Consider the following 144,179-nt stretch of genomic DNA (forward strand, 5'->3'; position numbering starts at 1 on the left):
GTCCCCTTACTAGCTCGTAAATGGATTAGCTTTAGAGTAGTGTGATAAGTTAATTTGAAACGTTCAAATTAGAATTAAAGGAATTAGTAATTATATAAGATATAATTACACGTTTAATATTAAAAATTAAACGGAATAGGAGAATTAATATTTAAATATGATTTAAATATATGAAGGTGAATTTGTGTAAAATTAATTTAATATTTGATATTAAATTAATTAGATTTAAATAAATTAGTTAAATAATTACTTATTAATTTTTTAAAATTAATAATATTTTAAATTTTTTTAAATCAAATTGATTTTTGAAATCATTTGAAAAATTTGAAAAGTTTTAAAACACAAAATGGAATGTTGGTTTTTTCCATTAAGTCTTCTACTTGCTCACACAAAACTCACCAATTTTGGCTTCAATAACTCCAAGCATGAGTTGTATCTCATGCAGCCATCTTCTTTGCAATATAGCCTACAATAAATAAAGAAGATTGGAGTGGAATTGAGGCATGCATCTATAGAATTTTTTGCTGAAAAATTCGGGTTGAAGAAGTTGTTCTTCAAGTAGGTTGAAGTAGTGAGCTCTTCTCCAAGTTCCTTTTGTTCAAGCTTATTTTGAGTCTCACAACTCAATCTAAAGCTCCAAGATCTTGAGGTGGTCTACATCAAGATTTAGAGAAGTTTGCAGCTAAAAATCAAGATTTGAAGAAGTTGTACAAATGTATTGTTTGAAACCCTCTTGTTTTAGTATGAGCATGCTTTAGTTACAGCCAAAATTAATGAATAGAGTGCTTATTGATTCTTGTTGCTTGCTGATATATTTCTAACAATTGGTATGAGAGCATCAATTAAGCATTCAATTTGGTTTAATTTTGGGGTGGTGTGTGTTTTTCATGAGTTATATGAACATGGTACATTGATATGGTTTTCTGAGATTTGGCATTTTATTTCTCTTTGATTTCATGATTAAATTTGTAATTGGCTCTTGATTGATGAGCTTATATGTGTTCTCAAGAATCTTTAATTTATTTGGAGTTATTAGAGTTGAAATTAAGATGTAATTGAAGAAACAAGTGAAGAAGGTCGAGCTACAGATTCCGGTTTTTTAGCCTTTGCTCAAATATTTTCGTTGAGGTATAAACGCTAGACGATTGTGTAGCTACGAGCACTTAACAATGTGAAGAAATGCTAGACGATCGTGTAGCTATGCGTTGATAAGGGGTAGAAATGCACGTTATCATAGTGCTAATTTCTTAAACAATGCTGGCTTGCGTTGATAAAATGTGTTAGATTGCATCCAAAAAATATTAAGTTTATTACATTGCGGTCGCATGGATTCATCGTATAGGAACAGTTGATTTTTGTATTTTTATGCAGATTATGCGTTGACGCAAGGCAAAAATTGCGATCAGGAAATCATTGGTCGAGTGCAGTATTACCGTAAGGCTTCGCGGTGATTGTGTTTGCAAACATTCGCTCAAGAAGGATTGCCGCAACTTGGTGGGCGCATCTGGTGAAACGCATAATTAATTGCGATGGGACAAAAAGCTGATGACAGTTCGAATCTGAATTAATTGACAGCCGCTAACGATAACAAGTACATTTTAGCTTTTCGGTGACAAATATTCGGCGCAACAATCAAGGAATTGAAGCCATCCAATCTGTGCAATTATTAAGAAAGAAGCCACCTTCAACCCCAATGCTTTATAAATACCGGAGGTATCCTTCAAAAAAGGGTTCGAAAATTGATAAGTTCGGATCGCACGTCTTTTTCATAGTTTTCCTTTCTATTTTTTAAGGTGGAGCACGAGAAGGAGTAGAGACGCCGGAGATCGCTCAGGGCAACTCGAAGAGAAACCTTGAGGTGTAGAAGCAGAGAGGCGGCCGACTCTCGCAGAGCGAGATTATCTTTTGACACGAGTAGAAAGACAGTGTAAAAGCCTGGGAAGCAAGAGATTGCTACGAGGCTTTTTATTCTATTCTTGCATTGTTGTTTTGTAATTCATCTTTATATTTATATAATGGAAGTTCTTATTCTACATCTGTTCACTCTCTTAGCATGCATGAGTAGCTAAACTAGCCGAATGGGTTGAGAAGAAATAAGCTAACATGACCTAGGAAGTTTATTGCTTGCAATTATCTTGTGTTATGCTGTGCCAAATATCCCTTTAGAGCTACTCGAGAGAGATCTAAAGAAAGAACCTAAGACTTGAGAGAGCTAGGTTATAATATAGACTCGAGAGAGCTAGATTAGAACTGCATAAACAAGAGATAGGGACTTAGAGATAAGCTCTGTTTGCCAATCTGCATCGCATGCATCCTAGAGATAGGAATGATATTATGTGGTCGCTTTATTTGCATGTGTGTCATTTTGTCATCGCATAAATAAGAATAGAGATTTATATGTAGGTCCTACAGACTTATCGCATATATCGCATGCATTTTAGCCTTAGAAGCCGTGGCATTCACACCGAGAGGTGGTTTACTATTGTATGCATGTTACATGATCGCATAGCATAAACGCATCCTAGGAAGTGTTAGCCGAAACTTTTCTCAACCCGTTCACCGCATACTCATTGCATCTTCAGTTATATCAACTCTTTTCAAACTCCACCGCATTTGTTTATTTTTCATTACCACAAACAGCAACCTCAATAACTATTTATTTATTTGGTTACCGCAAAGTTTTCCTAAAAATTACCAACATAAGCTGTTTTCCCAAGTCCCTGAGTTCGACCCTGGACTTACCAGGAAATTCAGTGGGATTTACACTTGGATTTCGCTGAGGAAACTTGAGTGCTCAATGTAGTCACATATCATCCATAATTCCACATCATAAAACCATGCATCACGCACGCTGAACAATGTGTAGAGGTGCTATATGATAGCACTAAACGATCGTGTAGCTTTGTGTGGGTGTTGAACGATGTGTAGAGGTGCTATCTGACAGCACTACACGATCGTGTAGCTTTATGCGTGCATTATACGATAGCACTACACGATCGTGTAGCTTTGTCCGACACTAGACGATGGCAATACAGGATAGTTGGAAAACACTAGGTGTAATACCCTAACTCTTAATCTGAAGGGAATGAAGTTAAATAAGGAAATAGGATAGAACAAATAAAATTAGAGAAAATTTAGATAAAAATGATTCAAGTGTTATCTATATGTTGGTGGGTGCAAAAGGGCATACGGATGTGAGGGTATCTAAGAGTGAAATCAGCAAGAGCACTGAAGAACGAGAGCATTGAGAGAAGAATCGACGAGAGTGGAGAGAGCGAAAGAATTGGAGAGAGCGAGAGTGGAGAGAGCGAGAGCCTCAAGAGCAAAACTAGCGAGAAAGTTGGAGAGAGCAAGAGCCACGAGAGCGAAACCAGCGAGATTGGGACAGATGGACGCATTAGACGAGAATTGGGTGCGTTCATTAGTAATTTGGATAAATAAATCAGAAATTAAGTAGATGAAGTGGAAAAAGGAGATTACATGCAGGAATATTTTTATCAACTTAAGTAGGTGGTGTACGGTTGAGATTACATGCAAATTAAGATAATTTTGGTTGGCAAACCAAGAATTAGACAACTCAAAGCTCGGCTAGCCAGAGTTAGCGTGGGCAGCCTAAGGAAGAGCCATTTGTATCGTGAGTTGTCGTGAGGAAAGAGGCTGGGAACGGCTATAAATAGAAGGCATCGGCATGAAGGTTAAACTCATTCCAAACAATTTCAGTAGTAAACATCCTAAGTAGAGAGTGAGCATTTAGTAGGAAAGTTGCCGTTGGTGGTGGAGGCAAGGAATTTGAAGAAGGTGCTACACAGATTCATATTCTGTTTGAGTAGGGAAGATATTTATAAGTAAATTGCATTAGGAGGATTTTCTGACGGTGAGTTGTTACTATGTGTTGTTTTGATTTATGTATGTATATATGAGCCTTGTACGTAGAGGGTAATGTTAAATGTGCATGAGTAGGGATGCATGATTTCTGTTGTGATTGTCATGATATTGCATGTTATATTGTGATGGAAACTAGAATTATACCCGGGATATGGTTAGTATGCTTGAAAAGGGTACTTAGTGGGGAAATATGGTCGGCTTCGGTCAGAGAGAAACGATAGTCGGTGACAACCGGCGGGAAAATATGGCCAAGTTACCTAAGCATGACTAGCAGGAAAGAAATGGTCGATGTGTACATTAACGGGAAAATGGGGTATAGGGAAAGTTTCCATAAAATTATTGTTGTGTTGTTGGGTTGATGGTAGTTGACTATCAATAGGAAATGATTCAGCGGCTTGGCTGAGGAAATGAATTTGAAATGGTATTATTGTGTTGTTGATTGCATGTTGTTTTCCCCAAAAGCTTATTTTGATAAGCCAAGGTTTCATTTATAAAAAAAATATATACCACTTACTGGGCTTATTAGCTCATGTTTTCCAAATGTTTTCTTATATCCCCTCCCCAGGTAGCAAAGTGGAGCGTTTGAAGAGGAGTCCACCACCCACCACCACCATCTCAGAATTTGGTAAACTCTCAGGGAATAGCTCAGACCATGTAACAAAGATTAGAGAAAATTTAATTATATGTATAAATGGGTAAGGGGAATACTGTAAACTTATTAAATTCTGTAATAAATATGGGGGGAAATATTGAATATAAGTATTTTCTTAGGATGCTATTAGTTACCCTCACGCTCCCTTCCCGATCTTGGGGTTTAAGGCTTAGGAGGGGGTGTGACACTAGGCGATCGTGTAGCTTGGTCCAGCACTAGACGATCACGCTACACGATCAAGCAGACACTAGACGATGGTGCTAGACGATAGTTGTGAGCGCTACACGATGACCCTCAGCAAGATTTCGACCATGAAGCGAGAGTAGCCGATTTGACCAGATTTCTTGAGGTTCTGTCTGGTTCAGCCTGAAAAGGTTTTAAGCTGGTCTGATTTAGGCTATTTTGGTTTGGTTCAATCCATTTGGGTTTGGTTTGAAATAGTTCGAGCGATCCGGAAGCGGTTTTGTAGCTATCACTGGCTGTTTTGTAATAATTAGGCTTTTGTTTGCTTGTTTATGCCAAAACTAAAACCATATCAGTTTGTGTTTAATTATTTATGCATTTGATATATGTTATAACTAAATAAATCTTGTATGAGCATACAATATGCCATGTAGATTTAAAATCCCACTATAGGAAGCATGTTACATGCTTTGAAAGTATGTTATAAAATGTTATAATATATAGTATCCATGTTTAGGGTTTCTTATATTTAATATAATTGTTATATTAAATATTGAATGCCTTTGATGTATGTTGTGGATGTTTACCATGTCTAAAATTTGGTAAGCTCTTATAAAATTGTGTTAGACGTTTAAAATCCATAACAAAGAATAGCTGCATGCTCACAGAGGTTAACCACTCGTTTTAATAGTTAATATAGATCGTTAAACTTGTTAAACTCGGGTTACAAACTCAACTGGTATATAATCCTATCTAAGGTTACAAACTCAACCGGTATATAATCCTGTCTAAGGCTGGGGGTACTTAAGTTAACGGTCTATGGAACATCTCCTACCTGAGGATTATGGCCGAATTGTTTAGCGTTGTTAACCGATTTTATGAGCATAGGTGAGCGATGTGAGGTAATAAAATGGTTTATCACCTAGACATCATAGGTTTAAATCTATTTATAAGTGTTATACTTGGATAAAACACATAGACTTCAGTGGGAGATTATTAACATATAAGATACATTATTTTTAGCTCTCACGTCCCTAAGAATTCACAATCCAGATTTAAGCGGTATTTCATGTCACCATGGGAGTGACCTCCATACGAAAAATATTTTTTAGCATAAATCTAAATTTCGGTGAATAAGGGGAAGTTGTTCAAACATAAATCTATTATATGATATATAGATTTCAACTTTCACGTCTCCACATAGTTTACACCGTGAGATTCATATGACGCTTCGTGTCACCTTAGAGTGACCTCCATACGAAAAGTGTTTGTATGAGTCAATAACAAGGTAAGCAGGGGAAGTGATATGTGTCAGCATATCCTGCAGTCTCTTCTGTTAGTTTGGTCCATGAGATTCCTATGTTGCGCCTGCTAGTGTGCTTTAAGTGGCCCTTGCTAGTCGTTTAACAACGGCTTTCCCCACGGAGTGTTGTAACATAGGATTCGGAACAACTTAAACTCCAGAAATGGATAGAATTTCTTATGTCCATTCCCAACCTTGACTCTCCATTTTGGTAGCATAGTGACAAGGCATAAAATGATGCGATGATTCTAAATAAGCATGTGGATGGCGATGAATGATGGATCAAACAAGGTCATGTTGCCATAAACTTGAAGAATTGGGATGGAAATGGAATGTGGATGATGTGTTATGCTTATTCAGATTTTATGTGATACTACTTCTAGATATGCATTATTAATGGAATGCTTGTAGTATGTTATGCATTGTCACAAGTTTCCTTGCGTTGAAACCAAGTATAATTCCACCACAAGTTTCTCGGAGTGATCCGAGGTCGAACACAAAAATTACATAGTTAATACATTACGTTTGTGATATATGCGACTGGGGGTTTTTCAATTAAAAAGAGTGTATGTGTACAAGTATTTAAATTTCGGTAAAGTCAAATATTGTGGTAAAGTAATGTTGTGATAATAAAATAAAATGCGATAAAGGTAAACCTAAGCTATTATGATACAAGATACAAGATGCTGATACGTGATACTGAGTTTGAGACTGACTGTGAAGATTATACAAAGGGTCATGTTATGCGGTGGTAAGTCTTTATGTATGAAATAGAAATAGAAAGAGTAATTAATATAAACATAGCAAGTTCATTAATTATATTAAAGAAATAACTACGGTTCCGCTTTCCCTTGGCGTACACCTCTCGGTGATCGGCCGTGTTCCCATATCTCTATGATGAAACAGGGATGAACGTAATGAACGCAAGGTTGCTTCCATCTCTGGAAGTACTTCTCGCTTTAGTTAAACGCAATTCTCGCAACCTTCTTCTCGACAGAAGGAATGGCATCTTCACTTCTACTCTCACAGGTGAAGATGCCGTCTAGCCATGCTTTAGCTAAACATATTTATTTTCTTTAGCACAGATTAATTTACTTGTTAGATTCATGCCAATTACCAAGGGATTAAGAAAACTCATGGAGAAAGCGATTAATGGAGGAACAAAAATAGACAGACAGATGGAGATGAAAATGTCGTGACATTCAATACTAATATTTTGTGTCCGATACATAGTGTGAATGATAGAGATTAAGAAGATGAATACAATTGATGATGGAAGAGATAGAAACAAATACAGAAGAGTGCCAACGTCTTGACACAGATCTGGATGGTGGATTTGCTTGCTAGCGAAATGGGTTGAATGTAGAGAAAATCTTCCCAGATCTTGGCCGATCAGCTCTTCAGACCAGTCTCTCACTCAATATACAAATATCAAAATATGCCCATATCAAGTATGTTTTGCAATGAATTTCAGAGGCTATTTATAGGCTCAGCTTTGACTCTCTGCAGTGTGAACCCCATTTTATTGTTATGGCACTTCCGGAAATGGTGGAGTGAATATTCCTTTTGTTATGCGATCAATCCCGTCAGAAATGCACAATGGTCAGCCGTACACGTGTTTGAATACTCCGCAATTTCGTTGCTCTTTTGCATCTTCGATCGTTTGCCCGCATGCAGTGTTGATTTTTATTATCGCATGCGGTTGAGGATGCGTTACTCGCTTAGCTCTTGATCGATTGTCGCATGCGCCGTCATTGCGTTGATTGTTTATTCATCCCTGAATGATGGGCGCAATGCGACGTAGATACGTTATTCTTTTTATCTTGAGCCATGAACGCATACGATGACTTGATTTCTTGTAAAACAGACTTGAAATATTCTTTTCTACCATCGCAATGCTGTTAGTGGGTCTATTGACGACAATTTATAATTGCCGCATTTCTTAGCTAATTTCAATACAATCGACGCAACTTTTCTCTCTTTTAACCGCAATATCTAAATAAAACAGTATAAATAACTTGTATTTCTACAAGTTATCACACATAAACTTGACAAGGCATAAAATGATGCGATGATTTCTAAATAAGCATGTGGATGGGGACGAATGATGGATCAAACAAGCTCATGTTGCCATAAACTTGATGATTTGGGATGGAAATGGAATGTGGATGGTGTGTTAGGCTTATTCAAACTTTATGCGATACTACTTCTAGATGTATGCGTTATTAATGAAATGCTTGTAGTATGCTATGCGTTGTCACAAGTTTCCTTGCGTTGAAACCAAGTATAATTCCACTGCAAGTTTCTCGGAGTGATCTGAGGTCGAACACAGGGATTGTGTAGTTAATGCGTTACGTTCGTCATACATGCGACCGTGGGTTTTTCAATTAATAAAGTTGTGTTTATATAGGTATTTAAAATTGCAGTAAAGTAAAATTGTGCGGTAAAGTAAAGTTACGATAATAAAATAAAATGCGATAAAAGTAAACCTAAGCTATTATGATACGAGATACAAGATACTGATAAGTGATACTGAGTTAGAGACTGACTGTGAAGATTATACAAAGGGTCGTGTTATGCGGTGGCAAGTCTTTATGTTTGAAATAGAAATAGAAAGGGTAATTAATATAAACATCGTAAGTTCATTAATTGCGTTAAAGATATAACTACGATTCCGCTTTCCCTTGGTGTACACCTCTCGGTGATCGGCCGTGTTCCCACATCTCTGTGGTGAAACAGGGATGAATGTAATGAACGCAAGGTTGCTTCCATCTCTGAAAGTACTTCTCGCTTTAGTTAACGCATTCTTCCAACCTTCTCTCGACAGGAGGAATGACATCTTCACTTATGCTTTCACAGGTGAATATGCCGTCTAGCATGCTTTAGCTAAAAATATTTATTTCTTTAGCATAGATTAAATTACTTGTTAGATTCATGCCAATTACCAAGGGATTAAGAAAACATCATGGAGGAATGAAAATAGACAGACAAATGGAGATGAAAATGATCATGACATTCAATACTAATATTTTGCGTGTGATACATGGCGTGAATGATAGAGATTAAGAAGATGAATACAATTGATGTTGAAGAGATAGAAACAAATATAGAAGAGTGCCAACGTCTTGACAAATTTTTGGACGGTGGATTTGCTTGTCGGTGAATGGGTTGAATGTAGAGAAGAGCTTCCCTTTTAGGCTTGCTCGTCAGGTAGAAGTGACCTTGGTACAGAGCTTCAACGGGGGGATTGAAAAGATTTGCCCTGAGACTCACCTCTCGACCTTGTTTCTTAAATCTTCCCAGATCTTCTCCGATCAAGCTCTTCAGACCAGTCTCTCTCTCAATATACAAATATCAAAATATGCCTTATCAAGTATGTTTTGCAATGGAATTTCAAAGGCTATTTATAGGCTCAGCTTTGACTCTCTGCGATGTGGACCCCACTTTATTGTTATGGCAATTCTAGAAATGGTGGAGGGAATATTCCTTCTATTACGCGATCAATCCTGTTAGAAATGCACAACGGTCAGCCGTACACGTGTTTGAATCCTCCGCAATTGCGTTGCTCTTTTGCATCTTCGATCGTTCTCCCGCATGCGGTGTTATTTTTTTATTACCGCATGTGGTTGAAGTTGCGTTAATTGCTTAGCTCTTGATCAATTGTCGCATGCGCCGTCATTGCGTTGATCGTCTATTCATTCCTGAATGATGGCCACAATGCAACATAGATGCGTTGTTCTTTTTATCTTGAGCCATGAACACATACGGTGACTTGATTTCCTGCAAAACAGACTTGAAATAATATTTTCTACCATCGCAATGGTGTCAGTGGGTGTATTGACGACAATTTATAATTGCCACATTTCTTAGCTAATTTCTATACAATCGACGTAACTTTTCTCTCTTTTAACCACAATATCTAAATAAAACAGTATAAATAACTTGTATTTCTATAAGTTATCACATAGTTAGGGTCGACCTCTGATGTTTGAAAAAGGAGGGTTACACTTACAGAATTATTAAAGTGTTAATAACTTCTGACCAAACGCGATAGCTAAATGATTATCAGAATATGAGTTATTCCGGAGATAATATTTAGTCAAGAATATCTTGCTGTAGTATTGTTGCAAAAATAATTTTGGGTATATTATTACTTTGCTAAAACTTGATTGGGTTTAAAAGCAATTCATTTATCGAATTTGTTTATAATTTCATAATGACAAGTTCACTAGTACAATTATTGGCGTCTGATAAACTGATAGGGGATAATTATGCAGCCTTGAAATCAAAATTTGAATACTATACTAGTGTTAGACAATTTACGGTTCTTCTTAACAGAAAATTGTCCTCTCGTTCCGAGCTCTAACACAAATCGAACTGGTCGGGATGCATATGATAGATGGATCAGAACAAATGATAAAGTTCGTGCTTATATCCTTGCCAGCATATCTGATGTTTTGGCAAACAAAAATGAGGATATAGGTATTGCCAAAGAGATTATGGAATCTCTACGAGGGATATTCGGGCAACGGTTCTTCTCCCTAAGGCATGATGCTATAAAGTATGTTTACAACTGCTGCATGAAAGAGGGGGCCTCTGTTTGTGAACATGTCCTGGACATGATGGTCCACTTTAATGTAGCAGAAATAAATGGCGCTGTTGTTGACGAGAGAAGTCAAGTCAGTTTTATTCTAGAATCTTTTTCGAAGAGTTTTCTGCAGTTCTGCACGAATACACTCATGAATAAAATTGAATACATTTTGACTACTTTGTTGAATGAGCTACAGGCTTACCAGACTATATTGAGAACTAAATGTCTGGAATCAGAAATAAATGTTACTACCGCTGAGAAGAGAGGAACATCCTTAAAGAAGCCTGATGTTGCTTCCTCTTCACGGAGTAAGAACTCCTGCTAAGAAGAGCAAAGGGAAAGGGAAGAAGAAACCTGCTGGAAAGAAAGGCAAGAACAACGCTGCAGACAAAGGAAAGTGTTTCCACTGCAACGAGAAGGGCACTGGAAGAGAAACTGCTCTCAATACCTTGCTGAGAAAAGAGTAGAGAAAGAAAAATAGGCAAACTAGTTCCTGAGGACCGTTTGGTCAGCTTAATAAGTGGGAGATGTTGTCTGATGATAATCTTACTGACCTTTGTTATCTTGTAAAGAACAAAATGTAAATATTTTTGTTGTAAATGAAATGTTCATTTTAAAAAATTATGTTTGTTCTATTTCATAGCAACTTCTGTTAAGAATCAAACTAGATAAAAGCCATTTACAAATATTCAAATATTTAAAATAGCTAGAAATCAATTAAATTAAACTATAGAAAGTTTAAAGATTTCTGGATCTATTTAATTAACACTATTAACAAGAGTTGTTAAGATAGGTCAGATGTGTTTACTCAAAGAGTTGAGAGTACCTCAATGTAGTGGGAGGAAAGGATGACTTCCTGGTCATTATTGAGAACAAGATGCATTCCCCATATAGTTTAATAAGAAGTCTATTGTACACTAACATGTTTACAATGATTCTCTCAACTAAAGTGTTTGAGAATTACCTAGTAAGACTAGGAATACCAAGTAAATAACCTAGGGCAAGTGGGAGAAACATTGGGTATGGGATACCGAATGGTAAACCATGGGTATTAGATGCCCTAGTTTATTGTATTTCTCTATAAAACTCAGAAACTCAGTCTTATATATTCATATATATAAGTTACCACTAGAGTTTTAGTCCAAGTGAGAGTTTGTTGGGTTTTATGTCCTAAAACTTGTGGTTTGTAAACAATAAAATTTATTCTAAAAATTCAATAAACCTAAAAGACCCATGACTATTACATGAGTACTTGAACTTTATGTGGAGACATAAAAGTGGATCAGGTTCGAGTAAATAGTCAAAATGATCTATAGTATATGAATAAGGTTGGGTGCCTTATTCTGGTAACACTATTGGATGCGGCCTACTCTGTAGTTGTTACAAAGAATTGTAAAGTGCTACAAACGAAGTGATCCTAATTCATATATGTTATGACATGAGGAGTGGGGACGTCCTGTGCAAATGGGTTTGTACAAGATCGGACCACGAAATCAGTCACTCTTACTTTATAACGTTGTTTACTATTTAAGATTGACTATTTCAAAGCAATGACCTAAGTAACTTGACCTGAATCCTGATCTAACTATGAACTCCTGTTTATTCGAGATTATCCTTAGATTTGCATAAGTGAGTGTTGGCTTAACAGCGCCGGCTCATTAAACCTCAATTTCAAGGGTAGACCAGGTAGATAGCTGGGGACATAGGGTGCAAGAAGGAATTCACTCCTACCTACTTTTAGGTATAGTAGAGAGATTGTTCCCTTAAGTGCTGACTCCACGTCTTGAACAAGGAGCCCCACCCTCTCATTGGCTCGAGAGAGACTTGATTTGTTGATTGATCACAAATCAATTATTCATTAGAGGATCAGTGGGACTTAAGAAACAATAGGTAATCTCAAGAGTAAAACAATTATTTGACCCAGCCGTTATTACAAACAACCTGTGAAGGGTTAACTTACTAATCATGGTTATATCGAGTGGACATAATATATCTACAATGAAGGGAGTTCAACTATGGGCTTTGGTGGATTGACCCATTAGTTAACGAATGGGGGTTAACTCGGTGTATGAGTTTAGCCAATTTATCTCGGATCGTTGGAGCCCATGATCTGTAGGTTCGCGAGGTCCCCCTACTAGCTTGTAAATGGATTAGCTTTAGAGTAGTGTGATAAGTTAATTTGAAACGTTCAAATTAGAACTAAAGGAATTAGTAATTATATAAGATATAATTACACGTCTAATTTTAAGAATTAAACAGAATAGGATAATTAATATTTAAATATGATTTAAATATATGAAGGTGGATTTGTGTAAAATTAATTTAATATTTGATATTAAATTAATTAAAATTAATTAAAATTTTTAAATAATTATTTATTAATTTTATTAGAAAAAATAATTTATTAAATTAATTTTTATAAAATTAATAATATTTTCAATTTTTTTTAAATCAAATTGATTTTTAAAATCATTTGAAAATTTTGAAATGTTTAAAAACACAAAATGGAATGTTGGTTTTTTTCCATTAAGCCTTCAACTTGCTCATACAAAATCCACCAATTTTGGCTTCAATAACTCAAAGCATGAGCTGCATCTTATGCAATGATGCGTTATTTTATTGAATGAAAATATGGATGAAATGCGTTGGTGGAATTACGTTGTGCACTCAAATTTTCCCAGGGAAATTCAAGTGTAAATTCCCCTAAGTTTCCTGGTAAGTCCAGGGTCGATCACAGGGACTTGTGAAAATAGTTTTCGTTGATAATTTTCTTATGAAAACTTTGCGGTAACCGGGTAAATAAATGAAGTGGTTGGTTTGCTATTGTGTTGATAAAAAGAAATAAATAAATGCGGCGGATTTGAGAAACAAAGTTGCGCTTATAGAAGCAATGAGTATGCGATGAACGGGTTGAGAAGATCTTTAGCTACCGTTACTTGGGAATGCGTTAGACTATGCGATCATACTACTATCATGCACAGCAAGTAATTTTCCAATGTAAATGTAATGCTCCTAAATGTAGGACGCACATGTTACATGCAAAATGTCCGTAGAGCTTATTCCTAAGTCTCTACTCTTGTCCTATGCATTGATGCAAAATGCAAGAAAGCAAGGTGACCACATACAATCATATCTTATTGCTAAGATGCATGCGATGCATTGATAACAAATAGTGCTTATCCCTAATCGCCTATCTCCCGTTTATGCGTTCTAATCTGCTTCTTCCAAACCTAGATTCTAACCGGACCTTCCCAAGTCTAGGTCTTGTCCTTAGACTACCCTCCCGAGTATCTCTAATAGACGAATGAAGCATACATAAACAAGATAATCACACAGAATGAAGGTTCCCTCGTTGTGCTAGCTAAACGCTTCTCAACCTATTCAACTAATTTAGTTATCACAGAAAGTGAATAGATATGGAGAAAGAAATTCTATTCTTATATATATGTTAAGTACAAAATGCTAATAGAAGTTAAAGTAGAGAGCCTGGTAGTAACTCCTTAGTAACTGAGGCTTCTTACACTAGAATCTCTATTCTGAACTAAAGATATTCCCACTTCCGCAAGAGTCGGCCCACTCTCCGTCTTAGTAGCTTCCGGTGCTCTCCCAAGGTTGCCGAAATGATCTACCGACACAACTTCTTCCTCGCGTCCCCTTAAAAATGTGAAAGAAAACTATGGACAGAGGCGTGAACTAAAAATGGTGAACTAATCAACTGCTTAACCCCTTCTGTGAAGAATGCACTTGGTATTTATAGGGCATCAAAAGGTGAAAGGCGGCTTCTCTTTCGTGGTTGTTCAAATGGGATAGCTTTAATTCCTAACTGATGCACCAGATAATTGTCGCCGATAAAGTTGGATGTACTTTGTGACCGTTATCGATTGTCAACTTAATTTGGATCTGACTATTGTCAGCTTTTTGTCCCATCGATCTTAATTGTCCTTTCGTTCGGATGCACCCACCATGTTGCGTGATTCTTCTTGGGTGAATATTTTTTAGCGCGATCAATGCAAAGTCTTGCAGTGTAGTTGTGCTTGACCGATGAATTCCTATGATCGCAATCTCTGCAATGCGTTAACGCATATTCAGCATAAAAAATACGAAAATCAATAGTTTCAATGTGCTGACGTACGCGATCGCACTATTATAGATTTTATGCTTAATGGATGCAATTTATCATTTTTCATCAATGCAATCCATCATTGTTTAATAACGTAGCACTATGATAACGTGCATTTCTGCCCGTTATCACACCCCCAAATTTAAACAATGCTTGTCCTCAAGCATAAGCTAAAGATTCCTTTAGCAAGTCCATCGCAAAGTTCTTTTCCTAGATTTCTAAAGGATACTTCATTCAAATTCTATATACTAGAATTTTCTTAAGTCTTATTCAAGTCTACTCTTAAAATATTTCTAAGACTTAGGGACTGCAAGTTTAACTTTCGAAAGGACTTTACTAAATTTTGGAATATCGCATGATTTATTTTAAAAAGAAAATTTTCTACCGGGGTGACAAAAGATTTATCCTTGCACAAAAATTTCTTTATTGCTATTTTTTCTAACCTTGCACTAATCCAAGTGCCTTGCCTTTGTTTTGGCTTGCCCTCACGGGTGTCATGTGGGCATCCAACTACGAGCAATGCACTCTTTCTCAGACTAAACTCATACGGATTTGGCATTGGAGTTGCGGTCATCGATTTATGCGTTGATCCTGGTAACTTACTTTCGTTTTGGCTTGTCCCCACGTGTATCATGCAAACATCGAACTACGGGTAAGTGCCTTTCACAACTTAACTCTTATCAACATGGGTTTCTCCCTTGTGTTGATAGTGGAGTTGTTATTCTCAGAAATTTTTTTTTTTTTTTTTTTTGAGAGAACATAACAAGGTCGAAAGTAAATACCTCACACCCAAATTTAAAATGCGGCAATGTCCCCATTGCCAAAAGAGGAAAATAAGTCATGTGATGTTCTAGAACGCTTTGTAAAAAGAGTTTGAAAGAAAGCTAGCAACACCTAACTTCTAGAAATATTTTAAGGTGACTATCTTAAGATTTAGTTGACTCTAATATATATGAAAGAAATAGAAGCATATTTTTCATCATTGAAATCTTAGCTTATTTTTCATCATTGAAATCTTACTTGGCAAAGAAATAGAATGTGGTAAACTACTAAATTTATCTACTTGTTAAATGATTGTGGTAATTAAAAAGGATGCGATGATAAAAATTTGAAAAGCAAAATGCAATGTGATAGCGCAAAATTTGAAATGAAGATAAGGAGGAGTACACCCCCAAATTTGCGTTGCCGCCTGCATTGGATTGACGCATCCATCCTTGCAGCGATCTTTGCTACTGCGGATTGCTGTGATGTAGTGAGATCATTTACTTCTTCTGGTGATATCTCTGCAATCCTGTGCCTTAATTATTATAAACAGATAAAGAGAGGGTCAACTGATTTTAAACAAAACAACAAGAGTTTTTTTTTTCTTTTGAAATAAAGAAATGAAAAACTGATAATAGCAAAATGACGAAGAGTTAAATGTTCAAGAGTAGAGTAAGGAGTAGTTCGGGTTTTCCAACTTTGCGGAGGCCTTGTCTGGCTAAAAATCTCCTTTGCAATAAGCCTTTATCTGTTGTCCATTAACTTTAAATGTTCAGCTACCATCCTCGGTGATCAGTTCCACCGCACCATGTGGAAATATTTCCTTAATGATGAAGGGACCGGACCAGTGCGATTTTAATTTTCCAGGGAAGAGCCGCAATCTCAAATTGAAGAGTAAGACTTTTTGCCAGACTTGGAGGTTCTTGCCGCATATGCATTGATCGTGCCAGCGCTTGGTGCGCTCCTTATAAACTTTTGCATTTTCATATGTGTTGTTCCTCCATTCTTCTAGCTCGACCAATTTAATTTTCCGCACTTCCCCTGCCTTCTACAAATAAAAATTAAGTTTCTTGACCACCCACAATGCCTTATATTCCAGCTCCAAGGGCAAGTGACACGCTTTGCCGAATACCAACGCATAGGGGGACATACCTATTGGTGTTTTAAATGTGGTCTGGTATGCCCACAATGCATCATCAAGCTTCACTGCTGAATCTTTCCGTGAAGGTTTTACTACCTTTTCAAGTATCAATTTAATTTCACGGTTGGACACTTTAGCCTGGCCATTTGTTTACGGATAGTATGCGGTGGCCACTTTGTGAAGGATATTGTATTTGCGCAGCAACTTCTTTATATGGTGGTTGACAAAGTGTGATCCTTCATCACTTATGATGGCACGGGGAGTGCCAAAACGCGTGAAAATATTTTTCTTCAGAAATTGGAAGACTACTATCGCATCAATTGGGGCACATGCAATTTCCTCTACCCACTTGGAGACATAGTCAACGGCTAATAAAATATAGTGCTTGCCATTTGAAGGAGGGAATGGTCCCATGAAATCAATCCCCCATACGTCAAATAATTCTAGTGCATTCATCGACATTGCGTTCTTCCATGAAATGTTGCCAGTGCATTGAAACCGATCACATTTCATTACGTAGTCAGCAGCATCCTTGAATAATAAAGGCCAAAAGAATCCACTTTGCAAAACTTTGGTTGTAGTGCGTTGTCCTCCAAAGTGCCCTCCATAAGGTGAATCGTGGCACTGTGACAATATGCGTTGTTGAGCAGCATCTGGTAAACATAATCAAATGATTTGGTCTGCACCTCTTTTATACATATTCGACTTATCCCAATAGTAGTGCATGCATTCATTCTTGAGCTTTTTCTGTTGATGGTAGGTGTAATCTTTAGGAAATTTTTCACATACCAAATAATTAGTGATGTCCGCATACCATGGTAGTTCTTCTATGCGAAACAACTGCTCGTCCAGGAACATGGCACTCACTTCAGATTCATTGCGGTCAACTTCAGGATTCTCTAGTCTGGACAGGTGATCCGTAATTTGATTCTCTGTCCTCTTTCGATCAATTATCTCGATATCAAATTCTTGAAGTAGGAGAACCCATCTGATCAATCTCAGCTTTGCGTCCTTCTTTGTCATCAAATATTTGATTGTCGAGTGATCAGTATGAATGAGTACCTTGGTTCCTAACAAGTATGCCCGAAATTTTTCTAACGCAAAAATCACAGCCATGAGCTATTTTTCAGTGGTGGTGTAATTAAGTTGAGCAGGGTTCAGGGTTTTACTCGCATATGCGATGGGATGTAAATTTTTTTTCTTCTTTTGTGCTAATGTAGCTCGCATCGCATACCCGCTTGCATCGCACATGATTTCGAACGGTAGTGTCCAATCCAGTGCAATTCAGACGGGTGCGATAATCAACGCATCCTTTAAAATTTGAAATGCATTCAAGCAATTGTTGTCAAATTCAAACCTTTTGTCTGCCTCTAGTAACGCACTCAATGGTCTTGCTATCTTAGAAAATTATTTAACGAATTGTCTGTAGAATCTGGCATGCCCCAGGAAGCTTCGTACTACCTTCATGTTGGTTGGAGGTGGAAGATTTTCAATTGTGTCAATCTTTGCTTTTTCCACCTCCAACCCTTCTTTAGAGACCTTGTGCCCCAACACTATACCCTCTATCACCATGAAGTGACATTTTTCCCAATTAAGCACCAAGTTCGTCTCTTCACACCTTTTCAAAATTTTATCCAAATTGGCCAGGCATACTTCATAAGTATTCCCATAAACGGAGATGTCATCCATAAATATTTCTACTGAGTCCTCGAGAAAATGTGAAAAGATTTCCATCATGTACCTCTGGAACGTGCGTGGCGCATTGCAAAGGCCGAATGGCATGCGGCGAAAAGTGAATGTCCCATATGGGCAGGTGAATGTAGTCTTGTCTTCGTCTTCAGGAACTATCATGATTTGATTGTACCCGTCATATCCATCCAAGAAGCAGTAAAAATCATTCCCTGCTAGTCTGTCAAGCATTTGATCAATAAATGGCAATGGGAAATGATCTTTCCTTGTGGCCGCATTCAGTTTGCAGTAGTCCATACAGATGCGCCATCCAGTGATGGTCCTCTGTGGTATTAATTCATTGTTCTCATTGGGGACTACCGTCATTCCGCCCTTCTTCGGCACACATTGCACAGGGCTGACCCACGTGCTATCGGCGATGGGATAGATAATGCCCGCATCCAGTCGTTTGATAATCTTCTTTTTGACGATTTCTTTCATCGTAGGGTTAAGTCTGCGTTGATTTTCAATAGTTGCCTTGTGGTCGTCTTCGAGACGAATGTGGTGCATGCAGTACGCGGGGCTAATTCCTTTGATGTCAGTGAGGTCCAGCCGATTGCTCGCACATGCTTTTTGAGAATGCTTATCAATGCATTCTCTTGTTCTGTGTTGAGCACAATGGAAATTAATACTAGAAGCTTCTCATTCTGCCCCAGAAATGCATACTTTAAATGTGTTGGTAGGATTTTTAGTTCAAGGGTTGGTGGTTCCACGAGAGAAGGTTGCGTTATTTTTCTTTCTTCCTTTAGCTCTTCTTCTTTTATTGCGATCGATTCTTTTTCTCTGTTTGTCTTTGCTACGATCTTATTGCAGGTGCTACGGATGCATTGGCATCCTCTTCTTCATACTCTTCATCAGACTTTTCTTCTCCAATCAAATTCAATTCATCTTCTGAATCTGGCAGGTCTTCCTCATTAGGAAATTTCATGGCACGAATTATGTTAAATTTGAGCTTCGGTTCCGTGATGCACAAAGTGATCTCTCCCTTGTACACATCAATTTGAGCACGACCTGTTAATAGGAAAGGTCGCCCTAAAATGATGGGCACATCTTTATTGCCCTCATAATCCAACATGATGAAGTCAGCTGACAAAATGAATTTATCAATGGTGATCAGCACGTCCTTCACCTTTTCTTCTGGATGAACCAGAGATCTATCTGAAAACTGAAGAATCACGGATGTGGGCGCAGGCTCCCACACATTCAATTGTCGAAAGATTGACAGCAGCATCAAATTTATGCTGGCCCCTAGGTCACACAGGGCTTGCCCAATATAGAGTCCTCCAATGGAGCAAGGAATGGTGAAGCTCCCAGGATCGCTCATCTTCGGTGGGATAATAGATTCGGAACTCTACGTTAGTGCCATCGTGGCAAATTTTCCAGCACCTCTTTTCTTGGTTACCATGTCCTTCAGAAACTTGGCATAGGCAAGCATTTCCTCAATTGCTTCACTGAAACGAATGTTAACATGTAATTGCTTAAGCATAGACATGAAGCGTTGGTACTATACCTCTTCGTTTTTCTTCTTCTTTAGCCTCTAAGGGAAAGGTGATAACTGAACTCTCACGGTTCCCGTTTCATTTCACTTCGATGTTGATGCAACCTCAAGTTCTACTGCTTCATTTTCTTTTTCTTCTTCTTGTGCTACAACAATCTCTGGTTCAGCTGCGATGGAGGTTGATTTGTTCTACCCTTTTCTTTTCTCCTTCCACAGTCTTTCCACTATGCAATGTCACAACCTGACATTACTCTTTACCTAAACCCCCTTGGTTGCATGGAAGCTCGGTTGAACTTGGCAACGCCCCTTGCGATCTACTTTTGAGCTCGTTTGCAATCTGGCTCATTTGCAATTCAAGGTTGCGAATGGACGTAGCTTGACTTTGAAGCACCGTCTCATTTTTCTCTATGTATTGCTTTAATAGGCCTTTTAGGGAAGAAGATTGCGATGGCTATTGTGAGCTACTTGCTTGGTTGCTCTGTTGATCGTTGCTGCGTTGAAAGAACCCTGGTGGTCCTTCTTTTTGTGCCACATATTGAAAGTTTTGTTGTGGATTCTTCCAAGCAAAGTTTGGTGGTTTTTCCACTCAGGGTTATAGGTGTTGGAAAAAGGATTGTTCTTTACAAAATATACAGACTGTGGGTTTTGTGGGTAATCCTCCATAGCATGCCCATCGCCGAAAGTGGCACACATTGCAGTGTTTTGACTTATTGCGTTGATTTTCCCACCATGCGGTGTTGGGCTACTAATCGTCATTCCTTGGATCAAGTTCGTCATTGCGGTCATTTGGTTCTGCAGTGAAACAATAGCACCATTATTTACATCAGAATCTTTGAGTCTTAATCTCTGGTCGCTCTCCCTCAAGTCTTCATGATTCTTGGAGATGCGATCTAGGATATTCTTTGCCTCATCATAAGTCTTGTCAAGCAAACCACCAGATGCTGCCGCATGGCAGCGGTCTACGAAGCAGGATTCAAACCATGTAGAAAATTTCCATCTGAAGGCCGTCTGGCAGCCCATTATGTGGACAATCTTGGACCCAACATTTTAAACCTCGTCCAGGCATCGCTGAGCGATTCGTCCATGTCTTGTTCAAAATTAGTGATAAGCTTTCTTCGTCTGGCATTCTCTGTAGGTGGAAAATACTTCTTCATAAACTTCTTCACCACCTGCTCCCAAGAAGTGATCTCTCCTGGTTCGAGTGAGTAAGCCCATTTCTTAGCCTGATCACAGAGAGAAAATGGAAACAACGTTAGTCGAACCTCTTCAGCAGAGATGTTCGGGAACACAAAAGTATTGCAGATTTCAATAAAACTTCGGAGGTGGGCGTGCGGATCCTCGCCACGCCTTCCTCCGAATTGACCTGCAGCCTGGATCATCTGCAGCATCACCGGTTTCATTTCAAATCTACTTCCGTCTAAAGCAGGCCTCATGATTCTTGGAGAAAAATCATAGAGGTTTGGCGATGCATAGTCCCTAATGGGCCTATTACGATCGTTGGCCAACATAATTGGATTTGTAATGACATTGTTGTTATTTGGTGCTTCATTCCTAGGCTGCTCCACCATCTCTTCTTTATCGGATTGTGGTTGCTGTTAGCGATTCCTCAATCTCCTCCTAAAAGTCCTCTCAATCTCCAGGTCGTAATTCGCCAGAGATTAAGAGTCTTGCAAAGAAATAAAAAAAAAAACTACTGTTAACAAAATATTTTGCCGAAATCCCCGACAACGGCGCCAAAAACTTGATGCGTTATTTTATTGAATGGAAATATGAATGAAATGAGTTGGTGGAATTACGTTGTGCACTCAAGTTTCCCCAGCAAAATTCCAATGTAAATTCCCCTGAGTTTCCTGGTAAGTCCAGGGTCGATCACAGGGACTTGTGAAAATAGATAGCGTTGATAATTTTCTCATGAAAACTTTGCAATAATCGGGTAAATGAATGAAGTGGTTGGTTTGCTGTTGTGTTGATAAAAAGAAATAAATAAATGCAGCGGATTTAAGAAACAAAGTTGCGTTGATAGAAGCAATGAGTATGCGATGATCGGGTTGAGAAGATCTTTAGCTAGCGTTACTTAAGAATGCGTCAGACTATGCGATCATGCAACTACCATGCACAACAAGTCATTTTCCAATGTAAATGCAATGCTCCTAAATCTAGGACGCACGTGTTACATGCAAAATGTCCGTAGAGCTTATTCCTAAGTCTCTACTCTTGTCATATGCGTTGATGCAAAATGTAAGAAAGCAAGGTGACCGCATACAATCATATCTTATTGCTAAGATTCATGCGATGTGTTGATAACAAATAGTGCTTATCCCTAAGCGCCTATCTCCCTTTTATGCATTCTAATCTGGTTCTTCCAAACCTAGATTCTGACCTGACCTTCCCAAGTCTAAGTCCTGTCCTTAAACTACCCTCCCGAGTATCTCTAATAGACGAATGAAGTATACATAAACAAGATAATCACATGGAATGAAGATTCCCTCATTGTGCTAGTTAAACACTTCTCAACCCATTCAACTAATTTAGTTACTCATGTGTGAATCACAGAGAGTGAACAGATATAGAGAAAAAAATTCCATTTTTATATATATGTTAAGTACAAAATGCTAATGGAAGTTAAGGTAGAGAGCTTGGTAGCAATTCCTTATTGACCGAGGCTTTTTACACTGGAATCTCAATTCTGAACTAAAGATATTCCCGCTTCTGCAGGAGTCAGCCCTCTCTCCGTCTTAGTAGCTTCCGGTGCTCTTCTAAGCTTACCAGAACGATCTACCGACATAACTTTTTCCTTTCATTCGCCTTAAAAAGGTGAAAGAAAACTATGGACAGAGGCGTTAACTAAAAATGGTGAACTAATCAACTGCTTAACCCCTTCTCTAGTATTTATAGGGCATCAAAAGGCGAAAGGAGGCTTCTCTTTCCTGGTTGTTCAGATGGGACAACTTTAATTCCTGACTGATGCGTCGGATAATTGTCACCGATAAAGCTGGATGTACTTTGTGACCGTTATCGACTGACAACTTAATTTGGACCCGACTGCTGTCAACTTTCTGTCCCATCGATCTTAATTGTCCTTTCGTCCCTACCATGTTGTCGTGATTCTTCTTAGGTGAATATTTGCGAGCGCGATCAATGCAAAGTCTTGCGGTGAAATTGCACTCGACTGATGAATTCCTATGATCGCAGTCTCTGTAATGCGTTAACGCATATTCTGCATAAAAAATATGAAAATCAATAGTTCCAATGCACTGACACACGCGATCGCACTATTAAAGATTTTATGTTTAATGGATGCAATTTATCATTTTTCATCAACGTAATCCATCATTGTTTAATAACTTAGCACTATGATAACATGCATTTCTACCCGTTATCATGCAGTCATCTTCTTTGCTATATAGCCTGCAATAAATAAAGAAGATTGGAGTGGAATTGAGGCATGCATCTTTAGAATTTTTGTTGAAAAAATTGGGTTAAAGAAGTTATTCTTCAAGTGGGTTGAAGCAGTAAGCTCTTCTCCAAGTTCCTTTCATTCATGCTTATTTTGAGTCCCACAACTTAATCTAAAGCTCCAAGAGAATAGTGAAGAAGATATTGAAGTGGTCTATAGCAAGATTTGGAGAAGTTTGCAACTAAAAATAGAGATTTGAAGAAGTTATACAAAGATATTGTCACACCCCCACCCAGACTATTGTCTGAGCCTAGGAAAGGATATGACTGTAGCAGTTATCAACTCTTTTACTGACACTTACTGTCAAATAACTCTAGCGGAAATAACTCTGATACCAATATGCAATCCCAAAACAGCGGCTGCATCTATGGCTAAAAACATTAAGTTTACACACAAAACATTTACAAAGATTACATTACAAGTTCCATAAATCCCGATACCCAAAACTCTTATGTCCCTATATGAACAACTATAACATGTGTACAATATTAACAGTAACCACCTAGAAGATGGGTTACAATAATTTTTGTCCTTGAGTGGCAGAGCAGATGCAAAGCTACATCTTGGGGATTTGACCACTACCTGGGGAAAGAAAAACATTTAAAAACGAGGTGAGTTTGCTAGCCCAGTGAGTGACTTAAGAAAGAAAACTTATTCTCATGCAAAAGTCTGAATAAAGAGATTCAAACTGAAATTATAAATCTCTATAGTAACCTTGTACTGAGATATAAACATTTTCCAAGCATAAAGCATATAACGTTGTTTTCATCATAAAACATTAATTGTTCCTTAGTTGAGAATAACCCTGCTGTGGTTTAATCCCAACGTCAACTACTAGTCAAGAGAGAACCCTTTTGCTCAATCTTTGACTTTAACTACCTATATGCATGGGATTATAACTAAGTACTATCATATCTTAGGTACTTCTACTCAGATACCTTCTCAAATTTCCCTCAGTATCGAGCTGCTCAGATACCTTCTCAAATGTTCGTCGGTATCGAGTTTCAAGTAAAACTAGTCATACTATGACTTTCTCTTTAAAGCATGCAAAGAAATATGCATAGAAAACATGTCTTTAAAGATACTAATGCATACTTTGTGTAATTATACACACATGTTTTTCAATAAACTTTCATACATGGCATGCGTATAAAACATAACTCATGATTTGCTTGGAATTTATTTTGTAAAACTAGCTACCATGATAATAATCTTTCCTTAAAACATGATTTCTTTAAAACATTGTAAATATTTAGTTACTCACAACTTTTAGAACTATTCCTCATGGGTCAATATGCTTTTATCACTGGTGTCAATCCTGTGGACACAAAAGCATATATTAGCTACTAGTATAGGTCTCCCTTTTGAGACTAACCCTTAAGTAAACTTTGCATTTAGCCTTCCCTTTTGAAGACTTTCACTCAATGCACTTTGTTGTATTTCTTAACACTTAGGAATTTCTTTAAGATTTAGCTCATGCACAGCTGATGACGGGAAATTGGAAGTCAATTTTACTCGACAACCAACTTTCCTTGGACGCGGTATGCGATGCATGTTCCTAAGATATGCGTTGATAGTCATGTGTCGATGGTCATGCGTTGGAGTGAATAATGCGTTAACGAATGTATGAGATGATCATGCGTTTTCTTGCGTTCATGCCAAGTATAACATGAACGCAAGTTTCTTAGGTAATCCGAAGTCGAACACAAGGACTTGTAGCTATATGTTTGCGGTGACATGCATGCGGCGGTTTGATTAAAAGAATGGAGGGGATGTTTCTATGTTAATCCTACTCCTACTCCTATCAATCAAACAATGCAATGAGAATATGCATGAAAGGTAGAGATACGACAAACCTTGACATAAAATAAATGAATGGGAAAATGGATAAAATGCAGAGATGTTTTCATTGTAAAACTTAAGAGTGATCGCAAGGGCAACCCTAGTAAACGCAATCCATGCAATCATGCTACAACCATACACGGTAAGTCATTTTCCAATGGAAATGTGGTGCTCCTAATTCTAGGACGCATATGTTGAATGCAAAAGTGTCCATAGAGCTTATTTCTAAGACTCTACTCTTGTCCTATGCAATGATGCAAAATGCATGAAAGCAAGGTGACCACATTCAATCGTATCCTATCTCTAGGATGCATGCGATGCATTAATAACAAGTAGTGCTCATTCCTAAGTGCCTATCTCTTGTATTATGTGTTCTAATCTGGCTCTCCCAAGCCTAGATTCTGACTTGACCTTCCCAAGCCTAGATCCTGTCCTTAGACTACCCTCCCGAGTATCCCTAATGGACGAATGAAGCATACATAATGCAAGACAATCGCATGAACTTCACTAACCTACGGTTGTTACTATCTCTAGTGAACAATGCATAACTCGCTTAATGCGTCCAACCACTTACCCTTCCGGACAGTTGATTGTTGTTGAATTCACACATAGACAAGCAATGCGTTAACTTATAGACAGGCGTTACAGCAACTTCACACTAAGAAAATAAGATTACTCACATACTCGCACAATACACACCTCTTTTGGATTGTTGCATGCTTCATATCCCTAATCCACATGACTAAGTATGCAATACCCAAGCAATCTCACTAAGTGTTGCAATGAAAGTAAAGATGCTAAGCAAGAAGATGGAGATGAAGTCGAAGGAATAAAGAAATGCATTGAAAATACATTGTATTAATTTCTTAATTCAAAATGTCATACAATACAATATAGGAAAAGAAAGTAAAAAGGAATGACCGGCTGGAAGCACAACTTTACTTCCAGCGGATGCACATCAAGGCTGCTGGTGGTGCCATGGATGGGTGGAGGAGCTGACTCTTTCGAGATCAAACTCTGATTGAAGTCTCCAGTCGTCACTCGGAATGGATGAAGGAGGTGAAGAACTCTCAACTGTCTTCTCATGCGTTTGTCTGGATCGCAAGGATCCTCCATAGGCAAACCTTAGGCGAAAACCTTGGATCAAATGAATTTTAGCTCATCGGCTTCTATTTATAGAGCTTGGATTACCAACAGCATTGATTGGACTGCTTTGAGTCTAACGTTCGGCACGTTAGTCCTTTTCTGAACCTCTGCCACTAACAGCGTGGTAGATGAAATGTCAACATCATCTTTGGATTTTCTCGAGGTAGATGCGTTGATGCGTTCATTCAACCTACCTTGCATTGATCCTATTAGAATGCATTGTCGCGTAGCCGCAATCATTCAATGGCCGCATTCGCTTAACACAACAACTCTACATGATGACCGCAATCGCTTGATGAGTGCAACTTCCATGCGATGGACGCATACGGCTGATTACCGCAACATCCATGCATTGATCGATGAATTTGCCTTGCGGTGGAGTGTTTCTCCTCATGCGGTTGTCTAGGCGATGGTCTGATTCCCACATTTGCGTTTATTTCCTGCATTGGCTACAAAATAAGAGCATTGAACGCATAATTAACGTAAAATAACGGGTTAGCTGTGATTCGACATGTTGATCGATGCAAGCTCATATTCTTGTGAATTCCTATCATGATTGATGCATATTCTGCCTAACAACCTTCATAATTCTAAGTAAAAGGCCTAAGATGACATACATTTCTGCATGTCATCACACCCCCAAACATAAAATCATGCTTGTCCTCAAGCATGCGTCATACTCAAGAAATTCTAACTCACCTTCATGCTTTCATTTGCGATGACCAGCTTCTTAGAATATAATTTACACACACCTTTGACCATCACCACAATGCTCTCCTCCACTTTGGCTGCTTCTTCAAAAAGATTTTTTCTAAGTTTAAATCCGACAAGCCTTTGCTCAAAAACTTTTATTCATTCACCGCAATTTTGTGTTTAGCTTTTTGAGATTGTGTTCATTAAAAATATTTCAAAACTTTGCGATGGTTTATTCAAATGCGGCATTGAACCTAGTTACGCCCTTCGTTTTGGCTTACCTCTACGTGTATCATGTGGGCATCCAATTTCGGTTGCATTCCATATTCAACTTCAACTCTTGTCTCTTTTGATTTGGCTTGCGTCGGACAAAGGAGTTGCGCTAATGCGTTAATCCTGGCGACTTGCCTTTGTTTTGGCTTATCCCCACATGTGTCATGCGGACATCCAACTACGAGCAAGTGCCTCTCATAACTTAACTCTTATCAAAATGGGTTTCCCCATTGCGTTGACAGTGGAGTTATTATTCCCAAAAGCTCACTTCAACCTTTATATATATATATACATATATATATGATCGCAATATAATGAATGAAATTCCCCAAGACCACTGCCACCCCCAAAGGTAGAGGTTGGCAACGTTCTCACCGCAAAGCTAAAGACAAAATTACAAGAATGCGTTAATAAATGTTTGAACAAAGGTTTGCACAAGATAAAACTCAAGACTTCGAAAATTTGAAGAAGCTAATAAAAGTGAAGAATGCCTTGCGTAGATTAGTTAGAAAATGCGTGATAACTTGTAGAAATACAAGTTATTTATACTGTTTTATTTAGATATTGCGGCCAGAAGAGAGAAAAGTTGCGTTGATTGTAAGGAAATTGGCTACGAAATGCAAGAATTATAATTTTTCGTCAATACACCCACTGACACTATTGCAATGGTAGAAAAGAATATTTCAAGTATGTTTTGCAGGAAATCAAGTCACCGTATGCATTCATGGCTCAAGATAAAAAGAACAATGCATCTACGTCGCATTATGCCCATCATTTAGGAATGAATAGACGATTAACGCAATGATGGTGCATGCGAAAATCGATCAAGAGCTAAGCGATTAACGCAATCTCAGCCGCATGCGGTAATAAAAAACAACATAGGATGCAGACAAACGATCGAAGTTGCAAAGGAGCAACGCAATTGCGGAGGATCCAGACACGTGTACAGCTGACCGTTGTGCATTTCTGACGAGATTGATCGCGTAACAGAAGGAATATTCATTCCACCATTTCCGGAACTGCCTTAATAATAAAGTGGGGAACACACTGTAGAGAGTCAAAGCTGAGCCTATAAATAGCCTCTGAAATTCAATTTCAAAATATAATTGATACGGTCATATTTTGATATTTGTATATTGATAGAAAGACTGGTCTAAGTGCTGATCGGAGAAGATCTGGGAATAATTAAGAGACAAGGCTGAGAGGTGAGTCTTAGGGCAAATATTTTCAATCCTCGTCGTTAAAGCTCTGTACCAAGGTCACTTCTACCGGACGAGCAAGTCTGAGAGGGAAGCTCTTCTCACATTCATTCCATACGCCAGCAAGAAAATCCACCATCTAGATTTGTGTCAAGACATTGGCACTCTTCCGTATTTTTTCTATCTCTTCATCATCAATTGTATTCATCTTCTCAATCTTTATCATTTGCACAATGTATCAGATGCTAAATATTAGTATTGAATGTCATGATCATTTTTATCTCCATCTTTCTGTCTACTTTTGTTCATCCATGAATCGCTTTCTCCATGATGTTTTCTTAATCCCCTAGTAATTAGAATGAATTAAACAAGTAAATTAATCTGTGCTAAAGAAATAAATATGTTTAGCTAAAGCATGCTAGCCGACATCTTTACCTGTGAGAGCAGAAGTGAAGATGCCATTCTGCCTGTCGAGAGAAGGTTAGAAGAATGCGTTAACTAAAGTGAGAAGTACTTCCAGAGATGGAAGCAATCTTGCGTTCATTACGCTCATCCTATTTTCACCACAGAGATGTGGGAACGCGGCCGATTACCGAGAAGTGTACGCCAAGGGAAAGCGGAACCTTAGTTATATCTTTAACGCAATTAATAACTTGCAATGTTTATATTAGTTATCTTTTCTATTTCTGTTTCACACATAAAGACTTGCCACCGCATAACATGATCCTTTGTATAATCTTCACAGTCAGTCTCAAACTCAATATCATGTATCAGTATCCTGTATCTTGTATCATAATAGCCTAGGTTTACTTTTATCGCATTTTATTTTATTATCGTAACTTTACTTTAATGCACAATTTTACTTTATCGCAATTTAAATACCTGTACACACACACACTCTTTTATTAATTGAAAAACCCCCGATCGCATATATCAGGAATGTAACGCATTAACTAAGCAATCCCTGTGTTCGACCTCGGATCGCTCCGAGAAACTTGCGGTGGAATTATACTTGGTTTCAACGCAAGGAAATTTGTGACAATGCATAGCATACTACAAGCATTTCATTAATAACGCATACATCTAAAAGTAATATCGCATAAAGTCTGAATAAGCATAACACATCATCCACATTCCATTTCCATCCCAAGTCATCAAGTTTATGGATACATGAGCTTGTTTGATCCATCATTCATCCCCTTCCACATGCTTATTTAGAATCATCGTATTTTATGTGTGTCATGTTTATGGCGCCATTGTCGGGGATTGGTAACGGTTATTGTTGAGTATGTTTGTGATATTTTGTAGGATAGATCTCTTTGTACTGGTTGTTCATCGTGAAGAGCAGTCTGACAGTTTATGAGTACTGGGACTGACCCAGAATTCGAGGCTGACCCAGAGATCGAGTGTACATTTCGCGCAAGGGCACGCTAGAACCGAGCGAGGCGAAATAAGGCCAACATGGCAGATAATAATAATGACAATGTGGCTCCCGCAAAAAATCAAGGGGTGGGATGGCCAGCGTAAGATCTAGTTTTCCTTGCCACTGACCGTAACATTCCGATGAGGAACTATGCAGCACCCAATCTGTATGATTTTTCGCCCGGAATTTCAAGGCCGATCGTTGAGGAGAATGCAAAATTCGAGATCAAACCGGTCATGCTTCAAATGATTCAAAATGCGGGGCAATTTAGGGGTCTGCAAGATGAGGACCTACATGCCCACCTGACCAGTTTTGTCAAGATGTGTGGCAAATTCTCTATACCTGGCATTACCCCTGAAGGTATCAGATTTATCTCTTCCCTTACACCTTGAGGGATGAGGCCAAGAGGTTCATTCACTGGAGCCAAATGAGATTACTTCATGGGATTAGCTTGTTGAGCGATTTATGAAGAAGTTCTTCCCTCCGACTGTCAACGCAAGGCGACGGAAGGACGTGTTAAACTTTGAACAGATGGATAACAAGACCCTTAGCACCCCCTGGGTGCAATTCAGAAGACTGGTGAAGAATTGCCCGCATATCGGGATACCCGATTGTGTCTTGATGGAGACATTCTATAATGGCCTGAACAGATCAACGCAGGTTGTTGTTGACACCTCCGCGGCAGGAGGTTTTATGGATAAGACATATACTGAGGCCAAAGTCATCATTGACCACATCTCGTGAAATATGGATGACTGGGTAGACGATGGATATGGAAGAAGAGGCTCCGAAAGAAGAAGAAATGAAACTTCCATTGTCCCTGTGGAGACAGTGACTACTTTGGCCACCCAGATGGCCGCAGTGACCTCTATCCTCCAGTCAATGGCGCTTAATCAAGGTGCCCTCTTCGAAACAACAGCGTAACCCAATGCGTCGGCACAAATGGCCGCAATTAGTTGCGTTAATTGTGGAGGAGGCCATGCAGCGAAAGTGTGCCCATCGAATATGCAGCAAGTATGTGCAATCTAGAATAACCCATACAGCAACACATATAATCTTGGTTGGAGGAGTCACCCTAACTTCGGTTGGGGAGGGAATCAAAATCAAGGTGGGCCAAGTAACCATCAGAATAGCAATTTAGGGAATCGAGGAAACCCTCCATCTTTTCACCACAATCAGAATCAGGGTCAATAGAGATAGTCGCACAACCAACAACCCTCATCTTCAAACACCTCTAATACTTCATTGGAGGCCCTGCTCAAGCAATACATGGATAAAAATGATGCAATGATGCGAGCGCAGGCGTCTTCAATAAGAAATTTGGAAATTCAAGTGGAGCAACTGCATCCGAACTTCGAAATAGAGCACCTGAAACGTTGCCCAACAATTCTGAATCCCCGGGATCTCATGGAAAAGAGCAATGTCTCTGAAGACATTGGCCAGGCAAGCTGGACTGCTTACGGAGGTGTGGATTGCGTTCATCAAAAGAAACTATCTTCCGATCCATATCTTAATTCTATGTTTACATGCTTTCTTTTAGATTCCTGTCTTTATTGATTTATGAACTTTGTCTTTTACTGCTTCATTCAATTTGTCTTTCAATGCTTTATGAATTCATGATTCATTTAATTCTCTTGCATTTATTTTTGTACTCTCTTTAATTTCTTTAACTTTTCTGTCATAAATGCGTTATTCTTAAACCTGATGAATGATTAGTTGTATAAGAAGAAAATTATTACCGCAAGGTCTTTATGGCTTGCGTTGATGAAAAAAAAATTTTAAAAAAAAAAAAATAATAATAAAACAATCAACATACGGTATGCATCACGATGATGGGTGCATTTCATGACAACAGACACACTTTGCATCCATTATACCCAAATGCATTGCGTTTAGGGGTGTGTTGCGCTCGTATGTGTTCTTTGCTCGTCCTTAACAAAGATGCACTATGTTGAGGTAGTGTTGCGCTGGTAGAAATACCGTGCGCCCGTCCTCTAGAAATGCGTTGAGTTAAGGGGTGTGTTGCGGGAATACATGCGTTGTTGCCTATCCTCAGCAAAAATGTATTTGCGTTAATGGAAGCGTGGTGTTAATTTTTAATCGTGCACCCTTTTGAATCAAATTCAAAAGATAACTGCAACTTATTATGTTTCTATGTTTAGCTAAATTCTTTGATTCTTTGTACAGGCAAAAAGTTTTGTATTGTGATATTCGTCATTACTTGTATACATAGTTAATTTTCAATACAACTGAGTATCAATTCTCTCTATATGCCTGTGCCTCTTCTTTATCATCCTTTGTCAACTTTGCGATATTTTTAATCTTTCTTTTCGCATTATTCATTGTGCTGCCATGATGTATAATATGCATACACTTAGAAACATTTCCCATACTTTCTATTTTCTGCCTAACACTTAGTTAATTCGTAGCTTAGCAATGCTTTACCTTTTACCCTTTAAAATTCTGCTCAAACCTTCTTTTCAAAATTTTGTCTAAGTGTTTGTCTAGTCTGTTCAAACAACGCAATGAGAACCTTGCATATCTCTAAATTTGGGGGTGGGGAAGGTCTGAGCAGATGAGATCAAGATTATGTGGTCATTAAGAAAATACGCTCATTATTTTCATCTCAAAAATAAAAAAAATAATTTTCATATAAACTCCAATGTCAACGCAAGGGAAACCTCAAAAACATTCCTAATCTGATACGAGTTAAGTTGTGAAAGGAGCTTGCTCGTAGTTGGATGTTCGCATGACACCCGTGGGATCAAGCCAAAACGAAGGTGGGTTTCCAAGAACAACGCAATATGAAAAGAGAAAAATGCAAAAAAAAAAATAAGAGAATGCAAGAGACAACTCCTCTGAAAATCATGAGTTAAAGTTGAGATTGGCACACAACCGTAGTTGGATGTTTGCATGACACCCATGGAAACAAGCCAAAATGAAGGGTGTAACCATGATCAACAGTCTCTAATAAATGACACAAAATTTGACTACCGCATCCAGACGCATCAAGTTGTTTTGACAAGAAGAGGTAAACATTCTTTTTAAAACTACAAAGGAATTTTTGAGTAGAAATTTGTAGTATAGAAGAATAAAGTAGGGCTTTGTTATGAATTTTCAAGGATAGAAAGAAATTGCGTTGTCAAGTAATGTGCCTAGGTGGAGCATTCGGAGCAACCAATCGACGTAAAATTTAGAATAGGAATTGAGCATTATTACCTTAGTAGAAGATATGCTTGAGGATAAGCAGATATAGAGACACGATAACTGTTGGCGTGAAGTAAATGGATGGAAAATAGATAAAATGTGAGGATGTCTTCATCACAACCCTTATGAGTGACCGCAAGGGCAACCTCAGCCAACGCAAGCTATGCGATCATGCTACACACACTTGAGCCTAACTCTAGGACGTATGCAGTGTATCCGCGATAGCGCCGAAGCCTATGCCTAAGCTTCCATAACCCGCTCATGTGCTCTTGCCGCATGAGCATGATAGCCGCATACCACCGTATCCTACTTATTGGACGCATGCAATATCCTCTCCGTAGGGTGCATACGCTGTGTGATAGCAAATGGAGTTTATTCCTAAGTTCCCCATTCTTTCCTATGCATTCCAATCCACTCTCTCAAGACTTAGATTTTGGATTTTAAACTACTCTTCCAAGTATGCCTAAATGATGAATGATGCGCTCATAAGACAAGGTAATCACATAAACCTGGCTGACGCAGGATTATTCCTCTCTCTAGTGAACACTAGCTTACATTGCTTAATGCGACCAACCACTTATCCTCCCCAGCAGTTAGTTGTTGTTGACTTTACTCATAGAGAAGTATTGCTACAGCTTCACACTAAGAAAATAAGATTTTCTCACAACACTCATGCAACGCTCAACTCCCGGTGGTTTGCTACATGCTTCATATTCATATGCCGCATGATTAAGTATATGATACTCTAGCAATCTCACTAGGTGATTCAATGAAAGTTAAGAATACGAAGTAATGAAGATGGAGATGGAATCAAAGGAAACATAGAAATGCATTGATCACACAATGTATTAATTTCTTAATCTAAAATGTAATACAATACAATATAAGAAAAGAAGAGAAAATGAAATGACCAGCTGGAAGCAATGTCTTGCTTCCAGCGGATGTGTGTCAAGGCTGCTGGTGGTGCCATGGGAAGGGCGGTGGAGCTGACTCTCTCGAGATCTAGCTCCAGCGAAGGCTCGGTTGTCACTCGAAATTGATGAAGGAGATGAAGAACTCTTAAGCTGTCTTCTAACGCGTTCGTCTAGATCATAAAGATCCACCCAAAGGTAGGAAACCTTGGGTGAAAACCCTAGATGATTTGAAATTTTACTCAGCGGCTTCTATTTATAGAGCTTGATCGCCGACAGCATTAATGGACCTACTTTGATTTTGACATTAGCGTGCATTGGTCCTTTTCTGAACCTCGACTGCTAACGGCATGGTAGGTGAAATGTCAACATCATCTTTTGATTTTCCCGAGATATGTTGTTAATGCTTCCATTCCACCAACCTTGCGGTGATCCTGCTATTATGTTTATAATCATGTAGTCGCAATGTTGAAATGACTGCAATCGCCTGGTTACCACAACTTCTACACAATGACCGCAATCGCTTAACGATCGCAACTTCTATTCGATAGACGCATGCAGTTGATTACCGCAACACCCATGCATTGAATGTATGCGTTTGCATTTGCGATGGAGAATTTCTCCGCATATGGTCGTCTATGCGATAACCTGTCTTCCGTGTCTGTGTCCGATTCCTGCATTAGCTAAAAAGATATACAATTGAACACATAATAACGTATAATAGTGGGTTAGCCGAGATTCTTAATGCTGAATAACACAAACTCATTTTCTCATGAATTCCTAACATAATTGTCGCATATTATGCTTAACAACCCTCATAATTCTAAATAAAAGACCTAAGATGACGTGGATTTCTACATGTCATCATGCCCTCAATTGAGGAACAAGTGTCGCCTCGGCCGAATACAACCCATTTAGAGCCCATGAGGGTTGTGGGCATACGTACATCACTTCATGACATAGACCAAAGAGTGTTTATGATGGAGCATACATTGAACGATTTGTAGTCAGACTGAAAAGATGTGAAGTCTAACTTGATTGTCCTTCAAGTCAGTGTACAAACAATCACCAGCTTATTGTGGTTCTTGTTTGGGTACGCAATATTATATTGAACTTGTTTTAACGTGAATATATAACATGTAGTGTTTGATCTAATGTACTTCGCAAACGATGTAAGGTTTATGCATGAATTCCACTGAGACCAGTGACCCCATTCATCTACCATCCACCGAGTCCCGTGACCCCATTCCTCCACCTTCCATTGAGTTCAATGTCCTCATTCCTCCACCTTCCATCGAGTTCTATGACCCCATCCATCCACCATTCACAGAGTTCATTAACCTCATCCATCCACCATCCACCAAGCCCATTCACCCCATCCCTCCACCATCCACAGAGTCCATTGGCCTCATACATCCACCATCCACCAAGCCTGACCCCATCCCTCCACTCCCATCGGAACCAGTGACCCCATCTCTACACTCTCCATAGAGTCCATTAACCCCATCCTTCCCCCCTTCATAGAGTCTAATGACCTCATGCATCAACCTACCGCATCTAGTGACCCCATCCCTCCACCATTCACCATGCCACACTCCTCATCGTTATAGTATCCACCACTCTCCCCGAGATACTATATCTTTCTATGTTGCTTCCCGAGATACCACTCTTTCCCCAATTGACACTATTACGTCCTGAGTTGCTTCCACCATAAGCATTGAAGAAGTTTAGGATTAAGATCGAGCCCAAGGTGAAGGACAACCTAATGTGAAGGACGAGCCTGATGTGAACGATGAGCCTGTGGCCTTTGATGGGAAATAGAGACAAACAAGTAGGAAGAGGAAGCCAACATGATCGTATGCCCCTCAAGTGACATGACTAGGGTGGCAGGCAAAAAGAAAAAATACATTCAGCTATGTTAACATCCGAATGACATCATCCCCTATGATCTAACACATGTTATTCCAGAGGATGTGATGAATGTGTTCACGGTCTGCTTGACCAGCACGTATATGGTTCCTCATTAGTCGAGTAATAAAGTCATCTTCAGGAAAAATTGCACAATGAAGGAGTTGTTCCTTGAGCTAACACGTGACAATTATTAGGTTGAGAACAACATATGGTAACATCTTCATTACATTTGTATGCTTGTTATTTACTATTTCCACTCATTAACTGAACTTATATATTATAGATTCTCGATGCTTTATTCATGTTTCTCTGCTGGAAGTTTAGTAGCTGGCTGAAGATATGTGCTCATCGGTTCACAACATTGCCACATGGAATATTGGTATATATTATAGATGATTTAAATTTTGCACGATTGATATACACTTAACCTATTGTTATCTATTTTGTAGAGTCACTTGAACCTACAGGGTCTAGATAGCTTGTTTCATGCCATATATAAGAAAACACGTGAAGAAGCTACTAAAGTATGGTAGAAAGAGCACGTAGATGTCGATTACATGCTCGAATTTGTAGTTGAACATCAGCCTGGATGGGTAGATGTCGATTACATATATAGCCCACTCAACTACAAACAACACTGGATTATGTTGATGACAGACTAGAAACTTGGGCACATCCTTTTGTATGACTCACTCCCCAAGTATATCACACATAAGGATCTGGTATCATTCCTAGGGCCCCTATGCTTCACTCTCCCTTCACTAGCACATTTCTGCAACTTACACGCTACAAAGAAACCTTGCAAATAGTCCTTAGAGGTTGAGTCGTGTCAGTATAGGCTTCCTACAAGGGTCAAATACACTAGACTGGGGGATAGTTTGTCTTATGTTCTTTGAATACTTGGTGATCGAGTCTAGTCTAAAGAGTTCAGCAAGATAAAATTCATGATTTTAGGTTGCAATATGGTGTTCTGGGTCGATCAGTTTTTTTATTAGATATTTCTATGTAAATTTTGACAATTTTTATAAATGTATGAACATGTTAATTTTATGAGCAATTCGTATATTTCCACATCTTATATGAGCAATTTTCCACATCATGCAACTGTATGTGTATCGAGTGTACATGAATTTAGGTGTCGTCTATCAAGTATCATGCATCAAGCATCGAGTAAATGCATCGAGTATCGAGTAACTTGCATCGTGTATTGGGTAACTTGCATTGAGTATTGTATAACGAGTATCGTATATCGAGTGAAGTTATCGGATTGAGTATTTTTTATTGAGTATTGTCGAGTAATCATGTATCGAGTAACATGCATCGAACAGCGAGTAACGAGTAAAATGTATCGAGTATCGAGTATTTATCAGAAAGTCTTTACTTTACATAATGAATAATATAATGCACAGTATTAAATTATGAAGTATTTATCATAATGTTATACATTATTTGACATTGATTGTGTTTAGGTCCCTTGAGTCTCGATCCTTGTCCGTTTGTTGCATTTGGATGTATCAAGTGGTTCGTTGCACTTTTGGCTATTATGTCCCAGTTGGCAACACCATCAACATTTCTTTAATGTAACATGTTTTCTATATAACTGTATCTTATTTACCCTTCGACTACCAACCTGTACCACTTTTTTTGGTGGGAGTATTTCTACCTCGGTACACCCTGGTGGCTTTTTCCATTTGGATACATGACCAAGTGGGTTTATGACTTCGTGAATGATAGCACTAGATAATCAATACTGTAGAATCTATTGCCTAGAGTAAACAAATTGATATTGTGCTCTCTAGTTGCAGCAATAGAGTGCGAACACAGAATCTCCAAACACTGAAATTGTATGCAACTACATTCTGGAGTGTTAAGACAGATGATACCACCTAATCCACCATCCTTGACATGAAATCTATAACAATCAATTGGATTTACTCAGTATCACCTACCTTTGTCACACTCTAAACCCACTATTTTCTCTGCATACTTTGAATGTGTCGATGTACTATTAGACCATATTGTTCGCCTCTCATGAAACCAACCTTGAAGTAGTCCTCTTATGTATTCTAGCAACGAAGTTATTGGTAACACTCAGAATTCTTTGGTAATAGCATTGAAGCATTCGCACTATTGCTGGTCATGTTATCATATTGATTCCCGAAGTGGTAACACCGTGCCCATCGCTAAATATCAGCATCCTCCAAATATCTTGCAAGTGAACCATTGTTGTAGTTCACTATTTGGACCCAATGGGCTATTGGGTTTTATGTCCTAAAACTCGTGGATTGTCAATAATAAACTTATTATGTTATCGATAAAGATGTTATTGAGGTTTTATTCAATAAAGTTATTATTGAATGTATGAATTGCTTATTTCATTTTAGAAAGAACCTAAATCCAATAAACTAAAGATCCATGGCTATTATATGAATACTTGAACTTTATGTGGTGACATAAAGATGGATCATGTTCAACTAAATAGCCAAAGCAATCTATAGTATATGAATAAGGTTGGGTGCCTTATTCTAGTAACAATATCGGATGCGGACACTCTATATTTGTTACAACTTTTTGTAAAGTGCTACAAACGAAGTGATCCTGATTCGTTCATATAGTGACATGAGGAGCAGAGGTGTCCTATGCAATGAGTTTGCAAAAGATCGGATGAAGAAATAAGTCATGCTTACTATATAACGCTGCTTACTGTTTATGACTCACTATTTCAAAGTGACGACCTAGGTAACTTGATATTAATCTAGAGCTAACTATAAACTCCTATTTATTCGAGATTATCCTTAGATTTGCATGGGTGAGGGTTGATGCGGGCAATAGAGCAAATTTGGGGTCTGTGTCTAACCTTGACTCATTTTATTTCAATTTTTCATATCTCGCATTTCATTTTAATTTTGCTAAATTCTACTATTGCATCCTCATCGAATCATTTCTCTAATCTTAACAGCCTTTAAGGTTCCACAATAAATCTCATATCAAAATCAAACAATCACTCAATTGAGACTTGTTATAAAAGGTCAGTTTTCAATCAAAGCCATGTATATTTGAAACACCAAGACACGAATCTTTTTTGTAAATCGAAAAGTACCCGAAGAAGTTTTATCCTACTCCCATCTCATCTTCTCTATACTCTAACTCAGTCATCAACACGAGACATATTGTTATTGCATATCAAAGAGCAACACTATCTAGTAGTGCCCAAAACTCACACACACAAAATATAAAGGGCATCGGTTTTATCTAGAGGGCTGGCTTTCATATCCGACCGCCAAGAACCTATCACTTTTTTTGTCGCGGGCCCTAACTAGACACAGCGGAGGTAGCTCTTTTCATCTCTATCCATGCAAACACATAGCCTATTTTTTTTGCAGGCACATCGTTGATGCCTCCTTTTTTTTGTCAGAAGAGAAAGGCAACTAGTATGGTTCTTTTTATTTTTTTTTTCACATGCTAGGCCGCTATTTTTCACTATTTTTTTGACATGCTAGGCTGCTATTTTTCACATGAAGAGAAAATACAACATATATTTTTTCATGGATCTAAAGTACTCTAATTAGGTTAATTTCAAAGAATAAGCATGCAATTAAATTAACTACAAATGGATAGAAAAAAATACAACCTTTGTAGACTCAAGCCTTCTCCAAATTAGCTTCAATCACCTCATAAACAGTTCGTAGACTACCACGAGAGTTTTTCCGACTATTTTTCGGCCTTAGAATGGGATGGTGGGATTTGGTAAGTGATTAAGTCGAAGAGGAAAAGACTAAGTATTTGAGAGAAAATAAGGGTTGAGATTATCAAATAATATCATAAAATTCCACTTGGCCAAGAGTTGGAAAAAAAGCATAAAACTCTTCCTTTTAAGGGTGATTTCATGCAAAACATGCAACTTCAAATTTGATGAGAATTTGATACTAAAAAATCCACTAACAAAAAGTAAGATTAGTAGGGCAAGTGTCTACAATTGAAGACAACACTTAGCAATGCAAATATTGCAAATGTTGGATTTTTCCACTAACTTGGTCAAAGATCAAAGTCTGATTCTCAAAGTCCAAAGTAAACAATTTTAACTTTAAAGGTCAACATTTTGACTTTCATTGTATTTTTCACCTAGTCAACAGTTTGACTTTGATGCAATTTTGACCTAGTCAACTATTTTCACTTTTTTTTACAATTTTGACCAATTCCATTTAATTTCAAAATTAATTCTAATAATTTTTTTTGCAATTAAATTAATATTAAATAATTAATTAAACAATTTTATTAATTTTATTAATTTTATTTAATATTAAATCCAACACTAATCCCAATCTATTTGAATCCCAATTCATAATCTTGATATTTAAATCTTATTTAAATATCTCCTATTTTCTCTTTCTTTAATGTTTGATTCAAAATTAAACATTAAGTTAAATATATCGTATATATTTAACGCTCTGCTCCAAACATTGAATTCGAACACTTCAAATTCGTTCGTCACGTTATTCTAAGGTTTACTCTGATATGAGCTACTTGGGGGATCTCATGAACCTACAGATCATGGGCTTCAATAATTTGAGATTAACCGGCTAAACTCTTTAACCTAATTAACCACCATTCATTAACTACTGGGTCACTTCACTAAAATCTAGTAGGTGCACTCCCTTCACTGTAGATATATTGTGTCCACTTGATATAACCATGATTAGTACATTCACCCTTCACAGGTTGTTCGTAATAACGACTGAGTCAAAAACTATTTTACCTCCGAGATTACATCTTGCTCCTTACGTTCCATTGATCCTCTATTAATCGACTTATTGGTAGAAAGATGTCCCATTGGTAGAAAGATGAACAATTGGTTTATGATCCCATCACTAAACCGAGTCACTCTCAGGCCAATAAGAGAGTGAGACCCCTTGTTCAAGATCCAGAGTCAACACTTAGGGAACAACCTCTCTACTATCCATAAAAGTGGGTAGGAGTAAAATTCGTCTTGCTAGCTATCTACCCGATCTTACCCTTGAAATGGGAGGCTTATTGAGCCAGTGTTGTTGAGTCAACCCTTGACAATGGGTAGAAATACAAGTTATTATAGCTCAAATAAGTAAAAGAATGAAAGAATGCGATGGTAAAATAAGCAATATCATGTCCAAAGGCGCTAAACTGAAAGGAATTGCGATCGCAAGCGCCCATCGCATAAAAACAATTAATTTATTTATTTTGTTCAGGAAAAATGTGATGGTGCAAGTAAAATTGCGATCCAAAGGAACAAGGCGTCAGTGCACTTGAAGATTACGATCGCAAAGTCATGCGATCGTATGCGATCGTGAGAAGTTTCTTAAAAAGGTGGCCGCATAAAGACTGCGCATGAAGGTGACAGCATAATAAATCATGATCAGACAAAAAACTGATAACGGTCAAATCTGAATTTAGTTAACAAGCCGTTAAAGCCACATTGTAGCAAGTACACTCAACCTTCGGTGACCATTAATCGACGCATCAGAGCAGGAGAATTAATACCGCCCATAATTGCAATCATTAGAAAGGAAGGCTGCTTCTCCTTGAGCTCTATAAATATCGAAGGCCACCAGTGTAAAGGGGGTTAAGAAGGGAGAGAGTTAGTAGTCCGTTCACGCACATACTCGTACATATGCCTAGAGGACGAAGAAGAGAAAGGAGACGAGGAAGTTGAGAGATCATTCCCGGACAGATCGAGAGACTACCAGAAAGCGTTACAAGGGAGAGAGGGCCAACACTTGCAAGAGCAAGAATATACATCTAGAATAGAGTTGGAGTGAAAAAGAACATTGTAAAAGGCCAAGGGAAGCAAGACATTGCGTACCGGGCTTCTTATCTCTCAATTCCATTTGATATTTTATATTCAGTACTTTATTTACTGAAAATGGAAATATCATTTTAATCTATGTTCATTCTCTCCATACTTCGCATGAGTAGCTAAATTTCTGAATTGGTTGAGAAGTACTTAGCTAGCATGACTTAAGATTTACATTTTATGCGATCATCTTGTCTTATGTATGCATCATTCACCCTTTAGATATTCTTGAGAGAGTAGTCTAAAGATAGAATCTAGACTTGAGAAAGTCAGATTAGAATCTAGGCTTGAGAGAGTTAGATTACAATTGCATAAGCAAGAAATAGAAACTTTGACATAAGTTCTATTGCTATTTACACATCGCAGGCGCTTACAAATAGGAATGATTTTATGCGGTCACCTTGTTTTATGTGTGCATCATTCATCATCACATAGACAAAAATAGAGGCTTAGACATAAGTCCTATCGACTTTTTTGTATACACATCGCATGTGTCCTAGAAATAGAAATTATGGCATTCTGCATTGAGAAATGACGTGCTGCTATTTGTAGCATGATCGCATAACTTGTGCATAATCTTAGGAAGTGTTAGCTAAACCCCTTCTCAACCCATTCATCACATACTCATTGTAACTCTGCGATTTCATCAACTCGCATAGGGAAAACATTAATCAAAACACCATCCACTATATTTGTTTTTACCACTGCAAGAGAATCAAAGTGACTGTCGCATATTTACTTAGTAATCCTTATGTTCAACCCTGGACTTACCAGGAAACCTAATGAGGCTTATACTTGGGTCTTGTTAGGAAAACTTGCATGATCACAGCATAACACACATCACCGCAAACTCAAACCATAACACATCACAATTACACGCATCAAGTATTTGATTTGTTGCCTGCATCATCTTTGATCACATCCTTTCTTGCGGCAGACTGATTCCTTTGATTTCGATGGGCTGATCCATTTGATTGCGATGGGCTGATCGAACCGGTCACATGTTTTAGGTTATCGCATAGCTCCATCACAATCATTCACTACGATCATTGCTAAATATCAAGAGGGTAAAAAGTATGAATGAAAGAGTTGGTAATTTTAAAGAGTAGTGGTTATGCAAAAAGTAAGATAAAATCATGAAAGAAAAATATCAAAGGATACTCAAAAAAGGATTCGTCCCTGATGAGTTTGTGTCACATATCAACGTAGGGACTACTCGTTTCTTCTTCATTCTGGATTTCTCAGGTCCACGGAAGTTTTCTCGCGATGAAAGTCTCCTCCATGATACATCTTGACTCTTTGTCCATTGACTTTAAATGCGTTGGTCCCTTCTTCATTTGTTAATTCGACCGCACCGTGCAGGAATATTTCTTTAATTATGAATGGTCTGGACCAGCGTGATTTCAATTTTCCCGGAAAGAGTCATAGCCTAGAATTGAATAGCAAGACCTTCTAACCAACCTGAAGATTCTTTTCATACAGTCGCTTGTCATGTCAATGCTTTGTACGTTCTTTGTAGATCTTGGCATTTTCATACACTTGAAGTCTCCATTCGTCTAGCTCGAATAACTGAAGTTTTCTCTCATCCCTTGCAGTTCTCAAATCAAAGTTAAGCTTCTTTACTTCCCATAGCTCCTTATGCTATAATTCCAGCGGTAGATGACATGCCTTCCCAAACACCAACGCATACGGGGACATGCCTATTGGTGTTTTATAGGCAGTCATGTATGCCAACAAGGCATCATCAAGCTTCATGGCCCAATCCTTTCGTGAGGGCTTCACCATCTTCTCTAGAATCAGCTTGATTTCTCTATTAGACACCTCGACTTGGCCGTTTGTCTAGGGGTGATATGCGGTGGCGACCTTATGATGGACATTGTACTTGAGCAGTAGTTTTTTAATGATGCCATTGACAAAGTGGGAACCTTCATCAGTTATTATGGCACGTGGGGTGCCAAAACAAGTGAAGACGTTTCTTTGTAAGAATCTGGAGACTGTCACCGCATCGTTTGCGACGCATGATATCTCAATCCACTTAGAGACATAATCGACGGTCAACAGAATGTACTTGTGACCATTTGATGGTGGAAATGGTACCATGAAGTCTATGCCCCATACGTCAAAGAGTTCCAATTCTAATATAATGTTCATCGACATCACATTCTTCCCTGAAATATTTCCTGTGCGTTGGCACTTGTCGCATTTCATAGAATAGTCTCACGCATCTTTAAATAGATTTGGCCAATAATACCCACTTTGTAACACTTTTGCTGCTGTGCGTTGTCCCCCGAAATGTCCACCATAGGATGAGTCATGGCATTGAAAAAGTATGCGCTGAAAAGCAGTCTCTGGCACACAGAGTCGCAAGATCTAGTCTGGTCCCCTTCTGTAAAGATTCGGCTTGTCCCAGTAGTAGAATTTACATTTATGCATGAGCTGGTTCTTTTGGTGGGCTGTGTAATTTTCCAAAAATTACTCACAGGCCAGGAAATTGACAACATTTGCGTACCATGGTAATTCTTCAAGTTTGAACAACTGCTCATCTAGAAAGGATGCTTCACCTCCAAATGAATACGGTCTACTTCTGGATTCTCTAATCTCGATAGGTGGTCAGAGACCTGGTTCTTTGTTCCCTTGCGGTCAATTATCTCCATGTTAAATTCTTGGAGGAGGAGAACCCATCAGATTAGCCTCCGCTTTGCATCTTTTTTGGTCATTAAATATTTTATTGTCGAGTGGTCGGTGTGAAATATGACTTTGGATCCCGATAAGTAAGATCTAAATTTCTCAAGCGCAAAGATTACAACAAGAAGCTCCTTCTCCGTTGTAATGTAGTTTGCCTGGGTGGAGTTCAATGTTCTGCTCGCATATGCGATGGGGTGTAACATTGTCTTTTCCTTCTGTGCTAACACTGCCCCCATCGCATAACCGTTGGCATCGCACATTAGCTCGAATGGCTTTGTCCAGTCAGGTGCGATCAAAATAGGTGCGGTAATTAATGCGTTCTTCAGTACTTTGAATGCATTGAGGCATTGTGAATCAAAGTCAAAAAAAGTTATGTCAGCCTCTAGACAATGCACTCAATGAGTCGAGTCTATCTTTAGAGAAGTCCCTTCACAAATTGACAGATAGATCCTGCAGTGTCCCAAGAAACTCCTTACAAGCCTTACATTGCTGGAGAGGTGGAATATTGTTCAATGGCCTCACATTTTTGCTTTTTCCACCTCTTAGCCCCTCTTGGAAACTTGTTGCCCAAACATTCCTTCGTTAACCATGAAATGGCATTCTCTCTCAGATTCAACACTAGGTTGGTTCCTCTTCAGCATCTTTTAAGGTATCCTCTTCAAGTTTTTCAGAAAAGGACTTCAACATGTAATTTCCACATAAACTGAGAAATGCGTCATAAGATTTTCTCGAATCTTCGAGGATACTAGAGAAGATTGCATCATGACCTCCTGAACGTGTTTGGACGCATTGCATATCTATGGCAATGCGGCGAAAAAGCGAACATTCCGTAATGGGTAGGTTGAATGTTGGTCTTTTTCTTGGTCTCTCTGGTGCAATCATTATCTTGGTTTGTAGCCCGCATACCCGTCAAGAAAACGAAATAGTCATTTCCTACTAGTCGGTCTAATCATTTATCAATAATGATAAAGTAAAATTATCGCTTCTTCGTCGCCACATTAAGCTTTTCGGCTAGTCCATACAAATTCGCCAGCAAAATGACAGTCTTCATGGTTTTAATTCGTATTGTGCGTTCGAGACTACCATCATTTTTGCCCATTCTATGGAGACGCATTGCACCGGGACTAACCCACGTGCTAGTCGGCGAGTGAGTATATGAATGTCACGTCCAACCATTTTATGATCTCCGTTTTTTACAACCTCTTTCATCGCAGGGTTCAAATCTGCATGATTTCGATAGAGCCTTTCTAGTTCTCTTCGAGTCGATTCTATGCATGCAGTAATGTTGGGTATTCCTCTAATTATCTCTAGGCCGTCCACTCGATTTCTTTTATATACATCTTAGGATGCTGTAGCAGCGCATTTCTTGTTCTTTGGTAGCACAGAGGATAGTTATACTGCGAAGGTTTCATTTTGGCCCAAGAAATGTATTTAAATTGAACTTGGCAAAGTTTTCAGCTCTGAGGATAGGTGGTTGATATGGCTTAAAAGGAAGGTTTCTGACTGTTTTTTCTCTATTCATATTCAATTCAATTTATCTTCATTGTTTACATGTTCTCCGTGATTACATGGTAGGTTTCTGATGGATGTTGTCGCATTCCGTCTTCTTCAATCTTCTTTTTCGGACTCAACTTCTTCATCGCAATTGTTCATTGTCAGAGCTCTGAATAGGCCTTCATCTTCTAGATACTCTTCATCGCTTTGATGATGTTAACTTGAGCTATCTTACCATTTGATGCATTATCATGATCTCTCCTTTGTCACATCAATTTTAGCACGACCCAGTACATAAAAATGGTACATTCCCCAAATATGATAGGCAACTCTTTTAACCGCATTCATAGTTTAGAATGATGAAGTCTGCTAGTAGAATAAATTTATTGATTGTGAACCAGACATCTTTCAACTTTCCTTCAGGGTGAATAAGGACCTGTCTGCAAGGCTGGAGAGTCACGTCATGGGGCCATCAGCTATCCCACATTCAACTGTTTGAAGATTAAAAGGGGCACTAAATTTATACTCTCCCCAATATCGCAATAGTGCTTGACCGATGTAGATCCACCAATTGAGCAGGGTATCGTAAGAGCTTCCTGGGTTTCGCGCATCTTCGTGGGATTACCGTGTTTGATTTTTGTGTTAATGTCATCGTAGCGAACTTTCTTCTGCTTCTTTTCTTTCACACCATATCTTTAAAAAACTTGGCGTATTTTGGCATTTGCTCTATCGCTTCTGTAAATGGAATGTTGATATGTAATTGTTTTAACATTTTCAGAAAGCGATGATACTAACCTTCATTATTTTGCTTATTCTTCAGTCTTTACGAGAATGGTGGTAGTTGTACCTTCACTAGAGGCTTAGAGGTGGACGCAACTTCAAGTTCCATCATCTCAAGTTCTTCTGATTCATTTTGCATCAACGGTTTCTTTGATTCCATCGCATTCAGATTGGTCCTGCTAGGCTCCTTCCTTTCTTCCGCTGTCATCTTTCCACTTTGCAGGATAACTGCTTGGTAGTGCTCTTTCCCTATGTTCCTCGGGTTATACGGGTGCTGAGTTGAGCTCGACAACATCCCTTACGGTCTATTTTTCAGCTCTCCCGCAATCTGTCCTATTTGGATTTCTAGATTGCGGATGGAAGTCGCCTGGTTCTTGAGGACCGTCTCATTCTTTTCAATATATTGTTTTAATAGGTTCTCTAGAGAGGATGATGGCGATGCTTACAAGCTACTGGCTTTTTGTTGTTGTTGACCCTTAGTTCATTGGAAAAATCCCGGTGGTCCTTCTTTTTGTACCATAGGTTGGTAACCTTGTTATTGGTTATTTTTCCAAGCAAAATTAGGGTGGTTTCTCCACCGGGGGTTAATTGTATTTGAGAAAGGGTTGTTCTTGACAAAGTAGATTGACTACGATTTTCGTGGACACTCTTCAATCGAATGCGATTCTCCACATGTTGCACAACCGGGGCTCGTCTGTTCAATTGCGTTGACTTGCCCTCTTTGCGTTCTAGGATTGTTAATTGTGATGCCCTATAACAAATTTATCATCGCACTCATTTGATTTTGCAAAGATGTGATGGCCCCGTTATTTACGTTACCTTCTCTAGTTTTTATTCGTTGATCGCTTTCTTTCTAATCCTCATGATTTTTCGATATGTGATCAAGAATGTTTTTACCCTCATAATAAGTCTTGTCTAGCAGACCTTCTGCTGTTGCCGCATTGGCAGCTGTCTGTGATTCATGATTTAATCCATGGTAGAAAATCTTAATCTGGAGGCAGTCTGGCAGTCCATTGTGCAGAAAATCTCGCACTAATCTTTTAAACCTCGCCCATGTGTCGTGAGCGATTCTTCTTCTTCTTGTTCAAAATTTGTGATTAACTTCCTTCTTCTTGCATTCTTTGTAGGAGGGAAATATTTCTTCATGAACTTCTCGACAACCCGTTCCCACGAAGTTATCTCCCCTGGTTCGAGGGAATATGCCCATTTCCTTGCTTTATCGCATAATGAAAATGGGAATAGCGTGAGTCAAACTTCTTCAGTGGAGATATTTGGGAACAAAAGTGTTACAAATTTCAATAAAGCTCCGGAGATGGGCGTGCGGATCTTCGCCACGTTGTCCTCCAAACTGTCCAGCTGTCTGGATCATTTGTAACATAACCGGCTTCATCTCAAACCTTGATCTGTCCAAAGGTGGCCTCATGATTCCTGGGGAGAAATCATACAAGTTAGATGATGCATAGTCCCGGATGGGTCTATTGCGATCATTCGCCAGGAGAATTGGATTTTCCATCATGTTGTTTGCATTTGTGGCTCATTCTTCCGATTGTTCCGCCATCCTAGGAGTTCTTCCTTGTTGTTGTCGGTGGTTGTTTCTCAGTTTTCTTCGAAATGTTCTTTCGATCTCTTGGGTCATAGATGGGATCAAGAGCGTGTCCTTCGCTCATGCGACGCCTGCTTCTTCCCTTACCGAAGGAATGGCAGTGCATAGAGATCGAAAGCTGCAAAGAAAATCAAAGAGGTTGTTGTAAGCACAATATGTACCGTAGTCCCAGGCAACGGCACCAAAAACTTTGTGCGTGTAATTGTGATGTGTTATGGTGCGAGTTTTCGGTGATGTGTGTTTTGCAGTGATCATGCAAGTTTTCCTAACAAGACCCAAGTATAAGCCTCATTAGGTTTATTAGTAAGTCAAGGGTCGAACACAGGGACTACTAAGTAAATATGCGACAGTCACTTTGATTCTCTTACAGTGGTAAAAACAAATGTAGTGAATGGTGTTTTGATTAAGGTTTTCCCTATGCGACAGAGTTGAATGTAGAGTTAATGAAATCATAGAGTTACAATGAGTATGCAATGAAGGGGTTGAGAAAGGGTTTAGCTAACATTTCCTAAGATTATGCACAAGTTATACAATCATGCTACACACAAATAACAGCCCATCATTTCTCAATGCAGAATGCCATAATTCCTATTTCTAGGACACATGCGATGTGTATACAAAAAAGTCGATAGGACTTATGTCTAAGCCTCTATTCTTGTCTATGCGATGATGAATGATGCACACATAAAACAAGGTGACCATATACAATCATTCCTATTTCTAGGGCGCATGCGATGTGTAAATAGCAATAGAACTTATGTCTAAGTTTCTATTTCTTGCTTATGCGATTCTAATCTGACTCTCTCAAGCCTAGACTCTAATCTGACACTCTCAAGTCTAGATTCTGTCTTTAGAATATTCTCTCAAGTATATCTAAAGGGTGAATGATGCATACATAAGACAAGATGATCGCATAAAATGTAAATCTTAAGTCATGCTAGCTAAGTACTTCTCAACCCATTCAGAAATTTAGCTACTCATGCGAAATATGGAGAGAACGAACATAGATTGAAATGAGATTTCAATTTTCAGTAAATAAAGTACTGAATACAAAATATCAAATGGAATTGAGAGATGAGAACTCCAGTAAGCAATGTCTTGGTTCCCGTGGCCTTTTACACTGTTCTTTTTCACTCCAACTCTGTTCTACATGTATATTCTTGCTCTTGCAAGTGTTGGCCCTCTCTCCCTTGTAACGCTTTCCGGCAGTCTCTCGATCTGTCTGGGAATGATCTCTCGGCTTCCTCATCTCCTTGCTCTTCTCCGTCCTCTAAGTATATGTACGAGTATGTGCGTGAACGAACTACTAACTCTCTCCCTTCTTAATGCCCTTTACATTAGTGGCCTTCGGTATTTATAAAGCTCAAGGTCAAGCAACCTTCCTTTCTAATTATTGCAATGATGGGCGGTATTAATTCTCCTACTCTGATGCGTCGATTAATGGTCACCGAAAGTTGAGTGTACTTGCTACAGTGTGGCTTTAACGGCTTCTCAACTAAATTCAGATTCGACCGTTATCAGCTTTTCGTCCCATCATGATTTATTCTACTGTCACCTTGATGTGCAGTCTTTATGCGGCCACCTTTTTAAGAAACTTCTCACGATCGCATAAGATCGAATGACTTTGCGATCGTAATCTTCAAGCGTGATGATGACTTGTTCCTTTGGATCGCAATTTTACTTGCGCCATCGCATTTTTCCTGTACAAAATAAGTAAATTAACTATTTTTATGTGATGGGCGCTTGCGATCGCAATTCCTTTCAGCTTAGCGCTTTTGGACATGATATTGCTTATTTTACCATCGCATTCTTTCATTATGTTACTTATTTGAGCTGTAATAACTTGTATTTATACCCATTGTCAAGGGTTGACTCAACAGCACTGGCTCAATAAGCCTCTCATTTCAAGGGTAAGATCAGGTAGATAGCCAGAAGGACGAATTTCACTCCTACCCACTTTTAGAGATAGTAGAGAGGTTATTCCCATAAGTGTTGACTCTGGATCTTGTACAAGGGGTCTCACTCTCTCATTGGCCTGAGAGAGACTCAGTTTAGTGATGACATCACAAACCAATTGTTGATTATGACTTTCTCTAATGGGACATCTTTCTACCAATAAGTCAATTAATAGAGGATCAGTGGGATTTAACGAGCAAGATGTAATCTCAGGGGTAAAATAGTTTTTGACTCAGTCGTTATTACGAACAACCTATGAAGGGTTAACGTACTAATCATGGTTATATCGAGCAGACACTATATATCTACAATGAAGGGAGTGCAACTATTGGACTTTAGTGGAGTGACCCAGTAGTTAATGAATGGTGGTTAATTAGGTTAAAGAGTTTAGCCGGTTAATCTTGAATCATTGAAGCCCGTGATCTGTAGGTTCATGTGGTCCCCCTACTAGCTCATATCCGAGTCAACCTTAGAACAGCATGACAAATGAATTTGAAGTGTTCGAATCCAATGTTTGGAGCAAAGCGTTAAATATATGCGATATATTTAACCTAATGTTGAATTTTGAATCAAACATTAAAAAAAGAGAAAATATGAGATATTTAAATAAGATTTAAATATCAAGATTATGAATTGGGATTCAAACAGATTGGAATTAGTGTTGAATTTAATATTAAATAAAATTAATTAAATTGTTTAATTAATTATTTAATATTAATTTAATTTTAAAATAAATATTAGAATTAATTTTGAAATTAAATGAAATTGGTCAAAATTGTAAAAAAAAAAAAAAAGTCAAAATAGTTGATTAGGTCAAAATTGCAACAAAGTCAAACTGTTGACTAGGTCAAAAATACAATGAAAGTCAAAATGTTGACTTTTAAAGTCGAAATTGTTTACTTTGGACTTTGAGAGTCAAACTTTGATCTTTGACCAAGTTAGTGGAAAGATCCAACATTTTTTAGTGGGAAATTGCAACATTTGTATTGCTAAGTGTTGTCTTCAATTGAAGACACTTGCCTCACTAATCCCATTTTGTGTTAGTGGATTTTTTAGTATCAAATTCTCATCAAACTTGAAGTTGCATGTTTTGCATGAAATGACCTTTAAAAGGAAGAGTTTTATGCTTTTTTCCAACTCTTGGCCAAGTGGAATTTTATGATATTATTTGATAATCTCAACCCTTATTTTCTCTCAAATACTTAGCCTTTTCCTCTCCGAATTAGTCACTCACCAAATCCCACCATCCCATTCTAAGGCCAAAGAATAGTCGGGAAAACTCTCGTTGTGGTCTACGAACCGTTCGTGAGGTGCTTGAATCTAATTTAGAGAAGACTTGAGTCTACAAATATTGTATTTTTTCTATACCTTTGTAGTTAATTTAATTGCATGCTTATTCTTTGAAATTAACCTAATTAGAGTATTTTAGATCCATGAAAAAATATCTGTTGTATTTTCTCTTCGTGTGAAAAATAGCAGCCTAGCATGTGAAAAAAATAGTGAGAAAATAGCGGCCTGGCATGTGAAAAAAATAATAAAGAGAATCATACTAGTTGCCTTTCTCTTTTAACCAAAAAATGAGGCATCATCGGTGTGCCTGCAAAAAGATAGTCGATGTGTTTGCATGGATATAGATGAAAAGAGCTACCTCCGCTGTGTCTAGTTAGGGCCCGCGAGAAAAAAGTGATAGGTTCCTAGCGGTCGGATGTGAAAGCTAGCCCTCTAGGTAAAACCAATGCCCTTATATTTTTTGTGTGTGAGTTTTGGGCACTCCTAGATAGTGTTGCTCTTTGATATGCAATAACAGTATGTTTCGTGTTGATGACCGAGTTAGAGTATAGAGAAGATGAGATGGGAGTAGGATAAAACTTTTTCGGGCACTTTTCGATTTACGAAAAAAGTTTTGTGTCTTAATGTTTCATTTATACATGGCTTTGATTGAAAACTAACATTGTAGAACAAGTCTCAATTGAGTGATTGTTTGATTTTGATATGAGATTTATTATGCAACTCTAAAGACTGTTTAGATTAGAGAAAGGATTCGATGAATGGAGTGAACAGTTTCTTGTCAATTTCCATGACTGAGTGTTATAATCTTGCTCGGGACGATCAAGTCTTAAGTTGGGGGTGTTTGTTAGCTCTCAAAATGAGCTAAGTTTATGGCCTTAACTTTCCTATATTTGGATAATTCTTGTGCTTTATTTGTCTTATTTTGTAGGAGAATTGACCCCATGGAGCAAGTACGTTGCAAGGATGAAGAATCAAGCAAAAAGGAAGGACAAACTGGGAGTCAAATGCACCAAATCGAGCTGAGATGACAAAGGACGATTCTGCCCTATTTCAGCGTTGCAACGCTCTTCATAAGCCTAAGTCCAATGCTCATTGAATGCTGGGAGGTAGTAGCAATGGGTGCAGGGCAGCATTGCAGCATCACAATGCTCCAGAGTTAGATCATCGCCACTGCTGTAACGCCGTCTGACGCTTGACTCCAACGCTAAGGGACAGAATACTCAGCATTGTAATGCTCCTTCAGAGTGTTGCAACAATACAAAGATTAGAAGTTCAACGCCGTATGTGCGCAACCCAACGTCAGAGGGAGTACTATGACGCCTTCTTGACGCTTTCCAATTTGCGCCGCAGCATTGCAACGCTATTTCTAAGCATTGCGACGCTGCGAGAAGCCTATAAATAGGACGTTCGGGTCCAACCTTCAAGACACCCTCAATACAATTCAGAATAGAGTAAAATTCAAGTGTTAGTTGATGCGTTATTTTATGAAGTGAAATTGTGGATGAATTGCGATGGTGAAAAATTCATTGAGCACTCAAGTTTTCTCAGTGGAATCCAAGTGTAAACCCCACTGAGTTCCTGGTAAGTCTAGGGTCGAACTCAGGGACTTGTGAAAACAGGTTGCGATGGTAATTTTTAGAAAACTTTCCGGTAACTGGTAACTCAATTAATTATTGGTTTATTGTTGATTGTGGTAATAAAAATAAACAAATGCAGCCGATTTGAGAAAAATTTGATTGTGTGATAGATGCACTGAGTATGCGGATGAACGGGTTGAGAAGGTCTTTAGCTAGCGTTACTTGGGAATGCATCAGACTATGCAATCATGCTACAACCATGCACATCAAGTCATTTTTTAATGCAAATGCAATGCTCCTAAGTCTAGGATGCATGTATTGAATGCAAAAGTGTCCATAGAGCTTATTCCTAAGTCTCTACTCTTGTCCTATGCGATGATGCAAGATGTATAAAGGCAAGGTGACCGCACACAATCATATCCTATCTCTAAGATGCATGTGATGCATTAATAGCAAACATTGCTCATTCCTAAGCTCCTATCTCTTGATTATGCGTTCTAATCTGACTTACCCGAGCCTAGATTCTAACCTGACTTTCCCAAGCCTAGATCCTATCCTTAGACTACCCTCCTGAGTATCTTTAATGGATGAATGAAGTATACATAATACAAGATGATCGCATAGAATGAAGATTCCCAGTTGTGCTACCTAAATGCTTCTCGACCCATTCAATAGATTTAGCTACTCATGCGTAAATAACAGAGAGTGAACAGATATAGAGGAGTAAATTCCATTTTTATAAATCAGTTTAAGTACGAAATAACAATGGAAGAATAAGGTAGAGAGCCTAGTAGCAATTCCTTGCTGACTGAGGCTTTTACACTGTCAATCTCTATTCAGTTCAAAAGATATTCCTACTTCCGCAGGAGTCGGCCCTCTCTCTATTCTTGAAGCTTATGACGCTCTCCCAAGCTTACCGGAACGATTTGTCGGCACAACCTTCTTTTCTCGCGTCCGCCTTAAAATAAAAGAAAATCTAAGAACAAGGCTAAACTATGAATAGAACAAGTGAACTCGTGAGATGGTGAACCCCTTTTCTGAAGGATGCCTCTGGTATTTATAGAGCTTCAAGGTGAAGGCGGCTTCTCTCTTATGATTGCTCAAATGGGATGACTTTAATTCCCTGACTAATGCGCCGAATATTTGTCACCGAAAAGCTGAATGTACTTGTTATCCTTAGCGGCTGTCAGCTTAATTTGGATTTGACCGTCATCAGCTTTCTATCCCATCGCTATTAATTATGCATTTCACCCAGATGCGCCAACCAAGTTGCGTCGACCAAGTTGCGGCAATCCTTCTTGAAAAAATGTTTGCAAACAAAATCACTGTAAAGCCTTGCGGTAATGCTGCACTCAACCAGTGATTTCCTATGATCGCAATTTCCGCCTTGCGTCAACGCATATTCTGCATAAAAATACAAAAATCAACTGTTTCTATGCGATGAACGCATGCGACCGCAATGTAATAAACTTAATGCTTTTTGGATGCAATCTAACACATTTTATCAATGCAAGCAAGCAATGTTTAAGAACTTAGCATTATGATAACGTGCATTTCTGCTCATTATCATTAGTCCCGTTTTGGGAACCATTGAAGTCGAATTGCTGAGAAATTGTCACCATAGTTAGCCTCGATTCTATTTCGATCATTGCAATTCTGATATGCCTTTTAGGGGCTAGGTAATTTTCTTGGGATAGTTTTTATGTCTTGATTCTTGAACGTTTACTAGTTAAATTTAGTCAATTGTTGTGAACCCTGTGGGTGGATTTATTTTAATATTAATAAAGTTTCTTTGAATTTTTTTGACAAATTAATTATTGAAATTCTTGTATGCAAAATCATTCTAGCCTATGCATTATTCATTGATTAAGTTGAATATATTAGGATCGGATGTTTAGGGTCTAGAATTTTTCTGGTCAAACTCATGTATGCCCTAGTATAATCTTTCCCAATAAATCATGCTATAAGATATGGCTTTTCCGGCTTGTAGTGTGTCTCAACAATTGAACCCTTTTCTTAATACTTTTCAATTTTAACTTGTATGTCGCTCGGAAGGAAAATTTTTAAAATGAATTTGTGATGGTTTGGATTTTTATCCAAATTGGCTAATTGGGCTATTAGAATTTCTAATAGGATGAAGGGTTCACAAGATTGGTAAGATTAACTAGTGCCTAATGATAGAAAATAAAAAGCATACAAACTAATCCCAAGATTCTTCCATCAATTTGATTCAACACTTTTCTGTGCTAATACTTGCTTTTATCTATTTGTTTGTCAATTTACTTTACAAAAACACAAAACTATCAAAATCGCTTTTCACGTGGAATTCATAAATTATCCTAATTGATTCAACAGTCTTTGTGGATTCGACCCCGATCTTACTGCTTTACTGCGTTTGTGGTACAAGTCTTGGATCCGTGAAAATAAATTACCTTTGCTCGGGCTGGAGGTTGGTTACGATGACGCCAATCTCGGATTCCAAGCACTAGCGTAAGCCCTAGAGCGTAATGCGGTTAGGTAAATGTGTTTAGTATGGATTCATCTAGCATGTTTGACTAATTAGGTAATTAAGACCATTGGTTGGATGTCTAATCAATTGGGCTAGGCATAATTATGAACAAGAAGATTGCATTCAAATAACTCGATGAACAAGATTACATTGAGTCATTCTGATTTTCTTCCTCTAAGCTGGAACACTTCGATTGATTGCATTTCTATCTTTTATTTTCTCGCATTTTATTTTCTTGCAATTCAACTTATCTAATCCATACCAAACACCTGCATTGTACCACTTTAACTAAAAATGAGTTTCGATGAACTAATCTTCCTCGCTTCCCTTTGGTTCCACCCCGGAATTGCCATTTGTACTACTAGTTAGTATAAGTTGTTTGTTCAGTGATTTGTAAATTTTATTTGATTGGTGATCTTTTGGGAGAAACACCAAAAAGATACTGTCCGACAGTCATCACTTGATAATTTATGTGAATCTGTGCATCAAAAAACCAAAAATCTCAAAGGAAAATCCTTTTGTTCGATTTCTCTATTGCTATCTATTGAATATTATGGTTGGAGAGTAACAATGGCTCATTTTTTAACATATATCGTAGGACTCGACAGCTTTGTGAAGTTCTTATTAACTTATCTAGTGTCTGGTCTATTGGATCTAATTTCCATTCAAGTTACGATACTTCTTCTATTACGCTAAACTTCTCTACTTTTCTATAATTGTTCTCTCGTATGTTTCTCATATACGCTTCATTTTGGTAATGGAGTATCCTTTATTGAAAAAAATAATCTCAATATAAATATGACATACAATAATATGATCTATAACTTAGTTCGGAAGTACAGATAACTTAATTATTAATTGAAATAAATTTTATAAATTTCTATACTTACAAAAATATCCATTGATATAGATCTACATATCAACGAATCTGTAAAATTGAAATCTTGATATCAATATCGACATCATAAATCTATTTATTTATGTTTATGTGTTTTATTATCAATAAATCAAATCGGATTTTAGAGGTTAATAAATAAAACTTGCAACATGTGACATAATATCACGAAACTATATCTAGACGTGAACAAACCTCAAGAAACAAATTTCAAAGTGAGATAGGTCAAAGGTAATGAACATGTAACCTCCTTTGAGGTTAGAGGTTAGAGGTTAGAAGTAATTGAAATCTATTTCTGCTACTTTAACATATTGTGGTTTAGGATTCTTTTTTAATTTATTTACAATTTTATTTTTTGCAATTGAGATAGCTCAAAAGTAATTGATATGTATCATCATTACATCTTAGCCCTTGAAAAAGTAATCCTTATTACCTCCATTGTATACTAAACAAAAAAAAAAAAAGGAAAAAATGGCTCAAAACGTTGATATATTTATAAGTAGTAGAAATAGATTCAACTTTATTTAACTGTTATCTGAAACATATATATATATATATATGTTTTTAGCCTTCACAAGGAATTTCAACCATTTTTCCCTCTATATTAATAAATAATCGAATTCGACCATGTTTAATATCCATTGTTACTAGAGTTCCTACCAGCAATATGATTATCTGGAAGTCAAGATGTTCTTTTTTGATGATATTTGCGACAGTGTTTGCATCCACGAAGATCAATGCAGACCATGATTTTACTGTTGTCAAACATATGCAAATGAATTTTGTTAAGTAATTAACATTAAAACTACATTAAAAAATGGAAGAAGAACTCAACCAAAATATTATGATAAGATATATTTACAATGGTATGACATCTTGCAATTCTTATATTTGTCTATTTGTTAGAAGTTGATTGGGATGTGTACTTTGTTGTTGATTTGGCAGCTATATTTATAGCTAATATGGTCATGCTGCTCTCTATAAAATAAAGAAATAAATTGTGTTATATTGATTCTACCGCATATCAATGAGAACTAGAAGGAATAACTTTACATGTGTCTACTTTTTGAAAAATGTTAGTTCATATTTTAAATAAAGATTAATCTGTATTAAAAGAAAGACTTTAAAAAAATTACAAATTTTTATGTTTAACTTTTAAATCTTCAAAGATTATTATGTATTTTATTTTTAAAATGTACTTAGATCTTCCTTTTTTAAAAAAAGTGGAATATAGTTTCCCTTTTTTAAAAAAAGAAAAAAAGTGGAATATTGTTATGTTTATCTTCAAAATCCTTACAAATTATACTAGATTTTAGACAAACATTTGGTTTTTTTTTTTAACGGTAGAGTTTAATGTTCCTCGATTTGAGCAAAGCTAAATAAATATATCGAATAAGATGTCATCATCAACACCATTTTACATTGGATAAAAGAGAAGTATAGTTGAGTAAGAATATATATATATANTTTGTTTATAATGTTTTGGTTATTTTGATTTTGAAGGCTGATCGTAAAGATGGAAGAAGGATGAAACAAATTCAGGTGGCAGTAAGTTCTAAACATAGAGTTCTACTCTGTAAAGATAAAAGAACGAGAATCTAGGATATTTTTGGAATGTATTTTCAAGTGTCTAATTTAAAAAAAAAATAATAAAATTAGAATATCTGACAGTTACTTAAAAAAATTTTGAAGTGTATTTTTAACCGTTTTTGTCAAATGTGTTTAAATAAAAATGAGTATTTTGAAATATACTTTTTTTTCTTATGTCAATCCAAATGGAAATATGGGGAGGTGATGATTGTTTTGATCATGGTGCTTTGTTTTTTCTTTTTCTTTTTTCTTTTTATTTCTAGGCCTTGGGCAATTTAGGTTAGTGATTTTTTTTTAGGGGGGTTAAAAAAATCTGTTGCCTGAAATTGAGTGAGATAATTGTGCCTTGAAATACAAATATTATAAACTTATGCTTTAAAATATAGGAAAGAAAATACTATGGGTTTTTTATTCTTATAGATGAAGAGTAACAAATATTGCGTATGTTCTAAAGATATATGAAAATCTGTTTTTTTAAGGCTAATTTTTTGTTATTTGCTTTTGATTTGGATTAGTGATTGATTAGTTAGAATACTTTGTTGGAGTTCTTAACATTTGGTCATACAAATACATTGTATTTGATTGATAGAGATAAAGTACAAAATCATAAAAACATAGATGTTTAATAATGTTCAAATAATAAAAAAAACAACCAAACAATTAGGATGTTGGTTCGTTGGAGTAGTCTTAACATTAGTCACATAAAATACAAGAAAGACATTGACAAAATACAAAATCATAAAAGATAGATGAACAGTAATTCAAAAGGTAGAAAATAATGGAAAACAACCATTTAAGATTTGTTGGAGAAGAAAATGAAGTTTAAATGACAAAAAAGATTAGGATGTAAGGTATTATTCCTTCTAGATTAGATTTAAAATTATGACGCGTGCGCGCGCACACCTTTTTAAAAACGAATTTTTTCAAAATTTTTAATTTAACATGATCCTCAAGCAAACACATACACCTTTTTAAAAATGACATTTTTCAAAATTTTTAATTTAACATGGTCATTTATTTAGTTCCCTCGAGAGAAAAATATTTAAGTACACTCCAAATATATCCTTTGTTTTATACTTTACGCATTTCTATTAAACCATAGTTTGTCCGGTACAAACTCTTCTCTTTTTAAAAAAATATATATTTATTTTTATTTTTTTGGTTGCATGGTTAGATTAGAGGAACAAAAGATGGGATGCAATAACCATATATTCAAGTATTTCTTGTAAAATAAATATATAAAATTTAAAGGATTCTTTTTGTACAGATGGCCTCATTTGGGAAAGTGGCCTTTTGCTGACACCATCCACGTGTGATTTCACCGTTTCACCCCTGAGATGCACCCCGCATGCCTGGGCCTACCAAGGAACTTGATCCACGATTACCTGTCCCTCGATCCTCGATTACTCGTCACTCGATCCTTATTGGCTCATCACACAATCCTCGATGCACGATAACTCGATACCCAGATGCAAGGTCACTCAATACTTGTACAATCGACACGTGTATACTCGATCATAGCCACATCATACTTGATACTCGATTAATGTATACTCGATCATTTTGATTTTTTAAATTCTTAACCCGTTTGAAGTCTATTATTTCACATTTTCAACTCGTTTCTCAGACTATTCTCTCTCATCTTCTGATTTTATATCCCTCAATGGCTGCACTTCTACACTCGAAAGTCTCTCCGTTCTCTCTGCATCAAGTAACATTATTCTCTTTGTTTATATTTTGGCATCATTCGTCTCTTTGTTTGTTATATTTTGTCATCATGCACTTGCATGTTCCTCAATACTCGACCAATACAATTTTCATTTCGGTTTTCATATCTTCCATGTTTGGCTGGAGCTCGAATTTTTTTCATTTCGGTTTTCATATTTCTGGTATTTCGGACTGTCTAAAGTTTAGGGTTTGAGTAGGATAAGTCATAGAGGTGGAAAATCAAATCAAATGCTCGATAATCCACCATTTAGTCACATGTAATGTAGCATGTAAGGGACACTATGCAACATGTATCGTGTTTCTAGTATCGAGCAATCGTGTATCGTGTATCGTATATTGTGTATCGTGTATTGAGTATCGAGTATCCTATATCGTACATTGAGTATCGTATATCATGTATCAAGTATTGAATAGAATGCTTAATTTCTTATGTTCTTTATTATTCTGTGCAGTACAGCTAGACAATTCAATATTCCTCCCCAGGATCGTTTCCCAAGCCAAGCAACCAGCTTATCCTCTCACATTGGGACAACTAACAGAATTGTGAAAGAGAAGCTTACCCCCACTCAGCTTGCCTTCTTCAAGAAGATGGTATTTGGGCGATTTGTGGATATGAACATTATCTTCAATAGTCTATTGGTCCATTACATTCTATGAGGGAGGTTGTAGACGATAGAAAGGATGCAATGACCGTCGATTTTAATGGTACAGTTGTTACATTCTCCAAGGAAGACTTCATGCTGGTGACAGAATTGTGGTGGTCACCTAATCTAACAGTTGTGAGGAGAGGTGAAGCACTTAGATCACTGCATTGTAGGTACTTCAAGAATGATTTTGCGGTGAACATTCACATTGGTACCTTAGAAACAGTGTACAATGAAATGGAATTTGATAACGACATGGATTTTGTGAAGATGACATTGGTCTATTACACTGAATTGGGTATGATGGGGAGGAAGAAGACGAGGGCCAATGTTGATAAGACAATATTAATTTATATGGAGGATTTAGATTACTTTAATTCCATGGATTGAGAAAACGTGCTATGGAAGAGGACGTTACTTGGACTACAAAAGGGATTGAGTGGCGAGGCAGATAACTATAAAAAAATGGTCCAAGAATAATAAAAACTATATTTTCATGTACAGCCTACTGAGATTTCCTCGTGCATTTCGGGTAATATTCATTCTTTGACCATACGAGATCTACTTATTTTAGTTATAATATGACTTACTATTTATTCTTGTTTTATAATCATTTATGAATTATGGTAGGTGTGGGCATAGAGATCATATCGACGGTTGCCGAAAAAGTTGCAACTCGGCTGAGTAGGCATGTCGTACTTCAATTCCTGAAATGGGAGTGTACATACTCACCGCTAACCAAAACAATACAAAGAGATGTGTTTGAGTCCATTGAGGTTAGTGTATTACATCAATATTTATTTGGATTTAAGGTGAATGTCACATAGAACTAACAAATTCTTCGTTGTTTTGTACAAACAAGGATCACACTTACACCACTAATCATGTCGGATAGGGAGAGGTGGTATAGGGACACTAGGGTTGATGAACGACCCGTATACGAGTGTATTGATGCTGAGAAGAGCTTCTTAGAGACACATAGATCACACCATGATGAAGATGCTCATAGTCCCTCTAATGACTACAAGAGTCACGAGCATTGGTCCCACCAACTAGAACTCGATGAACATTAGTCTCGCGAGCTCCCTACAAACGAGCGTGAGACTCGTCCTCCTCATGATGAGTCTCATGAGCTCCCTTCTTAAGAGCATGTGCCCTCAATTGAGGAGCAAGTGTCGCCTCGATCGAATACATCCCATTCGGAGCCCATGAGGGGTGTGGCCATTTTTACATGACTTCATGACATAGACCAAATAGTGTCTATGGTGGAGCATAAATTGGAGGATGTGTAGTTAGACTTGAAAGATATGAAGTCTGACTTGAGTGTCCTTCAGGCTAGCATACAAACAACCACCAGTTTATTGTGGTCCTTTTTCGGGTACGTAATATTATATTGAACTTGTTCTAATGTAAATATATAAGATGTAGTGTTTGACCTAATGTACTTCGTAAACAACATAAGGTTTAGGCGTGAATTCCACTGAGACCAGTGACCCATTCTTCCACCATCCACCGAATCCCATGACCCCATTCCTCCACCTGCCATCAAGACCAGTGTTCCCATTCCTCGACCTTCCATTGAGTTCCATGACCCCATCCATCCACCATCCACAAAGTCCATTGACCCAATCCATCCACCATCCATCAAGCCCATTCACCTCATCCCTCCACCATCCACGGAGTCCATTAACCCCATCCATCCACCATCCATCGAGCCCATTGATCCTATCCCTCTACCTTCCATTGGAACCAGTGACCCCATCCCTACATCGTCCATAGAATCTTAACGGAGATATCTTTATGACATGGAAATCAAATTTGAACACGATACGTACAGTAGACGATTTGAGATTTGTCTTAACGGAGGAATGTCTTCCCATTCCTAGCCCTAATTCCAACCGAACTGTTTGGGAAGCATTTGATAGATGGATTAGGACGAATGATAAATCCCGTGCTTATATTCTCGCCAGCTTGTCTAACGTTTTGGTGAAAAAACACGAGGATATGAGTACTGCCAAAGAGATTATGGAATCTCTAAGAGGGATGTTTGGAAAATCGTCCTTCACCTCGAGGCATGATGCTATCAAATACGTTTATAACAGCCGCATGAGAGAAGGGACCTCAGTTCGTGAACATATCCTGGACATGATGGTCCACTTTAATGTAGCTGAAGTAAATGGTGTTGGGTTTTATGTCCTAAAACTCGCAGTTTGTAAAATGATAAACATTTTTTATTATCAATATACTTATTATTGATTTCATAAATTGTATGAAAGTCTAAATCTAATAAACTAAGACCCATGACTATTGTATGAGTACATGAACTTTATGTGGAGACATAAGAGTGGATCAGGTTCGAGTAAATAGTCAAAATGATCTATGGTAAATAAATAAGGTTGGGTACCTTATTTTGGTAACACCATTGGATGCAGTCTACTCTGTAGTTGTTACGAAGAGTTGTAAAGTGCTACATACAATGTGATCCTAATTCGTACATGTTATGACATGAGGAGTGGGGGCATTCTATGCAATGAGTTTGCATAAGATCGGACCAAGAAATAAGTCACTCTTACTTTATAACGTTGTTTACTGTATGCCTGACTACTTCACCTAGATGACCTAGGTAACTCGATCTTAATCCTGAGCAAACTATGAACTCCTGTTTATTCGGTATTGCCCTTAGATTTGCATAGGTGAGGGTTGGCTCAACAACGTCGGCTCAATAAGACTCCCATTTCAGGGGTAAGACCGAATAGATAGTTGGGGAAATAGGGTGCAAGACGGAGTTCATGCCTACCCGATTTAGGGATAGGAGTAAGGTTGTTCTCTCAAGTACTGAATCTAGGTCTTGAACAAGGGGCCCCAGCCTCTCATTGGGTTGAGAGATTTTGGTTTAGTGATTGGATCACAAACTAGTTGTTCATTAGAGGATCAGTAGGAACTTGAGGATTAAGACGTAATCTCGGGGGTAAAATAGATATTTGAAAGGTCGACTTGCTGATTATGGTTAAAGGTCGACTTGCTGATTATGGTTAAATCATGTGGACATAATATATCTACAGTGAAAGGAGTGCAAATATGGGATTTAGTGAAGTGACCCTTTGTTAACGAATGGGGATTAATCTGATCTAATGAGTTTAGCCAATTAATCTCGGATCATTGGAGCCTATGATCTGTAGGTCCGCGAGGTCCCCCTACTAGCTCATAACGGACTAGCTCTAGAATAGCGTGATAAGTTAATTTGAAACGTTCAAATTAGGATTAAGGAAATTAATAATTATATGAGATATAATTACATGTTTAATTTGAGAATTAAACGAAATAGGAGAATTTATATATTTAATTCTGATTTAAATATATAAAGATGGATATGTGTAAAAATTAATTTAATATTTGATACTAAATTAATTAAGTTTTAATTAAAATTAATTTAAGAAATTAATTTTATTTTTCAGTTTTAAAATCAAAATGAATTTTAAAATCATGTTTTGGTTTTTTGAGATAAAATTGAAAAATAGAAAAAACAAAACACAAATGGAAAAAGTTGGTTTTCCATTATTCATCACCTAACTTGCTCACACAAATAGCATTCACTTTGCCTTGTCTTACTCCAAGAATGAGTTGCAACTCATCCAACTCTCTCCTTTGCATGTTGATTTGCAATATATTGAAGAGTTTGGAATGAAATTCGGGCATGCAATCAAGAGAGAATTTTAGAGAAATTCAGGTTAAGGATAATTCCGAGTGAATAAGAGTTCATAGTTAGCTCAGGATTAAGATTAAGTTACCTAGGTCATCAATTAACGAAATAGTCAGTTTTATACATAAAACGACATTTAGAACTTAAAAAGTGACTATTTCATGGTTCAGTCTTATGTAAACTCTTTACATAGGATGACCCCACGTTCATGTCTCCACATGAATGATTTAGGATCACATCGTTTGTACTAACTACAAAATGGATCGCATCCATAGTGTCCCCAGAATAAGGCCCCCAACCTCATTCATATACTATAGACCATTTTAACTATATATTTGAACTTGATCCCCATTTATGTCACTACATAAAGTTCAAACTACATTAAATAGCCTCAAGACCTTAGTTTATTGGATTCAAGATTACAATTTCAATAACAATTTTATCGAAAAACAAAACATAATATGTTTATTAATTTACAAACTACGAGTTTTAGGACATAAAATCCAACAGCTAAAGTATGGAGAAAAAATATGTGTATGTCGATTACGTGCTTGGATTTTTAGTTGAACATCAGCCTTGATGGGCAGATATCGATTACATCTGTAGCCCACTCAACTACAAGCAACACTGGATTATTGATGATAAACATGAACCTTGGGCGCATCCTTTTGTATGACTCACTCCCCAAATATATCACACATATGGATCTGGTATCAATCCTAGGGCCCCTATGCTTCACTCTCCCTTCTCTAACACATTTCTGCAACTTACATGCTGCAAAGCCCAACCTTGCACATAGTCCTTGGAGGTTGAGCTATGTCAATATAGGCTTCCTATAAGGATCAAATACACTAAACTATGGGATATTTCGTCTTAAGTTCTTCGAATACTTGGTCATCGGGTCAAGTCTAGAGAGTTTACGACAAGATAAAATGCATGATTTTAGGTTGCAATATGGTGTTGTGGGCCGATAAGTTTTTTTATTAGATCTTTCTATGTAAATTTTGACAACTTTTGTAAATGTATAATCCTATTAATTTTATATGAGCAATTCATATATTTCAATACTTATATGAGCAATTTTTCCATAACTGCAACTATATGTGTATCGAGTGTACATGATTTAGGTGTCGTGTATCGACTATCTGATAACATGCAGAAATACATGACATCTTAGGCCTTTTACTTGAATTATGAAGGTTGTTAAGCAGAATATGCATCGATCATGATAGGAATTCACGAGAATATGAGCTTGCATCAATTCAACATGTTGAATCTCAGCTAACCCGTTATTTTGCTTTAATTATGCGTTCAATGTTCTATCTTTGTAGCTAATGCAAGAAATGAATGCAAACGCGGAAATCGACCACCACATAGACGACCGATGCAGAGAAAACTCTCCATCGCAAAGGCAAAGGCATCGATCAACACATGGATGTTTGCAGTAATCAGCCGTATGCGTCCATCATATGGGAGTTGTGCTTGTCAAGCGATTGCAGTCATCGTGTAGAGTTGTGGTATTAAGCGATGTGGCCATTGAATGATTGCAGCTACCTGACAACGGAAAACTAACAGGATCAATGCAAGGTAGGTGGAATGAATGCATCAACGCATCTACCTCGAGAAAATCCAAAAGATGATGTTGACATTTCACCTACCACGCCGTTAGTGGCAAAGGTTTAGAAAAAGGACTAACGCAACGAATGTCAGACTCAGAGCAGTCCAATTAATGCTGTCGACAATCCAAGCTCTATAAATAGAAGTCGATGAGCTTAAAATTCATTTTATCCAAGGTTTTCGCCTGAGGTTCGCCTTATGCGGATCTTGAGATCCAGACAAACGCATGAGAAGACGGCTAAGAGTTATTCACCTCCTTCATCCATTCGAGTGAAACCGGAGTCTTCAACTGAAGTTAAATCTCGAGAGGAGTCAGCTCCTCACCCATCCATGGCACCATCGGCAGCCTTGATGCACATCCGCTAGAAGCAAAAACTTTTGCTTCCAGCCGGTCATTTCTTTTTCCTTTCTTTTTCTATATTGTATTGTATTACATTTGGAATTAAAGGATTAATACAATTGTTTTCAATGCATTTCTCTGTTCCTTCAACTCCATCTCCATCTTCTTACTTAGCATCTTTTATGTTCATTGCAACACTAGATGGGATTGCTTGGGTATTGCATACTTAGTCATGTGGATTAGGGATATGAAGCATGTAGCAAACCACCGAGAAGTATGTGTTGCGTGAGTGTGTGAGAAAACCTTATTTGCTTAGAGTGAAGCTGCGCAATGCCTATCTATAGGCTAACGCATTGGTTGTCTATGAGTGAAGTTAGCAACAACAAAACTGCCTTGGAGGGTAAGTGGTTGGACGCATTAAACAATGTATGTGTTGTTCACTAGGGATAGTAACAACCTTGCGTCAACCAAGTATATACAATTGTCTTGTAGTATGTATGCTTCATTTGTCTATTAGGGATACTCGGGAGGGTAGTCTAAGGAAGGACAGGACCTAGGCTTGGAAATGTTCAGGTCAGAACTAGGCCGGAGAGTCAGTAGAACAATAATACAAGAGATTGGAGCTTAGGAATAAGCACTGTTTGCTATTAACCCATCACATGCATCCTAGAGATAGGATACGATTGAGTGCGGTCACCGCAGTGTTGTGTGCATTTTGCATCATCGCATAGGAAAAGAGTAGAGACTTAGGAATAAGCTCTATGGACACTTTTGCATTCAACACATGCGTCCTAGACTTAGGAGTACCGCATTTCCATTGGAAAATGATTTATCGTGCATGAGTGTAGCATGAGCGCATTGGCTTGCGTTGACTAGGGTTGCCCTTGCAGTCACTCTTAAAGGTTGCAATGAAAATATCTCCGCATTTTATCTATTTCCCATACATTTATTTCATGTCAAGGTTTGTCGCATCTCTACTTTTCATGCATATTCTCATTGCGTTGTCTGTTAGATAGAAGTAAGAGTAGGATTAACTTAGTAACATCCTCTCCATTCTTTTATTCAACCGCCGCATGCACATCACTGCAATATATAGCTACAAGTCCCTATGTTCGACCTTGGATTACCCAAGAAACTTACGTCCATGTTATACTTCGAGTGAACGCAAGAAAACTTGTGGCAGGACGCATGGTCATCGCATACATTTATTAACGCATATTCATTCCAACGCATGACCATCGACGCATGACTATCAATGCATATCTTGGGAACATGCATCGCATACCGCGTCCACGGGATTTTGGTTGTTGAGTAAAATTGACTTCCAATTTTCACGCATCACTATTATGCATCGAGCATCGAGTAACATGCATTGAGTATTGAGTAACTTGCATCGTATATTGGGTAACTTGCATTGAGTATGGTATAACGAGTATCGTATATCGAGTGAAGTCATTGGATCGAGTATCATTTATCGAGTATTGTCGAGTAATCATGTATCAAGTAACATGCATCGAACAGCGAGTAATGAGTAAAATGTATCAAGTATCAAGTATTTATCATAAAGTTTTTACTTTACATAATGAACAATATAATGCAAAGTATTAAATTATAAAGTATTTATTTATCTGAATGCTATACATTATTTGACATCGATTGTGTCTTGGTCCCTTGAGTCTCGATCCTTGCCCGTTTGTTACATTTGGACATATCAAGTGGTTCGTTGCACTTTTGTCTTTTATGTCTCAGTTGGCCACACCGTCCATATTCCTTTAATGTGACATGTTCTCTAGCAGACTGTAACTTAATTACCCTTCGTCTACCAACCTATACCACTCTTTTCGGGGGAGTATTTTTACCTCGGTATACCCTGGTGGCTTTTTCCATTCGGATACATGACCAAGTAGGTTTATTGACTCCGCGTATGCTAGCATTAGAAAATTAACACTATAGAATCTGCTGCATAGAGTAAACAGATTGATATTGTGCTCTCTAACTGCAGCAATAGCGTGCGAACATAGAATCTCCAAACACTGAAATTGTATGCAACTACATTCTCGAGTGTTAAGACTAACGATACCATCTAATCCATCGTCCTTGACATGAAATATATAACAATCAATTGGATTTACTCAATATCGACTACCTTTGTCACACTCTAAACCCATTATTTTCTCTGCATACTTTGAATGTGTTAATGTACTATTAGACCACATTGTTCGCCTCTCATGAAACCAAACTTGAAGTAGACTTCTTATGTATTCTAGCAATGGTGTTATTGACAACACTCGGGCATTGAAGCATTTGGTACCATTGTTGGTCATGTTATCATATCGGTTCTCGAACTGGTAACACTATGCCCATCGCTGAATATCAGCATCCTTCAAATATCTTGCAAGGAACCGCTGTTGTAGTTCACTATTTGGACCCAATGTCGTGTTAGGTTTTATGTCCTAAAACTTGTGGCTTATAAACAATAAATTATTTTGTTATCAATAAAGATGTTATTGAGGTTTTATTAAATAAAGTTGTTATTGAACGTTTGAATTGCTCATTTTGTTTTAGAAAGAACTTAAATTCAATAAATAAAGATTCATGGCTATTATATAAATACTTGAACTTTATGTGGCGACATAAATATGGATCAAGTTCAAGTAAATAGCCAAAACAGTCTATAGTATATGAATCCGATTAGGTGCCTTATTTTAGTAACACTATGGGATGCAGCCCACTCTGTAGTTGTTACGATTTTTTGTAAACTGCTACAAAGGAAGTGATCCTGATTCATTCATGTAGTAACATGGGGAGTGAGGGTGTTCTATGCAATGAGTTTGCATAAAATCGGACCAAGAAATAAGTCACCCCTAATTTATAATGCTATTTACTATTTAAGATTAATTATCTTAAAGCGATGACCTAGGTAACTTGACCTTGATCCTGAGCTAACTATGAACTCTTGTTTAGTCGGGATTATCTTTAGATTTTCATGGGTAAGGATTGGCTTAACAACCCCGACTCAATAAGCCCTCCCATTTTAGAGGTAAGATCGAGAAGATAGTTGGGGACATAGGGTGCAAGACAAAATTCACTCCTACTCACGTTTAGGGATACTTGAGAGGTTGTTCCCTTAAATGCCGACTCCGGGTCTTGAACAAGGAGTCCCACCCTCTCATTGGCCCGAGAGAGACTCGGTTTAGTGATTGGATCACAAACTAATTGTTCATTAGAGGATCAGTGGGACTTAAGGAGCAAAATGTAATCTCGGGGGTAAAACAGCTTTTGACCCAGTCGTTATTACGAATAACCTGTGAGGGATTAATTTTCTAATCATGGTTATACCGAGTGGACACAATATATCTACAGAGTGTGGAGTGCAACTACTAGGCTTTAATGAAGTGACTCGGTAGTTAACGAATGGTGGTTAATTAGGTTAAAGAGTGTAGTCAGTTAATTTCGGATCGTTGGAGCTCATGATCTGTAGGTCCATGAGGTCCCCCTACTAGCTCATATCGGACTAAACCTTAGAACAGTGTGACAAATAAATTTGAAGTGTTCGAATTCGGTTTTCGAAGCAAAGCGTTAAATATATACGATATATTTGACCTAATGTTTAATTGTGAATTAAAAAAGAGAGAGAGAAAATAGGAAATATTTAAATAAGATTTAAATATCAAGATTATGAATAGGGATTAGTGTTGGATTTAATATTAAATTAAATTAATTAAATTATTTAATTAATTATTTAATTAATTATTTAAAATTAATTTAATTTTAAAAATTAATTATTAGAATTGATTTTGAAATTAAATGGAATTGGTCAAAATTGCAATAAAAGTCAAAATAGTTGACTAGGTCAAAATTGCAACAAAAGTCAAAATTGTTGACTAGAAAAAATACAATGAAAGTCAAAATGTTGACTTTTGACTTCAAAAGTCAAAAAGTCAAAATTGTTGACTTTGGTCTTTGAGAGTCAAACTTTGACTTTTGACCAAGTTAGTAGAAATTCCAACATTTACATTGCTAAGTATTGTCTTTAATTGAAAACACTTGCCTCACTATCCAACTTTGAGTTAGTGGATTTTTTAAGTGTCAAATTCTCATCAAACTCAAAGTTTCATGTTTTGCATGAAATAGCCTTTAGAAGGAAGAGTTTTATGTTTTTTACAATTCTTGGCCAAGTGGAATTTTATGAGATTATTTGATAATCTCAACCCTTATTTTCTCTCAAATACTTAGCCTTTTCCTCTCCAAATTAGTCACTCACTGAATCTACCATCCCGTTCTAAGACCAGAGAATAGAAGGGAAGACTCTCGTGGTGGTCTACGAACTATTCGTGAGAAGATTGGAGCTGATTTGGAGAAGACTTGAGTCTACAATGACTGTATTTCATCTATCCCTTTGTAGTTAATTTAATTACATGCTTATTCTTTGAAATTAACCTAATTAGAGTACTTTATATCCTTTATTTCTTCTACTACGCATGTGTTCGTTCCATCATGGTTCTTGAACTTTGATTCTCGATACACTCTGAAAGCATCGTAAAACAATTTTCTGGCAGACTCGTCCTTGAAGTATTTCTCCTTGTTCCTTTTCAAATGGTGGGTGCAATGTCTGTGGTAAGAATTGGGGAATATAGTGTCAACGAAATTAGCTATACTCTATCCACGATCTGAGACAAATATGAGGTTAGGGCATTCTCCAATTGTTGTTTAAAGGTTTGTCATGAACCAATTTAGGGCTCGGTCATTGTCACTATTAACAATTGCATATGTCAGTGGGTAAAATTGGTTGTTACCGTCCATTGCAACACCAACTAGCATTATTCCTTTGTACTTACCCTTTAGATGAGTACTATCTATAATGATCTTGGGTTGACAACTCTTAAAACCTCTTAAACTCGCACCTAGTACCATGAACATGTATTTGAAATAAATTTAGAGTGTCAAGTTTATGACATAAATTCATTCATTCATTCATTCATTCATAGTCATTCATAGTCATATTCGTTATCTAAATTTATATCTTACAGCATGTGAACAAATATGACTATGAATGAATGAATCATGCAAGCTCATGTTGCCATAAACTTGATGACATATAAATGGATATGTTATGCTGTGTTATCGCTTATGCACACTACGTCTAAATATATGTGTTGTTAATGATATGCTTGTAGTATTCGATGGAGTAATGCGTGTCACAAGTTTCCTTACGTTGAAACCAAGTATAATTCCAACGTAAGTTTCTCAGAATAATCCGAGGTCGAACACAGGGATTGTTTTCGTTAATGTGTTACTCATGTGGTATATGCGACCGTTTTTTACAATTAATAAAGAATGGTTGTTTATACAGTAATGTAAATTGCAATGAAATAAAATTATGTTAATAAAATAAAACCTAAACTAATATGATACATGATACAAGATACATGATACATGATACTGAGGTCGAGACTGACTGTGAAGTTATACAAAGGGTTGTGGTATGCGATGGCAAGTCTTTATGGATGAATCAGAAATAGAAAGAGTAATTAGTAAAAACAACGCAAGTTTGTCAATTGCGTTAAAGATGCAACAAAGGTTCCGCTTTCCCTTGGCGTACACCTCTCGGTGATTGGTCGCGTTCCCATTATCTCTATGATGAAACAGGGATGAACATAATGAACGCAAGGTTGCTTCCATCTCTGGAAATACTTCTCACTTTAGTTAACGCATTCTTCCAACCTTCTCTCAATAGGCGGAATAACATCTTCACTTATGCTCTCATAAGTGAAGATACCATTGAGCATGCTTTAGCTAAACTTAGTTATTTCCTTAACACAAATTAATTTACTTGCTTAATTCTTGCTAATTACTCAGGGAAGTAGGAAAACATCATGAAGAAAATGGATTATGGATGAACGAAAATAGACAGAGAGATGATAATGGTAATGATCATAACATTTAATACTAAGATTAAGCGTTCGATACATGGTGTGAATGAAAGATTAAGAAGATGAATACAAGTGATGAAATAGAGATTAGAAATAAATACAGAAGGAGTGTCAACGTCTTGACACAGATTCCGAACGGAGGTTTTGCTTACCGGCATGTGGTAGAAATGGAGAGGAGAGCTTCCCTCTCAGGCTTGCTCTTCTAGTAGAAATGACCTTCGCACAGAGCTTCAACAGCGGGGTTTGGAAGGATTCCTTACTCGAAGACTCACCTCTCGGCCTTGTCTCTTGATTATCCCAGATCTACTCTGGACAGTCGCTTCAGACCAGTCTCTCTCTCAGAATCGATATATGCACGTCTCTATGTATTCAAGTATATTTCTTAGTGAATTTGCAGAAGCTATTTATATGTGAAACTTGGCTCTTTGACTTCATGGTCCCCACTTTATGGTTATGGTAGTTCCTGAAATGGCAGAGTGAATATTCCTTCTGTTATGCAATCAGCCCGTCATAAATGCACAACTAAAAGCTGTACATTTGTCAGAATCCTTCGCAAATGCGTTGCTCTTTACATCTTCGATCGATCGCCACATGCGGTGTTTAATTTTGATTACCGCATGCGGTCGAATTTGCGTTGATCGCTAAGCTCTTGATCGATTGTCTCATGCGCCGTCATTGCGTTGATCATCTCTTCATTCCTGAATGATGGGCGCAATGCGACATAGATGCATTGTTTATTTTATCCTTGATCTATTAATGCATGCAGTGACTGATTTCCTGCAAAATAGAAATTGACACACTCTATTCTACCATCGCAATGGTGTTAGTGGGTGTATTGACGACATTTTATAATTCTCACATTTATTAGCCAATTTCTATACTATCGACGCAACTTTTCTTTCTTTTTATCACAATATCTAAATAAAACAATATAAATAACTTGTATTTCTACAAGTTATCACTCACACGCCATGCCTTGTCATAATTAATATTGATACCTTACCGATGCCGCATATCCTCAATAATATGGTGCGGTTTGTCCCCCCGACCAATGTCGAATTTGTCCTTCATCAAGTGACAAATAACAAATGTGCTGGATTGCTTGTGGTCATGATTCAATACTTTAATCGAGCATGTGTGATTGAGCGTGCATTTTTTGGTCTTGAAAATATCACATCCATCCATTTTAATTGCTCGAACAGCCCACTTACAAGTCGGGTGTAAATGCCAAACACTATATAATTTTTTGTTCGATTTCTTAACCCCAAGCTCAAAGTGGTTTTTAATAGCCAATGTTGCTAAGCTCATCTTCACATCACTCTTGCTGAAGAAAATTTGGCCTACTTCCACGGTATCCCCCAACCCTATGAACAACTGTGGTTGCATGATCAAGTCCTCTATTTTGGCATTACTACTGGATAGTACATTACATAGATTTTGGTGCGGTACACTCCCAACAAAATAGCCAAATTCATTTGACAGAATCTGAGTTGGTTGCTCTTCATTCAAAATAGAAGGACCATTCCCTAAAATAACCTGGGTTGGTTATTCTTCATTTCCAATCTCTTCCTCTTCTATCATCACATTCTCATTTACACATGTCCCAACCTCTTCTATTGTCACATTCAGATCAATACGTTCGTATATTAACATCGATGTTGTCGTTTTCTAGTGAGACACCCGATGGACAAACATCATGCTCATTGGCATCCACTCCACACATGGGTTGAGCTTCTTTCTCTGGGTAATCAAATGTTGTTTCGCAATGAGTTTCTTCAATTTTCTTATGACTTACAAATACATGTGGTCTAGTACGATCGTACTCTAATAGGAGAAATTTGACATCACCATCGTTCATTAAGCATACTGGAGAAGAATAAATATCCATCGTGTACATTACCCTCATTATAATCTTGAACTCTGTCAAACTAATTTGCATGATCTCATATACTAGATTTACCAACTCATTATACATCAATGTACTCAAAACTAGAAAATCGTTCAAACGGCTTCCAATATTGTGTTCTTCTATATCATCCTTGTAGGGATTGATGTCCCAAATCTAGTGTATCTCGTGGTTTGTAGTTTTGTTAACACAAATTATTTATCTAATAAAATCAGAGGTATTTTATTTGATATTTAGACAGCATTAATTCAATCCAATAAACTAATATCTAAGGTTATATGATGTCACTTAAACAGTATGTGTTTGACATACAGGTGGTTCATGTTCAAGTAATAACCTAAAAGGTCTGCAGTAAATCGATGAAGGTTAGATGCCTTATCCTGGTAACAATGCAGATACGACCCACTTTATAATTATTACATGATATGTAAAGTGTTACAAACAATATGAATCATATTGTTCGTGTAAAGACACGTGAGTGGGGGTATCATGTATAAAGAAGTTTGTACATAGATCAGACCACAAAATAATTTGTTTCTTAAGACTTGACCTTAATCTTGAGTGAGTTGTGAACTCCTCTTTATGACGACAATCCTTTGATCTGTATTGGTGAGAGTGGCCATGATAGTCGACTCAATAAGCCTACCATTTTAGAGATTTGTCTGATTAGGGAGTTGGAAACATAACTACAAAAGATGAAATTCACTCCTTCCCATTCTATGGAAAAGTAGATAAATTACTCCCTTAATAGTTGGTTCAAGGTCTTGAACAATGAGGCCTCAACCTCTCACTGGCCAGAGAGGTATTAGTTTATAGTTGAACTATAAACTATTTGTTTATTAGAGGAATCAGTGGTACTTAAAGAATTAGATGTGACTATAGGGGTGAAACGGTATTTTGACTCAACTGTAGTTATGAGCATTTATGAAGTGTCATCGCTCTGTTGATTGGTTATATCCATGGATACAGAAATATATCTACAATGTGAAGAGTGCAACTATCGGTCTTTAGTAAAGTTATCGGTAGTTAATGAATATTCGTTAATTGGATTAAAGAAGTTTACTCAATTAATCTCATATCATTGGAGCTTCTAATCTATAGGTCCATAAGGTCCCCTTGTTAGCTCACCAAAGGATAGTAATGAGGAATGATTTAAATTGTTCAAATTAGATGAGGGAATTTTAGATTAATGAGTTTAATATATAATGGTTAATTATAGATGTGATCTATAATCCAAATTATGTAAGAAAGATATATTTGCCTGAGATTCAAATATAAGAGTCATATGAATTAGATTCATAAAGAGATGTATACATATAAATATGTGATATTTATATGTTAATTAACTCCATATTAAATATGATTTAATGTAGTTATTTAATAGATTAGTTAATGGTTAATTAATTGATTAAGAAATAATGGAAATTGGAGGTTAGCATAAATATATTATATTTATGATAATTAATTAAATGTGTATTAAATAGGATTTAACATATGGTTATTAATGTGTCAATTAATTAAATAAGGGTTATATACTTAATTAGTATTAAGGGTATAAAGGAAAATACTTGGAGAAGAGGTTAACCTTTCTCCATATAAATATATCCTTTTAGTCATTTAGGGTAAGGTTTTGGTTACACAACAAACCTAGTCTTCACCTTCTCTCTAACTTCTCTCTAGAAATTGTCTACCCTTTTCCTCCTCAAACTTCTTGAAGACCATTCTTTCATGTTCTTTGAAATCCTAGAGAATAGCAAGTAACTTTGTTGGTATTGTCCTTCATTGGAGAAGTTCAAGATCGTTGGGTGGAAGAAGAAAGCTAGAGGAATCGACAAAGGTGAGTTTTGATTTCTTCTCTTCTTCCTCGTTTCTAGCATGCTTATGGTTTTCTTTGAATGTTTATCCTACATATGCATGTTTCTTTTTAATATTTTTGTTTCCACAAAAATCGATTGTCTAAATATAAGACATTCACACGTTTCCGCAAAAAATTTGATTATTTCATTCCCATAACGTAAGAATATATACTTCTTTATCCTTCAAGGAAAACAATACACAAATTGAGCTACATATACTTCTTTATCCTTCAAGGAAAATTGGTTACTGTTAAATACTCACTATACTCGATTCTCACTACTCGTTCTTCGCTATTGATACTCGATACTCAGCATTCTTAATTTGATGCTTACTGTCATAGCTTTCTCTCCCCTTATCCTCGATCCACTGGGAGCTACTCGCATGTCTCAGTATACCCTCACAAACTCACATTCACTCATTCTCTTTGCTACATTCGTATATCTCACACATTGTCGGGAAAGTAAAAAACGTGAGCAAAAAATGAGAAAAAAACTAGCACATTTACTTACCTTAAGTGTAAGACAATATAGTGAAATGATCTGAATGCCTTTATAATTTGATCTCTATCAAGAAAAACAGGTTTTGTGAAGTGGGTTTTTTGGAGGGAAATTGAGCTTGATTTTCTCTTTTATGTTTCAGTTCTGTTTGTTCTTAGTTAATAAAAAACAATTAATGCACATGTCAAGAAATTGATTTGAAAGAATAGTGAGAATTGTCAGAAAATTCACCAATTTATGTATGTTCGTACATGAGCATTAACTATAGAGAAGGTCCTCTGACGAGCACAGACAATTCAAAATGATCGAGTATCGAGTATGACGTGGCTATGATCGAGTATACACGTGTTAATTACACACATATCGAGTGACCATGCATTCGGGTTTCGAGTGATCGCGCATCAAGGATAGTGTAACGAGCCAACAAGGAACGAGTAATGAGCCATCGAGGATCGAGTTCCTTGGTAGTGGCAAGCACACGAGGTGCATCTCAGGGACGAAGCGATAATTCTTGATGGTGTTATTCTACACTAATTGCTAAATATATTATTCAATAAATATTAAACGCGTTCTTGTTCTCAACATCTTAGTAATTAATAAACGTTTGTTTTCATAAATAATAAGAGAAAATCAATTCTACTTAATGATCCACAAACATAATATAACTTGGTTCTATTATATAACTTTAGTAAATTATAAAAATACAATACTTTCAAATCGATGTTTTTATATATCTAAGACAAAAAAGTATATTTTATATATATATATATATATATATATTTAAATAGTAGCAAAATGTAGCAACCACATAATTTAAATTAACAAAGATCGTTAATCAATTGTCCTAAATCTAAAGTGACATTTAGATGTTCCTAATTGTATAATTACATATTCACTGGAATTTTTATTTGTTGATTGATATTTGAAGTAATACAAGTGTGTACGTACATACATAGGTACGTATGTATATATGTAGAATTATGCTAAGGTAAATATTAGTCAACAGTAATTGACATGAAATACCCTTGAGAATGGTGGGCGGCTAGAGAGAGAATGTGACATTGGAAAAAAATTTCCATATTCACGGAGCGTCATTGATGTTAGAGAGAGAAAATGTATTTATTTATTGAGATTTTATACTTTTGGTTAATTGGAGAGAGAAAATTCATTTAATGAAATTTTATTTTCTATTTTCGTTGGTTTCACATATTAACTTATTGCTTTTTTTTTTATGGATTCATGGTTATTTTAAATATACCTTAAAATATTTTGTTAGATATTTGAACAATATTCTAATCAATATATGAATGAATTCATCGCTGAAAGAATACATTGTTGGAGAATTTTGCGATGAAGAAGTAGAAATTAGAATCCTCATAATTTGATTAAAAAAAAGTTTGAAATGTGAGAAACTTACGCTAGAAAGGAGAAAGAAAATGAGGAGAACATGAAATTTGGACAATTTTAAAATAAATAATAAACAAAATTTCAGATTTTAAAATTTTGACATGTTTACAAAATTGTACGCTTGCTAAATTGTATATTAAATATGTTAACCACGGCAAATTCTCGTGTTGAAATTTTATTCATCTAGTTAATTGGAGAGAGAAAATGTATTTAATGAAATTTTATTTTTTATTACGTTAATTTCACGTATCAACTTATTGGTTTTTCTGATGGATTCATGGTTATTTTAAATATACATTAAAACATTTTGTTAGATATTTGAAAAATATTCTAATCAATATATAAAATGTACTACAATTTTTAAATTAAAGGTTAACACAATGCTTGACATAAATCACAGTATAAACCAATATATGAAATTTATGCTTGACTTATTGTTCGACATAAATCACATTATATAACATAAATTTCATTTACATCATAGTATATATATCATATACAATCAAAATTTACATGAAGTCTAAATAAATAAAAAAAACCTCTGATTTATATCAAATAAATAAATACATATATCACATTATATATCAAATTTCCTACAAAAGCTACAACAAAGAACAGAGAAAAAAATACATATATCACATTTTATATAAAAAATAGAAAAAAAGCTCCTAAATTTGCATGCGCAAGAACCCTCCCCGTCTTCATCTTTTTTTCTTCTTCATGAAACTCTACCACCATTGCTATCACAAACGAAACCATGAAGAAGAGAAAGAACTTGATTGCAAAGAGGAGTAATTCAAAAAATGAGCCCGCTTAGAGTCATCCATCTACTCAAAAGGAATCTGATTCAGCAGTTCATAGTTCATCATTCGCTCAAAGTCTGTCATTTGTCTGCTCCGAGTTTTCGACCGTCGTTCATCCTCTCTGAGTCCACCATTTGTCATCTAGTGTGGTCACTGGTGTATTCGTCGGTGCACTATTGTGAAGGTAGAGAGAATGAGAGATAAAGAGAAGAGGAATGGAGAGAAAATGAGTGGGGGTTTGAAAAAAAAATTGGTTAAAATAAATTTTACACGTAAATCAAGATAATTTTTTAATTTGATTTTTTCAAATACATGTAATTGATTATAGGCTGAGACCAAAAAAATAATTTAACCTTAATTTTTGTGTAATTAAAAAGTCATTTCCACAAGCCTTGTGGTTGTTATTCCAAACTCTAAATCCTAGATTAAGAAACTCACAAAACATATTTAATACATTGTCTATTTATTGCTCAATCAAATTATATAAGGGAATTGAAAGGTAAGATGTGATATTAAATATCTTTGGTATATATTCTTCTATTAAAATACCGTACCTTAGGATATAGGAAAATATATATGGATGAGTTGTCCATAGGTAAGATAAAGCCAGCCTTTTTAAGCAAAATAAATTTTTACTATATACTAAAGTCCAAGAACCACACTCAAAAGGGGTCCTCTAAAAAATCTATAATAATAACAATAATAATAATTAAGCATGAATTAACTTTACAAATGTCCAAATTTTCACCCAATTATGATTTCTTTGTAAATGACGTGGTTAATTGGAACACAAACATAAAGGTAACACGTGTTAACTTTAATAAAAAAGGAATAGGAAACGAGGATTCTTTTATTACTATTGTTTATTTTCAAAAAAGAAATATTATAAATATATTGTTATTATTAAATTATTGTAGTTTTACTCGTCTCCTAGCAAATAAGGATGATTAAATTTATTAAAAAAAATATAAATTAGAACATCTTGGTCTATTAAAAACATGAGGATGTCCTAGGATACTATAAAAAAGATACATTTGGCTTAGTGGCTAGAGGCTTTTACAAACAACCATAAGTGGCTTAGCAATAACTTCTTCATCATGCAAGGAGGCACAAGTTTAATGATAGAATATTAGCCAATACTCTCTAGGTTTTGTTTATATGTGTGTTTTGAGAGAAGTTTTAACTAATCAAAAATTGTCGCATCATTAATTTAAATTAATGATTGATGAATTCGAGATCAATTATAAATTTACATGTGTCTTCAAATTAAAATTAAATATATGAAAGTTGGCAAATCAAATGATATCACTTGTCCAAGTATTGATCCATCGGACAGTGTCAATTCATCCAAAGAAATGATGCCACGTGGCAACTGGCTAGGTCATCCCGGATTTATTAAAATAAATTGGGTCAAACTTACATAAAAATCTATTTAAAAAAATATTAATTTAAGTCCAAACCCAAAAGTTAGGCCCGAAGTCAACCAAGCCCAAGCCCAAGCCCATATGGGACCTCCCAAAACTTTATAAATAGAGGATATCAGCCTTCATTTGATTCATTCAGTTGGAGATCGAGGAAGCCAACACTCAGACATTTATTGATCCTTCAGTTGTCAGAGATACAGTTAGAGAATCAGATGTTAAAGAATTTAGAGAATTTCAACATTCAGAACTCAGAAGATTAAAAAGTAGAAGAATTCAACAAATTGAACATCTCTTCTTCAACGAATTGATCGTCTCTTCATCAATAAATTGAGTGTCTCTTCAATGAATTGATAATCTCTTCTTCAACCAATTGAACATCTCTTCTTCGACGAATTGATTGCCTCTTCTTCACCAAATTGAGCGTCTCTTCTCCAACGAATTGATCGTCTCTTATTCAACCAATTGAGCATCTTTTCTTCAATGAATTGATTGTCTCTTCTTCACCAAATTGATAGTCTCTTCACTATCTACAAATTTAAGACCGATCTCCTCTGATTTGAAAGTAAGCTCACCAACCTCAGATCAAAGTCAATAGATCAACAAGTCGTAGGCCGATCCAAACTGATCAACAAGCCAGGTCGATTCAAACCGGTCGACAAGTCAAAGACCAATCTTTCAAGAAGATCATCAAGTCCAAAGGCCGATTATCGAAGAGATCAATAAATCCAAAGACTCTTCCTCCAAGAAGAACATTAAGCCCAAAGGTCGATTATCCAAAAAAATCAACAAGCTTAAGCATTAAAATTTATGTATTCTAGGGAAAGAATCAAAAGATAAAAATTAGAGATTGTAACAATTATATTACAAATCAGTAAATTCAAGTTCATTTCTATTAATTAAATTTCCTTTGTCAAAATCTCATGTGAATAATATGGTGTTGTACTTAAAAAAAAAAAAAAAAATCCTTACATCTTTTTTATTTTGCGTTTAACAGGTTTTTAAATTTTCAATTTTGAATCTAATAAGCCTATTGCATATTTGAAAATTTTTCAAAAATTAAATGTTATAATATATTACAAAACTTTGTGTATAATAGATTTTGTTGGACATTTTTTCTTAAAATCAATGGATCCTATTAGTTACGGGGCTATATGATAATTAATTTGTTTTTTGTTTTTATTATTATTTTTTTAAAGAACGGATCTGTTTTGTATCTTATTGAGTTATATTTTTCAAATTTAAAAATGTTTTCAAAATTGTTAAGAAAATTCAAAAACAAAAAACATTGTTTTTGAAATCGATTTTTCGTTTTTATAAAACGTGCACGTCTTTGAATAGTGTAATTGTCTTATGGTCTACGGTTGGCATATGTGTTGAGAAGTTCCAGGACCTTGGTTTAATTCCCAAAAATAGCAATATATTTTTACTTCTATTTATTTTTCATTTTGTAATAATAGTTTCTATCCTTCTATATAAAAATAAATTGCAAATAATGTCAAAATTATTTTCTTGTCTTACACTTTATTACCTCATCAATTTCCATTTTGACAAATATGTCTTAACGTTTTTTTAAAAAAAACAACTTCAAAATTCAAAGTTAAAATGGTTGAAAAATATGAATAAATTAATATTATTGTTATTGTTATTTTAAGTTAGAAAACTACAATTAAGAGTATTCAAAAAAATCGTTATCCACTTCTCCTGGGAGGCGGTATTTTTTGGAAAATTACGCAAAATTAATGGAAAGGCATGTTTTTCCTAAAAATAAATTAAAATTATTATTATTATTCTTTTCTTGTATTTTGTTTATATGTTTATTTTTTATTTCATTTGTGATTAATTCATGCATTTAAAGTATCGAAAATGGTTTATCGATGGTTTTTTTAGAAAAAAAGTTAAAACAAAGATATAATTTTGTAACTATATATTAGATAGAAAATTATTTTGAAACTAATTTTATTTTATTTATATAAAAATATATAAAACTGAACTTATTTGATCTTTTAAAAAGGAAAACAAAAATACAATATAAAACATGTCTTTTCATTTTTAGTTTAAAAAATAAAAAACAAAAAATAGTTATGAAACATGTTTTTATCTTTTTGTTTTAAGAAAAATAGAGAATTGGTAACCGTAATCGAATATGTATGGTTTTTTTTTATGAACTGAAAACCCAAAAAAAAATTAAAAATAAAAAACTAAAAAAATATTATTAAACATGCCTACAAAATTGAAATTTTAATATTCAACTAGACACAAAATTAAAATCTATGTTTAATTAAATAATTATTTTTTAAAAAAATTGAAAGCCTATTAACCCAAAATTAAAAATGTGTTTGATCTGTCAGAACATTTGGACTTGTTAGACACAAAATTAAAAGCTTGTAGACTTATTAGACACAATTTTGATAATTTAGAGATAGAACTTTTTAGACACAAAATTAAAGTTTAAAGATTTATTAGACACAAAATTTTGATAATTTAGAGATAGGACTTGTTAGACACAAAATTAAAAGTTATTCATTAGATACAAAATTTTGAAAAATTTTGTTGACTTGTTAGGCACAAAACTAAAAGTTTAGTGACTTTTTAGACACAAATATTAAACAATTATGGATTGAATTTTTAAGTTAACATTCATATCGATTTAGTTTTAAATACATTGATATATAAATTACAAATTTATAAAAATATAAATCATTTGGGGTGGGGCTCGTGCCCCTTCTAGCCTCTACATTGATCTGTCCTTGGCCATAAAAGCATGAGTTTGAGCTTCCCATTTCAGATTAAACTGTCATTTGTAATAAGTTTTATGACTCATTAGGCATGGGGCTCATGTTTGGACTAATTAGTTGATTAGGACGATTAATTGACTTCTCCAATTAGTTCAGTTAGATGTAAGCAAATATTTAAGTTCGAGAATTAGAATTCGATGATCAAGTATGTTAAATGGAGAAATTCCTTAATAACTCAAGCTAGGCTTTTTTCAGATATTTTTCTCAAACCTTCATTTTGTTGCATTTATATTATGCAAATTTAATTTTCTTGCATGAAATCAATCTCAAATCTCCTCTTTCGGTTACCTAGGACTGAAAACAATTTAATTGAGAAACTCTTCCATTCCCTGTATTCGACCCGTGCTTCCACTACTACAAAATTTAGTAGAAATGATTATTTATTTGATTGAAAATTAAGCGAAAAAATTTGCCTGACCAAATAGGCATCGTTCCCAGGTAACCAAGTAGTTTCTCGATTAAAAGGTTTATGGTTCTTTATTCGCCCTTTAATTTTTATATCTGTATATGACTCAATTCTCCCAATATCCCAGTTCATTATTGTATTTTGCATAATTAGATAGGGAGGAGAAGCGACGTAGAAGGGAAGCTAGAGAGCGAAGAACTAAAGAAGAATATGTAAGTGCAAAAGGCTTATCTGAAGAAGAGCATTTTGAAGAAGAAAAGGAAGAGACAATCATGGCATTTGTAGAAGAGCCTACATCAAGGGATCTCTCGACCCCATACCTGACATAGCAGCCCCTCTTATTACCTATCCGGAGACTATAGGTACTTTCAAGCTCAAAACTGGTTTTATTCACTTACTGTCTTCTTTCTATAATCATGCAGGAGAGGATCCACACAAGCACTTGAAATAATTCCACATCGTGTGTCATGGCATGCGTCCCCATGGCGTCACTGAGAAGCAGCTTAACTTGCGAACCTTCCCGTTCTCTCTGAAGAATGGAGCAAAGAACTGACTTTACTATCTAGCACCATAGAGCATCACCATCTAGGTAGAGATGAAGAAGAAGTTTCTAAAAATAAATAAATAAATAAAATAAAATAAAATTCTTGCATCCAGAGCCACCAGAATAAGGAAGGATATTTATAGCATCTTGTAGGATCCAGGGGAGTCTCTATACTAGTACTGGGAGAGATTCAAGCACCTATGCATTGATATCCCTTATCACCAAATCTCTGACCATCTTCTCATCCATTATTTTTATGAGAGATTATTGCAGCAGGATAAAAGCAACATAGATGTAGCTACAGGTGGTGCACTGGTCAATAAAACTACCTTTGAGGCTAAGAAATTGATTTCCACTATGATTAAGAATACCTAACAGTTTGGGATGTGAGTTCCCCTTGCCCAGTCATTTGCACAAGAGGTAAGTGAACTCAGAGCTGAACTTGTTGAATTATCTATTCTTGTGAAATAGGCTTTTTCTGCGAAGGCACGGTCTAAAGAACCTTTCCTGAGATAAGTTACACTAGAAATCAGCAAGAAGGATGGATGTATAACTACAACCGTTGGGACGGTCAAGAAAACTAGAGTTCAAGCAGCTCAGGAATGCCTCTAGTGGACATGGTGAAGAGCTTAACAGAGTCCACCATGTAGACCAAGCAAAGTAGGGAGTAGTTCTAACTGACCACTACTTCCCACATGCAAAGTATGGCCAAGATTTCCTAGCTGGCCAATGCAGTCAATGGATTAGACAATCAGTACGGGAAGCTTCATTCCCAACAAGTGTCTGATGTTCGTAATGTCAATGCGATCTTTACTATTAGTTGCATTAAGAGCATCCTAACACCTTTTACTAAGCTTATGATTGAACCAACTGAGGTTGTGAGTACAGTGGATGTTGAGAGAAGATGACCAGCTCACCTGAAAAACATGGGGTAAGTTTTAAGCCACCTTTGAATTTGAATTCTTATGTTCATGTTGCTCCCTTCCCTAGCAGGTTAGTTGTTGCTAAGGAAGTTGCACACGAGGAAGAGGTGCACTCTGTACAGTCTTCTAGTGGTCAAAGCCCTACTGCAAAGGATAAGAAGGTTTGGGTAGAGATACTAAAGAAGGAAAAGGAAGAAAAGGACGGAAAGAAGGTAGTTATCCCAGGTAATTTACTTACAAAGGAGGATGACCCAAGTACGTTTTTTATGCCTTGTCTGATAGACACTAGGAAATTTGAGCATGCAATATTGGATTTAGGGTCTACTATAAATATCGTGCATATTCCTATTTTCTTTGACTTCTAGTCCCATATTTTGCATCCTTCTAATATTTGGGTGCAATTAGCTGACCACTCACTTGTTCGACCATTAGAATTAGCTAAAGATATGCTTATTAGAATTAATGGGCTGACATTTCCTATCGATTTTTATGTTATTGACTTGAATGCTCCTTCCCCTCCAATTGATTTGTCTATTCCATTGGATAGACTATTTCTTATGATAGCAAAGGCTATTATTGATATGGAAAAAGGGCCCCTAAAAATTGAATAGGGAGGAAAAACTGAAATTTTTTTTAATGATTGACACCCACACTACTACTAATCTTATTTATTCAAGTACTTATATTTTTCAGTATAGTGGACAACCACCTAAGTTAGGGGTGGTAGACGGCCAGATTATGATTGACTCCGAATATAGATGATAGAGTCAAGTTCGATCGAGCATAACGACCTTAAAAAATTGCACTACCTGGAGGCAACTAGAATTTACATTTTTGTTGCTTTCTTAGTGTAGGTTTCTTTTTTGTTATTTTTATTTTTATTTAACTTAAATTTTCCCATCTTTCTTTGATCTTAGGTTTTTGGAAGCCCCTGGAGAAAATGAGAGAGAATTCAAATGTTCATGAGCCACGTTATCCTTTGTGCCAAAATTTCAGGTAAGATTTCTATTTCCGTTTCATTTTGTCCCTTGTCTTTATTCCTTTATCACATTGGGGATGATGTTTGATTTTAAGTTGGGGGTGGGGAGATGTCTGTGTTCTGGCTAGAGCCCTTGAGGATCTAAGTTCGGGCTATTTTATTTATATGCTTAACTATATGTTTGCTCATGTTGTGTGGTTTGTTATTATGACTAGTTGATGATGCACTCTCTTGCAACTTAATTTGTATGACATGATATTTGAATTGAATAATCATGATTTTAGCCCTTTTTAAAAAAATATCTTATCTTTCATGCACGTTTAAGTTCTTTGTCTATCTATATTAAGTCTCACATGCTTAGAATTGTATTACTTAGTTTGTATTTTTGTTGTCACCTCAGAACGCCTTACTGGCTATAGAGTGTCCTGCATGATAGGTTGTAATGTAATACTGAAGAGTAAAAGTTTATATACCTATTTAAAACATCAATTGATAAAATATTTCACTAAGAAGAAAGTATCATAAATTTAAACTTGTAATGTTTCTGCATGGCTAGGGATAGAAAGAGCTACCTTTCTGTGATTAGTTAGGACACTCGCGAGAAAAGAATGAGTATAGTTCCCTGTAGTGATGTATGAAAGCCAATGCCCCTATGTAAAAGAATGCACGTTTAGGACGTCCTTAGAGTTGGATTTCGGGCGCCTCAGTTGACATATTATCACCTTGTTTTTTTTTTTTTTTTTTTTTTACCCTTGATAGTTAGTGAAGTGTAGAAGGAAAAAAAAATTGCGAGCCATTTAAGACCATTCTATGTCACACCCCCTCCCGAGCTTACCTCTTTCGCTCAGAAGGAGGCGTGAAGACGACAGATACCATTCTTTTGTGATATTTACTACCTGTAAGAGTAAAGAACATGTAAGGGGAAGTAATCAAAATCTAAAGCAGTCTAATTACATCAATTTTATGGATTAAGCATGATTTTTCAAAACTATAAAACAGAGTTTTGAAGAACAAACCTTGATTTACCTCAAAATTGAAACAATCCACTGGTTGTTTTTTATCACGAACACTTCGTGGACCACCGCTAGAGTCTTTCCCATTATTCTCCGGCCTTAGAATGGATTGTGAGATCCAAAATGGTGATGAATTTTAAGGAAAAATGGAGTTGAAGAGAATTTGGAGCTAAATATTTTGAAAAGAAAATTACAGCTTTAAAAATCAGTAACTCAACCCAATTCTCAGCAATGCTTCTTCTATTTAAAGAAAAAATCATGCACATCATGAAGGGAACCAATGAAGGTCTCTGTGCGAAAATGTGAGGATCGATCGCAATTTTCTTTTTCACATAATTGAAAAAATTACATAACAGAAAGAAAAATTATGCATTATTAATCTAAAATACAGCATGCTGAATTTGGAGAAATTTGGGAAGAAAAAGGCTTACACTTGAAGAACTCCTTTTTCGCGTGATTCTTTCGATCCACAATCACGAACGCTTCGATCTAGATCTTGAATTCGAAATCCCAAAAAAAGACACCACCACTTGAGAACCCTCTGTATTCTCTTGGGATTGAGAATTCCAGCAAGAGTTGTGGGCTTTGCTTGAATTCTAGAGAGTGGAGAGAGGAGGAAGAAGAAAACCATTTTCTTCTCTGTGAAATTGGAAGAGAGCTAAAAGGAGAGAGATCTTTTTTTTTTTTTTTTTACTCTTTGTGTAAACCTCAGAAAAAATTGAAGGAAATTGAAGAAGGTCCTTGCGGAAGCGGGGATCGTTCCCAAATTTAATTTTTTTGCAGATCTTTAAATTACAGAAACAAAACAGTTATGCATTATCAAACATAAATTAGAGCATGTTTTTTGGGAATAAATTAGGGAAGAAAACGACATACCCATGAAGCCAATTTTCTTCATGTATTCCCTTTTGATCACGATCTCTTTAGTTTCCATTTCAAAATTACTAATTGGGTATCTCTACTTGAGAACCCTCTAGTATTCTCTTTAGGGATTAAGAATTCAAACAAGAATTGTGGGCTTTTGCTTGAATTTTTGGAAGAGGGAAAAAGAGAAAGGAGAAGCATTTTTTTTTGTTTTTTTGGAAAATTTTCTCTATTATCCACAGGAAGAAGATGGAGAGTACACAAAAACCTCCTATCTACTGCACGTAATTTTTAGAGAAAATTAAGGGAAACAGTTTACTCCCTCCCTTTAATTAAATTAAAATTTCATTTCATTTCATTTAAATTATATAATATATATATATATATATATATATATATTATATATATATATATTATATATATATATATAATAACTACCTTATTATATATATACTATATGTTATATCAAATATAACACATGACCTATAGTTTTACATTATATCAAATACAATATAACCTATAGTTTTATTTTCTCCCAACAATGCATGGCATTTAATATAAATCACATTTATATTAAATTCAATTATATGAATCTAATCCATACAGTTAATATTTGAATCATATTCAAATATTTAATTCCTCTCAACTATTTATGGTATTTAAATATAATCATATTATATTAAATTTAATTATATAAATCTCATTCACATAAATAGTATTTGAATCATATTCAAATTCCTCTCAAAATACTTTATATTATAATATATCAAATACATTATATTAATTATATCACATATAATTAATTTAATTAATTATTTCATATATAACTATTTCCCTTAATTAATTTGAACAATTCAAATTAATCCAAAATTAATTTTCAATTTAATCCCTGTTGAGCTACAGAGGAGACCTTATGGACTTGTAGATTGAAGCTTCAATGGTACTTGAATAATTAATTAAACTCTTTAATTAAAATATCCAACTTCCATTAACTATCGATCATTCCACTAAAGACCGACAACTGCACTCTACACCATCCTTTAGGGGGACATTCCCAGGGTGCCACAAGGCCGATGATAGATCTCACGTTGTGAACATAAAAGGAGAAACGCGAAGATGTTTAAATGAAGTATCATATACCCCAAGTACCTCCCACTGAATGTTCTACCTAGGGGTTCATTAACTTAGACCATCCGGCTACTGATTTTATCCAAATCAATTTAATTTGCTCAAAAACAACTTTTGTCTTTGAAATCAAACAAGTTCAGGTCATGTCCCATTAAACTCTTTAACGGACTATCCTCAAATTTTCATGCATGCATCAAATCTATCTAATTCACCTTTCCAGGTAGGTTCCCAGGTAAAGGTGTTCCGTTTTTGTCAGCTTAAGTACTCTAGTCTAGACAGAACCCTCCTTAGACAAAAGGTCCATTATAGATAGATTTGCTACATATTTAATTTTTTATTAGTCAATTTAATCTTATTAAACTGATTCAAAGATTAAATCTTAGGTTTCTAATCTCATTAGAACCGTGATCTTAGGTCTATCTCCACCAAGTTTTAAAACTCTTTTAAAACAATGATTCAAGCCTAAGTTCACATGCATGTCTTTCTTATTGATTTAGTTCTAATTTCTATAACACTTATAAAAGAAACAACCAAAACCCATTCACATTGCCATGCACAACTAGGTATTTATAACTCTTATAAATGCAATCTATGTGTCATGCTTCATGCAATGTCCATTTATTATTATATATAACTCTTATATACTTGGTAATGAACTAAGCAAACATGCTTCCACACACCTTTATATTATAACACTTATAATATAAAGATGATGCATGTCTATGCTTAATGCATTCATAAATATAACTTTTATATTATATGATGCATGAACATGCTCTTATGTAATTTAAGTTATACAAACTACTATATCATAACACTTACAATATAGAGATGGTGCATGACCAATGCATAACCTAAGGTGGGATTTCAACTATATAACATACAATATGACATATAATAAAACATACATCTCATGTACATTCACCAAAGACTAATGGACCGGGATGATGAGCCTCAAAAATCAAAAATTAAATTCTATCTATTACATAAATCCATCGAGCAAACCGGTTCACAAGCGAACTAGGTCTTGAACTGCCTGGGGGAAGCCTCCCTGATCGTTTAGTAATTGGCCGAGTAACCACGATCACTTAGCTACGATGAGTACCATTTACAATGCGATGAAGCATGAGGCACTCAATCGTTTAGTGCACTAACATTAAACGCGTAAGTCTAAACGATCGCTTAGACGATGATGTTGCTGTGAAGCACAATCGTCTAGACGATCATAAAACAAGCGTTTAAGTAACTTTACTATGTGATCGTATAGACTAAGCGATGAAGCTTGCTGAGCTACACAATCGTTTAGTGCGCGCACATTCCCTGCAACTGAGTATCCCATACTCAATGATCGTTTACCCCATAGTTTACACGATCTAACCAACGTTGGTCTTCTTCTTCCTCAAAGTTCAATGCAACTTCTTATCGTGAAGCTTCATCACAAGTGACTCACACTAACTTAAACACTTTGAATTACAAACTTGATAGCAAGTTAAAACGCCCAAAAACACAGAGGCCCTTACAATTAACTTTGAATGTAAAAGAATTAAATAACCAGAGGCAACCATACCAGAAAACTCCTTTTATCCACATCCACAAACATATTTAACATTTAAGCAAAATGTAGACATGCTTCACCCACCAAGAATGTAAATGCTATTCTATACATCAATGGATTGGGAATATCGAAACTGGCTTTGATACCAATTGAAGGAACTCTTATCAAAGAGAACTTATGAGTGGAAGCAAGATCGTTCCAAATTCATTGCGACAGAATTACAGGAATTCACTAACATACAAGCCAGTTATGCATCTACTAACAAATTACGACATGCTTTTAGAAATTAAATACAAAGAGATGAGAGACATACCTTTGAAAAACTTCTTTTGTCTTTCTCTTGCTCTTGTGAAGCCTTGGATCAACACCTCTCACTGTCGCTATGAACACCAACTCAATCGTCTAGTGTATCGTCTGGTCAATCACGAACAACCTTCTCCACGAACAAGTAACAACTTGGGACACCACCACTTAGTGACCTTGATATTCTCTAAGTGAGAATCCAAGAGCTATGGGCTCTATTGAATTTGGTAGAAGGAAGAAGGAAACAACAATAGTACTCAACGATCAAGAAAGTGGGAGAGGTTTGTGTCTATCATATAGACTTGTGCTTGATCGTTTAGTAAAAGTACACGATCGTTTAGATAAAACAGCTTGATCGTTGACACGATCATTTAGAGAAGCTCGCTTAGGCACGCGATCGCTTAATAAAAGACAACACGATCATTTAGATGATGACGCGTGTACACAATCGTTTAGACAAACACTTGAAGTTCTCGTGTAGTCTCCCGTGAGCTAAACGATAGTCAGTGTACAACCAATGAAGCGATATTAATATTTTTTTCTAAAATGAAAAAAATTTTCATTTTATCCTTCAGTTATGAAAATGGAATACAACCTCCCACTTTCTCCTTCAGTTATGAAAACGGAATACAACCTCCCACTTTTCACGCACAGTTAAAGAGAAACTGATAATAGGCAAAAATGCACATTATTATAGGCCTTTTATTTAGAATTATGAGGGCTAATAAGTAGAATATGTGTTGATTATACTAAGAATTCATGAGAAAAGTGAGCTTTCGTTGATCAGCAATGAAAATCTCGGCTAACCTAATATTCATTATTTTGCATCCAAATGTCTATTTTTGTAGCTATCGCAGGAATCGAGTGCATGCGGTGAACCCCACCATCGCAAAGGTGATCGTGTAAGTTCGTCGCATGGATGTTGCGGCCATTAACCGCATGCGTCTATCGCATAGAGGTTGCGGCTACAGAGTAATAACCATAATAGAGGGATGAACGCAAGGGTGATGAAATACGATGATACTTCGGAAACCAAGTATGAACGCATACCTTAGGAGTATCAAAAGATGATGTTGACATTTCACCTACCACGTCCTTAGTAGAAGAGACTCAGAGTAAGTCCACTATGCCATTAGCAGTAGAAATTCATAGCAGGACCATTAATGTTGTCAGCGATCGAGCTCTATAAATAGAAGCCTTAGAGCCCAACTTCAAAGGATCTGATCTTCTACCTTCGGGAAGATCCTTATTATCACAGACGAAAGTGTGAGAAGACATTATTTGAGAGTTCTTCATTCCTTCACCCATTCCGAGTGACGATTGGAGCTTCGACGGAGGTAGATCTCGAGAGAGACTACTCCACCGCCCATCCATGGCACCACCGGCAGCCTTGATACACATCTGATGAAAGCAAGACATTACCTACATCTGGCCCTCCATCTCTCTTCTATCTCTATATTGTATTACATTTTGGCTTAAGCCATTAATACATTTTGTCATCAATGCATTTCTCTATTTCCTTCGATTCCATCTTCATTTACCTCTTCTTTATTATCCTTTACTTTCATTGCAACGACTAAGTAACATTGCTAGAGTATCGCATACTTAATCATGCAGCATAGACATATGAAGCATGTAGCAAACCACTAAGAGGTGTGTGTTGCGTGAGTATTATGAGAAAATCCTATTTTCTTACTGTGAGGATGTAGCAACGCTTGTCTATGAGCGGTCGCAATGCTTGTCTATAAGCTAATCAGAGGCGACTAACTGCCTGAGAGGGTAAGTAGTGGAACTCACTAAGTAGAGTAAGTAGTGTTCCTAGAGATAGGAATAATCTTATGTCAACCATGCTTTATGTGTTACCTTGTCTTATGAGTGCATCATTCATCATTTGGACATACTTGAGAGAGTAGTCTAAAAACCAAATCAAGGCTTGAGAGAGTCAGATTGGATCGCATAAGCAAGAATAGAAGCTTAGACATAAGTTCTATTTGCTATTACACAGTGCATGCACACTATAGATAGGATATGATAGTATGCGATCACATCGCAGCTACAAGTCCCTGAGTTCGACCTCGGATCACCCCGAGAAACGTGTGATCTCGTTATACTTGGAAAGAGAGCAAGAAAACTTGTGGTAGGAATGCATGGTCATCGCATAGATTCTTAGACGCATATTGCACATCCCTTAGTCCAACGCATGACCAGCGATGCATGGAGAACGAACAATGAACACATATTCATTTACTCCATTTTCCACACATCAGAAACCACCAACAATTATCTCATAATTGTTTTAATTATAAATAAATATAATAACTAACTTATCATATTATATTTATAACCTATAGTTTTAATATCACATCATATGCAACATTTAAACCATAGTCCTTTTCTCCTTTACTTGATATAAATCATATTTACATCAAATTCCTCCAATTAATGTATCTCATACATCATGTCAACTATATCATATATAATTTAACCAGTTTAATCATATCATATATAATCAAACTCTCTCTTGTCAATTTGAACACTTCAAACTGACCCAAAAGCTGATTCTCAACTTGAATCCATTGAGCTACCAAGGGAACCTTATGGACCTGTAGCTTGAAGCTCCAACGGTATGTGAATAGCTGACTAAACTCTTTAGTCACGCGATCCACCATCCATTAACTGTCGAAAACTCTAAAGACCGACACTTGCACTCTTTTCACCACAGATATATTTCTGTGTCCATCGGATATAACCAGTCAACAATACGATAGCCCTTCACAGATGTTCGTAAGTACAACTGGGAAAATTTACCGTTTTGCCCCTGTAGTTACATCTAACTCCTTAAGTACTACTGATCCCTCTAATGAACAATATCTCATAGCCCTCCTATGAGTGGACATCTCTCTAGCCATGAGAATGTGTGTGGTGCCATATCATTCAAGCCCCGAAATCAGCCTTTAAGGGAGCAGTCTATCTACTTACCCCTGCTTCAGGGAAGGAGTGAATTCTATCTTGTGTAGCTGAGTTTTCAGCTTCTCAATTAGAAGAATCCTCAAAGTGGTGGGTTTGAGTCGGCAATCTGGCCACTCACACCTATACAAATCAAAAGACCGCCCTCGAAGACAAGAGTTCCCAACTCACTCAGGATTAAGGTCATATTACCTATGGTCATTCTAGTGAAGTGAAGTCCCTGTCATGAACGACATTATATAACGAGACTTAACACTTCGTGGTCCGGTCTTATACAAACTCCTTTGTATAGAACACTTCCGTTCACATGTCTTCACATGAATGATCAAGATCAGACCATCTGTAGTATGTCACAACATTTGTAACTATCTACAAAGCGAGCCGCATCCGTAGTGTCACTAAGATAAGGTTTCCCTCCTATATCCATATACTACAGACCATTTTGGTTATCACTTAAGGCATTATCCACTTGTATATCTCCACATACATGCTTAAGTTACAATGATAACCAGGCATCTTAGTTTATTGGTTTGTGGTAAAGCAAATAAAACATAACATGTTTCATAGACAACAGTGAAGAAAATATCTCATATTATTACATCACAAGCGTTTGTTCAATATAGGTATTTACAAACTATAGGACCTAACAAGAGTTTAGGGCATCAACCCCAACATATTCCTACTACATAGCATATGTCAGGTCGTGTACATAACATAGCATACATCAGACTACCAACTGCTGATGCATAGGGAACATGTCTCATATCCTCAATTTCTTGAGGTGTCTTAGGACACTATTCCTTCGACAGATGAACTTCATGCCTGAAAGGTAACAAACTCCTCTTGGAATTCTATATCTTATATCTAGACAACATCTTGTCTATATACAATGCTTGAGAAAGGGCCAACGTTCTGTTCTTGCGATTCTAAATAATTTGGATTCCACGAACATATTAAGCCTCTCCTAAATCTTTCATTAGAATTGGGTTGCTAGTCATTTCTTAATGTCAGTCAGGATTTCAAATCATTCCCAATGAGTAGGATGTCATCAACCTACAACACTAGGAGTGTTGCAGTGGTTTTGACAATTTTCTTGTAGACACAAGATTCGTCAATATTCTATTCAAAGCCATAAGATTTGATCGCAGTGTCAAATCTTATGTTCCAGGATCTAGATACTTGTTTCAACCCAAAAATGGATCGTTTAAGCATGCAAACTTTTTGCTCTTGACCTTGTTCAATAAACCTTTCTGGTTGAGACATATAGATACTTTCTTCAAGATTTCCATTTAGAAAGGTTGTCTTGACATCCATTTTCCAAATTTCATAGTCATAAAATGTGAAAATGGACAAGAGTATTCTAATCGACTTTAGCATGGTAACAGGGGAGAAGGTTTATTCATAGTCCACCTCCTCTCTCTAGCTATAACCATTTTCCACCAATCAAGCCTTAAAAGTATATACCTTATCGGTTTGGTCTCGTTTCTTTTTGTAGATCCATTTACAACCAATAGTTTTTACCCTGTCTAGCTGATCTACAAGTTCACAGACTGAATTGAAGTACATAGATTCCATTTCGAGGTTTATGACTTTGATCCACCACTCTTGGTCTACATCATTCATTACTTGTTTATAGGTCCATGGATCCTCAATGCCATCATGAGGTATGACGACCTGAGTTTCTATTAAACCCATGTAATGGTTGGCCTGATGGACAACCCCCCCCCCCCTACATCAAGGGACTCTCAACTCTTGAGAAGGATTTGATTGACTAAAATTATTAGCGTCATCAACAACTCTTACTAAAGGACTGGCCTGATCAACAATTCTTGTTGGTTTATCTATAGCTTCTTTGGATATTTCACTTAACACTAGTTTACTGCAAGATTGCCAATCTCTCATATGGTCTTCCTCTATGAATATAGTATTTTTTTTACATAAATACTTTGTTATCTTGAGGATCATAAAACAGACCACCTTTTACTTCTTTGGGTTATCCTACGAATAGGCACAATTTTGAACAACATTCCAAATTCTTTGCATTTTGTAATAACATGTATGTAGGGCATCCCAAATTCTGAAGTGATGTAAACTACCTTTATGCCCTCTCCACAACTCATATGGTGTTTCAGAATCACCTTTTTTTTAAGGAACCATGTTCAAAATGTATACAGCAGTCTCTACTGCATATCCAAAAAACGAATCAGGAAATTGAGCATAGCTCATCATTGAACGAACCATGTCCAACAGGGTTCCATTTCTCCTTTTCGATACACCATTCTGCTAAGGCGTATGGGGTGCTGAGACCTGAGATTGAATTATGTGTTTTATCAAATAGTCCTAAAATCTCAAGTCCATGTACTCTTCACCTCGATCTGATCGAAGTGTTTTAATTTTTTTATCTAACAGGTTCTCAACCTCAGCCTTATACTCCTTGAACTTTTCAAGGACTTCGGACTTGTGATGCATTAGGTAAATATAGTCATACCTTGAATAATAATCAATAAGCTGATGAAATATTCATACTCTCCTTGCGCTTTGACATTCATCGAACCATAGAGATCTGAATGCATGAGTTTTAAGGGTTTTTTTTGCTCTAAGACGTTTTTCTGTAAAAGATCTTTGGTCATCTTAACCTCAAGAAAGGACTCATATGGAGGTAAAGAGTTGTCTTCTAACTAACTTAGGAGTCCACCTTGACCAATCTCTCAATCCTATTGAGATTAGTGTAGCCAAGTTTTAAGTACCAAAGATAAGTACTAGGAGAAACTTTTTACCTTTTATTTTGAGTTTAGTTGTTTTAGACAACTCAATATTTAAAATAGCTTTTGTCTTGGTTGGTCTTAATACATATAAGTCGTTTTCAAGTTTTGTAGAACAAGTTTGAACGCCTCTTGAGCTAACAAACACTTCATTAACTTCAAGACATATTTTGTACATTTATTCTAACAAAAAAGAGATAGATATTAGATTCCTTCTCATATTAGGAACTAAAAGTACATTTTCTAGTAAAATGAATTTATCCCCAAAAAAAAACTTTAAGTCTCCTACTGCCTGAGATAATCTCTTCTGTTCCAACTTTGAGAGTTGTCTCACTTTCTCTAACATGCTGCCAAGAACTAGTTTCATGAAAAGAAATACAAACATGGCTAGTGACCCCTAAATCTAGTATCCATGTAGAGTTATCATTCTCCACTAAACATGTTTCAACAACAAGTAAATCATATTTACCTTGTTTTACTTTCACAAATTTCTTCTCGATAAGGTATTTTGGGCAGTTACGTTTTCAGTACCCATCTTCGTTTCAGTGGAAATGCCTTCCTTTGTCCATAGCTTTTCCCTTTCCTTTGCGGGTTTCAGGAGCCTTACCTTTCCCTTTTCTCTTCTTTTTCATTTGAATACTCTTATTCTTCGAAGTTGAAGTTACGAACTTAATTTATGAGGATGATCCCTTTTGGAACTTCTTTGAGGTAACAATATTTGCTTCCTCTTCTTGTCCCTTAGTCTTCATAAAAGATTGGTATGTCTGGAGCTCGTTTAAGAGAGTAGTCAGATTGTACTCAATCTTGTTCATCATTGCATTTGTGCAGAGCTACAGGAAACTCTTCGAAAGAGACTCCATGATGAAACTAACCTGACTTTTCTCATCAATGACAACATCGTTTACCTTTGCTACATTGAAGTGGACCATCATATCCAGAACATATTCTCTAACAGAGGTTCCCTTCATCATGTGGGAGTTGTAAACATATTCCAGAGCATCGTGCCTGACAGATGAGGACAATTGTCCAAACATTGCCTGCAACAAATCTATGATCTTCTTAACGGTGACAATGTTTTCATATTTCTTAGAACATCAGATAGCTTGCTAAGATATAGACTTGGGCTTTATCATTGGCACTAATCTATTTGTCATGGGATTTTCGAACATCTCGATTAGTTGACGAGCCAGGACTCGGAGGAAATTTCTCTGTTAAAATGAACCTAAGATCATCGATTACTAGTATCGTGTTTAAGTTTGATTTCCAAGTTGCATAATTGTCTTCCTTTAATTTTTTAGAAGTGAGTAGTTGAACTAATGAGCTCATGCTGAAAAAATAAACAAGTTCTATTAGTGAATTGCTATAAATCCAATCAGGTTTTGGAAAAAATAATGTACCCATATAATTTATTAATTTTGCAACAATACTTTAGGGAGTCAGAATAACTGCTACCGAGGGATAATCAATTACTCATTCACTGAACCAAGACATTCTTGACTAAACACTAATACCATAATAACTCTTATTCCTATCGTATTTAGTTATCGCTCGTTTAGTCAAGAATTTACTAACACTTAGTAATTCATTTAAGTGTAACCCTCCATTTTCAGATCCCAGAGATCAGTATCGAATGGAAAGAAATTCTGAGAACGAACCTAAGAGACCCTATTCATTTTTGAAGTTTGCGTTGTTCCATCCACCATGTTACGGTCCTCCGAATGGGTGGTCGTTCTAGGAAGACACGCAAGTGAAACATGAGAATCTCATGATGCAACCTAATGGAGAAGATCGTAGGATGTGTTGGCACACTTCCTTCTCCCACTTACTATGAACAAATTTCCCTATTTACCTTGTTATTGACCCATGCAAATACTTTCTTAATGGAGGTCACACCTAGGACGACACGAAACTGAGCATGGATCTTATGGTGTGAACTCTTAGGGACGTGAAAGCCAAAAATAATATAACATATATACCATTTTTCTTCCACTGAAGTGTTCTAGACGATTTGGGTATGCTTTTACTCAGGTATATTTCGGCTAAATAAATATAACCTATGTTCAGGTGTTTAGCTAAGTAACATGATGAACAAACTAGCTTATCCTCACTAACAGTTACAGACTGGGAACCCTGTTGCCTCTAATGTTGTGGATATTTGCATTCTGGTTCTTCTGCGGAGGCTTTAAAGCCCTCTAGTCTGCCTTCCTCTTCTAACCTGAAGAGGATCCTGGTCTATGCAATTTCATGCTCCATTCTCTTGTAGTGGAATCTATTCACATTGCTACACGTAACACTACTACATAACTGATGGGCTCATAAGCCAGTACGTGACCTCTCAGACTGTTCTTCAGACCTTAGATCAATTTTTCCATCTTTTCCTATATTGTGTCCACCATTTTGGGAGACAAAAGAGACAACTTGGTGATTCTCGTTCATATTTCACCAGAGACATGATCACTTACTTCAGATTCATGAATTTCGCCTGTTTATTGTACCTCGTTTCGATGATAAATTATTGCTCATAGAATCACTCTTTGAACTAGCGACCCTCCACTGGTGTGAACTGACCTTTCAGCCAATTGCCACCAAATTTATGTATCGTCTGTCAACACAAATATTGCACACTGAAGCTTTTGGTCATCCAGACATTTCATATAGTGGAATATTGTCTCGAGGACATCCACATTTCTGCCTTCATTGGATCCTTTAGCGATCCATCGAAGGTACAGGAGTTGTATTTCCTGAAGTCATGTAGGTGTTTAGTCTCCACTGATAGGTCTGATATTTACTGGTTCTGCGTCTGATTCTAGACCTGTACTTGAGGCGTCTAGACCTGTATGGGTGGGTTTTGTTGTGACTGGGTGTCCTAAGTTATCTGCTCTACCATAAGGTCCTTCAGCTGCCCAAACACTATCTTCATGATTGCTTCTCCTATCACTGCAACCAATGCGATATACTTTGTTGGAGCACCATGGGGAATTGGTGTCTGCATAGACGGAGTCAGATTCCTTGTCCAATCTCTTGTTTGCACTCCCTACCCCTCTGTCCCAGAAGGGTCATGTGGCAGAAGGAGATCTTCTGGTATGGGGAGGTTCTGATCCTCTGGATTTTGCACCCCTAATGTGGAAGGGTCATTGATAGGCGAGACTGGATCTTATGAATCTCGAGTCCCTCCTCGAACCTTCGTTTTTACTCTATATTTAGGTGTCATGTCCTATCATGTACTCAAAATCTGCTTTTACTAGATTCCTTATCATAAAAAATAGGCCTATGATGACTTGCAGAAATGCATGTCATCTTAGACCTTTTATTTAGAATTATGAGGGCTGTTAAGCAGATTATGTGACAATTATGTTAGGAATTCATGCGAAAATTATTTTGCGTTGTTTAGCATTGAGAATCTCAGCTAACCAATTATTATGCGTTATTATGCATTGAATTGTCTATTTTTGTAGCTAACACATGAAGTGGGCGCAAACGCATACGATCAACGCATGTGAAGAAACTCTCCATCACAAAGGCGAATGCATACGATCAACGCATGAGTGTTGCAGTGATCAGCCACATGCGTCCATCACATAAGAGTTACGATCGTAAAGCAATTGCGATCATCGTGTAGAAGTTACAGTATTAAGCGAATGCGATCACTGCACGATAACGCACAATAGAGGGATCAATGCAAGGTTGGTGGAATGAACGCATCAACGCATCTCTTGAAAAAATCAAAAGATGATGTTGACATTTCACCTACCATGTCGTTGGCAGCAGAGATTGAGAAAAGGACTAACGCGCCGCGAATGTCAGAATCAAAGTAGTCCATTAATGCTGTTGGCGATCAAGCTCTATACATAGAAGCCGACGAGCAGAATTTCAGATCATCCAGGGTTATCCCTGTGATCCAGACAAATGCGTGAGAAGAAAGCTTGAGAGTTCTTCCTCTCCTTCCTCCATTCCGAGTGATGACCGGATCCTTCGTCCAGAGCTAGATCTCGGGAGAGTTAGCTCCACCGCCTATCCATGGCACCATCGGTAGCCTTGACGCACATCTGCTGGAACTTAGTCTATTAAGGCATTAAAATTGTAGGTCCAAATATCAAGCAATTTAACTTTCGTAAAATCCTTCAATCTTGAATCAAGCCCAAAGTGTGCTCAAATCGACTCCCCCTTCAACTTCCAAATCAACACGAACCAAAATTCGTCTCTACGATCTTTAAACTTGTAGGACAACGATTCCTGACGCTCCAGCCCATCATTCTAACTTCCAAAACATAATCGGTAAACAAAAATTTAGGCCAAATCTTGATGAATAAACAAAAGCTTCAAGAAAAGCCATAAAAATTCACCAAAATCGAATACTAAAATCGTCGGACAACACGCCTTTACCTACAAAACTCCTTCCAAAAATCCAAATCTATGCTTCAGATCCTATCGGGAAATCATATTTAACCCCCAAATTTAGTGGGTGTTTCAAGATTAGACAAAAACACTTTAAAATACCTCAAACTCACCAACAAAACCACAACTTCCAGCCACACCTGGCGGTTCGTAACAACGACAAATGAAAGGCCTAACGGCGACAACAAAGACCGATGACAGATAAACGGTTGGTGGCATCTGGAACAGGGTTGCGGTGGCAAGTCTCGGCAAATATAGGGGAACAATCACATGAGAGAGAGGAGATCGACTCGGCGGCGAGCGGGTGAAGAAGGCCGACGACTTCGGCGAAGGTCGGAGGGTGGTGGCACACAACTAGACCTTGAACGATACGGTTGAAGAAGAAAAACGAGAGGAGGTCTACTTGCATACATGGAAAGAAAGATCAAAGAGATTTTTAGGGTCTGTTTGGTAAGCCATTCAGATTTTGTTTTATGTTTTCAGATTTACTGAGTTTAGCGAATATGTGTTTGGCTGACAGTCTGGATTCTATTTCCGAAAATTGTTTCTGGATTCTGTAATCTAAACAGTATCAATTTTTAAAATAACTTTTTTATATTTTCAGTCGATCCAGATTTTAAATTCAAAATTTTAAAATGCAGAATTATATTAAAAATGATAAAAACAACAATACAATTATACTATTTCAGGTTATAAACTCAATTATTTTTGTTAAACTTAAAATATATAATATATTATTTATATTATAGGATATCAAAAAATAATAATTACACAAAAACTTAACATAAAAACAAGTTCAGAAATTAATTAGTAATTGTTTATATCAATCTAGTATTTAGTGAGTAAAAATATATTTTCAATCACATTTTAAAATTTTGTTTAAATTGGAATTTAACTTCTAAATCTGCTACCAAACACATATCTGAAAACATGAAATAAACTTGGATTTCATTGAATTCCTTTTTTAGATTGCCTAACAAACAGACCATTAACTTTTTCTCTTTTTCTTTTTCTTTTTTTCTTTCTTTTAACTTCTAATATTAAAACCTAAGCATACATATATATATAACATTTCCCATTTTTTTTTTCAAAATCTTAATTCTTTTCTATTTCTTCATTATATATATATATTCTCTTTTTCCCTCTTAAATTCCAAATCCAATTTAAATTCCCTCAATAATTTCAAATCTCCAAATTTATTTAACCAACTTCTATAAATTAAATTCAAAATTTCAAATCTTCTCTGAATTGAAATAAATTCTCACTAATTGAGTTCAGATTGAATTATCTTAACCTCCAATAATTCTATTTTAGCCACTCAAAATAACACCCAAATAATTTTCGAAAGTAAATTGAAAATTGTCTCTAAATTTAGGTCTATATATTGAATTTTCACAAAATTGGATTTTGTTATGCAAAATAAAATAAAAAATAGAGCAACTTATTTTTTATTAAATATCAATAAATAGTTTATCACAAAATACAAGTTTTAGGACATAAAACTCAACAACCACACACTATCAAACAAGAACCAAACTCTTGAAATAGGAAGCCACCAATCTAAATGTCTTACAGCACTTTTAAAATATTCAAAAGACTCTTAGAATAATAAAATAAGGTTCATTCAAACTAAGTCTAAATTACAAATAGAGAGTGTCCACAAGGATCATAAACTTAATTACTAACACCTTAATTGAAGTCAAAAGGATCTAAATAAAGTTCTAACAACTAAAACTCACCGAAAAGAACTCGTGTCCGAACAATTCCGAGAAGTATTTTGAATCTACAAATAAGAGTTTCCATTAAAAACAAATCTAAATAACCTTAAACTAGCTCGAAAGAGAATTTAGAATGTCCTGCCCACGAAAACTTACCCAAAATGACTTAAATCCTTGTTGGTTGGTGTTTGAAAATGATCAATTCTACATAAAGAGAACCGTTAAGAAGTGAGTAACTCAAATCTAGCATAGTTGCCCTTCCGGTCATTGCGGGCCTCGCATGACTTAGGGAATGGCTGCTGCTTAACCAAAAAGGGAGAGGATGAAAGGTGTAGGTGGATGCTTGGGTTTAAAAATACTTTTCCTTTCTTCTTTTCTTCCTTATAAAAAAATAAAAAACAAAAGCCAACATTGAAAAAAAAAGATGATAAGTTTTTGGAAAATTATTTCAAATAGTAAAACTGTTGAAAATATTAATAAGATATAACAAAATTTTAAAACAGTCAATGATATAGGTTGATAGACATTGATAGGCTTCCATCAGTGTCTATCAATATCACTTGTAGACACTGATAGACAACTACTCTAAAATTTTGCTATATTTTGTAAATATTTTGATTTATTTTTCTATATTTAAAAACATCTTTGTTTTTAATTCCAAATATAAATTATGTTTTACCAAAAGTTTGTCATCTTTATTAGGAGCAAACAGATTTTGAAAATTTTCTTGTATTAAATTCTAAAATTTTGAAATTAAAGATTTTACTCAAAGCCCTTGTTTCCAACCTTTTAAGAAATTTAATTTGGAAATAGAATCAACAGTTGAGAAGTCCAACTAATTTATAATTAATGGATTAAAAGAGATTTAAAAGCATACTTTATTCTAAAATTAGCCTAATTTTTGTAACGTTGTTGCATATATTATATGTATGTGTGAATGGAGCATTATACTAGTTGCATTGGACCAATCAACAATAAAGTAATTTCAATGTTGCATATTTATTCAACTTATGCACAATCAGATAAGATCATATATCTTTTAAAAGAGGAATAACATTATTATTGATTTCATATAGAAACAAATATTATTATTGATATTTAGGGTTCTGGTTATCTATTTAAAAAATTTAAGATCAATTGGACATTATATACACCCAATATTATTACATCATTACCTAGTTTTATCATAATAGTCAAGAAATTCTTTATATGATTTCATATCATAAAGTGACATCAACCAGATTAGGTGTTAGGAGACAAGTCGACATGCGACAAACAATGTCGTCATTGTACAATGCAAACATACAATTGCACTAGATTGACTTGAAAGATAAACATCACCAAGACTGATTACGATTTCATGCAGATTATGTATCATTATGGTGTGCACATTGTGATCATCGTGCTCAACGCAATATAGTAGATGATTCAACATGTCAGATGAATATTCATTTTGGTATAGCTCAATAACGAGAAGGTATATCAAACCTGACAATATTTATTACTATTGCTTGGTAAGAATTTATAATCTAAAGTTTTTCAATTATATATATGTATTTTATATTATATTAATTTTTTCCTTCATGTAAAATAACTTTCTTCAAGATATGCAATAATATTCAATGCTACAAAACTTACAACAATTACGTTCTATGTGTGACCAATGTCTTGTAAAAGTAATAGATAGTAATCCAAAAAACTTGAAAAACTTAATGTTGTTGTTACTAATAGGAGACATGCTCATTGTAGATGCCAATAACAATACGCCAAAGATATTCTAGAGTAACACATTGGCAAGGACCTCTTATAGTTAATTATCTTATTCCACCTTCTTTTGGCACTAACTAGGAGTTCAAACAGGCATTACATCGAGTTCTAGTTATCAACAAGAGTATTAGCACGCAATGATTTTTTGTCTATTGAAATCGAACAAGATATTGATGATATAATTCATCATCAACGATACTTTGAAGTATCTATACCTCGTTATTGGCAACATGAGAGAATACAACCCACCATGTGACACATGAGCTTTTGTTGAAATGTAATCATATTTTTTACTATGTACATACTTATATTTGAATACTAATTTGTTAATCATTTTCTGTATCATGTGACCGGATTTAATGACTACAGATATAATTACATGTTTTATTATTCTTTAGAACTCAAGGGCACAATAGTATAACTTATAGAACAAATCATATTCAATTAAGGTCTTACATGTTTTATGGTTCTAAAAACAACATAAACAAAAAATGCAAACCAAGAAATGCATTATTAGCCTATAAAAAAGAGAGTGAGACAAAACTTGAGTACATGGTATATGAGTACTTGTCAAAGTCGTGTATATGGTTCATGATTTCCAACAGACTTGTGTACCATGTACACGAGTTTTGAAGATGTGAAGCCCCATTTACTAAAGTTGAGGGTTAAATTGGTACACCATGTACATGAGTTCCGTAGAAAATAATACTATCTTGATTTATCATTAGTTTTGATTTCAACCTCTAATCAGAAATATCTTTTTTTACATTCATTATTAAAATTATAGTTTTCACAACTACCTTATAAATGCCCCTTTTCAAAAATAAATAAATAAATACATTATTGTTGAACTTTTCCCTCAAAAGTTTTTATTTATTTATTTATATATTTATTATTATTATTATTATTATTATTATTATGTAGCTTTGGCATTTGACCAATAATTTTCACTTTTATTTTCATAGTGAAGAAATTATCGTTCAAATTGATAATGTAACAAAGAAAACCACCCTCAAAAGTATTGAATGTTCTATATTGATTGTTAGATTCAACCCTATTGCCTACGATCTTAATGCATCATTATATTTGAAAAGAGTCGATTCTTTAAAACCATAAATTCATTACTTACCAACTCTATTCTTTTTTCCTTTTCTTTTTTTTTTTTAATTTCAACAAAAAGGCAAATTTCGATCATTGCTTACATCACCAACTAAGAGATCAAAGATTCAAATCACCGATTTTAAGACATTTGATATACCCTCCTTGAGGCAAAGGAATTGCTAATACCCTAATTTATTGTTATTAACTAGTTCATCATACTTTCAGTTTCAATCAGACCAAGTCAAACAAATTGGGGGCATAAGAGATCCTCAGTCCCATTTCCAAATTCAAACACTAATTATCTTATTGTCAGATGTTTATTGAACAATAGTAAACATAAACTCAAGCCTTAACTCCACCTGTAACATCATCACCCTACACAACTAGATTTCACTTATCTATGAAACAAGATTACTGAAACATGAGCACACATACATTGTTCTCTTTTCCTATATCCGTCGAAAGGGGCATCTGTAGACAGAAGAATATTAATCGACATTTGCAGCAGCAGGGGTTTCCTCAACTTTATCATCTCGAGATTCCGAGTGACTTTCTTCGGCAGGCTTACTAACTTCAGCAATGCTTGATTCTGCAGGCTCACCAGCTGCAGCATCACCATCAGCAACTGACTTCTGAACTGTCCCAACTTTAACATATTTACTCATGAATTTATATTCCCAATCCTGCAAGGCCTCGAGTTCGAATGGACCGAGACCGGAGATATCGCCAGTCAGATCTTTTTCTTCAAAAGACATTTTTGCAAGAGCTCTGCTGGCATCCTTTCCAGCAAAAAGCGCATAGGGCCCCCCAGGTCCATAGAACATTCTGCAAGTAGAACCGTTTAGAAGAGATAATCGCAAAGAAATATGAAAGCTTGATTAAGAGAAATATAGAAAATTGAAGCACTATCTATGGCCGTATACAAGACTAAAACCTGACGGATACAAAGTGCAATTTCTCCAATTTTAATTTTCCTTTAAGAGGACGCACACACAAGAGAGCAAGACACTGCAAAGTATTGGATATTTGACTTGCCTTAGTACGCATATTTAGGAGAGATTTTGAAATGGTGAAATCACTCTCTTCATGTCTAATTTTTCATGTTTAAAATCACTTCGAAACACACTTTTAATCATTCAAATTCACTTCAATATCTAATTTTACACTTTTAATCGCATGTTGGTACTACTGAAATTAATTTGGAATGCTTAAAACATTTTTCTAATAATTTAGAAAATGATAAAGTGATTTTAATAATTTTAAAATCACTCTCAAACATGCTTCATTAGCGTAGTAAATAATACACAATCAGAAAAACTCGTCAGATAGCCAAAGATGTTCTAAAACAGTTGAATGCATGTCCAAGAGTGTACCTAATCATGAAAACAAGGGACCTGTTCTTATAATGTTTTTCAAAAAGAAACTATCTACTTTTTAGCACATCATGAGAGGAGGTTTCTGCATTGTTTTCTATTAAACTTATTCTGTCTTTCAAATCAAACGCTTGTAAAAAGTGATCTGAAATCATGAGCTTGTAATTTGTAAAAATGATTTTACATGTAACAGAATCTTTTCCGATCCCAAATAAAAGAAGGATTGGTTTATCTACAAGCCACCACAAAAAATAGCTCTTAAAACATAGCAGTTCAGAATAACTTGTGGAACACCAATCTCTTGCCTATGTGAACTACATGTACAGTAGTACTATACGAATTCTATATGCTGGAAACATCATGGCCGTAATTTGAAAGTAAAAAATGACAGTCAGTACAGAATATTTTCAAAACTAGATACATAGCAAATCGCAGCTATAAGAAGGAATGAAGAAATGTTGAACTATCGAAGTTAAAATTCAGATGAACAAATAACAAAAAGTTTGATCTCACCAATATATTTAGAGAGGTTTTATCATCCACCACTAAAGAGATTGAAAGTTTGAATTGAAGTATCTGGTCGTGGGAGCATATATATTATGACAAGCATAGAACACCATTAAAGATAGGGGTGTAACTTGTAAGCAGGTCAGCACAGAAATCCGCAAGACCCATGTAAACCAAATCAACCAAAAAGTGTAAATTCCGTTTTAAGCTCGCACCCCTAGTTTTATAAACTCGTAACAGAAAGCACAATTTTTATAGAAACTATTAATAATCTTCTTTTACTATAACTAGCATCAAACAGACAATGCATGGCTCCTAGTATAAGAAACAGGGAATTAGAAATAGGCTAAAAAATATCAATAGCGGTTCAATGCAGTAGGACCAAATTAAGTTTCATTTGGAAGGAATCAGTAGCTATTTGAACGAAAAGAAGAACTATAGATGGCAAAACGAAGCACCAAAATCAATTAAATCTTCTGTAAACCTAAAATCAGCTTGATATTCATGTTCCACATGCCATCAAAGAGCTGAACAAACACGTTGACTCAAAAACAAATTGAAACCGAAACAAAACTTATCACGATCATCGAAACACAAAATACCTAAAACAGAGTGAAAAAATTCGAAAGAAAGAAAACCCTCAACGGACCTGCTCTGAGAAACATCGTAGATCTGGCCCTTGATAGCCATGAGAAGAGGCTTCTTGGGATCGGAGCCATCGTATTGCTTCAAGTCATCCTCAGAAATTTCACCGACTTGGACAGGCGGAGGGAGAGGCTGTAGTTGCTCACCCAAGTCCCTAGTGTGGGTTCCGTAGTCGGAGGGAGCGAAGAAACTTGAAATGAGATAGTAAATGGCAATACCGAGAGCCAAGACTGTGAAGAAGGTGGCGGGAGAGAGGCCTGTGTAGGCCACGATCGCCTCCTTCAGCGTCTCCCAGACTTGCAGAGCCATGGCGGATAGAGAGAAGACAGAGAGAAAGAGAGAGGAAGGAGGGTGAGAGAAGGAAAAGGGAAGCAGCTTTTTGCTACCAACCTAAAAGCTCTTTAATCAACGGCTGTCCTTGTCCGTGGACAACATTTAACATCTCCGCCGCACATTTTGGCTTCTTTGATAAATATAATTTTGGTTTCTAAACTCGTACATGCTAGTGGGATTGGACTCGAGATTAACAAAATTTGCCTTAGAAACGGAATCTAAAAACGAAAATTTGAAAATATTTGAAAATAAGGGATTCGATTAAAATCGGTCATATTTCATGTTTTTAAATATGTGTTTAATAGTAGAATTTAGAAACTCAATTCTAATCCAGACAATTATAAATTAGTTATAGTTATCCACTAACTATTAGTTGACAATAAATTAAATTATTATTAATTTATTTATGAATATGTTTTATGTTAAAAAATTGTATAATTATTGTTTTGTAATATTATATAATTTATATAAAAAATTAAAATTTTGGTCCATATGATTTTGAGTAAATTAAACTTGAAGGTAATTGAGTTTCTATAATCTGATAAAAACTTCATAATAAATAGTTAATTGAGTTTCTATAATCTGATAAAAACTTCATAATAAATAGTCTTTGTATGGGTTGTTCAAGAGAATTTAACAAACGCATAGATTATTAAACCATATGAATTAAATTGTAAATTTTAAAATCATATGGACTAACTTCTAATTTTATCCAAACCATTGGGACAAAACTTGAAATTTGACTTAATTTAATTTATAATACATTACTTAATACATATTTTGATTTAAAAAAAATGATTTGGGTTTTAATATAATTACACGTTTTAAAATTTAAAATTCTAATTTTGGATACAAAGAAAACATAAAATGTTATTTTCAGAATTTGCACGGTTTGGATCACATAATCTGAAAACAGTTTTTAGAAACAAATTTTAGATCATCTGGCAAACATATATCCGTCGAATTCAATGAATTTGAAAACATAAAATGTATCCAGATTGGGAATCAAACAGATACTAAGAAATTCAAAACAAAAATTTTTCAGGAAAACTGTATTTGTACTTCATGTTTTTAATTATATGTTTGGTAGCAAATTTAGATTAGATTATAAATTTAACAACTATTTTCGATACATTTGATATTATATTTGTCATGGTTACTCACTAGATATCAGGTTGACTATAAAATATTATTAATTTATTTGTAAACTTGCTTTAAGAGTTTGTTTTTTGGTATAATTATTATTATTTTGTAATATTATATAAATTATAATAAATTACTTACTACATATTTAAATTTTTAAATTTTAATTTAATTTATTAACGTTCTTATCTTTGTTTAACTATAATTCTGTAATTTAAAATTTCAAATCCAAAATTTAGATACATAAAAAACATAAAAATTATTTTATAATCCAAAATTTCCACTATTTCGATAAGTTTTAGAAATCAAATCTAAATTACCTCTCAAACACATATTACTAGAATTAATGAATCTAAAAATATAAAACATAATCTACCGTGACAATCAAATATGCCCTTAACTTCTTGCTCCGTGAGATTTGTATAATAATATGATTATATTTATTATAATTGAGTATTTAATTCTTTTTAATTACTTTATAATCCAAAATTTGCACTATTTCGATCCGTTTTTAGAAATTGAATCTAAATTACCTTTCAAACACATATTACTAAAATGAGTGAATCTGAAAAACATAAAACATAATATATGATAGCAATCCCTTAACTTCGTTAGATATGAATAATAATATAATTATATTTATTATAATTGAGTATTCAATTCTTTTTAATTACTTATAGTTTTTAATTATTGGTTATAAATTTAATTAATAATTTCATTAATTTAATGAGCGTTTATCTATAAAATTGAATTAAGTATACAATTTAATGAAATGTTATTGATTTATTTTAGTTAAATGTAAATATTTGGTACAACAATTGCGAGGTTGGGGGAGAAAACCTCCAACTAACTTCCAATAAAAAGTCATTTCAATTACAATTGAGCTAATCTCATTTTGGCTATTCTAGTTAAATAATTAATCTTAAAGGAGTTCCATTGATAGATCAATCGTAATTGGCCACAATTACAAACATAATTGGATTGTTTTTTATCATGTTTACTTCGAATGTTCGACTCTAAGAGGAATGTCATGTCAATTACTATTGAATGCTAAGTTCACTTTCGCCAAAAGAGATTTCTAAAACTTCCAACTTATATTTCATTATTGGATAATTATTTGGCTTTTTTACTTGTAGTACTTATAATCCCATTTTTCTTTTTTACTATCAAAGGTTAGTAAAGTAATCTTGAGCATGTCAAAAAGGGTTAATTATTTAAGTAGTAAGCTCAAAAGTTTATACCATAGGAATAAAATTTGAGTGTCTTATTTGAGTAACACCATTTATATGTCTTGCTTTATAATAGTTAAAAAATTATTTGATTCAAGTTGTAAATCATGTTAGCATGGTATTTACAAATATGTAGTTTGCATTGGAGTAGACAACAAACTAGTTATTTTCTCTATATAAAGCCATTAGTACGTACTATTAGAGAATAGTCCAACTTCATTCTTCATTGCCAAATGTCTCTCCATGATCACTTGCTTGATTTATGCCCTTAAATTATGCCTCTAATTGTAAATTTGATTTAGTTATATTCAAGTGAATCATATTTAAAATAATTTCTTCCTATAGTTGTTATATGGTATCAGAGTATTCTCAAGACCTTTCTCAATATTTTTTTTTCCTATAACATACCTTACTTCTCTATAACATACTTCAACACTTTTTCTGTTATCCAACATATGCAATCTCGTGCCCATATGTCTGGATTCCACCAACTATGTACTGCGGAGGTATCAAGTCTCTCCTATTCTGAAAGCTCACTCACTATTTGGGCATCTTGATGACTCTTTCCCATGACCTCGTAAACATGTTCGTACACCAAGAATAAAGACTTATGAGGTCAATATGGGCTACCTTCCATAGTTATCTTGGGATCAAACTCTTATTACTTTAATCAATGCTACTTTATCTCCATATGCTCTCATTCATGTTGTTGGTTCTGAATCTTCAAAAGACATCTGGATTTCTTTAGAACAATGGTATTCATAAAATACCATATCTAGCATTTTTTTTTATGTACGATCTACTCTTTATACTATTAAGAAATATTCATCTGAAACAAGTGAAAAATATATTTGTCCTGTTAAAGAACTTGTTACAGGCTTGTTGCAGGCTTTGTTTCTTTTGAAGATGAGGAGATTTTAGTGCATTACTTGACTGGTCTTCCAGTAAAATTTAGTGCCTTTCGAACTTTGATTCAAACATGTAGTGACTCTATCTCCCTCGAAGACCAAACCACTCACTTGAAGCATTCGGTAGTTGATCTCATGCCCACTACCATGTCTACGTTCAACTTCTCTCAAAATGTAAGACCTAACTTTCTAGGACTGAATTTAGGCCGTTACTACATGCATGTATAAATTCAAAGCAAAACTACTTTTAACACATTCAACCAAAATCCAACCTTTTAAACAAACAGAATAATTTCAACAAAACATATATTTATTTCAATAACAAAGAATTATTTTGGATACCCCAAGAAAACCAAAAACAAAAATTAAAACCAAATAACTCTTTTATGGTTTTAAGTGCAAACACTGAGGAGTTTTATAATTCAAACATATTAAAGCTGATTCTTAAACCACAAAAGAAAACATGTAGAAGCATCGGTCTAGTCCCTTAGGTATGGTCACGGATTCTTTCTATCCTTCACTAGTGTATCATTGCCTTTACCAAAAAAACATGTCATAAGAAATTATGCATATAAAGATACTCACCGGGGTCAGGCTATATGGTCATATACATTAAAGGTCCTTTAACGGGTGGGACCTATGTTCAATATCATAACATGGATGGAAATTTAGGTGAACTTGTTAACTCTTTATAACATAGGCATAAATGTACATAGCATAACATAGACACAGGTAATGAACCAGAAGGTACACATGTTGGGGTTGATGCCCTAAACTCTCGTAGGGTCCTGTAGTTTGTAAATACCTGTATGAACAAACGCTTGTGATGTAATAATATGAGATATTTTCTTCACTGTTGTCTATGAAATATGAGATATTTTATTTGCATTTACCACAAACCAATAAACTAAGATCCCTGGTTGTCATTGTAAATTAAGCATGTATGTGGAGATATACAAGTGGATCATGCCTTAAGTGATAACCAAAATGGTTTGTAGTATATGGATATAGGAGGGAAACCTTATCCTGGTGATACTACGGATACGACCTGCTTTGTAGATAGTTATAAGTGTCGTGATGTGCTACAGATGGTTTGATCATGATCATTCATGTGGAGACATGTAAGCGGGGGTGTCCTATACAAATGATTTTGTATAAGACCATACATGTTTAGTCTCATTATATAATGTCGTTCATGACAGAGACTTCAGTTCACTAAGATGACCATAGGTAACATGACCTTAATCTTGAGTGAGCTGGGAACTTCTACCTATGAGGGCAGTCCTTTGATTTGCATGGGTGCGAGTGGCCAAATTGCCGAATCAAACCTACCACTTTGGGGATTCGTCTGATTGGGGAGCTGGGAACTCAGCTACACAAGATTGAATTCACTCCTTCCCCGAAGTAGGGGTAAGTAGATAGATTGCTCCTTTAAGGACTGATTTCAGGGCTTGAACGATGTGGTGCCACACACCTTCTTAAGGCCCGAAAGGTGTCCGCTCATAGTGGGACTATGATGTATTATTCATTAGAGGGATCAATGGTACATAAAGAGTTAGATGTAACTACAAGGGAAAAACAGTAAATTGGCCCAACTGTACTTGCGAGCATCTGTGAAGGGTTATCGTACTGTTGATTGGTTATATCTGATGGATACAAAAATATATCTGTAGTGAGAAGAGTGCAACTGTCGGTCTTTAGTGGAGTGCTCGGTAGTTAACGGATGGTGGATCTCGTGACTAAAAAGTTTAGTCAGCTATTCACGTACCATTGGAACTTCAAGCTATAGGTTTATAAGGTCCCTTTGATAGCTCAATGGATTCAAGTTGAGAATCAGTTTTTGGGTCAGTTTGAAGTGTTCAAATTGACAAGAGGGAGTTTGATTATATATGATATAATTAACTGGTTCAGTTATATATGATATAATTGATATGATGTATGAGCTACATTAATTGGAGGAATATGATATAAATATGATTTATATCAAGTAAAGGAGAAAAGGACTATGGTTTAAATGTTACATACGATGTGATATTAAAACTATAGGTTATAATATAATATGATAAGTTAGTTATTATATTTATTTATAATTAAAAAAAATTATACGATAATTGTAGGCAATTTCTCCTCTAACCGTGCGTGAAGTGGGAGATTATATTTAGTTTTCATAACTGAAGGATAAAATTATTTTTTTTCATTTTTGCAAGGTATCACTTCATTAAGTACACTGCTAATTGTTTAGCTCACAAGAAACTACACGATAGCCTTCAAGTGTTTGTCTAAACAATCGTGTACACACGCCATTCTCTAAATGATCGTGTAGCTTTTTATTAAATGAACGCGTGGAAAGCAAGATTCTCTCAACGATCGTGTAAACGATCAAGCCTGTTTTTCCTAAACGATCGTGTACCTGCTGACTTTTACTAAACGATCAAGCACCACATTCTATATGATAGACAGTATCCTTTCTCATTTGCTTGGTCGTATAGTGCGATCGTAGTTTCCTCCAACCTTCTACCAAATTCATTACAGAGCCCACACCTCCTGGATTCTCACTCAGAGAATACCAAGGTTACTGAGTGGTGGTGTCCAAGAGGTTACTTACCGTGATTGACTAGACGATTGACTAGATGATCGTAGAGACAGCGAGAGGTTGTTGGTCCAAGTCTTCACGAGAGCGAGAGGTCTATGGAAGAAGAGTTCTTCAAAGGTAAGTCTCTCACTCCTTTTATATTAGTTTCTAAAGCATGTTGTAATTTGTTAGAAGATGCATAACTTGAAGGAAATCGAACTTAAGTTTTCCACGAGCAGCGAAAAATAGATCATTCCAAATTACAATCATGAATGAACATTACAAATTACAGTCGTAAACAAAACATACAGTTATGCAATCAATACATAAATTACAGCATGAACAAACAAATAAACAAGGATAATGCTACGAATGTTTGTCAACTAGTCTCCACGCTCCTTGCTCATGAATGCTCGAACATAGCAACCTCGAACGCTTGAACAACACGACCGCAACACTGCACGAACATTTCGTGCTCGTCCTCAGTGATTGCCTCGGTCAAGAACACTCTAACAACACGAACGGCCTCCACAGAACCTCGACGGTGTTGAGTTGAGTATGATACCACCAAGAAGGTTACCTTGATATTCTCGGTGTGAGAATCCAGAGGGTGGGCTCTATTTTGACTTGATTTGAGGTAGAGGAATGAGGAATGAACAATTGTGTATACGATTGGGCAAATGGGAGAAGACAGAAACCTATCGCATAGGTCGATGCCCAATCATTTAGCTAAAGCTAAGTGATCGTCCAGCAAAAGCTAAACGATTGTTTAGCTCATCGTTTAGCTTAGTTTCTGTCGCCTACAAAACACTACACGATCGTTTACTTCATTTAAGCTGTCGCTTAGTAAATTGATATTTACTTGACAAGCTCCGTGAGTTTCTTTTTGCGAGAGAGAAAAACTTAAAAACAATTTTGTCATAAAACTTTTCGTAAAAACTTACTAAAATTAGGAAAACAATTTTCTTTTTATCTCACGGTTACCATGAACCACCAATAACCTCCCACTCAATTGGTTATTGGAGAAAAAGAATTAATTATCCAATAATTAATATTATTATAAATATAAATGATAACCAACTTATCATACTATATTTATAACCTATAGTTTTAATATTTCATCTCATAAAACATATAAACCATAATTCTTTTTCTATTCCATGGTACTTAATGTAAATCTCATTTACATCAATCCTCCACTAGATGTATCTCATACATCATACCGATTACATCATATATAATCAAAATACCTCTTGTCAATTTGAACATTTCAAATCAACACCAATAATTGATCCTTAACTGAATCCATTGAGCTACCAAGGGGACCTTATGGACCTGTAGCTTGAAGCTCCAACGGTACGTGAATAACTAGCTAAACTCTTTTGTCACGGGATCCACCATCCGTCAGACACTCCACTAAAGACCAACAACTGAACTCTCCTTACCACGAATATATTATGTGTTCATCTTAACCAATCAACAGTGCGACAACCCTTCACAGATCGCTCGTAAGTACAGCTCAGCCAATAACCGTTATGCCCCTGTAGTTACATCTAACCCCTTAAGTACCACTGATCCCTCTAATAAACATAAGTCATAGTCCTACTATGACTGAGTCTTCTTTTCTAAAAAGAAGCTGTGGCCACTATGTTTAAGCCCTGGAATCAGCCCTTAAGGGAGCAATCTTTCTACTTATCCCTTCTTTGGGAAAGAAGTGAATTCTATCTCGTGGATTGAGTTCTCAGCTCCCAGATCAGACAAGTCCCCAAAAAGATAGGCATGTTGAGTTGGCAATCTGGCCACTCTCACCCATACTAATTTAGGGACCACCCTTAAAGGCATGATTTCCTAAAACACTCAAGATTGAGGTCGTGTCACCTATGGTTGTTTAGGTGAGATGCAAGTCTTTATTATAAATGGCGTTATATACAGAGTCTAGTCATCTCGTTGTCCAGATCTTATACAAACTCTTTGTATAGGACACCCCTGCTCACACATCTCCACATGAGTGGTCAGGATCTACTATTTGTAGTAGTTTACAACACTTGCAAACCTCTATAAAGCGGGTCGTATCTGTAGTGTCACAAGGATCAGGTATCCCACCTTAATCCTTATACTACAAACCTATTTAGGTTATCACTTAAGGCATGATCCACTTGTATATCATATATACATGCTTAAGTTCACATAAGATAACCAAGGAGTTTTGTTTATTGGATATGAGTAAATGTCAGAATTAAATAACATTTATTTTATTCATTAAACAATGTGTATCTTTACAAAACAACGAGACTCCGGGAGAATTAGGATGCCAATCCCAACAATCTTCCACTTGTCCTAATGACTCAGGAGACTAATGTACGATACAATATAAAAATGTACAATATGCAATAAACTAGAGCATACCCTAGTATCATCTCCACTTGCCCTAGACAAGGTGCTGCATGTCCCGCAGACCTAGACTCTTCAGGTGACTCTCGAACACTTTAGTCGTGAGGGCCTTTGTAAAAGGATCAACAACATTGTGCTCCGATGCGATCTTCGTGACTATCACATCACCACGATGCACAATCTCCCTAATCAGATGATATTTTCGTTCGATGTGCTTACCCCAACGATGACTTCGAGGTTCCTTCAAATTTGCCACAGCCTCGTTGTTATCACAATACAGTGTGATAGGTAAATCCATATTTGGAACAACTTCCAAATCTGAAAGAAAATTTCTCAGCCAAACAACCTCTTTAGCTGCTTCATAAGCCGCTACGTATTTGGCTTCCATAGTGGAGTCCGCGATGCATCCTTGCTTGATGCTTCGCTAGACCATAACCCCTCCATTCGGAGTGAACACTGACCCCAATTTCAATTTGTGAGAATCTCGATCGGCCTGAAAGTCAGAGTCTGTGTATCCTTTAAGGATCAGATCCTTATCTCCATACATAAGCATGTAGTCCCTCATTCTCTAAAGATACTTGAGGATCACCTTGACCGCCGTCCAGTGCTCAAATCCTGGATTGGACTGATACCGACTACCAATCCCTACTCCATAGCAAATTTCGAGTATGGTACACAACATTGCATACATCAAGCTTCCTACAACAGAAGCATAGGGAATTCGTGTCATCTCCTCAACCTCTTGAGGTGTCTTAGGACATTGATCCTTAGACAGAATGACTCCATACCTGAAGGGTAACAAACCCCTCTTGGAATCTTGCATCCTGTACCTAATCAACATTTGATCAATGATGCCTGAGACAGGGCTAATCGTTTGTTCTTACGATCCTAAATAATCTGGATCCCTAGAATATACTGTGCCTCACTCAAATCTTTCATTTAGAACTGGGCAGCTAGCCAATTCTTAATGTCAGTGAGATACCCTACATCATTCCCAATGAATAGGATATCATCCATATACAATACCAAGAAAGCTAATGAGCTGTTGATGATTTTCTTGTAAACACAAGGCTCATCAACATTCTGATCAAAGCCAAACGACTTGACAGCAGTGTCAAATTTGATGTTCCAAGATCTAGATGCTTGTTTTAGCCCATAAATGGACCTAATAAGCTTGCAAACTATTTGCTCTTGATCTGGAACTATGAACCCCTCTAGTTGAGTCATATAGATGGTCTTCTCAAGATTACCATTAAGAAAGGTAGTCTTGACGTCCATTTGCCATACTTCATAATCATAAAGTGTGGCTATGGACAGGAGAATCCTGATAGACTTCAGCATGACAACAGGTGAGAAAGTTTCCTCATGGTCAATTCCTCAACCTGGGTATTACCCTTTGCCACGAGTCTAGCCTTAAAGGTTCGCACCTTTCCATCTACACCTCTCTTTCACTTATAGATCCACTTACACTCAATAGGTCTTACCCTATCAGGTGGATCAACAAGCTCCCAGATGTTATTGAAGTATATAGACTCCATTTCCTGGTTCATGGCTTTAAACCATTTATCTTTGTCAACATCCTCCATTGCTTTCTTAAAAGACAATGGATCCTCGACCCCATCATTCGTAATGATGTTTTGTGCTTCAGTTAAACCTATGTAGTGATCCGGTGGGTTCATAACCCTCCCACTACATCGAGGCAGTCTCAACTCTTGAGCTGGTTGACTAGACGTTTCAACCTCAACAACTCTTTTTGATCTATAGGCCTATTCAACAACTCTTGTTGATTTTTCGGCCTATTCAACAACTCTTATTGAACCCTCAACAGTCTTAGACTCACTTGAGATCTCGCGTAAAACGAGCTTACTCTGTGGCTTATGATCCCTCATGTGGTCTTCTTCCAAGAAGATAGCATTTGTAGAAACAAACACTTTATTCTCACTCAAATCATAGAAGTATCCATCTCTCGTTTCCTTGGGGTAGCCTACAAAGAGACAAACCTTCAAACGTGGTTCCAACTTCTTTGGGTTATTCGCTAGCACATGTGCCGGACAATCCCAAATCCTAAAGTGGCGTAAACTACCTTTACAGCCTCTCCATAACTCGAAAGATATTTCAGAAACACTTTTCGAGGGAATGTTGTTCAGGATATAACATGCAGTCTACACTGCATAATCCCAAAACGAGTTTGGAAGATGAGCATAACTCATCATAGACCGAACCATGTCCAACAAGGTTCTGTTTCTCCTTTATGATACACCATTTTGTTGAGATGTACCAGGGGCCGAGAGTTGGGACGCAATCCCATGTTCTATCATATAGTTTTGGAATTGGAGGTCCATATACTCTCCACCACGATCAGATCGTAGTGTTTTTATCTTCTTACCTAACAAGTTTTCAACTTCAGTCTTATACTCCTTGAACTTGTCAAGGGCTTTAGACTTACATTGCATTAGGAAGAGATATCCAAACCTTGAATAATCATCTATGAAAGAGATGAAATATTCATACCCAACTCAAGCTCTAACATTCATCGGACCACAGAGATCTAGATGTATAAGCTCCAAAGCTTCCTTGGCTCTGTAACCTTGACTAGTAAAAGGTCGTTTGGTCATCTTGCCTTTGAGGCATGATTCACATAGCAGCAATGAGTTTTCTTCTAAACTCTTTAGAAGTCTACTTGTCACCAAGTTCTCAATCCTATTGAGGTTGATGTGACCTAACCTAAGATGCCAAAGATGGGTGTTTTCCTTAGGAGAAACCTTTGGTCTTTTAGCTATTGTTGCCGTACTAAATATTTCGATGTTAAACAAGACTTTTATGACTAACGGCCTTAGTACATATAAGTTATTTTCCATTGAACCATAACCAATCTCCATTCCATTCTTGAAAATAAACATTTTATTCTCAGAAAAGGAGAGGGTATAGCCTTGTTCAATGAGACAAGAAACCAAGATTAAATTCCTCTTAATATGAGGAACTACAAAAACATTATCCAATAACAGATAACGTTTCTTGTCAATAAATAACTTCAATCTGCCTACAGCAACAGCTGAAACAACCATTCCAGTACTGACTTGAAGAGTCATCTCTTCTTATGGCAACATTTTCCAGAAACTAAATCCTTGATAAGAGGAACTGACATGATTGGTAGCACCTGAATCAAGGATCTAGGAAAAATCATCATTCTCTACCAAACGCGTCTCGAAGACCAATAAATCATATTTACTGTCTTGTCTCCTCTTGTAGAGAGTAGTGGGATTGAGGTCGATTGCCAAGAAATTCGTTTCACATGATTTTTTCCATTGTAAGTAATCGGTCATTTTAAAAGCTTTAAACAAAAATTATAACGAGTTGCTGAAAAGAAAAACACATTGACCTACGTTAGATTTTGAGTAAATACCCATTGTAAAACAAAACAACATCTAATAAGGTTTTAGCGAAACTAACATGAACCCCATGTGACATCTAGTTTCACAATGACGCTTCAAAGGTTTAGGACAAAATCCATCAAAGGGAGGTCAGTTATTCCTCCTCTAAATTGAGAAGTTCTCAACCAGTCATTAATACCAGAACAACTCTTGTTCCTATAACGACTAGCCATCATTGATTTGGCCAAGAGATCATTAACTTACTTAACAATCTTCCATAAGTGTGGCCCACCATTTTAAGCCCTAGAGGTCCATCTCAAAAGGCCAATTCGAAGGGAAAAAATCTGATTGAGGCAAAACCTAAAGCGACCCTATCCATTTCTGGAGTTTACCTTGATCTTGACCAACTACACAAAACCCATCCGAAGGGGGACACACAAAGGCGACGCGAGGGAGTACGAATGATCTCACCATGTGAACCAATGATAGAGACCATAGGACGTGCTGACACACCCCTTCACCCACTTACTATAAACAATCTCTCCGTTCATCTTGATATTGACTTATGCAAACACCATCCGAAGAGGGATGCATCCTAGGCACCATGAGTCCAAGCATGAATCTCACGGTGTGAACATACAGGGAGAAACATGAGTGGAATCATAGACATATCAGATACACCTCTTCCTCCCACTAAGTATTTTATAACCTAGGGTTTAGCTTACTTAGAAAAAACACGGCTAAGGATTTTAACTAAGTGACTTTTTGTAAGCCCTCTCTTCTTCTACTCTTTCTTGGAATATTAAGAAGCACATAGTTGAAATTGAACTCAGAGAATTGAGATAAAGTTTGATGTGGATCTCTTGTTAAGATTTATAGTTAAAAATAAAAAGATTTAGATTGATGTTTTTTTCACTTAGGAAGAGGAATAAGGATCTGAGAAATAATTTGAGGTAATGAACCTAGTAAATGCAGAGTGGAAAGATTTCTCAAAACTGGTAGAGGCAACTAAAAGAGTGGAGAAAAGTTTGTTAGGAATAAGCGATAAAAGGAAAATAAAAAGGATGTTTGTGTAGGCAATTCCTCGAATACACTGCGTGAACAGTTAAATAGGAGATTTATACCTAGATTCATGAGCAACGGAAGTTTCAAGTCAAGGTATGATTGAAGAATGAAAGTAGAAAGAGAAACCAAGGGTCAGGAGACTCTATCTATCCTGTAGTCATATCTGAGAAGCCAGGTAAGACACGACTCAGAGAATTAGTAGCAAGTGTAGATGTGCAATCTTATTATTCACCTTGTGGCAAACATCATTAGGATCGGTGATTGAAAGGGACCACTGTTTGTTATAATTGTGGACAACGTGGTTGTTATAGGAAAAAGTGTCCATAGCTATTACATGGGGATTTTATGCAAAAGAATAATTTGTTGTTTGGGAGTTCATCGTATAGGATATTTATGGGTTAGGTTCTTGTGTGTTGTGTTGTTTTCTTCACTATGTGCATTTGATAGCACTAACGACATAGTGGTATGGTTTAATACAGAAGTGGATGTAACTCTTGAAATAACTTAAAGGAGTGGTAGGAGAATCCTTTAAGCTAGTATGCACTCGTTAAAGAAAGAAGACAAGCTATAATAGAAGGATAGCACAAATGTTGAGTTATGTACTAGAATTGTTAGTTAACAAGATTGATTGATGGTGTGAAAAATTCCTAGATATTTGGCCTAAGTGGTCTAGCATGGTACCTAGGACAGTAAAGACCTTTTCAGCAACGTACAGGTTGGTTTTGGAGGAGTTCGAAAGAGAGTTGGGGATCCAACTATGGGAACCGGTGGATAATAGTTACTTCTAATTGGAACTAACTGGTGTATTCCGTGTGATGCATCAATACAGCTTGGGTTTAGGAAAGGAAATCAATTGGTCTTAAGCAGTACAGGTTACTATAGGAATCTTAAAATTATTAGAGAGAGACTAAAGGCAACTCAAGATTGACAAACAGTTATATAGGCGGTTTGAGGAAGGATTGAGGAAAGAAATACATACCTCTGTAACAACCAGTGCTGAGTAGAAAGAATTTTCTTACTAATGGAAGTTGCTATGTGAATGGAAAAGAGTGTGATGGAAGAAAACTAGGCAGGAGGAATAGTATATATTGGTAATGGATTTAAATTTTCCAGTCCATCTGTTGAATGAACAAGAAGTGAAGGGAATAAAAGATTTGCACTTGGAGTATCTAATAAAGGAACTTTAAAATCCAAGCATGGAGGTATATCGGGTTCCGATTTGAATTCGAGTAAAGAAAATCGGCGAACAGAGGGAACTGTTTCTAGTAAGCAACATAAAGAATCTGTTGCTAGTATTAGAAGGAGATCTTTGTGTTTAGTATGAACCAGGTATCATTAGGAACAGTGTTAGAATGAAACTCATACTTGTTATAAATGTGGACAACCTGGTCATCGTAAAAGAGAATGCCCACAGTTGATGGAAGTTTGTTACTCATAGCTATTCATCTGACGATCTTACCTGAATTTTGAGGGCGAAATTCTCAAAAAGGGGTAGTAACTTGTAAGCCCTCTTTTCTTCTACTCTTTCTTGGAATATTAGGAAGCACAAAGTTGAGATTGAACCTGGGAAATTGAGATAAAGTTTGATATGGATCTCTTGTTAAGATTTATAATTAAAAATAAAAAGATTTGGATTGACGTTTGTTTCATTTAGGAAGAGGAAATAAGGATTTGAGGAATAATTTGAGGTAATGAACCTAGTTAAGCATGTAAAGAAAATTCAATGATGAATTTGGCATGCTCGGGACAGGTGAAAGTCAACGGTCAAATAGTCAAAGTCAAAGTAAAAAAAGTCAACATTTTGAAATGTGGTAAAATTTTGGTAATTTCTGAGTTTTAAAGGAAAATTTGGCTTGTTTAAGACTTATTGGACATAAATGTACTGGAAATTAAAGAATTTGAGAGATTTTGGAAAAAATTAGGTGCTTTCTATTGAAATTTCTTATTGGATGGCTTTGAGGTTGAAGATTAATCATGTGGGTATGTGTTAAACTGGAAATTGAAGCTGGAAAATGAAGAGAGAAAGGGAATTACGAATTTTATGAGTTTGGACGACCGAAGAAGAGGAAAAATTTATTTTCGAATTACGACCGTTCTTGTGAAGGAAAATTGGGCAAAATGAAAGAAAATTAAAGAGTAAGTAAAGAAGAAGCTCGTAAGAGGCTTTATTTGAAGAAATTTGGCCGGAGAAGTAAGGAAAATGAAGAAAAACAGTAGCGCTAGAGTTATCGCGGAAACAAAGGATGCTCGGGTTTTTAGCAAATTCGTGGAGTTAGAGGCTAATTCGAAGCTCCAACTTTAAAGGTAAGTGTTACTTATAAGGTCCTTATATAGTTCTATGGTCTTTAATCTGATCGTTATTGGCTGGAATTTCTGATTTTAAGCTCTAAAAGTTCTGCAACTTCTCGCCGGAAAAACAGGGGCACTGTGGAAAGATTGGTTGATTCCGGGAGTTCTAGGGGAATTCAGACGTCCAAACTTTGAGGTAAGTTAATTAAGAGGATGGGTAAAAGGTTTGTATAGGCTAATTAAGCTTTAAATGGCCGAAAAATGATGAATTTAAGTCTGAAACGTTCACCGAAAAAACAGAGGTCAAATCTGGAAATTTTTGGGCTGGAGGTTGAAGAGAAAGTTGACTTTCCTGTTTGACTTCTGTTTGTCATCTATTGTCCATCATTAAAAGCTGGAAAATAAATTTTAGGTTAGGTTAAGGTGTTCTCAAGCATAATTAGGGATCCAATTGGTATTGGTATGATACCTTAAACCTGAAATTAGAAGAAATTGGGATCTTAAGTCAACTTTGAAGTTGATTAACGGATTAATTTAAAGTAAACCCTAATTAGGGTTAATGAGAAAAATTAAGGAAAACTGGAATAGAATTGGTTCTTATTGAAGATTAATTTCAAGGTCTTGAGTTAATTTTAGAGCAATTGAAGGACCAAATTAAAAAGCAAACTCTACCTTAGATCAAATTAAGGATTTGGCAAAAGTTTAAGTGAAATTGGTTATACTTAAAGATTAATTTTTAAATAATTGGATTATGGTCATGTGGAGGATGACTAAAGGATTATCAATATAATTTTAGGATAAACGGGAGATGAAGAAATTGAAATTATTAGGAGAAGCTGATTAACAGTGAGTGGTTTATTTTTTTAATGTTTTGATATAGAAAGTAATTATATATGATAGTATTCTATGATTTATGAAATGTGATGGCATGATCTGTTTTACTTGACTAATATTTAAAAAATGTTTAAATCAAGATTTCTGAACTCTTATTGGTTTATATGAGCCTGATTTATGGCAATGTAGTTTGGAACCAGAGTTTACACAATTGTGACTTGTATGGTTTTATATGAAAACCACTTGATGTTGAATTTAATAATGCTGAATGTTTTTTTTTTAAAGTGGTTTCAAACTACTAATTCTTGTACCCGAGATATGGTTATTTTCCTGTGCTACTTGAATGTGTTTCAGTAGCATCGTTCAGGCGATCAAGGAGCAACCGGGGTCAGATGTGGCCAGAGTATACCGGGAAGTCCAGAGGAACCTGCGCCTTTAACGCTATCTACCCTATCCGGGGGCTACCACCGGGGTCAGATATGGCTAGAGTATATTGGGGAGTCCAGAGTAACCTGGGTCTGTGGTGTGTATCTATGCCTAGCCTTAAGGTAGCTCTGCATGCACGTATGACCTTGTGATTTGGATTACACTACGGGGGGCATTCTTTGTCCAGAGTAACCCGTCGTTGTAAACGAGTATTTGTGTACAAAGTTGGTGTGGTTTTCTGATGACACCTAAATGTGTTATAATGTGATTTATATGAAATATGATCATGCCATTGTCTGAGTAATACGAGTTTGAGCTATAAATGAATCTTATATACATTTCCAACTACTTATAGAATGTTTTTCTTTTATAATTCGTTGATGTTTGGAAAGAGAAAATTTATATTTATACTAAATTACCACTCACTGGGCTTTAGCTCATGCTTTCCATGTTTTATGTTTTTCCCCACCCCTAGGTACCGACAAGTTCCTGGTGCCTACTGAGCCGTCAAACACCACTAGTGTTATTAAATATCTATTGTATTGTTTGTGCACGTATTTGAAAGTATTCCAGAACAGCTAGAACTTGTGAGTTACATGTCATGGGAGGTTTTGTTCAAAAAAAATCCTTACTGTTGGTTTGTAAATCTCTTTAAACAATATTATGATTTAAACTGAATCAAATTCCTAACCTTTGTCAATGAACATAGATTATTTTTGGAAATGGGTTTGGATGTCTGGGTTTGATCTTTAGTACAAGATATGTTAAGGGTTGGGATAGATGTCATAGAGAGAATTGATGTTTAACGTCTTTAGGCTTCGTTCTAGGTTAGAAGAGAAATTTGGAATGGGGCGTGACACTTTTAGGTTTACCCAAGAGTAACTTTTACCTTGAATAGTGAAACAACTTTTGATCATCATCCTTTAAACTCTTTAACGAAATATTTGACCAAATCGTCACATGCTTGTTGAAAATCTATCTAATTCACCTTTTCAGGTAGGTTCCCAGGTAGGGGTGTTATGTTTTCGTCAACTTAAGAATCCCAGCCTAGCCAGAACCTGCCTTAGACAAAAGGTCCCTTATAGATAGGTTTACAACAAATTTAATCTTTTATTTCAACCAATTTAATCCTATTAAACCGATTTTAAAAGATTAATCTAGGTTACTAAAATCTTTAGAACCATTTGAACTTAGGTCTATCTCAATCCAATTTTAAAACCCTTTTGAGAACTTGAGTTCACCCTAAGTCTGCATGCAACTCTGAATTATTGATTTTAGGTCTAATTTCCTTTATAACACTTATAAACGGAAACAACCACAATACTAAGCTAACAGATGCAAGGAATTCATAACGCTTATAAACAACCTAACTGTCATGCTCAATGTATCGTCCATTCATTGTTGTTTCTTTTATATAACACTTATACAAAACAACAATGAAACAAACAAAACATGCTTCCATTCACCCTTAGACTATAACACTTATAATAAAACGAAGATGCATGATAATGCTCACTGCATGCAAAATATAACTCTTATATTTCATGATACATGCACATGCTTTCAAGTAATTTTTTCATGCTTGATTATAACATTTATAATACATGATGCATGAATAATTGCACAATCTAAGGTGGGTTTTGAACTATATGTCAAAAACTTTGGCATATACACCATACATCACATGCATAATAAACCAATGTTGATGAACCAGGTGAAATTGCCTTAAAAAAATAAAAATAAAAATAAAGCTAATCATTAAAAAGACAAGGAGTCTTTGGTTCAAACAGGCAAACCGGGTCTTGAATTGCTCGGGCAAAGCATCGCATCTCCAACCATCGTGTACTAAGCACCTTGCGATCGTCTACACAATAAAACAAATGCTTTGCTGTAACGCTTACCAGCGCTCCCAGAGTTAAACGACCGTTTAGCATTTACTACATGATCGCTTAGAAAAATCTAAATGATCGTTTAGCTATTACTACACGATCGTGTACCTTTATTAAGTGATGAAGCCTGAGATACATGATCACTTAGCGTGCTCCGCACAACACCCGCCTTCCGCGATCGTCTAAACGACTACGATGCTGCGAAGCACCATTGCCTAAGCGATCGCTTAGCTAGCGCCTCTGTATAGCATACTGATGAATTGTAAATGTGATGGAATAATGGTATGAAATTGTGGTGATGATTTATGCATTGCACATGCAATTTTTCCTAGTAAAACCCAAGTATAAATCTCACTAGATTTCCTGGTAAGTCCAGGGTCGAACACAGGGACTACTGAGTTACTATGCGACAGTAAAATTGATTCCTTTGCGGTAGAAAAAACAAATAAGTTGGTTGGTATTTTTTTTAAGTATAAATCCTATGCGACGGATTCAAGTAAAGAGTTGATGAAATCGAGAATTACAATGAGTATGCGATGAACGGGTTGAGAAGGGATTTAGCTAACACTTCCTAAGATTGCGTCCAAGTTATGTGATCATGCTACACACACACAACAACATGTCATCTCTCAATGCAAATGCCATAGTTCTTATTTCTAGGACGCATGCGATGTATACGATAATGTTGATAGCACTTATGTCTAAGCCTCTATTCTCGTCTATGCGATGACAAATGATGCACATATATACAAGGTGGCCGCATACTGTCATATCCTATTTCTAGGGTGCATGTGATGCATTATAGCAAATATAACTTATGTCTAAGTTTCTATCTCTTGCTTATGCAGTTATAATCTGACTCTCCCAAGCTTAGATTCTAATCTGACTCTCTCAAGTCTTGATTCTCTCTTCAAACTACTCTCTCAAGTATATCTAAAGGGTGAATGATGCATACATAAGACAAGATGATCGCATAAAGTGAAGATCTTAGGTCATGCTAGCTAAGTACTTCTCAACCCATTCGGAAATTTAGCTAATCATGCGAAATGTGGAGAGATTGAACAGATATTGAGAATTCCATTTTCTATAAATAAAGTGTAGAATACAAAACAACAATGGAAAGTAGGGATAAGAAGCTCGGTAGCAATGTCTTGCTTCCCGTGGCTTTTACACTGTCTTTTCACTCCAACTCTGATAAGAAGAATATTCTTGCTTTCGCAAGTGTCGGCCCTCTCTCTTTTTATAACGCTTCCTGGCAGTCTTTCGAGCTATCCAAGAATTAGCTTTCCGTCCCATCATGATTTATTATGCTTTCACCTTGATGCGTCGTCTTTTTGCAGCCACCTTCTTGAGCAACTGCTCGCGAGCGCATACGATCGCACGACTTTACGATCACAATATTTCAATGCGCATGGACGCCAAATTCCTTGGATCACAATTTCCTTTGCACCAACATATTTTTCCGACACAAAATAAGTAAATTAGCTGATTTTATGCGATGGGTGCATGCGATCGTAATATTCTCAGTTTAACGCTTTTGGACATGATTTTGTATATTTTTACTGTTGCATTCCCTCATTGTTTTACTTATTTACGCTGTAATAACATGCATTTCTACCCGTTATCACACCCCCAAACTTAAAACAACTCTTGTTCTCAAGCATAAACTAAAGATTTTCTTTAGAGAGTCAGCCACCTTTTCCTTACCTAGATTTCTCGAGGTGCCTTATTCAATTCTTATGAACCAAAATCTTCTTAATTTCTATCCTGATCTCTTCCTAAAATATTTCTAATACTTAGGGACCACAAGTTTAACCTTCAAAAAGACTTTACTTGTTTCCATGATATCGCATGATTTATTTAAGAACTTTTTCCAACCGGGGTGTTTCCAAATGATTTTTGTCCTTATGTGGTTTAGATATTCTTTTTGTGACCTTGCATTGATCCAAGTGCCTAGCCTTCGTTTTGGCTTGCCACTGATAACGGGCAGAAATGCACGTTATTACAGTACTAAGTTATTAAATAATGAAGGTTTGTGTTGATAAAATATGTTAAATTGCGTCCAAAAAGAATTAAGTTTATAACATTACGGTCGCATGCGTTCATCGCATAGAAATAGGTAACTTTTGTGTTTTTATGCAGAATATGCGTTGATGCAAGGCAAAAAGAGCGATCACAAGAAATCAACGGACGAGCGCAACATTACCATAAGGCTTTGCGGTGATTTGTGTTCGCAAACATCTTTTCAAGAAGGATTGACGCATTGAGCCGGCGCAACTTGGTGGGCACAACTAGGTAAAAGGCATAATTAATCATGATGGGACAGAAAGCTGATGATGTCGAATCCGAATTAAGTTGACAAGCCGTTAACGATAACAATACAGTCAGCTTTTCGGTGACAAATATTCGGCGCATCAGTTAGAGAATTAAAGCCATCCCATCTGTGCAATCATAAGAGAGAAGCCTCCCTTCACCCTGAAGCTCTATAAATACCGAAGGCATCCTTCAGAAAAGGGGTTCACCTGTTCACCTACTCAAGAGTTTAGCTAGTTCAGTAATTCTTCGCTTTAGCTGTGTTCATAATTTTCTTTTATTTTTAAGGCGAAGCAAGAGAAGAGTAGAGATGCTGGAAGATCGTTCAGGGTAACTCGATAGGGAACCCGGAGGCGTAGAAGCAGAGAGCGGGCTGACTCTCGCGAGAGCGAGATTATCTTTTGAACATAAGTAGAAAAGACAGTGTTAGCTTGGGAAGCAAGAGATTGCTACCAGGCTCTTTATTCTCTTCTTGCATTGTTATTTTGTACTTCATCTTTATATCTATACAATGGAAGTTCTTATTCTACATCTGTTCACTCTCTTAGCACGCATGAGTAGCTAAACTTGTCGAATGGGTAGAGAAGAACTAAGCTAACATGACCTAAGATGTTCATTGCTTGCGATTATCTTGTTTTATGTTGTGCCCAACATCCCTTTAGAGCTACTCGAGAGAGAGTCTAAAGAAAGAACCTAAGACTTGAGAGAGCTAGGTTAGAATCTAGACTCGAGAGAGCAAGATTAAGACTGCATAAACAATAGATAAGGACTTAGAGATAAGCTCTATTTTCCAACCTGCATTGCATGCACCCTAGAGATAGGCATGATATTATGTGGTCGCCTTATTTGTGTGTGTCATTTTGTCAACGCATAAATAAGAACAGAGGCTTATGTGTAGGCCCTATAGACTTATTGCATATATCGCATGCGTTCTAGCCTTAGAAGGCGTAGCATTCGCACCGAGAGGTGGTTTACTATTGTATGCATGTTATATGATCGCATAGCATGAGTGCATCCTAGGAAGTGTTAGCCGAAACCCTTCTCAACTCGTTCATCGCATACCCATCGCATCTTCCATTTTATCAACTCTTTTCGAAACTCCATCGCATTTGTTTATTTTCATTACCGCAACAACATTCCCAACAACTACTTGATTTATTTGGTAACCGCAAAGTCTTCTGAGAAATTACCACCACATATTGTTTCCCAAGTCCCTGAGTTCGACCCTGGACTTACCAGGAAACTCAGTGAGGTTTACACTTGGATTCCACTAAGAAAATTTAAGTGCTCAACGCATTTTCATCATCGCATTTCATCCATAATTCCACCTCATAAAATAATGCATCAGCACCTACGAGTGTCATGCGAGCATCCAACTACGAGCAAGGCGCTCTTTCTCAGTCTAAACTCATGCCCATTTGGCAGCAGAGTTGCGATCACTTGATTTATGCATTGATCACAATTCCTACCTTCATTTTGGCTTGCCCCCACGGGTGTCATACGGACATCCAACTACGACTAGGATCCGATCTCAACGTTATGATTTTTTTTTAATGTCTAAAAGAAGCAAGGTTGAAAATAAATACCGGCACCCCAAAATTTATACGCAGCAATGTCCTTATTGCTTGATAGACTGAAATGATTCATGCGATGCTCTTAGGAAGTTTCATAAAAGTCATTTTGAAAGAAAGCTAGTGGACCACTAATTTCTAGAAATGTTTCATGAATTGACCATCTTGAAATTGAGTTGACTCTAGTACATGCGATGATAAATAAATACATGAGTTTCATCATTGAAATCATAATTGGTACGGAAAACATTGTGGTGACTAAATAAAGTAATCAAAATTTAATGATTGCGCCAAACAAAAGAGGATGCGATGATAAAATTAGCAATGTTAAAATGAGATGCGCATGTACAAAATTTGGAATAAAAAAGACAAAGAAAGATACAACCCCCAAATTTACTCTGTTGCCCTCATCGACTGTGATCGCATCCTACGTTGCGGCGGGCTAATTTCTTGATTGTGATGGGCTGAACGAACTTGTCGTGTGTTTTTAGTTTATCGTGTAGCTCCACTGTAATCGTTTCCTACAATCATTTCTAAAAAATCAACAAGGTAAAAAATATGAAAGACATAGTTGATAATTTTAAAGAGTAGTGTTTGTACAAAAAGGGTAGAGAAAGTTCATGAAATAAAGATATAAAAAGGATACTTCAAAATGCATCCCTGATGAGTTTGTATCACATATTATCACAGAGATTGCTCATTTCTTCTTCAATCAGGAATTCCTTAGGTCCACAGAGGTTTTCTTGCGATGTAAGTCTCCTCCGTGATACATCTTGACTCTTTGCCCATTGACCTTGAATGCATTGGTCACTTATTCATTGGTTAACTCGACCGCACCATGTGGGAATACCTCTTTGATTATAAATGGTCCAGACCAACGTGACTTTAATTTTCCAGGAAAAAGCCATAGCCGAGAATTGTATAACAAGACCTTCTGTCCAACCTTGAGATTCTTTTCCCATAGTCGCTTGTCATGCCAACGTTTTGCACCTCCTTGTAGATCTTGGCTTTCTTGTATGCGTGAATTCTCCATTCGTCTAGCTCGATCAGCTGAAGTTTTCTCGCCTCCCCTGCAGTCTTTAAATCAAAATTGAGCTTCTTCACTACCCACAGTGCTTTGTGCTCCAATTCAATTGGTAAGTGGCATGCCTATCCAAACACCAGCGCACACAGGGACATGGCTATAGGTGTTTTATAGGCAGTCCTGTATGCCTCTAAGGCATCGTCTAGCTTCATGGCCCAATCTTTGCATAAAGGATTCACCACCTTCTCTAGGATCAATTTGATTTCCCTGTTAGACACTTCGGCCTGGCTGTTTGTCGATGGATAATATGCAGTGGCGACCTTATGGTGGATATTGTATTTGAGCAACAATTTTTTGATGACGCCATTGACAAAGTGGGAGCATTCATCACTTATTATGGCACGTGGGGTGCCAAAACAAGTGAAGATATTTTTCCACAAGAATTTGGAGACTATCATCGCATCGCTTGCGACACACGATACCGCTTCAACCCATTTGGAAACATAATCAACGGCCAACAAATGTACTTATGACCATTTGATGGTGGAAATGGTCCCATGAAGTCTATGCCCCACACGTCGAAGAGTTCCAATTCTAATATAATATTCATTGGCATCACATTCTTCCAGAAATGTTTTCTGTGCGTTGGCACCTGTCACATTTCATCTAGTCTCTCGCGTCCTTGAATAAAGTCGGCCAAAATATCCATTTTGTAACACTTTTGCTGCTGTGCGTTGACCTCCAAAATGTCCACCATACGGTGAGTCATGGCATTGGGACAGTATGCGCTGTTGAGCAGTTTTTGGTACATATAGATGCAAGATCTGGTCTGACCCCCTCTTGTAAAGATTTGGCTCGTCCCAATAATAGGATTTACATTCATGCATGAGCCACCTCTTTTGGTGGGCTATGTAATTTTCCGAAAATTGTTCACAGACCAGATAATTGACCACATCTGTGTACCATGGTAATTCTTCAATTTTGAACAACTGCTCATCTGGAAAGGATGCGTTCACCTCCGACTAGTTGCAATCTACTTTCGAATTTTCTAATCTTGATAGGTGGTCTGCAACCTGGTTCTCCATCCCCTTGTGATAAATGATTTCCATGTTGAATTCTTGGAGGAGGAGAACCCATCGAATTAACCTCGGTTTTGCATCTTTCTTGGTTATTAAATATTTGATTACCGAGTGGTCGATGTGAACGATCACTTTGGATCCCAGCAAGTAAGCTTTGAATTTTTCCAGCGCAAAGATCACCGCAAGAAGTTCTTTTTCAGTGTAGTGTAATTCGCTTGGGCAGAGTTCAAGGTTCTACTCACATATGCAATAGAATGTAGCATTGTTTTTTTCTTTTGTGCTAACACTGCCCCTATCCCATAACCTAGCATCACACATTAGTTCAAATGGCTTTGTCTAGTCAGGTGCGATCAACACAGGTGTGGTTATCAATGTGTCCTTTAGCATTTTCAATGCGTTGAGGCATTTTGAATCAAAGTAAAATGTTTTATTGGCCTCTAGCAACGCACTCAATTGTTAAGCAATCTTCGAAAAGTCCTTCACAAAACGACGATAAAATCCTGCATGTCCCAGGAAACTCCTGACAGCCTTCACATTTGCTGGAGGTGGGAGCTTTTCAATGGCCTCAATTTTCGCCTTATCCACCTCCAGCCCTTCCTTTGGAAACTTTTTGCCCAAGCACAATACCTTCATCCACCATGAAATGGCACTTCCCCAATTCAACACAAGATTTGTCTCTTCACATCTCCCCAATATCTTCTCCAAGTTGTTTAGACAGACTTCATATGTTTGCCCATAAACTGAGAAGTCGTCCATAAAAATTTCCACTGAATCTTCAAGATACTCAGAGAAGATGGCCATCATGCACCTCTGGAACGTGCTCGACACATTGCATAATCTGAATGGCATGCGGCGAAAAGTAAACGTTCCGTAGGGGCAGGTGAATGTGGTTTTCTCTTGGTCTTCAGGAGTGATCATTATTTGGTTGTAGCCCGCATACCCATCCAGAAAGTAGAAGTAATCATTTCCTACTAAGCGATCTAGCATCTGGTCAATAAAAGGAAAGGGGAAATGGTCCTTCTTCGTTGTCGCATTGAGTTTGCGGTAGTCCATGCAGATCTGCCAGCCAGTGATGGTTCTCATTGGTATTAATTCATTGTTTGCATTTAGGACTACCATCATTCCTCCCTTCTTAGGCACACATTACTATCGGTGATTGGGTATATAATGTCTGCGTCCAACCATTTAATTATTTCCTTTTTCACAACCTCCTTCATCGCAGATGCTAAGCCCGGTAGCAATGTCTTGCTTCCCGTGACTTTTACACTATCTTTTCACTCCAACTCTGTTAAGAATAATATCCTTGCTTTCGCAAGTGTCGATCCTCTCTCCTTTTATAGTGCTTCCTGGCAGTCTTTCGAGCTATCCAAGAATGATCTCTCGGCGTCTTCTTCTCTTTGCTCGTCTTCGTCTACTAAGTATAAAAGTATCTACAAACTAACGACTATCTTGTTTTGAATATAATCTAACTCGTTATGTGGTGGCCTTCGGTATTTATAGAGCTCAAGGTGAAGAAGCTTTTCCTCTTATGATTGCAATGATGGGCGGTCATTAAATCTTCTACTCTGATGCGCCGATTAATGGTCACCGAAAAGTTGAGTGTACTTGCTACAGTGTGTCGATAACGGCTTGTCAACTAAATTCGGATTCGACCGTCATCAGCTTTCCGTCCCATCATGATTTATTATNTCAACTAAATTCGGATTCGACCGTCATCAGCTTTCCGTCCCATCATGATTTATTATGCTTTCACCTTGATGTGTCTTCTTTTTGTGGCCCCCTTCTTGAGAAACTTCTCGCGAGTGCATACGATCGCATGACTTTGTGATCGCAATCTTTCAATGCACGTGATAACTTGTAGAAATACAAGTTATTTATGCCACCTTATCTAGATATTGCGGTCAAAAGTTAGTAAATATGCGCCGATTGTATGAAGAATAGCTTAGAATTACAATAATTATAAATGATCGCAATTACACCCACTAACGTCATAAAGATGGAAGACAAACCGAGTTTTACTTTGTTTTGCAGGAAACCAAGTCACCACTTGCACTCAAGGCTCACGAGAAACTGATCAATGCATCTCTGTCACATTGCGCCCATCAATCAACAATGAAGAGACGATCACCACAATGATGGCGCAATGTGACAGTCGATCCAGAGCTAACTTTCAACTGCATGCGGTAATAAAAACAACACCGCATGCAAATCCACGATCGAAAGATGTAGCTGAGCAACAAAAAAGTGGAGGATTGAGACACGTGTACAACTAACGGTTGTGCAGAATTGACGGTCTGATTACATAACAGAAGGAATAATATCCCTCCATCTTTAGAATTACCATAACCATCAATGGGGACCACAAGGCCGGAGTCAAAGACCTGCACCTATAAATACCCCATAGATTTCAGAGAAAACTTATGCTACTTGATACGAGGCGAATTGCTGCTAAAGTGTTGAGAGAAAAGGCTGAGCTGAGTGCTTAATTGAAGATATCTGGGAAGAAGACGAGATAAGTCTGAGAGGTGAATCTCAGATCTAACCTGCCGAATACCCGATCGGAAGCTCTATGTAAAGATCTCTGCTACCAGTGGAGCAAGCCTGAGAGGGAAGCTCTTCCTACCATTAAATCCATCCTATCCGGCAAACAGATCTCCATCGAATCAGTGCCAAGACATTGGCACTTGTTTGTATCTATTTTATCTCTTTCATCATTGTATTTCACTTTCTCTTATCTTTTCATTCACACACCATGTATCAAACGCTTAATAGATCTATTAAATGTTTCGATAGCTTTCATATACCATTCTTTGTCTATTTCCGTTCCTTCATTAATCATTTTCTCCATGATGTCTTCTTAATCCCCTGATAGTTAATATGAATCAAATAAGTACTTAATCTGTGTTAAAGGTATAAAATGCGTTTAGCTAAGGCATGCTAGATGACATCTTCACCTGTGAGAGCAGAAGTTAAGATTCTATTCTGATCTATCGAGAGAGAGCTAGAAGAATACGTTAACTAAAGCGAGTAGTACTTCCAGACATGGAAGAAACCTTGCATTCATTACGTTATTCTCTGTTTCACCATAGACATGTGGGAGTGTGGCCGATCACTAAAAGGTGTACGCCAAGGAAGAGCGGAACAATATTTCTAGCTTCAACGCAATTGAGAACTTGCATTGTTTATATTATTTATCTTTCTCTTTATATTCTATTCATAAGACTTGTCGCCGCATTCCACGTCTTTGCATAACTTTCACAGCCAGCCTTGACCCCAACATCTTGTAACATGAAGCCTATATCTTGTATCATCTAGCTTAGGTTATTGTATTGTATTTTATTATCATATCTTTACTGCTTTACTTTATTTTACCGCAATTTATATACCTGTTCAAACACATTTTTAAAGATTGAAAACCTGGTCGCATATATCATGAACATATCACAATAACTAAAATAGTCCCTGAGCTTGACCTCGGATCACACCGAGAAACTTGCGGTGGAATTACACTTGGTTTCATCATAAGGAAACTTGTGACAACGCATGGCATACTACGTGAACATCCATAATTAACGCATATCTAGCAGTAGTATCGTATCATTTCGAGCATAGAACATCATCAATCATACCTATCAGTAATTAATCGCATCAGCGCACAGACTCCAAATTCCTTGGATCGCAATTTCCTTTGCGCCAATGCATTTTTCCTGCACAAAATAAGTAAATTAGCTGCTTTTATGCGATGGGCACATATGATTGCAATATTCTCAGTTTAGAGATTTTGGACATGATTTTGAATATTTTTACCATCGCATTTCCTCATTGTTTTACTTATTTATGCTGTAATAACGTGCATTTCTACCCGTTATCACATATGCGTGATCATGTAAGTACTAACTAAGCGATGAAGCTTGCTAACTACACGATCGTCTAGCGCGCTCCTTTTACTAAACGATGAGCATCGCATGCTCCCACTACGATCATTTACCTCCAAGGCTTATGCGATCGGACAACCAACGCTATGTGATAGAGTAAACGATATACCCCATCGCTTAGCATTAGCTAAACGATCGTTTAGAAAATACTACATGATAGTCTAAAAAAATCTAAGCGATTGCTTAGTTAAATCTCAACGATCATTTACCTGAGGCTATATGATACGACAAATGCTTGGTCTTCTTCTCCGTTGAGAACTGATGCGTTAATTTTATTAAGTGAAAAGATGGATAATATGCGTTGATGGATTTCGTTGTGCACTTAAGTTTCCCCTACGGAATTCAAGTGTAAATCCCCTAAGTTTCCTAGTAAGTCCAAGGTAAATCATAGGGACTTGTGAAAATAGATTGCGTTGATAATTTTTGGATGAAAACTTTGCAGTAACCAAGTACATAAATAAAGTGTTGGTTGTTGATTGCGTTGATTGAAAATACATAAATAAATGCGGCAGATTTGACAAACGAAAGTGCGTTGATAGATGCAATGAGTATGCGATGAATGGGTTGAGAAGATCTTTAGCTAGCATTACTTCCACGCAACCCAGGGGGATCAGGAAAGGAGCAATGTCAGGTTGTGACATTACGTAGTTGAAAAATTGTGGAAGGAGAAAAAAAGGAGCATAACAAATCAACTTCCATTGCAATTGAGCCTGAGATTGCGGCAACGCAAGAAGAAGAAAGAGAGAATGAAGCAGTGGAACCTGAGGTTGCGTCGACCTCAAAGTCAAATGAAATGGAAACCGTGAAAGTTCAGTTACCACCCTTCCCTTAGAGGCTAAGGAAGAAGAAAAATGAAGAGGTACAGTACCAATGCTTCCTGTCTATGTTAAAACAATTACATATTAATATTCCTTTTAGTGAAGCGATTGAGGAAATGCCTGCCTATGCCAAGTTTTTGAGGGACATGGTAACTAAGAAGAGAGGCGCTGGAAAATTTGTCACGGTGGCATTAACGCAAAGTTCCAAATCTATTATTCCACCAAAGATGAGCGATCCTGGGAGCTTCACTATTCCTTGTGCCATAGGAGGACTCTATATTGGGCAAGCCCTGTGTGACTTGGGGGCCAGCATAAATTTGATGTCGTTGTCAATCTTTCGATAATTAAATGTGGGGCAACTTGTGCCCACCTCCGCGACTCTCTAATTCACTGACAGATCTCTGATTCATCCAGTGATGTGCTGATCACGAAAATGATGAATTAATACCACAAAGGACCGTCACTAGGTGGTGCATTTGCATGGACTACCACAAGCTGAATGCGGCCACAAAGAAAGATCATTTCCCTCTGCCATTCATTGATCAAATGCTAGATTGTCTAGCTGGAAATGACTTTTACTGCTTTTTGGATGGCTGCCAGGTACAACCAGATTATGATAGCTCCAGAAGACCAAGACAAGATCATATTCACCAGCCCATATGGGACCTTTCCTTTTCGCTGCATGCTATTCGGCCTCTGCAATGTGCCAAGCACATTCCAATGGTGCATGATGGTCATCTTTTCAGACTATCTTGAGGACTCTGTCGAAATCTTTTTGGACGACTTCCCTGTTTATGGGAACACTTATGAAGTCTGTCTAGCCAACTTGGAGAAGATACTGAAGAGATGCGAAGAGACGAATCTAGTGCTTAACTGGGAAAAATGCCATTTCATGGTAAAGGAGGGCATAGTTTTGGGGCACAAGGTTTCCAGGGAAGGGTTGAAGGTGGATAAAGAAAAAATTGAAGCAATTGAAAAACTTCCACCTCCAACAAGCGTGAAGGTTGTACGAAGTTTCTTGAGGCACGCTGGATTCTACAAACGCTTTGTCAAAGATTTTTTGAAATTAGCATGACCACTGAGTGAGTTGTTAGAGGCTGACAGAAAATTTGATTTTGACAACAACTACCTCAACGCATTCAGAGTTTTGAAGAATGCGCTGATTACCACACCTGTATTAATTGTACCTGATTGGACACTGCGTTTTGAAATAATGTGCGATGCAAGCGGGTATGCAATCGAAGCAGTGATAACTTGTAGAAATACAAGTTATTTATGCTTTTTTATTTAAATATTACAGCAAAAAGAAAGGAAAGTTTTGTCGATAGTATAAAAATTGGCTAAGAAATATGAAAATTATGAAATGTCGTAAATACACCCACTAACATCATTGCGATGGCGAATAGAATGTTTCAGTCTTTGTTTTGCAGGAAATAGGTCACCGCATGCATTCATGGCTCAAAGACAAAATAAATAATGCATCTATGTCGCATTGAGCCCATCAATCAAGAACGAAGAGATGATCAACGCAATGACAGCGCATGCGACAATCGATCTTGATCTTTAGCGATCAACGCATTTCAACCGCATGTGGTAATAAAAAACAACACCGCATGCGGTGTTAGATCGAAGATGTGAATAGAAATGCATTTGCGGACGATTCTGACAAGTGTACAGCTTTTAGTTGTGCATTTCTGATGGATTGATTACCTAACTGAAAGGAATTTTCCATTCTGCCATTTCAGGAACTACCATAATTAGACAATGGGGACTACAAATTCAAAGAGCCAAGGTCTCGCCTATAAATAGCTTCTTCAAATTCGCAGATACATACATGATATATACTGGTACATAGAGAGGTGTATATACTGATACTAAGAGAGAGGCTGGTTTGAAGCGACTTTATAGAGTAAATCTGGAAGAACGAAGAGACAAGGCCGAGAGGTGAGTCTCCGAGCAGAGAATTCTTCCAATTCTCGAAGCTGAAGCTCTGTGCAAAGGTCAATTCTACCAGGAAAGCAAGCTTCAGAGGGAAGCTTTCCTCTCCACCACTTCCATATGCCCGCAAGCACAAATCTCTGATCGAGATCTATGTCAAGATGTTGACACTCTTTCCGTATTTGTTTCTATCTTCTAATTCATCTTCTGTATTCATTTTCTTTAATCCTTTATTCACAAACATGTATCAAACGCTTAAGTTTAGAATTAAATGTTATCATCGTCACCATTATTATCTTTCTGTCTCTTTCCATACTTTTATCATCCATTTTCTCCATGATGTATTCTTAATCCCCAGGTTAAAAAGCAAGAATTAAGTAAGTCAAATCTGTGTCAAGAAATCAATTAAGTTTAGCTAAAGCATGCTCGACGACATCTTCACCTGTGAGAGCAGAAGTGAAGATGTTATTCCGCCTATCGAGAGAAGGTTGGAAGAATGCATTAACTAAAGCAAGAAGTATTTCTAGGGATGGAAAGAACCTTGCGTTCATCACGTTCATCTCTATTTCACCATAGACATATGGGAACGCGGCCAATCATGAATTGTACGCCAAGAGAAAGCGAAACCTTAGTTGCAGCCTTAACACGATTGTCGAACTTCTGATGTTTTTACTTTTTACTCTTTCTCTTTCTGCCTCATTCAGAAGACTTGCCAGCGCATTCATCGACACTTTTGTACAACTTCACAGTCAGTCCTCGACCCCAGTATCATGTATCTTGTACCATGTATCATGTATCATAGTAGTTTAGGAATTTACTTTACAACAAATTTTTATTTTATCAATGCATTTTTTACTTTCATCACAATTTATATTTCTGTACAAACCAACATTCTTTATTCATTATTAAAACCGGTTGCATGTATCACATAAGTATCACATTAACGACAACAATCCGCATGTTCGACCTCAGATCACTCTGAGAAACTTGCGTTGTAATTATACTTGGTTTCAGCGCAAGGAAACTTGTGACATGTACTACTTCATCGCATACTATGAGCATATCACTATCAATGCATACACTTAGAACGTAGTATTGCATAAAATGTCTTTATCGCAGATCACTTGAGCACATTTAGCACATCATTCATTTCATTCACAAACCATACGTTAGAGTTAAAGATAAATATTATAAAATTTAGTCATCAAGTTTATGGCCACATGAGCTTGTATTACATTCATACATCAGTAGTGTGTATAAGCGATACAAAACATAACACAGCATAACACTCCATTCGTATCCTTACAAGCAGCTTTGGCACAAAAGATAAAAACAATCTTGCATCTTATTGCATATGTGAGTAAAACATTAAATCCTGCTCAGATCAATTATACCACCACAAAGAAAGAGATTCTTGTGGTAATTTTTGCTTTGGAAAAATTTCGAGCATATCTGCTAAGGACGAAGGTACTCATCCATACTGATCATTCGGCAATAAAGTTCTTAATGACAAAGAAGGATGCAAAGCCAAGATTGATCAAACGGGTTCTCCTCCTTCAAGAATTTGACATAGAAATAATTGATCGAAAGGGGATAGAGAACCAAGTTGCGGATCACTTGTCTAGACTGGAAAATCCTGAGGTTGACTGCAATGAGTCAGAGGTGAGTGCGGTGTTCCCGAATGAGCAGCTGTTCCATATTGAGAAATTGCCTTGGTATGCTGACATAGTCAACTATCTGGTTTGTAGACAATTTCCTGAAGATTATACCTACCCTAACAGAGGAAGCTCAAACATGAATGTAGATATTATTAATTGGATGAGCTGAATCTGTATAAAAAGGGGGCAGACCAGATCTTACGATTATGTGCACCCAATGCTGCTCAACAACGCATATTATCGCAATGTCATGACTCACCATATAGTGGGCACTTTGGAGGATAGCGCACTGCAACCAAGGTTTTACAGAGTGGATTCTTCTGGCACACATTGTTTAAGGATGCAGCTGACTATGCTATGAAGTGTGATCGGTGCCAACGCATAGGTAACATTTCATGGAAACATGCAATGCCAATGAACACCATTTTGGAGCTTGAATTGTTCGACGTGTGGGGTATTGATTTCATGGGACCATTCCCTCCCTCGAATGGTAAACATTATATTTTATTAGCCGTCGATTATGTATCCAAGTGGGTAGAGGCAGTGGCATGCGCCGCAAGCGATGCAGCGGTAGTCTCCCAATTCCAGAAGAAAAATATTTTTACTCGTTTTGGCACTCCCCGTGCCATCATAAGTGATGAAGGGTTCCACTTCGTCAATCATATTGTTAAGGAGCTGCTGCGCAAATACAACATTCTCCACAAAGTGGCCACCGCATACCATCCACAGACGAATGGTTAGGCCGAGGTGTCCAATTGAGAAATTAAGCTGATACTCGAGAAGGTAGTAAGGCCTTCATGAAAAGATTGGGCAACGAAGCTCGACGATGCGTTGTGGGCATACCGAACTGCATTTAAAACACCAATAGATATGTCCTCACATGCGTTGGTATTTGGTAAGGCGTGTCACTTGCCTCTAGAGCTGGAGTATAAGGCACTGTGGGTGGTAAAGAAGCTAAACTTTGATTTGAAGAAAGCAGAAGAAGCGCAAAAAATACAACTGGTTGAGCTAGAAGAATGGAGGATTAACACATATGAGAACGCAAAGATTTACAAGAAGTGCACCAAGCGCTAGCACGACAAATACATATGCGGTAAGAACCTCCAAGTCGGGGAGAGGGTCTTACTCTTCAACTCACATCTACGGCTCTTCCTGGGAAAATTAAAGTCACATTGGTCCGGACCATTCGTAATTAGATAGGTATTTCTGCATGGAGCGGTTGAATTATCAAATGATGACGAAACCAACATATTCAAAGTTAATGGGCAACGAGTAAAGGCGTATCATGGAGAAGGCTGGCATTGCCAAGACTCCATGGAACTAAGGAACTTTGAATATTGAAGAAAGTATGTGGTCCCTGCATTATCAAACGATCGAAATCAATCAGGGATGCAAGTTTTGGGAATCATGAAATCTTCAACTTTTCTCTACTACGCTGAATTTTCATTACACTATCTCTTTTCAGCTTTATCTTTGCTTATTCTATAAAAAAAAGGAAAAGAATTATGACATTTGCTTTGTTTAAACTTATTTGACCCTCTCTCTGTTTTTCTTGCAACGATCGAGGCGCTGGATTGCGAAGATGTTACACGAAGAAGCAACTTATCTTATTTCATCACCGCAATCCAAAGAAGATAGATCACCGCAAAGATGGATGCGTCAATACACAATGCGGGCAACAACGCAAATTTAGGGGGTGTATTCTTCCTTATCTATATTTCAAATTTTGCACTATTGCATCGCATTTTAGTTTTAAAAGTGTTATCACCCCATCCTCTTTGATTACCGCAATCATTTGACATGGATAAATTTAGTGAATTACCGCATGCTGTCTCTTTGACAATTATGATTTCAATGATGAGAAACATACTTCTATTCCTTTCATATATACTAGAGTCAACTTAATTTTAAGATAGTCACCTCATAAAATATTTCTAGAAGTTAGAGGTTTGCTAGCTTTCTTTGAAATTCTCTTTATGAAGCATTCTAAGAACATCACATGACTTATTTCAATCATTTGGCAATGAGGACATTGCTGCATTTTAAATTTGGGGGTGAGGTATTTATTTTCGACATTGCTATTCTACAAAAAAATAAAAAAATTGAGAATAACAACTCCACTGTGAACGCAATGGGAAACCCATGTTGATAAGAGTTAAGTTGTGAAAAGCATTTACCCGTAGTTGAATGTCCGCATGACACACGTGGGGGCAAACCAAAACGAAAGTAACCAGGATCAACGCATAAATAAATGACCGCAACTTCACTGCCAAGTAGGTATGAGTTTAGTCTGAGAAAAAGCGCATTGCTCGTAATTGGATGTCTGCATGACACACGTGGGGGCAAGCCAAAACGAAGGCAAGGCACTTGGATCAGCACGAGGTTAGAAAAAAAAAGAACAATGTCAAGAAATATGCAAGGATAAAACCATTTGACACCCCGGTGGAAAATTTTTCTCTGTGAAATAAATCATGCGATGTTCCGTAAGTCAGTAAAGTCCTTTTGAAGTGTAAGCTTGCAGTCCCTAGGTCTTAGAAATATTTTAAGAAGAGATTTGAAAAAGACTTAAGGAAATTTTGGTGTATAAGAATTGAATGAAGTATCCTTGAGAAATCTAGGAAAAGAGAATCGTGGTTGACTTGCTAAAGGAAAACTTTGGCTTATGCTTGAGGACAAGCATTGTTTAAAATTAGGGGTGTGATAACGGGCAGAAGTGCACGTTATCATAGTGCTAAGTTCTTAAACAATGCTGGCTTTCCTTGATAAAATGTGTTAGACTGCGTCCAAAAAGCATTAAGTTTATTACACTACGGTCGCATGCGTTCATCACATAGGAACAATATATTTTTGTATTTTTATGCGATCATAGGAAATCATTGTCGAGCGCAGCATTAACGATAACAAGTACATTTAGCTTTTCGGTGAAAAATATTCGACACATCAGTAGAGAATTAAAGCCGTCCCATCTGTGCAATAATGAGAGAGAAGCCGTCGTTCATCTTGAAATTTCTATAAATACCAAAGGCATCCTTCAGAAAAGGGGTTCACCAGTTCAAAAATTCATAAGTTCGGATCGCATGTCTTTGTCCATAGTTTTCCTTTTTATTTTAAGGCAGAGCAAGAGAAGAGTACAGACGTCGGAGATCGCTCAGGGCAGCTCGAGAGAGAACCCTAAGGCGTAGAAGCAGAGAGCGGGCCGACTCTCGCAAGAACGAGATTATCTTTTGAACACGAGTAGAAAGACTGTGTAAAATCCTTGTAAGCAAGAGATTGCTACCAGGCTCTTTATTCTATTCTTGTATTGTTGTTTTGTACTTCATCTTTATATTTATACAATGGAAGTTCTTATTCAACATCTGTTCACTCTCTTAGTACGCATGAGTAGCTAAACTAGTCGAATGGGTTGAGAAGAACTAAGCTAACATGACCTAGGAAATTCATTGCTTGCGATTATCTTGTGTTATGCTGTGCCAAACATCCCTTTAGAGTTACTTGAGAGAGAGTCTAAAGAAAGAACCTAAAACTCGAGAGAGCTAGGTTAGAATCTAGACTCGAGAGAGCAAGATTAGAACTGCATAAATAAGAGATAGGGACATAGAGATAAGCTCTGTTGCCAACCTGCATCGCATGCATCCTAGAGATAGGTATGATATTATGTGGT

The 144,179-nt window shown here is 36.5% G+C and overlaps 1 protein-coding gene across 1 annotated transcript; it reads right to left on the minus strand.

Moving 5' to 3' along the window:
* Positions 1-105,457: 105,457 nt before the first annotated feature.
* LOC120078265 (membrane steroid-binding protein 2-like) lies at positions 105,458-108,109 on the minus strand. The gene is made up of 2 exons (XM_039032490.1): positions 107,737-108,109; positions 105,458-106,032 (listed from the first exon to the last, which is right to left on the minus strand). Exons 1-2 carry the CDS (start codon positions 108,039-108,041, stop codon positions 105,696-105,698), a joined length of 642 nt encoding a protein of 213 aa, XP_038888418.1. The 5' UTR covers positions 108,042-108,109; the 3' UTR covers positions 105,458-105,695.
* Positions 108,110-144,179: the final 36,070 nt, after the last annotated feature.

Source organism: Benincasa hispida, chromosome 5 (genome assembly GCF_009727055.1).
Source record: "Benincasa hispida cultivar B227 chromosome 5, ASM972705v1, whole genome shotgun sequence".
In the NCBI taxonomy this organism is placed as follows: domain Eukaryota; kingdom Viridiplantae; phylum Streptophyta; class Magnoliopsida; order Cucurbitales; family Cucurbitaceae; genus Benincasa; species Benincasa hispida.

What these genes read in the sequence shown, in the direction of transcription:
- LOC120078265 (XM_039032490.1), bottom strand. Translation starts at nt 108,041, where the DNA reads ATGGCTCTGCAAGTCTGGGAGACGCTGAAGGAGGCGATCGTGGCCTAC. An exon ending in TACGATGTTTCTCAGAGCAG is followed by an intron (nt 106,033 to 107,736) that starts GTCCGTTGAGGG and finishes TTCTACTTGCAG; the next exon opens with AATGTTCTATGGACCTGGGG.